The following is a 138,768-nucleotide window of genomic DNA, read 5'->3' on the forward strand; positions in this document are numbered from 1 at the left end:
AGATGTCTTATGAAAAAATAGTAGAGCACCAACTCAAAGGGAATATTTTATCACAAGTCACAAATATACTTATCTGGTGTCACTGTAGTGTGTCATGCACTGGAGTGCTTGTCTGTTGAACAGGGTTAAACAGAAATTATGTGATAAACAAGAAATTGTTCTTTAAATTTGGCCCTGATTGGACCTGGGGCAGAGACAGTAGCTTGGTCATTGTTTTGCAATTACTACAATGCAGGGAGGGGGAAAAAAACAGCTCCAAAACAGATTTAGGGGATTAATATAAAGTCCCTGTAAATATTGCTCTTGGAGTATTTAAAATCAAAAATAGTGTTTTGTAAGAAGGAGTTATGCCGTTCCTAGAACTTTAGCAACAAGACAGAAAGAAAAGCAGCTAAATGCTGAAGTTCTTATAATTTATAATATGTTAAGAAACTCTTAACAAGTGCCCAGGCTGTTAGGAAAAAATATTGTCCAAGCTTCAGATGTTAGGTTGCAAGGAAATGAGATGAGGACGTGAGAACTGAGAGAGGAAAGAAAATGAATGAACAATGAATCCTCAAGGCCCACTGGTCAGATCAAGGCTGCGGGCAAAGACAGCTCCACCCCCAGAGGAAATATTGCAAACAGAGTTTAAAGAAGTGAAAGGCACCAAAGGAACTCATTCCTTGAGCCAGCAGAATTACAGGAGGCCTTCCAGAGGAAGCTCCAGAGGACACATTGATCAGATATGGGCCAAGGTGAGCAAGGGGAAAGCCCATCCTGTGATGCTCTTTGGTACCTTCTTACATCCAAACTTGATGTTCAGCTCTGTCATGGACACTGAGAGGTCACTACTTCTCTAAGGAGTTTTGATACAAGAAAAAAAAAATAGGATTAAATTCTTCCATTGAAAGTCAGGTGAAGGATTTTCAGAGGAATTGCATTTTTTCATTTATTGTGTGCATGGGAAAAGCAAGCTTTCAGAATGAGATTTGGCAGCACAGGTATTTAACTGACATAAAAATGTTATATTTTGCAAATAGGAATGGAAAATCTACAGCTATTTGGAGTTTTCAGAAAAGGGCAAATGACAGACTGACAGACTTGACATAGGAGAAAGAAGCAAAGCAGAACTTTGGGAATGTATCACTGCAAAGGCTGAGGAAGGCTACACTGAGCAAAGGCTGAAACCTGAATCTAAGGCAGAGAGGATACAAAAACTGGGGGGTTTGGGAGGGTTTTTGGCCGTTTCTTTGTTGCTGTTGTGGGTTTTTTGCTCACGTGCTAATATTTATAGATATGAGAACAGACCAGTTTAATAATGATTATAAAGTGTTTCATGTTGCCTTTCCAACTCCTGCCTTTCTAAAGGCAAAACTCCCTGAGCCCTCAGCTCATTCTACAATAGATGTGCTTCACTGCTAAGTTTCTGAGGATTTTATTTAATAGTAGATATGTTCTTCAAGAATCACCCATACTTCTCACCTCAATACTGTAAAAAACCCACGTTCCTCTACATTTGGACAGTGACTGCATTGCTAAAACTACCACTGTAGTTATTTCAAGGCTTGTCTGACCTTGATAAATTTAAGATCACACTGTAAAAAAATCTTTACATTAAGAAGTCTGTTTGAACATAGGATGTTTTTTTTTTTACTCAATAATGGCACAGGGTAGCAATTCTCCACTCCTAAGCCCCACACTCTTACTCTTTCCTATCTCCCTCTTCACAGGGGAAGAAAAAATCTTTTTCATCTATCCTTCTGCACTTCAGTTAAACCATCAAGCCATCTCCTACTAGAAATCCTTCCATAGTCTCTGATGATGGCAGATCCAAGCCAATCTTGGATCTTCATTCTCTGGCCTCTGACTGAAGGCACAGTTCTCATGCAAGAGCATTCCAAAGTATATTGTAGGAGTGCTCTCTCTCCAATTCTGCCGTCTCTCCCACCGCCAAACCACATCCCAGTGTCCATCATGTTCCTGTCAGGTGCTTCCAGCAGTGGCAGCTGTGTGACACATAATGGGGCTAGAGACCACATCATGGCTGAAAATTCACAGGGTTTCTCAGCTCAGTCATGTTTCTTTATTTCTCATTCAGAGGCAGCAAGGCTGTGCCTCTCTTAGGGTGACACCATCTCAGAATGGGAGAATTAATAGAGTTCAGACAGATTTTTATCTAAGTAACTCATAAATATTCAATTTTCTCAGGTTTCTCTCCTCTTACATGCCTTTCTGATTTTAATTTAGTACAGAGTATATCTTTAGTCCCCTGTATACAACTGCTTCTATATTTAATTAAACAGATAAGCTCTAACAGCCTATGCAAGATGGAGCCTCTTAAAAAAAAAGCTCACATAAAAATTATTTCTAATTTTGGCTGAAGCCTCACATGGGTACCAGTTACCTGTAGAAAGTAATAAGCAATTCTTCAGAGTGTATTTGTGCTCCTTCCTCTTTGGATGTACTCTCAAGCTTTTTTGCTCATCTCATTTTTTCATAGCTGCAACGCAGCCAAGTACCGACTGGCATCTGAAAGAAAATGCAAGAGAACACCACACAAGTAAATTTTCTAGTGAAGAACTGATTGTGAGGAGAGGACAGGCCTTCACTATCACCTTCAATGGAGCAGAACGGCCTGAGCAAAACTTAATATTCATTGCAGAAACAGGTATGGCCCCCAGCTTCTTCCACAGGGACAGCAATGCTGCCTCAGGACATTCTTCTGGCCCAATCTGCACTACAGAGCAGCAAGGGAAAACCTCAGAGCCAACGAGCTCCTTCCCACAGCCATGGAACTGTGTGAGGTGTTTGTTGTATTGCTGCTACCCCAGCCAGCAGCCACAGCTTCCTTCAGTTGCCAATATTTGGCACAAATTCACCTGAGGGGAGGGTTGGGAGGGTTACATCCCTGCTGAGTTCGTTGATGACTAAATCTCTATTTCAGCATGGCATGGGAAAAAAAAATGTTATTTGTTTCTCTTGAAAGGTCCAAAACCCTCAAAGGCAACCAAGACCCTGGCCACGTTTGATATCTCCAGCACAGTGAGCAAGGAGGGCTGGAGTGCAGTTGTGCAGTCCAGCAGCTCCAGCTCTGTGAGCATCTCCATTTCCAGCCCACACAATGCTGTCATTGGACGTTACAGGCTGAGTGTTCAAAGTGGCAGCTCCTCTCCACAAAGTCTTGGCACTTTTGTTTTGCTTTTTAACCCTTGGTCTTCAGGTATGAATATGTTGAATTTCCTCTAAAGACCTATGTTGCTTTTAACTTCATTAATATTTGAAGCTTCTCCATTTGATCTATACTTTAATATAGCAGCTGAAAATTGATGACATGAGGGATCAGTGACCAAAAAAAGGTGTCTAACAGTTTCTTAGGACCTTCTGGTACATAGAATCAGCTCTGTAGCATGGACATACTGGAGAGGTCATTGTCCTAAAAGAAAAGGTTCTGCTTTTGACAAAGCTTCCCTATTTCTGCACAAGTTTAGAAGAGAGTGTCTGGCCTCTGTAGAACCAAGAAAAGAGTCATGTTTACCATTTTCTCAGAGATTTGGCAGTGTCACACCTCCATCTTCACTCAGACACCTCCCACCCCTTTCTCTAATTGTAGATCCTGAGTTTCATAATCTGTTTATAGCACCAAGAACAGCAAAGGGTGGATATCTGCAAGCACCCTTATAGACCAAGAGAGCTCTTGCCTTATAGACCAAGACTCCTGAGGTTTTGTTTTATTTTGTCTGTCGCATTTGTACATCTCTCTGTTTTGGTTTTTCAGGTGATGATGTGTTCATGCCTAACACAGCTGAGTGTGAGGAATATGTGCTAGAAGAGTTTGGCATCATTTTTGCAGGCAATAAAAATCATATCAGCAGCTTTGGATGGAACTTCGGCCAGGTAAATGTAGCACTGAAACACCAGACATTGTTTTTGCATGAACTGGGTCATTTGCTTTTTCCAGTTCATTGCATACATCTCTGAAGAGCAGGACTCTGCTGTTGCAATCAGCACTTGTGCCAAGCCCTGTTTCAGTGATCAATATGAGGATTTGTAATTTACTATTCCCTGTTCTGCCTTGGAAGAGCAGCCAGCACAAACATTAATATCTTTACTAAGACTACATAGCCTTAACTTAGTAAAGTACTGTAGCAATGCTGACAGGCCTCAAGTCCACAGATTCCAAGTTTTTGAAAGCCCTGTGAGTTCTGATTTTCAGAGTTTGTTGTGGCCACATTTTCACATGGTAAAGCCTGGCTGAGCTCTGCAGCACTTCAATCAGTGATTTAAAAACCCCATTCAACACTAATATGGCTGTCTGCATCCTGATTTTTAGTAATCTGTGTTTTCAAAACACTGATTCCTTTCTGTACCACAGTTCCAAGGAGACATCCTCAATATTTGCCTGGCCATAATGGATCGAAGCCTGTACTACCGTCAGGATCCCATCACTGATGTGTCTCACAGACATGACCCCAGGTACCTGGGCCGAGTTCTCAGTGCCATGGTAAGCAACAGCTTCACAAAGTGCAAACTCAACTACTAAGTGTCCTTTAAAAGTAGTCAGGGAAAGTAAATATGAAGCCACTTCATAGAGAACTTTAGGCCCCTGGCTGTATGGTGAAGTATGGCCTACATGGTCATCTGCTCTGAGCCTGCCAGGTTTATCTCCTCTGGGGTAGTTCTCATACTTGTCACTTCGATATCCAGTAGTCACACTGAAAATATAAGATTGGGGTGGCTGAGGGAACAGCTCCTTAGAGGTTTTTAGTCCAGCCCCCCATGTGAAGTGGAGCTACTGGGTACTAGATCAGCTCAGCCATGGACTGACCAGGCTGGTTTGAAACTCTCCAAGGAAGGAGTGTTTGTGGCCTCTGTGGGTGACCAGTCCAGAGCTGCCCTGCCCTCCTAATGAGGAATTTGTCTTTTATGTCAAATATGATTTTCCCAAGCTACAGCTTTCTGCTGTTGCCTCTTGGCATATAAAAGAGAAAGGTTAGTTAGAACACACATTCAAATGGTTGTGAGCTGGTTTTACATTCCCCCCACCCTCCTTAACCAGACAGACCGAGGACAGTACCCTCAGCTGCTCCCTGCAGTTTGTGTGCTGCAGGACCCCTGACCATCCTGCAGCCCTCCCTCCTGGCTCCTCTTCAGTGTCTTAACATCCCCTTGAACTGAGACACCCAAAACTCGAGACAGGACTCCTGGCAGAGCCTTGCTAGGGATAATTGAAGGGGGTTAACAACCTCCCTCAACCTCCTGGTCACACTTTCCCCAGTGTAGCCTACAGTGAGCTTTCCCTTTCTGATGAGAGAGCACTACTGGCTCAAATCCAATATGGCATTTGCTATAACTCCCAGACTCCTTTCAGACAGGTTGTAAACTCTTAATTTACCTTATCATAAATTTAGTGAATATCTTCTCAGGTCAACGCCAATGATGACCAAGGGGTGGTGCTAGGAAACTGGAGTGGAAAGTATGAGGGTGGTAAAAATCCCACCAGCTGGACAGGAAGTGGTGAAATCCTGCAAAGCTGGAAGAAATCAGGATTCAAACCTGTTAAATATGGACAATGTTGGGTTTTTGCAGCAGTACTGACTACAGGTATGTTTTATGTCCTGCACATGACTGACATTGCACAGATTCTATTAAAAGAAGCACCAATATTACTTCCTATATGGAAGCCTTTGAAGACATTACCATGCTAAATGAAACCTGCAGAAATATTGCTTTCTGACTGTGGCTTTCTCTTCACTCTTTAGTGCTTAGATGTCTGGGGATTCCCACTCGTACCATTACAAACTTCAGCTCTGCCCATGATGCAGATGGAAATCTGCGTGTGGATGAGTTTTATGATGCAGATGGAAATCATTTGGAGAGGGGAGCTGACAGCGTGTGGTAAGCCTCAATATTTAATACTAGAGCTTATTAATGTTTACAGAGCATAGATTCTAATGACAAATGCTGTATCTTATTAAGAATTGCCTTAAAAACTGCTACACACACACACGGAGGATCAATAAAAAATACTACAGGATAATACTACAAGACTTGGTGTTTTCACTCTTTCTCAGTTAAACAAAGAATTGTGACACTAATTACAACAGCTAATTGAAGCCAGGGCAGGCAAAATTATAGTTATGATGCCACAGATGGCTGAAAATTTGCAATATTGCACTGGACAAATCAAACAGTGGCAACTTAACCTAGTTTGAAACTATTCTTCAAAACCAGTTCACATTAAACTGTAAAAGTTCAACAGAACCAGCTTTCTTGCAGAGGCATCATTTGCAGTGAAAGTAATTTAACTACTGCCTCTATTAGGCATCAAATGCAGCTCAAACAAGCTTGCATTCAGCAAAGAGCAGCAGTAATCCCTCGGTTTCTGTCTTGTTTACTCCCCTTGTTGTTCTGGACCCTTTTTAACTGCATGTGACATGTAGAACTGTAGCATTGTGCCAGAAGGATACCTAAAGCTAAAACTAAGGAAGTGTATGGACATTTCGGTGAAGAATAGGCTCAAGGCATTTTTTATAACTTCACAAATTTGGTTTCTACCCTTGAATATTTATATTTTTTCCACAATGCAATTTTCAGCACCTTTCTAGTTTATTTATGAGGGTCAGGGTAGAAGTGGCGTGTCTCAGATAAGAACTGTGCAAATAAAGGCATTTAATCCATGTAACTAAGATGGCTGATCAAAGGAGGTGGACAGGAATCCATAAACACATACTAGTAGCTTACTTAGTTCATTCTTGCACCCAGGAATTTCCATGTCTGGAATGAAAGCTGGTTTATACGCAACGACTTGGGCCCCTCATACAGTGGATGGCAAGTTCTGGATGCAACTCCCCAGGAAGAAAGTGGAGGTACACAAATTTTATTTCAGGATTAATGTTGAAAATTTATAAAATCAGTCACTTTTAGAGAGGAGGAAAAAGAAAACATTGTAAAAGCAATTTGTCAATCTGCTCAGAAATAGTTGCAGAAGAAAATACTTCATTGGTTGCATTAGAAAAGCTCCAGATCACTTGTGGATGCCAAGAAAGAAACTAGAATTCCAGGAGCAGTTTTTACAGCAATTCCTATACTTCCAATGTAGGTATCAAGTGTTACTGAAAATTAAGGGATAATATAAAATAAATCAAGTGAACTTTCAGAATAAAGACAAGATACATTGATGAGTGACCTTGTATGAGGGTTTATGTGGATGAGAGGGCTTGAATGGGACAGCAGCACAGGGTAATTCAGGAGTCAGTGATAAATATCTGTCTAATAATCTGCTTGCTGTCAAAGATTATGCCTAAATTCCTTTTCTGTGATGCTGTAGGAATTTATCAGTGTGGTCCTGCCTCACGGCACGCCATCAAAGAAGGAGAAGTGGAGCTGGACTACGACGGCCCATTTGTGTTTGCAGAAGTGAATGCAGACTGTATGTACTGGAATTATGACTCTGCAACTGGAAAGAAAACTTTGATATTCTCTAAGTCTACAGAAATTGGTGCCTCCATCAGTACAAAGGCAGTTGGTAGAGATGCTCGTGTAGATGTCACCAGGGATTATAAATATGAGGAAGGTAAGGAAAACCTCTGGTTCTTCTGATCACAGCTGCTTCATTCCCAAAAGGATATAAATTTTCAGTTAGGAGTCTCTTAGTGAATTTATAAAATAGGAGCAGAATTTATACTTGATTTATTCAATTCCTACACAAAAGGGGAGAAAAGGTACTGAGAAAAAGAAAAAACAACTGCCTTCCCTTTCTGATATGGAGTTGCTTTCGGGGGCTTAAATAAGTCAAGTCCAAGTATCTCCAAATAAAATGTTCACTGTTGCATCTGCCTATTGCTGACATGCACTGTCTGCCTCTGCTTAGTGAGAATTATGCTACAGCCCAGATTTTGTAGGATAAAAGGTGTGTTGCAGAAACCTGAGCTAAATCAGCACTGAGGCCGAGAAAAGCAACTCTTTCAAAGGGTGCAAGAGCACAGCACCTTCTCAGTCCTTCAGATCTGATCATCCCCATGTTATATTTATCTTTTTCCTTTGCTCATCAGCAGCTTCTGCTTCTGTGAAATCCTGGTTACCTCAATCCACAAGCCTTTTCCCCTCCTATGGAAAAGAGGAGTGAGGGGCTGGGTGGATGCTTGGCTGCCAGCCAGACTCAACCCACCACACAGTGCCATCAGCCTTCCCCAACATTTGGGCCTTTCTCTGTGCTAGCAAATAAGAATTCACATTTCTAAATGTTATAGCCATAAAAAGGGATAGAAATGGGGAAAGAGGAACTTTAGACTTAAAGACTTTATGTTTAAAAAAATGTTATTAGAAGGACAGTGACATTACTGACTGCAGATGCAGAAAATGAAGTATGGCTGTGGAAAACAGAGGGCTCGTTTATCTCTTAGCACAGACACTATGTCCTGGCTAGCTTCTCTCTAGCAGCCATGTAAAATAAGAGAAGCATTTTAGCTGTTGAGGATAATTTTCATGGTTTCCCTGACAGGCTCTGCAAAAGAAAGAGAGATTTTTAAAAAAGCCCGTAAGAAGCTAGGACTTGAGGATAAGTTTGATCCTACAGCACCAAAACAGGAGGAAGTTGAACAGAAGCCTGACATCTCAGGAAAATTCAAGGTGGCTGGCTCTTTAGAAGTTGGCAAAGATCTCAACCTACTTCTGGTTCTTGAAAATTTGCAGTCTGATGCTAAGACTGTAAATGTAAATATGACTGCATGGAGTACTCTGTATACTAGAAGACGAGTTAATCAGATCTGGAAGGACTCCCTGTCTGTCACTCTGGCCCCAAAGGAAGGTAATTTTTCAAATATCTTTTAATCATAATAGCTTTATATGGAAAAGGGCATTGGAGGCTGCTCAGCTTGGGGGAAAAAGCTCTTAACAAACTGTTATCCTAAATCCCTGGGTAGAAGAGGCTGAGAAAAATATTGCATTACACGTACATTAACAAGGCATGCTTCACACTATCATGTCCCCAAGTGCTTTTCACATTTTGGAAAATGCTACCAGTAGGAGCCTGGGATAAGAGATGTGTCAGCATCTCCAACGTGAGGTGAAAGATCATTGCATCACAACTGATACTGTCTTGTATTAATCTTAGGCTTCAAAGTCATTAGTGAGAAGCAGAAATAATAATTCATTTCTTTAATTTGTAATTTAACTTCTGAAGAGGCATAAACCAGCAAACTCCTTAAACTCCAGCTGTTGCATCTTTCAGAGCAATAGGGGGCAAAACAAGCCAGGCAATGCAGTAGTAGTGAATGGAGAAGGGATAACATTAAAGAAATCACTATCTATCTAAAGCAAACTGATAGATTTGCATTAATTAATTTTGGCAGTGATGGCTGAAAGCCATCCTAGTCACAGCACAAAAGCAAAATACTAATGTTAGATATGAAGCTCTTTGGGCTTATAAAAGCATGTACCAATTCCTTTCTTAATTTTTCCTTCTAGAAAAACAATTCCCCGTTAAGATAAAGTATCCTGAATACCAGCAGCAGTTAACTACAGACAAAACAATCCAGGTCACAGCTTTATGTCATGTAAAAGATGGGATTCAAGTGCTTGTGAAAAGAAACATCACCCTGGACAATCCTGCCATTGACATACAGGTAAATTCCCTTTGTTGTTACTGCAGTGGCAGAGAAAAGGGAAAGGGAGTTCTTTGAGAGCACTTTATTCCCTGAAAGAAATGCTCTGCTCACATTCTGCCATGGTTCATCACAGCCTCTCATTAAATCTCCTCTTCTGACTCCTGAAAAGGCTCAGCTAGAAAACAACACTGAGAACCTGGCCTCACAAGCATTTTCTTTGCACAGGTACTTGGTGAAGCAAAAGTGAATAAAGAGGTGGTTGTGGAGGTGGCATTCACCAATCCCATCAATGAGGAGGTGAAGGACTGTGTGCTGCAGGTGGAGGGCAGTGACCTGCTCCAAGGGATCCTGGAGCTACGGTGGGTACCAGAAACATCTCCTGCTATCACACATACAGGAATGTGGGCATGGATGAGCTGGAACTGAACTGTGGGATGAGACATCATCTTCTTCTAGCTGTCAGCTGGGAGGCACAGGTTATGAGCACACAGTGATGAACCAGCTCTTCATCTAGGCTGGGCTTTGGCTCCATGGTTTGGGAGGTCAAATAATTGCTGTCATAATTGGACAGAACTTGTTTTCCTGCCTATCTAGCAGGACCACACACTTCCAGAGAAAAAAATTCATGCTTACCAAGCTGTTAATGTTGCTGAGGCTGTCTATCCTGCTATAGGCCAGACAGGTTGCACCTTCTTGTTGTGATCAAAGGCCAACAATAGGATACACAGCTATTTCTGTCCATACTTACCCAAATTACAACATACCAGGATATTTTTTTCACTTTATTAAATGGACCGCAGGTGCCAATCTGGGTGCACAGCATTGTAAACAAAATGTATTTATATCCAACAGATAGAAATACATGTAAAAAGCAGATACAGCAGTGTCTTAGCTTTGGGAACAAAAATTATTACTGCTTAGACACAGGTTGTGATCTCAAAGGGTGGGACCTCTGAAAAGCACAAAGCCAGGTCTGCTCCATGCTCAGCTTTTTCAGACACAGCAGATCACAGTTTGAGGAAATTAGTTTTTGCAGAACAGACTAAACCATGACAAGCAGCTTTTTCAAAAGTGAAAGCTCTAGGCACACTAATTTTCAAGCTCTGCTTTCAGAACTCCACAAAATAATTATCTTAGGAGATTAATAAACAGAGTCAAGAAACTATTTGATGATGTTGAGATTGAGAAGACTGGAATAAAATACCTTTTTTTTTTCTGTAGATCCCAGTTGTCTATTATCTGCTTTGGTGATTTTATAACTTTTTCTGCTTTTTTCCCTTCAGTAGTTCATAATTGAAACAGAAAGATTAAGTTTTCAGACTATCCCTCATTTTGTACAGACGAGAAATTGCATAAAAATTTCAATGTATACTCTCAAATGCAGTTATTTCTGGAAAATACCTGGGATATAGGAACATGCTCTTTAGCTGAATACACAGACAAACACAAACAAACAAACACAGCAACTTAACATTGCCATTTGCACTTGAGCAATTAGGAATGGTTCATCCCATCATTTATAAGCTCTCCTGAGGGAATTTACCAACCTCCTGTTGTCTATCCCACACAATTTTATCCTCAGGCAAGACAAGACAATATGTCAAGGTAAGAGAAAAACATTAACAAGTTTCCAGGAGTTACAAAACACTCGGTGTACAACATTTTCATTTCCATTCAGAATTTCCTGCTCTGTAAACACTGAGGTTTCCTTGGTGCTATACCCCTTTCTAATTCTAGAGTTGATATTAACATTCTGCAAGGTCTCTGGTTATTCTTTTGCAATGATTCAGTGATGTATTTTACACCCTCTGTTCTGCATGAAATCTTATCTCACGTATTATTTTGTCCCCCTTTGTGGGCTTATCTGGGTTACTGCATAATGAATTTGTGAGAGCCTTTAATGTAGGGATTTGAGTCTTTAAATACTTATCAGATAGTGAAGCCATGTGTGATCTTTTCACAGCCATCTTACTTTGAAGTGATAAGAGTTCTTACTCCAGGTGGAAGATTAGTGAAGAAACTGAAGCATGTTGCATAAGCCTGTTTTTGACTTATATTTTCCTTCTGTTTCCTTTTTTTTAGCATACCACCACTGAAAGCCAGTGAGAAATCCAGTACCAAGTTTAAACTTATCCCTTCTGAGGCGGGTCCCAAACATCTACTTGTTAATTTCTTCTGTGATAAATTTGCAGATATCAAGACCTTTAAGATGGTAAATGTGATTAACTAACATGAAGATGTACAAGGAGTGGTCTGTGTGTGTATAAACTGAACAAAATGTGATAAGAAATATTGTATAGAAAACAATGAGATAATCAGCAAAACAAATCTTCGCTTCCTCTGATAAAGGGCCACCAACACCATATCATTGCAATTTTACACTGTAATTTTAAATAAACTGAGGAATGGTTGATTGTTCATTTACTGTTGCGAATATCCATATTAAAAAGAATATTTTACCTTCTACTTAGAGAGTCTTTGATTTATGTCTGGCTTTGTTTGGAATTAATTCCTCCTGGCTCCAGATGCCTCTGCACACACATTCATAAACTCATTATTACTCATTGAAAGCCTTATCCAGTGGACTTCCAAACACTTCCAAAGTGTTTCTCCTTACTGAAACTGTGATACTTCAACATAGTGAGGATGACTTGCACAATTTATGTCATCTAGCTTTGTCTTCTTTGCTACAAACTGTCCTGACAGTTTCCTTTTTTTTTTTTTTTTGGTAAATCACAGTGACCAAATGAGGCATAGGATATGTTCATCAGGAATTTGGGTGGTGTCCAATTTGAGAGGCATTCAACAAACACATGGGGGTAATTGCCCAGCTCAGCGTACATATTTTGTACATAGTTTAGAATGTTGATATTTTGCATTTCTGAAAGTCTTCTTTGGGAATAAAAGGCAGGGCAATCTTAAGTCTGAGGGTATTTTTACTTGAGAAGAGTTAGGAATTCTTCACTATAGATTATGTGTCAGGAAGTCATCTCTTAGATTTGAGTTTAGTAAAGCAAACTTCAACCGTTTATGGGAGACTGGTACAGGCTAAATGATGGGTTCCAGTGAAGTAGGTGTAGCCCAGTGAGTGGCTTGGTTTATGGGCAATAACTGTGTAACAGTAACTCAAGCTCTGACTAAAAATGACTGTGTCAGGTAAAGTGGATGGAAAGACAAGCTGCTGCTCTGGCACTGTTGGGCCAGGAAGAAATCAAACCTTAATTCTGTGCCCCAGCCTCCACCACACTGATCACGGTACTGTGACCTGTCACAAGGGCTTCTCACTGTTCAGGAGCACAAGAGCACACTGGTTATGAAATAGTTTTGTCCTTGTAGCCAGCAAAATTGCTGTAGCAGGGCACCTGCAGCCCCCCTGTTTCGTGCTGCCATCGCAGGATGTCAGTGTGAGACCACATGGACAGCAAACAGGGGTGAGCTACAGAGAGGCTGTGCAAGGAGCCCACAGTGGTTCCTCCTCTTTTCTCCTGGTGTTCCTCAAGGCTTGCCAAGAGCTCTCATTGTGAAAATCACAGATTCACAGAACTGCTTGGGTTGGAAGGGACTCCAAAATAATCTGGTTCCAATCCCCCTGTTGTGGGCAGGGACACTTTTCACCAGACCAGGCTTCTCAGAGTCATTTTCAAGCTGGCTTTGAACGATTCCAGAGATGAGGCAGCCACAGCTCTTCTGGGCAACCTGTGCCAAGGCCTCAGCACCCTCACAGAGAAGATTTTTTTTCCTAATATCCAATCTAAACCCAGTCTGTGTCAGTTTGAAGCCATTCCCCCTTGTCCTGTCACTCCACACCCTTGTAACAAGTCTCTCTCCACCTTCCTGGTAGGCTCCCTTCAGATACGGGCAGGCCACAATTAGATCACCCCAATTATCTTTTCCAGGCTGAAGAAACCCAGTTCCCTCAGATTTCCTCACAGGAGAGGAGCTCCATCCCTCTGACCATCTTGGTGGCCTCCTCTGGGCTACAGTAAACCACAGCAGAAGTTCAAACTCAAGCACAGCTTGAGTTTAGAATGCAGATATACACTAAATGACATATTTTTACATCTCTTGTGTGTGTGAAACACCCAGATTGTGCTAAAGTCAAGTGAATTGCACAAGCAGAAATGAGAGAAATTTTTAAATCTGACCTTCCCCAGCAACACTCCCTGCACATGAAGTTAATGAGTGTGAGTAAAAGACAGCTTCAATACAGACTTATGGAGGACATTCTTCAATGGGGTATTTTTTTGTGGAATTTAAATTGCTTTCCTCTCTGTAGCAAAAAGTAGTAACAAGGCAATTGTAAGGTGGATTTAGTTACTCTGAGGATATGAACAGTAGACAAAATTATAAAGGAGATAAATAAAATCTACAAGTTTTTCTTTGGAAGTTAGCAAACTGAACTGCAATTCCAGGACTCTGATACAAGGGGAAAAGAGGAACGAAGTATTTTGAACCATTTTGGATGGCGGGTGGGTGGAATTGAGCTAGGAAAAACACCTGTGACAACGTTCAGTCATTAGTCACTTAGGAACCATGACTGCTGCATTCCAAAGGGATTGCAACAGCAGCTGCTGCTGCTTTGCTGTGGTGAAGGTGAGACTGGCAGGTGCCAGTTTGGGATGTAGGCCAGGCTTAGAGAGGTTCTGGTGGCTCGGTGAGCACCACTGTGGGCGTGCCTCGCAGAGGCAAAGGAGGTGGTTACAGCCAAGACAGAAAAAGTGTTCTGAGACTTAATTACGTGTGTGTGAGCAGCAAGGAAGAAGAAAGGAAACAGTCAAATGCCAGTGGGAGCAATGTGTAACATCTGAGGCAATCACTGTAAGTACCCAGCACCTGAACTTAAGAACTGGTCGATGCGGTTTGTCACTAGGGCCCTGTGTGAAGACCGGGCAACATCAGAGGCTTGTGGCTCTTATGGTTTCCAAGGAATATGAATTAAGGAAAAGAGAAAAAGACCAACTGAAGTAGCTCTGGACAGCAACCAAACCCCATTTGAGGTGATTCCCGGAAGAAGCTTTGACAGCCTGAACATCCTGGAAACTTCCAAGGGAAGGAGGAACCGCTGAATTATAATGTAAGTGGAGATGTGCTGTGCCAGGTGTGCTGCTGCCTGGTGGGAAAGGCTTTGGGATAGGGCTGGCATGACTGTCAGATTAGTAAATATTCTTGGGCTTTGTAATAGGAAAGCAACACTTTTCAAAAAGGTACAAAGCCTGTCTTGTAAAATCAACCTTAGAAACAGCTGCAGGAGCTTAACTTTTGCTATTTCAGTTGGTTTTTCTTTCTCTGTAACTTAAAATTCAGACTAATTTATTTTTAAATAAATGACTGAGTGCTAAAACATGATCAGTGGGGCTGCAGAATCTTAAGCAAGCAATCCTCTTCAAAACTACATAATTTTATTACTTGTACTATTTTACAAAGTGATGGTACAACATCAAAAATAAATGTATTCATAAACCCAAAAAGTCATGGTTGTTAAAATAGACAGGCTTAAAGTTTTTGCTGACAAAAAGTACTCAAGGTTATTAGTTTGTGAGTTCTTTTTGAAATAAAACTTTTGGGAAATACTAATATATGGAGCTAACTTAACAGGTAAACAGATATTGTTTCTAGTGGAGCTTATAATTTTATTTGTCAGAGGGCATTAGAAATAATATTAGACCAAAAAAAACCCTCTGAAACCAATCCACAGCTATTGGATAAACCCAGAAGTGACATTAACCAACTTGGAAGTTAAGTCATCAGGAAATGCTCCTTTTTCCTTCAGACAGCTTTTATGTCCCACCACGCTCCCCGTTTCCTCATCCTTAAAGATAACTTATTCATGGCACACCTATTATCTTTGTAGGAAGTTCTTCTTCTCTTGGGATTCAAGAGCATGCATTTCCTCTGAGTAAATAATTTTGGTATCTCCTCCCATAATTACACCCACGTTGAGTAGGAACTCTGGCATTAGACAGACACATATTATAGGAACCAGTTAATTCGTTTGACAACTTTACAGGTATTAATAACAACTGCTAAGTACCTCTCCCTTCTCTCAAATTTCAGCTGACAGCCCGAAAAGATTGCTGGGTTTTTCCTTTTTATGATTGATGTGACTTGGACATCCTTGAAGAGCAAAGTAGAAGTTGCATGCAATTCTAATAAGCTGAGGGAATGGCAGGTGAGTTCTGCAAGTCATTTGCTTCCCTTCAGCAGATATTTACTCAGGGCTGTTTCCTCAGGATTCATGCCCTGTAGGTATCTGCTCAGATTTCTTATCTGAAGGTAATTTTATATTGTAATTTGTTCTTGCACTTCATTTTCAAAGTTTTAATGTTGTTGTTATTATTAAGACTTGTTTGAGAATATTTTTTGAGTTAAACAGAGGATATTGGGACATGGAGGAGAAAAGAAATTTTCATTACTTGAAAAGGTATCATTTTTTAAATGCTTTGTCAGAGATGTGTTAACAAAACACATGGTATTGGTATTAACAAAATTTGTGTAATCCATTCTAATGAAGCTGTGAGCATGGAACCTATAGATGGGAATTCAAAAATACCTTAAAATCCTACCAAAGGAAAATAGCAATTGAGAGCATCTCTGCTTTTTCAAGTTTAAAATGAAGATGATTATTGAGCTGGGGAATTGGATAGGAGGGTTCTTTCTCATTTCATGCTGAAAAAAACATTTACAAATCAGCTTTGCAGGGCAAGCAGCAGCTAACTGCAGTTTGCTGTTGTCCCTTACATTCATGTTAAAAATTCTCCTTTTCAGCCCATCAACATTTTCTCACATTACCTCTTTGTGGTCCTAAACTACAAAAAAAAACTTCCTTAAATTTAATTATAACACTTTTTGCAAAATTAGTTTTACTCTTACTTCTTCTTCAAGGATTAGATGTAAATTGTGGTTTTATATGCAGATAAATTGTTTCAGATCTGACTTAGTATTTCACTGATAAACTCTGTGGTATAGACCTAGAAGCTTGTTTGAAGATCCCTACAATAATATTGCATAGGCATTAATCCATCCTTTCCATCCTATTCTTTTTGTTGTTATTATTGTTTTCCTTTGATTTCCCTTTAAAATGGTGGTGGTCATGTGTCCCCATCCTGTCCCCATTCCCCTCACCCTCAGCCTCATTGCACTTATGACATTTTAATAAAAATGACTTAGAAGAGCCTTCACCAAGGTACTTGCCCTGAGCATTTGTCAAAACTTGGAACACAATGCTCCAGGTGCATTTTGTAGAGTCTCCCAGGGCAGATATAAACACAGAAGGTGCTTCTCAGCATTCCCAAAGACAGCATAACTGCTCAGGTTTGAGCCTGGCAAGAAAACAGGGAAGGGAAAACAATCTTGCAAGGAATATCATATTCATATTTGCTCGCCAACAAGGCAGTTTAGCATTTGAGGTGTCAGGAACCACTTTATGGGTTTTAAATCACAGACCATAATAACAGCATGTGGGCAGGAGGACACAATATCAGAGAACTCCAAGCACACTGCAAGAATTCTTCTATGACATGAAATTACTGCCTACTAGAACAGGAACTCCAGTGGTCCAGCTGGAGTTTGAGCAGAGCTAAATTCAGACAGATGGAATTATTTGTCAAAAGCTTCAGCATGTCCTCAAATACCTCTTGTTCATCCATATAAGACAGATGATCTCTCACTATGCATTTTTCCTTGCATCTAAGCCAAATGGCATCAGGATCTAAGCAGGAAAAGATGTCCTAATTGCCATTCCTGTGACCCTAAAAATATGTATGTTGAAAACATAGAGGGTCTACAGGACACTTTCTTTGGTGCTGATTATGAAATGACACCAATTTGCTCCTGTAAATTTCTTTTTAAGTCCAGTGGTAAAAGAGCATCCAACCCTGTATAGGAAGTACATAAGTGCTCTGTATGAGGGCTCTTTAACAAAACCCAAGGAAATAGTTCCATTATTGACCAATAGACTTAATTTAATGGGGCATCGGCTTTTTAGTTGTACTTCCTCCCACAAAAGGTAATTGCTCTTAGTAACCTCACCCTGCCACTAAACAGCAAATGACCTCATGCCAGTTGCTTCTTCGTGACTTTTCTTGTGTTTTATAGACCTGACTTGCTTCTTCATGACTTTTCTTGTGTTTTACAGACCTGACCCCAACACACATCAGCTGGCAGCCATCAGTGAATGCAGCCAATCACCACACTGACAGATATGCCAACACTGAGCTGACCGTGAGGCGAGGACAGCCCTTCAATATCACCCTGTACTTCAACAGGCCAAGGCAGAATGGGGAGAGCCTGGGCTTTGTCACTGAAATAGGTAACACTCCCATAGCTGATCCATGTTCTCAGAGAGCTGTGATCTTTACTCCTTGTAGTTCTGTCCTTATTTTATTTAGACATACGATTTTTCTGCCTGTATTTTTAGTGCTTCCTGGACCCCAATGTGCTCAATTTCAAGTGTGAGGTTAATGTTTGTCACAGACATATTTTATGAAAAATCCTTTTGTTAGTATATTTTCTCCTGAGAAGCTGGGAAGCTTCAGCTTCTTCATGTTTTGCTGCTTTGGAATTGTTTACCCAACAAGTGAAATTGTTTTTACTTGATGACCAATGACAGCCACCTGTGTTGAGGCTGTGAGCAGTCACAAGATTTTACTATTATTCCATTCTTTGCTAGCCTACTGATGAAATCCTTTCTTCTATTCTTTTAGTATAGTTTTAATATAAAATTTTCTTTTAATATAATATATATCATAAAATAATAAATCAGCCTTCTGAAACATGGAGTCAAGATTCTCATCTCTTCCCTCATCCCGGCACCCCTGCGAACACCACCACAAATGTTGAAACCACGCTCTGGGATGCAAACCAGTGACTCCTTCTCTCTGGCAGGGCCGTCCCCCTCGGAGTCCCATCGCACCAGGGCAGCATTCAGCCTCTCTGAGGCGGGGGCCAGTGGCTGGAGCGCTGCCCAGGGACCCAGTGACTCTGCAGCCATGAACTTCACCATTTCCAGCCCGGCCAACGCCGTCATCGGGCGCTACAACCTCACCCTCCGCGTCACCGCAGGCAACAAGATCTTCTCCAGATACCTGGGCCAGTTTGTGCTACTCTTCAACCCCTGGTGCCCAGGTAGGTGCCAATGCCTTCCCTCTTGGACAGAGCTGAGCGTGTTGCTTTCCTGCCTGCACAGAGCTGCTCCCTCAGGCTGTCTCTCTTTGGGTCACCAGAGGCTGCAATCGCAGCTCTGTGCTCAGAGGTCTGGTTTCACTGCATTAAAAATCTGCTGCCACCCCCTTGGTACCCTAACACAATGTGCTATATGGGGTTGTATCACAGGCTCTTCAGAACTGAGCAGATCACTTTTTCTGGAGACAAGGCCTTCTCTGGGCAAATTCTTCCAGCGCATCACTGCCCTCTGGTAAAGAATTTCTTCCTAACAGCTAATCTGAATTTCTCCCTTTTTCGGTTATAACAGCTCCCCCTTGTCCTATCACTCTCAGTCCATGTAAAGCATTGCTCTCCCTCCTTTTTATAAGCCCTTAAGGCACTGGAAGGCCACAATGAGCTCTTCCTGGGGCCTTCCCTTCCCCAGGATGAACACCCCCAGTTATCCCAGCCCCGCTCCAGAGCAGAGGGCTCCAGACCTCAGAGCAGCTCTGTGGCCTCCTCTGGAGGCTCTAACAGCTCCACATCTCCCCTGTGCTGAGAAGCCCAGAACTGGATGCAGTGTTCCAGGTGGCGTCTCACAAAGGCAGAGTCAAGGGGGAGAATCCCCTCCCTCAGCCTGCTGCCCACCCCTGTTGGTGCAGCCCAGGATGTGGTTGGCATTGTGGGTGACAAGCACACACTGCTGCCTCCTGTCCAATTCCCATGCTCTTCTTTTGGGTTGAAAATGGACATCTCTTGTTTCTCCAGCTTTTCTTTTCTGCATTTCTCCTGCAACATGCTGAGGCTGCAAATTTCTCACCTCATATTTTGAAACTATGCAATAGTCTAGAAACCTGGATTAGCCTGAAAATGTGACAACCTGGTGCTAAGAGAACTCCTAGCCCTCCCAGTGAGTAAACAGCTCATAAGAGAAAAGTAGCCACAATCATCCACTATTTTTTTCCATGACCATATGTTAGTCAAGAGCCACTAAGAAATGCGTCAATAGCCAAGATGAAAAAAGCTGCTAATTAGCTCAGCAAGTCCTGGAAGACAGAAATAATTACACAAATATGTTCAGGAAACTCAGACCATCTCTGCACAGTCCTGAGGGGAAAAAACCTCCCCAGAAACCTCTGAAAAATAATTTGTGTGTGAGTTGTAATTGATGGAAACCACACTGCAGGGACAGCAATATGTGACAGCTCCTGAGCTGGAACACCAGCCTGGCTGTGGTGCACAAGAGACCAAACTCTTCTCGGATGAAAACAGACAAATTAAGCTGTGCCCATTGCAATTTTAAACTAATGATTTTGTGGAAGAGTCCTCCAGATTTACCAGATGATGCATTGGCTACTGACAGATAAAAGGGAGTATCCTTAATGCTGAATGAAGGATGCTGCTGAATAAGTTCTGCAGAGTGTGATAGCTCCCTGATCCTGAAAAACAGGAACAGGTTCAGTTTGAGGGTATGTTACCACTATTGTAAGTGCCATAGCAGAAGGGAAATGGGAAATTTATTTTCTTGGCAAAGGATAAATGGCAAATCTGGTCTCTAGATAATGTTCCAGGTGGGAGATTAGTCCTTAAGCTGAGGAATACAGAAATTAATTCATTAACTGTAATATCAATAAAAAACTACTTATAAGAAAACAGTCAGGACTAGAGATGAAAGAAAAAATATTGGATTGGAGCAAAGCTACTAGAGAATGGATCCTTAAGTGTCATCTGAAAAAACACACAGATGAAATAATTCATCACTGACTTTGGCACAGTGACATTAAAGAGCATTGCCCATGACCAGATGGGCTGGGGCAACACACAGAAATAACTGGCTGACCTTAGAGAGTGGAGAAGGTGAGAAGAAATAAGATATTATAATAGGAAATAAAAGACCACACCTCTAGGGAGAAATAACAATGATTTCAGTGACAGACTTATCACCTGGAAATCATGAAGAATGTGAAAGCCCTTGTTAATCAAAGAACAAAAAGTGAACACAGTGAACACATTTCAACAAAGTGAAATGGCCCTGAAAAAGGAAATGCAATCTTAAGCTGTATAAGAGAAAATAGTTGTACAGATTTAAATGTTAATGGCATTGGATGAGATGACAAGAATTAAACCATGTTCAGTGAAGGGTTACTAGGATAAATTAATACATGAAAAATCTTCTGGACAAAAAAAAATCTAGTTTAGTAAGCTATAAAGGTTTATTGAGAGCACATAAACTTTAGGAAAAAAAATGTTCTTCAAGTGATTATACAAGGACATTTAGATTGCTCAGAATAATTAAATCACAGAGGTAGAAGGATCTTAGAAAGTCATCTAGTCCCACACCAGGTCTCTAAGAGAGGCTCAGTTCAGCACTTAGGTCATTCCTGAGAGGTCTTGAATTCCTTCTCAATGACCAGACATTAGGGAACCTCCAGCACCTCCCCTGGCAATTCCCTCCAATAAAGCACAAGCCTTTCTATTAGATCTTTATCCTATTAACTAACCAAATCTTTCTTGCTTTGACTTCAGTATATAATTTCTCATCCTACGTATGATAGACACCAAGAATAGATTTTATTTCCCCCTGCCCCATCCTCTTCACAAGAATTTCTGGAATTAATTACAATGTTTGCCCCATTCCTTGCCCCCATTTATATCCTACCTTAAATAATTCTGAGTTAATTCATACTTCAGATTTTCAGGAATGCTGAGCATTCTTAGTGCTCCTCCCACTTTTTCCAACTGGTCCACACCTGGAAGTGCAGCACCTGAAACTGCACACAGGTCTCCATGTCCATGCTACCCCAAAACTTCAGGAATCAACAGTGATGATATAACTTTTAAAAAGTGTGGACAACAACCACAAAAATAGATTTCTATCACATGATACAATTTTTAAAATAAACTGCAATTTTTTTATTTGCAGGAAGGGAAAGATGGGAAGTTCCTATAGGAAGGTAAAGAATTCAATAAAATAGAAAAGCTGATCTCTTTGTATGTATTTCCTGCAATCCTGAACCTTTCAGAAAATATCTTTAGACATTATGGAATTAAAAGCAGAGCTAAGCAGATATTGCTACCTAAAGAGTAACCAAAACAAACTAAACCTCTGTGGGAACCAATGCTGTCATAGCAGCTAAATACTGTGCCATAAACTTGGAAAAACAATGAGGAACAATGAGGTCAAAGTGAATGGCTGAGCAGGTTATCCTAACAACATTCATGACAGGACTTTGGATCAGGCAAGCAAAGGTCTTCATTTAAGAATCTTAAAACAAGAAAAATGCGTCTGGAAAAAAGAGAAAAATATCATTTGTGTGGTTCTTTTCAAATCTTTTTCAATCTGTTCCATTTCTAACTACCTTCAGAAGACAGAAAAATGTGGTGAGCTAGCATGGACTTTTGTCTATCTTCCTCACAAAAACACAATGTGCAGACAGGGGACATTTAGGTAATATACAAGGCTACACTAAAAGTAAGGGAAAAAAGTTAAGTAATATAATATGGATCCTTCTTTCACCTCCCACACCTTCCCTGACCATATATAATAACAGACATTACCACTGAACTGCACCTCTTTATGGAGCTGTAACAATTCTGTTTTGCAAATAGAGGTTTTCTCCCTGCTAAATCAGGACAGAAATGTTTCTGAAAGGTTGCTGGTATTCTCAGCTTTAAGCCTGCCCAACTTGGTTTTCAGGTGATGATGTCTACATGTCCAATGAAAACGAGAGACAAGAATATGTTCTAAATGAAAATGGAATAATCTTTGTGGGCAATGCAAGGTACATTGAAGCAAGAGGGTGGTATTATGGACAGGTAAGTCACAAGGAATTTGTTTGAACTCTCATTCTGTCTCCAACAGCATTTATCTTATCATTATTTGCTGTTTATATAATAATAACTGCACCAACTGGGTAGCCTTACTTGTGGTTTGCTCACAGTGTGCCACACTGTCCCTATCACCTTTGGGCTGGGATATCTCAGAAGGGAGGAACTGCAATAAAATCTCCTTTCATTCTGCTTGTGAAACCTTCCATTTTCTTAAAAATGCATCTTATCTGATCACAGTTTCAAGACCTCCTAAACATCTGTCTCACCATGCTTGATCTGAGCCTGTACTACCGTCAGGACCCAGCCATGGATGTGTCCCGAAGAGGAGATCCCAAATACTTGGGCAGAGTCATCAGTTCCATGGTAAGGAATGGAAAATTAACCCCAACCCCACAGGAGTGAGCAGAAAGCACCACTGAGGCTCAGCCATGCGCAGTAAATGAGCTAGATAGAGTGCAGTGCAGACAATTCACTTTGTGCATTCTGCCCACTGTTAGATCAATGGAAATGATAATGACAATGGAGTTCTCCTGGGGAAGTGGCAAGGGAGTTTCCACTCGCATGAGAACCCGTCCAGGTGGGATGGCAGCGTGGTGATCCTCAAGAAATGGCGCCAGGACAATTACAGACCTGTGCAGTACGGCCAGTGCTGGGTCTTTGCAGGTGTCATGTGCACAGGTAAGCTGTCAGGATAGAGGGCTGGCCTGAAATGTTGGGACCTCTGGTTTTATCAAAACTACAAAGCAATAATTTCTACAAAAGGAGCAACACTGTGAAGACCATGAATGCTGAAGAATCACAAATGATTTAGACACTTCGTTTCTCAGATATTTGTAATCATTGAAGTTTGTAATTTGTAATTTGTAATCACAAAGCTGTGTGGGTTCTGTTGCATTTCTTGCTCGTTTGTTTTTTTTATAAAATGTATTTCAGTTTTGAGGTGCTTGGGGATTCCAACTCGCTTGGTTTCAAATTTTAACTCTGCCCATGACGTGGATAGAAACCTGAGTATCGATAAGTACTATGACAGCTCTGGAAGGAGTCTTAATATCAGCAAGGATTCCACATGGTAAATATAATTTCTTCCATCTCATCAACAACAATAGAGAGAATCTAGGAAAACTAAAAACACTAGTAGTACAAAAGCAACTGAGTGAGCAAAATGTAATATAACCATCTACATTAATACTGCAGACATCCATTTGGAAAACAAACAAACAACAGACTTTATTATTTTCTCCCTCCCTGCCCTGAGGTCTATACCTCAAAAGCAGGCAGTAAATCTGTCCTTTGAAAGAGGTACTGTAACTTGACACTTTGTGCCTCAGTTCAGAGTTTAGAATTTTTTTAAAAAAATTCACTACTCATCTCCAATTGGAAGTTTGCATGACTACTCTATATTATTGTTCTTTTTAGACATTGTTCTTTGTCTCCAGGGATTATCATGTCTGGAATGAAAGCTGGTTCATTCGCCCAGACCTGGGAAGGGCATACAATGGGTGGCAGGTTTTAGACGCAACTCCACAAGAACAAAGCAGAGGTAACAGCCTAAGCTCCCAACCTGACTTAAGAGTCCTTCTCCAAACTGAGCACAACTAATAAAGTTTAACCTAATTTTTTTTTTTTTTTTTTTTACATTTTAGGAATTTTTCAGTGTGGCCCCGCATCTGTGTTAGCCATCAAAGAGGGTGAAGTCAACCTGGATTACGACACCTTGTTTGTGTACTCAGAGGTGAACGCCGACTGCAACAGATGGATTGTGTACAATGATGGAAGCAAGAAAAGAGTTTATTGTGATACTGAAATCATTGGCAGGTCCATCAGCACCAAAGCTGTGGGCAGCAATGGCCGTGTGGATGTCACTGCTAACTACAAATATCCAGAAGGTAGAGGAATTAGCACAAATTATCTCCTTTTATTGCCTACTGAATCCTTGGTGCTGGGAAGCTGCCATAGATAAATAACCTGCTTGCTTTAAACATCTCTCCCCTGCCATCAGAAAATATTTCTGCCAGTGTGCTCAGATTACTTTCTTAATACAATGGGTGTTATATTTCTGGGTTTGTGCATTCAGTAGCTTCCTTATTATGGGACAATACAAAATATACTTAAGTCCCTGCCACAGAAGTGAAAAATTTAGTGCATACACAAAACAGGGCTATAAAATACCTTTTACTACCCAAGGCAAACAAACCCTCAGGGTTTCACTCCTCAGCGCTTTAATGCAACCATATTAATACAGAGGCTGGCTGCCATCAGATCAGCAGAGTATCCCTTACCACATTACTGCATGTTCTGACCAGAGAAAAAGAAATCTCACTTCTAAATAAATACAAATGCATCATATTTCATTTTAGTGATTTATTCACCTTGTCATGGTATATCCCCTGTGAAAAACCTGAATGGAGGCTTAATGAAGATACAGGGAGCTTTTAGGTATTGCATATTTCTGAGTGATGCTGATACCCTGTATTGGTCTGAAAACCTTTACAGAGAGGAAGTGCATTTGCAACAAAAGTAGAATTTTACTTTGCTCTCTGCTTCCACCAGGTTCTTCTGAGGAAAGACGAGTCTATCGAAAGGCCTTGAGTAAGATATTGGGAATAAGTGTCACAGAAGGACACACAGACTCTCCTGGGGGAAGATCTTCAGAGACAATGAGAAACCCTGGCATTGCTGGGAAATTCAAGCTGGCTGAACCTCCAGTTTTTGGCAAGGACATTAACCTGATCCTGGTCCTCAACAACCTCTCCTCCGACCGCAAGAGCATCAGGGTGGACATGAGCGCCTCCACCATCCTGTACACAAGGAGAGCAGTGGCAGAGATCCTGAAGGCAGCCACTGCTGTGGAGCTTGGTCCTAAACAAGGTAACTTTTCATGTCCCTAAAGAGCCAGTATCGCTCTGCTTCCAGCCACAGGAAGGCAACTGGAAGGAAGAAGCATCCTTACCATACCAGTATCAGCTTTTAGTGCAGCTACTCATTGTTTATGAGTACTTTTTACATTATTTTTTTTCCTCTGAAAATTTTCACTAGTTCAAGCATTAAGTGGATGTCTCGTGAAATGTTACATAGGAGGCTACACTTATGTTATAGCTCCAGAAGCAGCACTATGTGTGTGTGTCATGGTTTCTGTATGTATATATACGTGCATGTGTGTGTGTGCTGATTATTACATAGGAACACATCTTACTCTTAACCAGTAAAAAAAGCCTGATGTGTGCCTTCTGGCACCCAACAGGCAACACATGAAAAGAGATCAACTAGGAAAGAGATTAAAAGTTACAGTGAAACTCTGTCTCTCCTTTGAAGAGTAAAGACTATTGGAATTATTATAGAGATCTTTTTCATCCCCAGGAGCTACAAAGATAAACATTTTTCCCATACACAGCAGAAAAGTTGTAGGACTACAGTGAGCAGCTGACCAGGTCACTTGAAAAGGATCTCTGTGAAACTTGACCCAAACTTTCTTCTTGACTGAGGTAAAATAAAAAGGATTTAAGGAGGGAATAGATTAAAATAGTTATACCTCTAATCATAAGCAATACAAAGGGTCAGGAATCCAGTGAAATGCAGATAAGAAGACTCCCTCAGTTTCAGGCCAATATCCTCTATTCAAAAGTGTAAGGGTCAAATGAGTTAAAGTAGGCAAGGATCACCAGAAGAGGGAAATACACAATCAGTCTCACAAGAAGGAAATATAAACAAACTCCACTGCCATATTTTTTCTCTTCAGTAATTAAGAAAACCCCTCACTATCTCTTTTCTCTTTAGCTTGCTTTGAAAATGTAACTGTTCCTAAATATATGTCTGAATTCTAGGGAAGCATATCCGGGTAAAGATCCCTTATACTCATTATGGAAAATATCTGACCACTGACAAAAGGATCCAAGTGACTGCTTTGTGTGAAGTCCTGCGCTCGCAAGGGCTGAAGCTGCTGGTGGAGAAGACAATCATTTTGGAGGACACAAACATCATCATTAAGGTGAACAATTTTCTCCCTGATGTTCTGAACAGATGCTAAAAGGTCTTTCTGGAGCTCAGATCTTAAGATGAGAATCTGGGGATAAATGTATTGCATTTAGGCTGCCATTTCAAATGTTGTTCCAAAATTCTGCCTGCTTGAATTCAGAATGCAAGGATGTGAGAGGCCAGTTCTGAACCTTGGCCAGAATCTGCCTTGTTTTTCAGAACAGTTCTGTTACCTTCTTTTTTCCCAGTCACAAGCCACTGCCTTATGTTCCACAGTCCTTGTCTTCATTCCATGTATTGGCAAGTGCTTGTATTGTCCTTGAAGAACATTGCCAAAATTCAGATTTAAACCCTAAGTTCTAACCAGTGCTAGAGCCAGTTCATTTTGTTTTAGCACTTTAATCCTAATCAATTATGAGCCAAAAAAGAAAAAAAGCCATTCAGCAACCAAAATATCAGACAGGTTTCATGGGACACGTCTGTGTAGAGCCAGGGCTCTATTTCACTGAAATGATGAACAAAATATTGCAGACAGCTGGACAGCCCTGTTGAGCTGAGCCACATCCAGCTTCAAACGTGAGGAAAGATAATGTTTGTCACATCCAGCTTCAAACGTGAGGAAAGATAATGTTTGTCACATCCAGCTTCAAACGTGAGGAAAGATAATGTTTGTCACCTAAGTGCCACTTGCAGCTCCCCTGAACCCTGACTCCAGGGAGCAGAAACATAACCCAGGGAGTGACCAGAAAGGTGTTCTGTGCTTCAGGTGCCCCGCAGGGTTGTGGTGAACAGAGCTGTGTCCCTGGAGATCTCCTACGCCAACCCCCTCCCGGAGCCTGTCAGCCGCTGCGTGCTGCTCGTCACCCTGATGAACCAGCAGGTCAAGATCAAGTAAGTGCAACCTGCAGCAATCCCTCACTGCCCCCAGCATCACCCACAGCACATCTGACTTCTCAAACAGAAGGGAAAAAACCACACTTGACTTGTCTTTTTTATATTTTCTATTTCTGAAAACAAAAGTGACACCATATAATTTCTTAATCATGTGGTGTTTTTCCCACGTAGAGCTTCCTTAACAACTCTAACCTGCTAACATTATTTTTTCCTGGGAAAGCAAATGCACATGTCAAATTCTTTTGTCTCTCTGCAGCTTATTCTACAGTTTGGCAATTCTGTTTTTATTTTCATATACAATACCCTGATACTACAAAGATAATTAGGCTAAAGCAAACAAGTCAGATGCTCCCCTTGGTACAGCCCAAACAAAAAGTAGCTCTGGTCTCCTTTAAAGCAAGAAAAAAACTTTCCTTTTCAAAACATAAAAGCAATTGGTGCTTGTTTTTTATTTTCTTTTCCTCTGGACTCTGCTGCTTTATGGATCAGCTCAGTGTTGAGTAATAGTTTGTATTTCTCAAAGCTTCTTCTATTGTAAAACAGCCTGACTTGCTTTGGCTGTGGAACTATTTGGATTTAATAATCCATTAAAAAAGGAAAACATTGTTCCAGTAAAAGACTAAGCCAATTTAGGCCAAAAGGAGATACAAACCAAAGCACAGTGGCCATTAGAAAAATCATTATTGCCAAAATGGATATGAACCAAGCAGGCATTGAACAGAGCACTGATCTTTGACATCAAAGTTTTTCTATTCTGAGTTTGTGCTGACTATCCAAATTTGCATCCAGCCCTAAGATGAAGCTGTGACATCATTGCACCTCTCTCTTCCATAATTCCATTTGCTAGTAAGATAGTACCATCCTTTCTCATTTCTTAGTCTACACAAAGCCTCAAACCCTAAGTAACTCTCAAAATCCAAGGCTGATTGCAGAACTGCAGTTCTGTTTCTTGGAAATCTCATAAAAGACAATGCAAGCCTGAACTAATTTCTTTTTTCTTTTTCTGTTCTTTTTTTGTATTGTTTTTTTCAGTTTGGCACGACTGGCACCGAGGGAGAGATCAAAAATTTATTTTGAGTTCACACCTCGGAGGGCTGGGCCCTTACAGCTGCAAGTAGACTTCTCTTGTGACAAATTTTCACATGTTAAGGGATTTGTAACAATTGCAGTAGCCCCTGCATAATGTGATGGAATCAACCTTCCATTTCAGCATTAACACAGCAAGACACTCTCCTCTGTATAGGGACAGTGGTGACAGAAAAGAACTTTGCACAAAAATTGATGACCTCTTACATTGCAATAGAATCAAGTCTGCTTTCATGGTGCTTAACTATTTAGTCTCCAATTGTATTTCTCTTCCCTCCCACCCCTTGAAAAAAGAAAAAAATTCAGCCCCTTCTTTATAGAAATAGTTTCACTATTTTCAAATCTCATTCTGTTAAGCTCCCAGTTTTGACTCTTCCCTCAAATAATTAATACAATCTCTTTTTGACTACATTCTAATTGTCAGCAATAAATAAAAATCATTCTCAACTGTATTGTTTTGTAATGATTTATACATTCTATGGGGGCATTAAAAGAAATCACAAGACTGAGGAAAAGGAATTTTTTTTCATTTCACAAGCCACTAACCTAGAATAATGGAACATTTTCTCCATTGTTCACCTAATATCTAATATGTATTTTTGACACCTATAGCTCCATGAATGGGGAGGAAAAAAGCCTGGGGAGGATGGGAAAAGTGATGCTTGGCAGTATTTGTGTAGCCTGTGGGCACGGGCCCGTCACAGAGTGGAGAACTCATGTACATATTCAAAACAGTAACTCAATTCTTATGCAGCCTGACAGAGTCCCAGGCTCCACAGAGCACGAGGAGGGTTTGCAATAGTGTGGCAGCCCAGCAGAACCAGGTGAATAACCCTCCTGCCCACCAGTGTAAGGTCACTGAGGACAAGGAACACATCTGGCTTCAAACCTTCCCTGACCCCACACTTGCCAGTGTCTGCAGACAGAAGCCTCTTTTGTGGGCCCCCAATCCCAGCATCTCCAGGTACCAGGTCTGCCCTGAAAGCCCCCCTTAAGTGGCTGTAAGGATTCCCTGCTCCTGCAGCCTCTCCAGGTGATGACTGAGCAGGTTCAGGAGCTGCCAGGTCACCCTGAGAGCAGGATGTGAGGCAATGGTGGTGTGCAAACAGCTCTGCCAAGCCTGAAGAGTTATATTTGCTGTGTGACTTACAAAAAGTTTAAATCAGAATTAATAAACTGGAAGAGAGCTGTTGGGAGTTATGGGCATGGGCATTTTTGTCTGACAGTTCAGAGTTTGAGGTTTCAGAGTCTGAAGGATCCAGATACAATCACTTTTTTTACAGAAAAAAAACAAAGACACACAAGAAACCATAAAAAAAACCCCCTCAGATTTCCTTTCTTAAAAATGTGTTTTAACTGCAGGCAATTACTTCACCATTTTTGGTTCCTGGCAATTTGATATGAAAGTGGAAACAAACAGAAGCAGAACTGAAGAAAAGACACAAGGCAGGATGCAGAGGTGAGGAAAACAAGAGCTCACCCCTGCTCCTGACACCCCTTACTCCTCATTACAGTTCACTGGAAGTCCAGAGCAGTCTGCAGCCTACTCTTGGGACAAATTGTCAGGGCATGTGTTCAGATAAGCTGTTCCACAGGAGGAGGGAGGAGAGGGCAGGAGGGAGCTGCAGGAGCAGAGTGCTGTAATTACAGAGGGCAGGGCTCACACCAGAAGAGCAGCTCTGCAGCTTCCTCCAGGGCCCAACCAACCTTGCCATGCCAAACAGCTACAGAGAAACTATGTGCGTGTGTGATGAGCACCAAATTACAAAGAAAAATTATTAGAAGCAGAGGCAGCCATTAAAGACTTCTCTTTACTTAACCAAGTCCCCAGTCCCAGCTGACTGCACAACAATGCCCCCTCCCTGGGAAGTGTTTCTCCTTACAGAAGAAATGCAGATTATATTATGCAGATCATAATCGTGTCAGAAACAGGTAATGAGAAGGAAGCATTATTACAATAATGTGGCAAAGACAGAATGAATTATATGCAGTAATATGGAAGATTTTCAGATTCATGTCTTTTTAAAAAAAGTGGGGGAAGAAAAGCCATTGGCAGTAACACTAATTATTATAAATCTACTGGATCACTCCATGTCCCACACAGCTGTGCTGTACCATCTGTGTATTAGTCTACACTTGCCCTCTGTACATGCAGTCCCCAAAACCCTAAAATTACACAAAACAAACCATTTAAAATTAAGTTGCTTCTGTCTACTTAAGATAGCATTTCCTTCATTATACCCAATTTTGGATGCTTTCCTCTCTAAAATGCCAGAATACTGATTCTCATCTTTCCTCAGTCCTTCACCAGTTTTACATAAGGATAATTGGAGTCAAGATTGTGCAATTAAAGCAGTCATCAGTGGATGCTCACGTAGGATATCACTACAAAAACAATAGCTACCAACCACAGGTCACACCCAGCTTGTATAAACTCCAGCCTAGGTAGCCAAGTCCAGTCCTGAGCCTTTCATTACTGGTGCTGCTGGAAGAGGATTTAGCATGTTCTTGCACACTGTTGTAACTGTACCCTGAGCTACGCACGAGGCTGGAAAGGAAGAAGGAATCCTTATGGCAGGTAAGTTCATCCAGCCTGATGGCTCCAGACATCCTCTTCCAATCCAGATGAGCAATATTTGCTGAGGAAACAAGATCAATTACATCTTGCTGCTCTCTCAGAAACTTTGCTTTTTTAGGTTAAGTGTATTGGTTTTTCTACTAGAACTGATTTTCTTTTTTCGTTTATTATCATGAGTCTTGAACCTTTTTTTTTTCCAGTAACACAGAAAAGTAGAGTAAGAAAATATTTTTCTATCATATCAATTAACTGCTCTACTCAGTGCTTTTGCAGCCACCTAATTAACTATTGGCTAGTGATTGGGGCATCAAACTGCTACATGGAAGTCCCAGGCTCTAAGATCAAATGGAGTCTGGCCTCAGCCAGGTCCCTTGGGGGTCTCTGGGCTCCCAAGAGGGGCTCTGCCAGCTGAGTGCTGTTTGTCTGTCTGCGATTGCACTCTCTGTGCTCACTCTCATGCTGACTGTAAAGATCTCGAGTCAGACACGTGCACCATGGAATACTCACACACAGACTCCACAGTTTAGCCTAAACATGTTTTCCTGTTAGAGCTTCAGCTTCCAGTCAAAGAGAACCCTGTGTGCACCATGGTCAGCAGCTTCAGCAGTGACCACCAGGCTTTTCCTCCTGAGCATGCTCCCAGTGTCTGTCCATTACAGCATGGACACTCAAACACATTTTTGGCCAATTGTACACTGACAGAATTACAGAAAATAAGTTTTCCTCACAGGCACTGAAAGAAGAAAAAGAAATTATAAGATTGAAATTGACACTGTGAAGATCAAAACAAGGATAAATTTGAGATTCACGTAGAGAAAAGACTGGCATCAAGCTTTACTGTGCTCTTGCCACATATATGGAACTCTTCTTTCTGATCTCTTGCACAAATTGTCTGGAAATGCCTGTGTAGCCATGAACTTCACAAGGCAAGTCAAACTATTGATGTAGCAACTTGTTAAAGCAAACCAATGCTAGCCACTGCCGCCTTTATCTTTCCTGCTTCTGCTCACTTCCCCTCTTCCTCTGATGGACATCTTGTCCTTGCCTGTGACATTCCATTGTGACAGTCTTTAGCAGCACTGTTAGGTCCTTTAACATCAGGGCCTCACTAATATCATGGGTTGCCATTAAATCCTCTATGCATGCCATTTTTATTTACAAATGTGCAAAATGCTCTGTTTCCTGCATCCCTGCCCAGCCCAACCCGTGGTGCTCCCTGCCCTGCAGAGCCTGGGCACTCAGGACACAAATGGACAAAGTGCAGCAAGGCAAACTGACCCCTTTTCAAACCCTGACTCCAAGTGCCCTTCAGAAACACCTTCTAAGTCACCCTTAAATTAGAGGACTTGATATTAGGAATGATGCTTTCCATAGGTCCCATTCAATTAAACACATTTAAGGCAGGAAAATGAAGTGATGATGCAAGCAACATGCTTTCCAGGCATTTCACACCATGTGACTCAAACATCAGACTCCTGCCAATGGAATTTTTGTCTCCAGGTGATAGATCTGAAGCAAGACCCTTAACTGAAAACACTCACACACGCTTATGCACACAGACTACAGGAAAGTCACTTGCTCCAGGCCTTTACTGCCTGGAGAATGCCTCAGAAATGCACATTTCTTACAAACAGCAGAAAAATGAGCACAATTGCACCTTTATCAAGCCTTCACAGAATATAACTCCGTGCTGCAAACACTGCAGAAAACTGAAATCTCACCCTATTATTATAGTAGAAGCCTACAGATTCTCTCAGACATGAGCCCCTTTCTTGGTTGAGTGAAATGATGGAAATGCTCACAGCAGCATTCTTCTGCACAGGGTTAACAGGCTCTACTCAGAGCAGGAGGTTTTCTTCACCTGAAACTCCTCTGGAATATCATACTGGGAAAGGGCACTTTCCAAACACCTATTTTCATAGGGAAATCTGCATTCTTCTGCTTTGTTCTTGTTTGTTGTTGTGGAATTTTTTAATTTTTCGAGGAAAGGGAAAGCTTGAAGCTTTTGTACTCTGAGCTTCAGTGCCCCATTTTCAACATTGGGCAACCTATCATGATACAATAGAGCAACCCATAGCACTGCCTCGAGATATGCCACTCCTCTGCTTGTAATCTTTCTCCAACAGAGTGTGAAATAACACCCAGCTTTAAGCTACAAGACTGTAAATTAATTTAGATACAAGATACATGAGAAGATAAGAAGCAAGTTCCACACTGAAGATACCAACCTCCTAGCCATCATTGTCAGGCAGTGTTTCAGAACCAGCCTTGTATTTCCTGATGAGACTTTTAATACTTCTTTCTGTAAATCTGTAAAACATTATGGGAACTAGCTATCACCACGGATAAAGGACAGGAGCATGAGGAATAGAACAGTCTCTTCAGACTTTAACAAAGTCTTATCAGAACACGAAAGATTTTGAGTTTTTATTTAAATCAAAGATGAATTCTCTGAATTTTGGATTTTGGAATGTTTTTTATCTTTCTGAAAGAACCCTACAGAAAAGGGTTCATTTTTTAGCTGTTTGGCTGACTCCCTGGTATTTTTTCAATTTTTAATAACAATGGATTTTTCTTTGTTCCTATAGCACATAATGCCAGCTATATATAAATACAATAAAATTAGTACATTAGACAATAGAAAAGGTGTGCAAGTCTGAAGGAAAATGTTTTTAATTAACATGTCTTGTGTCTTTCCAGCCCTAAAAATAGGAAAAGTCAACTGGCAATCCAAACTAAATAAAGCTGCACACCACACCTCTGATTACAGCAGCACACAACTCATCTTGAGGAGAGGGCAGCCCTTCAACATCTCTCTGAACCTCAAAACAACAGCACAATCTTGGGACAATTTCACCTTTATTGCAAGCACAGGTAATCTCCCTATGGCAGTCATCTCATATCCAGGTTATTCCAGCTCCAAAATACTTGTGCCTTACAGGTCTACACGGCCCATTCTTGAAACATTAAGGTTTGCTGTTCCACTCAGGATTCTTTGCCCTTTTAGGCTCAGGAGTTCCCATTTTAAAGTTTGACCTACTCCTTAAGGCAAGAGACAGTTAATAATTCAAAGGAAGGCAGGAGCCATCCTCATTTCCACACCAAGGCTGTATCTCTGCTCCTAAGGACATGCCTGCAGCACTGCATGTTATCTTCATAACATAATTCACCTCTACCTCCCACAAACCACCATTCCCTCTGGCAGGACCATCTCCAGAAGAATCCCAGCGGACCAAGGCCATATTTAGCCTTTCTGAGGAGGGTGCCAGCGGCTGGAGTGCAACCCAAGAGTCCAGTGAGCCTCGCTGCCTGAACCTCACCCTCCTCAGCCCAGCCGACGCCGTCATCGGGCGATACAAGCTCCAGCTCCAGGTCCTTGCTGGGAACAAGCTCTCCTCCAAAGTCCTGGGCCAGTTTGTGCTACTCTTCAATCCCTGGTGCCCAGGTATGCTCTGAACCTTCAAATAACTCATTGTCCCAGCCAGGAAACCTGGGTGTCACAGTAAAGTCTGTGCCTGGCAGTCACAGCTACAGAAAGTTGGTTTTTTGCTTAACATCAAGGATTGAGTTTTTGTCCCTTCTTCAGTGTTGAAAGGCATCAAAGACACAGACTCTTGCTTGTAGCATAAGAAATCAAAGGGAGTAAATATTCCAAATATTCATTCTAGAATTTTTTTCCTCCGTTTCTTGCATTCGTTTGTAAAACAAGTAACAAGCACCAGTAAGATACATACTGTGCTTACTGCAGGGACAGGAACACAGTCAGTTAAAGTAATTTTATGCTTATTTTACTCTCTAAATGGTTACAGAGGTGTAGCAGAGAGTCCTAAGCCTGAATGCATGGGCAGTCTCACCTGATCCCTAGAACTGCCCTCTATCTGAGATTTTCAGTTAGAGCAAAGCAATTTCCTTCCAGCCACCATGTCTCATTCTGCTTGCAGATGATGATGTCTACATGGCTAATGAAAAGGAGAGGCAGGAGTATGTCCTGAATGACAGTGGGATCATATTTCAGGGAGTGGAGAAAGATATTCAAGAAGAAGCTTGGAACTATGGACAGGTAAATAGCATCACCTCTTTCAGAACTGTCAAAATAAGAGTAGTGGGTAAATAGGGTCTTGAGGAGAAAAAAATCATTCTCTCATAGTATAAGAGTTCAATATTCCTCACTCACTTATCATTTCCCCTGTGTGGCATGTGCTCATACACAAACAAAAGAAACAAAGCATAATTTTAGTTTTCTTTTGCCTGTTACACAAAGTGGTAAAACTGTACTTGGTTTTTTTGACCCTTGTAGAGAGAAAAAAAAGCCACTGGGTATTGCAAAGCCAGTGCATGTCACTATTTATGCAATGTGTTCAGTAACGGGCAGATACAGCAGAGGTGGCCTTTGAGTCCTAGCAAAATGCATGTATTGTATTTGAATATCTGTACAGAGGCTTTGCTCCAGAGGCCCCGGTTGCCCTTGATGGGCTGCAGCTGCCATGTCCTTAATTGGGCTGCAGCTGTGACCAATGAAGCTAACTGGGATAAAAGGGGGTGGGTTAGCCACTCAGGGAGAGTCTTGGAGGAGCCCTGAACTGGAGAGAGCAGCATGCAGAAGAAGGAGTCTGTGCTGGGAAGATCTGCAGCCGTGAGAATGCACCAAGGAGGTATGGACATTAGAAATCCGATAACAACAGTAGTATAGGACTCTAGAAAAGTAGAACACAATAGGCAGAAGACCCTAAAAGACACCCCAAATGTACTCAACTGAAACTCACGTTGGAGTTTTTGAAAAGTGGTTTGGCCCTCCAAGTGTAACCACTGCAAACACAGTCAGAACTACAGCCCATCTCCAGTGCTGCAGCCATCCTGCCACTGCCCAGGCCAGCCAGGACCATCCCTGGCCACTTCATGCCCTCCAACTGCACCAGCATGTGCAGACAGCATTTCTATTGATCCTCCTGACCCCATGGCTGCTTTTGCACTGATAAATGAAACAAGGCTAGAGTTCCTTTCTGTCTCAGAGGCCAAGGGCCATCCTTGCCTGGCCACATCCATCCAGCCAAGCACTGGGGCGTTCTCTGGGCCCAAGCAGTGTCTTGGTGGCCCTAATCCACAATAATTATTTTTGTGGCTTTCTTTCAGATCAGATCACCTGATATGAGGTGGAGGCAGCCCCTGAGAGTAAAGCTTTCATAACAGGCAGGTGCCTGGAGGGGCAGGGCAGGATGTGGGAGGGTGTGACCCCTGCTGAGCCCAACCTGCAGTGATCTTGTCTGTGCCACCAGGCACACAATGTCCTTCTGAATGCCAGTGGCCATGGACCCACACTGTGCTCAGACATCTTTAAAATACTATGGGGAGTTGGCAGCTTCATGGTTATGTTTTCTTCTTGCCCCAATTTTCTTTAACAGTACAGAAAACTCTGCTATTCCCATCTTCCTCCCATGCTTGGAGAAGGAAACTAGGTGGGGAGTTTATCCTTGGATTTTCTCATGAAATCAGCCTCAATATATTGCTTGTTTTGATTCCAGTTTGAAGAGGACATCCTGGATATCTCTCTGGCTGTTCTGGACCGGAGCCTGAACCACCGTGAGGACCCAGCTCTGGATGTGTCCAAGAGGAACAGCCCTGTCTACGTGAGCAGGGTCATCAGTGCCACGGTAAAGTCATCCAGCACTTACAGCTACCAACAAAACCCCAACCCACACCGTTCAGCATGAATTCCTCAATGTTTTATAGGTGTAGCCAAGCAAAAAATAGCTACAAAACAGGTAAAATGGAGATTTATTCTTCTGCCCAAAAGTTTGCTCTCAACTGAAGGAATATTTCCAAGAACTTCTGAGGAACATCAAACGCCACATGTATTTTCCTGACAGATTTTCACTCCATTAGATCTTTTGACTAATTTGGAAAGAATTTGTCTATTCTAAAATCACTTGCTAAGTTTTTCAAACACCAAGAGAAGCACAAAATATTTTGGAAAACAAGTGCTGGTTCGGCTGCATTTAATGCCTGAATTTAGCATTCTTTACTTAAGAGATATTTGTTCAGTGAGGTTTTTACCATTTCTTGCAACAAATACTTACAACTCCTCCTCACAAACACATAAATGCACAGCTAGGCAGCTGAAAAGTTTTCTATTTTATAAATAATACCTGCCTCACCACCTCTCTTAGCAAATTCCTCCTTTATAACTGATATTTTTCAGCCTTGTGTACAGCACTCACTTTAGGCATTCTCAGTTTCAACATAAAGTAAAGAACTCAGATGTACAAAATTACTATAACTACAAATAATTAAGGAAAAAATATTAAAAATAACTTGCTGCATCCTGTACCACCACACTTGATACTTAAACAAGGCTCTACAATGGAAGTGTACAAATATATGCAACCACATCTAACAAGTCTGGGCAAGCTGTAAGTACTATCTGCACATTTGCAACAAATGCACATTCAGAGAAAAGATGGATTTCTCAAGGCTTCCATAAATCACTTGAGAATGTGAAGCAGCATGAATGCACAGTCTAGCAGAGTAATGACATACAAGGAGGTGAGACCAATAGATGAAACAGAGAAAATGTAAACAGGTGACAGTCAGTACATTTGGGACCACTTGTGTTGAAAACAAGGCAGTTTTGAATCACCAGATTCTACAATCTGGTCTGGGTTTGGTCCAGTGGTGGCCTTTGAGCAGACAAAATTCTATCTAAAATTCAAATACTCTGTCCCACCACCCAGTCAACAAGAGCAGTGCTACCCACACAGGGTCACCTCTACTATTTCCCTCTCTCTTTTCCTGTAAATACTTGAATTCTCTCACGAGGAGGACTCTTTCAGGTTAACAGCAACGATGAGAAGGGAGTGGTGGAAGGGAAGTGGAGCGGAGGTTCCGCTCAGGGACGAACCCCCTGCGCTGGAGCGGCAGCGTGAGCATCCTGCGCCGCTGGCACCGCGCCCGCTACCGCCCCGTCCGCTACGGCCAGTGCTGGGTCTTTGCAGGAGTCACCTGCACAGGTACGCTGGCACAGCTGGGAGTGACGCCACAGAGGCGGCTGCTCGGGTTTTCTGTGCTTGAAACGGCTCCCGAGGTATTAAAAAGGTTTTTTTTCCCAGCCCCGCAACCGAAGAAGTTGAGATTCCTCGGCTCTGCTTTTCAAGGTTGTTCGTTTTCTCTTATCTATTACATTCTTTCTCTGACCTGCTGAGGTCTGTTGGCAGGTTGGTTTGTGGCACACTGACCGCCCTTGGGGTGGTGTTGGTTTTTTATACTAAGAACTATGTGTACTTTATTTACAAGAATTTTCCAATACCTATCACCTACATTAGACAGTTTGTCTCTACTCTAAACCAATCCAGAAGTGCCACCATCACAGCAGAAGATGGAGGACAAGAAGAAGAAGGAGGACAGGACATGCCCAGATTTCTCCTTGCCTCTTGAACCCCCATTCTAAATCCCCAAAATTCTACTTTTTCACCCTGTGACAAATTAACTATCATTCTACTCAAACTCTTGTGGTTTGTAAATCCTCACACAAAGTTGGTATATTTTTTCCATGGGCTAAAATCAAAGGCACAGGTGTTTTTGACTCTGTGCCAGGGTCTTCAGTCATCCAGGGCAGTGTGAGGAATGTCCTGGGTTCCAACAGCAGCTCACTACGAGTTCTGCAGGCTGAACTTTGTGACAATTCTGTTCAAGCTGTTTCAGCTCTGGCAGGGAGAGTGAGGAAACTCTGCTCTCCATGTGTGAAGAGTTAATCCTTCAGTTTACAGGTTGTAATAATGCATGCCAGCTTTGTGGGTAAACACAAAACTTTGTGAGTAAGCAAAAACCAAAAGGGTTTTCCAGGCTGGGCTGGTGAAAAGAGCAAGGTTTCCTGTTTCAAAGCTAGGATTCAAAGAAAACCAGTACTCTTTTAAGTCCATTTTCTCACACTACCAGTTTTCTACTGCTGTATCTTATCTGCTGGTGACACAAGAGTAAGTCACAATTCTGAGGACCTGTAAAGGGAGCTGCAAGTCAGGAAAATCATTTCATCCTAGCAGTGTCCAGTCAGAGCTGCTCTGAGACACAAGAATCTCTCTGGGGAAAATACAAAGGAAAATTGAGAGGTGTATCTCCAAAAGTGGAAAAAGAAACAAGGAACAAACGGAGGGAAAATGGGAGAGAGAACAGGATAAAGAATCAAAGATTAAAATAAATGGGTGAACCAAACTCTTATTAAAAAGGACATGACAGCTAAGAATGTCATGTCAGTCAAAGTGTCTTTTAAGCAATTTTGCACAATGAGTGTGGCTTGCATCATAGCTGGAGGGAAATTTTTGAGGGCTTGTTTCACCACTGAAAACATACACTAAACTGTGTGACCAAGAAAAAAACTTTCTATATGTCTGCAAAATAGGCTTACAGAGCTTTTATGGTATTCTATATTGCAGTACTGAGATGCTTGGGAATACCTACTCGTGTTATTACAAACTTCAACTCTGCCCATGACAAGAACCTAAATCTGAGTATTGATAAGTACATTGATGTGTCTGGAAACAACCTGCACTTGAGTGAAGACAGTGTGTGGTAAATATACATATTTCTTTAATATTTCTTCCATTCTATTCCCCACTAATTAAAATACCTAGAATCATGCTCCTAGTGATATAAAACTCCACTCCAGACCTTTGGCTTTTTGTTCAGGAATGTCCAATATTGAATTATTGACTCTGAAATGAAGTATTTTCCTTTTAATATTTCTTTTTCATAACATCCCAACATTTCTCAGAGGTATAACACAAAAAGCTGGCAAAAAGGGGAAGGAGCTACTAATGTAAGGAGTACAGCAGCTGCTCTCTCCACAAAGTTTTCATTCACTCAATTAGGATTATTTCTTGCATTGTACAAATCTGATATTCTGCATTCTACCTCCCTTGCAGGAATTTCCATGTCTGGAATGAAAGCTGGTTTGTTAGAAGAGACCTCGGCTCTTTTTATGACGGATGGCAGGTTCTGGATGCAACACCCCAGGAAAGAAGCAAAGGTAACACTGTTGTGAATATAAAAACCTGTAGATAATGTTACTCCTAAAGATTACCAGGAGTAAAAAATTGAAATTTGAAATTACCAAAAGGTTCAGGACAATTCTCTTCTATATATTCCCTGTAGATGGAGCATTAATTTGGGTGCACAAGAAAAGCAATACCCACATTAATCTCCAGTAAGGAGCTTTTCTGTCAGCCTCTGGATTGCTGACCAGCATAACAATTTTCTTTTTCATTTCAATTCTCTGCCTCCACAAAAGCCAGCACATCTTAAGTTCACTTATCTCACCCTGGCTTGTCTTAGCTGCTCACATCACACAATCCCATTCCTCACTACCAGGTTTAACAAATTCAGTTTCCTGCCTCTTCTCAATGCACACCCAGCACTATTGATTCCCATCTCTTAAGTCTGACTGTACTTCTGACTCCTCTCCTTTCACCCGACAGCTTTGCATGCAGCCTTTGGTGGGTGAGACCATTTCTCATGGCACCCATCACCAGAAGCTGCAGCTCTCCCCACCAGCCTCCTCTGCAGCCCCACCTTTTGATACAAAGTGCACCTGGAATCTCTGGGGACGCTGTTACCACATCACACAGACATTAAAACAGTGTACTTGACCCAAATGTGTCTTTGGAGTGGCTGCCTCTCCCTCCTGCTGTCAGCATGAGGATTCAGGTTGTTTTACTTCTCCCAAATGTGTCTTTGGAGTGGCTGCCTCTCCCTCCTGCTGTCAGCACGAGGATTTACATTGTTCAACTTCTCCCTCTGTAATACAGGCATCTATCAATGTGGTCCTGCCTCCACCAGAGCCATTAAGGAAGGGGATGTGGACCTGGATTATGACAGCCCATTTGTGTTTGCAGCAGTGAATGCTGACTGTGTTACTTGGATTCGCTACAGCAAGAAAAGAAAAGAGAGAATTTATTCTGATACCAGGAAGATTGGGAAATTTATCAGCACCAAAGCAGTGGGCACTAATGCCCGTGTGGATGTCACTGCTAATTACAAATATCCAGAAGGTAAATTCTTTATTACAATAGTTTTGCCACTGATGATCAGATGTGAAAAGAATTAAGGCCTTTGTTGGACTGAGTACTGACTAAATTTCTTTACTTCTAGAGCCAAGGAATTGTGAGTTTTCAAGGCCTTAGGGCTCCTTACCTGCTAATATTGATTCAATTGAAACAATAGCCATTCTGGAGAGCTGTCTGGGGAGAATTTCTGCAAAAGGGTTTTTTCATCCTTCTCAGTTTCAGAGGAGGTGGCAACTGCTCCACCTTACGCAGAACTGAGCTCTCCCAGAATTACCTTTCTACTGCCCACAGCTTCTAAGGCGTGCCCATGAACAGCCACCTGCAGCTGGTGGGCAGGTTTTACTTTCCAGCCTTCATGGCCACGTACATTCATTTGTTTTTGTGCCAAAATTCACATGAGGGTCAGACCTCACTTTCTCCTCTTGAGTGTCTTTGCCCTTCTCAGCTTCCCTAAATGTCTGAGATCAGCCATGGCACAATTGCACCACACCCTGTACGTGCACAAGATCTCTGACCGTGGTACCTTTCAATGCAGGATCCGTGAAAGAAAGGCAGGTGTACAAGAAAGCACTGAAGCTGCTGGGTGTGAAAAGACCTGGGAAAAGAAGCAAAATTCCAAGGTCCAGAAGAGGATTTTCAAGGGCACAGCCTGCACAAACCCCCAGCATCTCAGGGAAGCTGCTCCTTGATGCATCTCCTGTGGTTGGCCAGGACATCCTCCTTACCTTGACACTCAAAAACTTGATCTCAGATTTTAAGACCATAAAGGTTAAACTGAAGGCTTCAGCCATCCTCTACACCAGAAAACCCAAGGCAGAGATTTTGCAGCTGCATAGGTCTGTTAAACTTGGATCTGAAGAAGGTAATTTTGATTTTATTACAGCTTTTATTACTGGACAAGATATAGTTTTGGGTTATGGTCAGATCACATGAAAATAAAGAATGGCTTATGAAGTGTATGACCTGCAAACAGTTGTAGGTCAAGGCTATTCAGGGGAAAAGAAAGACACATATTTTCCCTGTCTTAAGCATTTGGTTCCAGGCACTGACATAAAGGAGACTGAGCAGGGTGACCTTTTCTCTGACCCAGCACAGCCACTGTTGGTGCTACATGATGACCTTTTTTGCTAAGAGAGAACAATTAAGAGACATAGACTGGAGAATAGTGAGATGCTGGCTCCCCCAAGCAAAGCAAAAAGACAGATTAAAGGGGGGAAAACAAGCCTACAACTTTCACAGCATCACAACAGAAAGCACCAACTGCAGGAAGAGCTGTGCCACTTGCAGAGAGGGGTCTCTGTCCTGCTTTTAGAGGGACAGTGCTGAAAAATGAGAGGCAGCACAGATGGACAGAGCTACCCTCTCAAGCTAATACATAACACGTTAGAACTCATTCCAGAGTTCCAACAGGATTCTTTTTCTCACTATACTGAGTTCCATTGCCTTCCTCACTGGCACAGCAACTCTGACTGAGCAAGGCAGAGGCTGAACAGCTGCATCTGCAAGGGCACTTCAACCAAGCCACCTTCTGACCTCTGCCCTCTTTGCAAGGAAGGAGCAATAAACCCCAGCTTCAGAGTAATGAAAAAAACACCAGCAGGTATTGCCACATCCATCCATCCTCAGGTCTGCCCAGGTACCAAACTGTACCTGATCATTTAGTGCTTTATGTCAATGTAAGTAGAAGTCACCCATGAGCATCATTCCTGTCTCTTGGTGTCAACACTCACAAATGTGCAGCCCCAGGGTGATAAGAGAATTACTCCTTAAAACACAGGTATCTTACAGATAGCTGATACTCAGAAAAAGAAAAGAGGGAAATTTTGTTTCTGTTTCCATTACAGTGAAAGAGATTTCTTTCAAGATCTCCTACTCCCAGTACAAAAACTCTCTGAGGGATGACAGGAAGATCCTGGTGACTGCTGTGTGCCAGATGAAACGGGGAGCCTCACTTCTAGTTGAGAAGGATATTGTGCTCCAGGATCCTTTTCTCACCATCAAGGTAAAATCTAATCCCCTCTGTGACCCTTGAGAGAGGTTCTGAGAAGCAGCAACTGGAATTCTTACTCCATCTATTCCTCATGGGAAGGAGTATGGGAAGTGAAATCATGCCTGATCTTGGATCTTGTTGCTGTAGTAATAGGCCATATGATACAAATGAAAGTAAATACACTAAAAAAAAGAAAAATATTTCCATGGCATAGCTGTGCTGGGATATTCTTGCCAGTGTTTTTTAATGTGGCACTGATGAAATTCTCAGTGTTACAACAGTTACAAGGTAAGTCTACCTAAGGATGGACAGGCAGAATGCAGAGAAAGAAATCTCATCCATATTTACACCTCCCCTTCTGTTAGAAAAGTCTGATCAGTATCTTCCAGTTTATTTAGGAAGATTTTTTACCAAAGACACCTTCACTGACCAGCTGATAACACCTGGGGCTGTGAGTCTCTCTATTACCAATATTCAAAGAAAGTTCTTTAACTGTATCATGGTAAATGTCACTTTTCACCTTCTGCAACACTTCCCAAGTGATTAATTAGAACTGGAGGCTTTCTCTTTTTTCCACTTTTAACTGACTTTTGACAAATGCAGTACAATGAATAAAAAGCAGTTCTTAGCCTACAGGAAAGATCCTGCACTGTGTTTGCCCAGGGACAGTCCTGGCTTTGCAAGGCCCATCACATCCACATAAACGAGCTGAACTGGTTTTGGACAGCAGCTTTAAATGCTGCATAACTCATGGGATCAAATGTTATCTGCTCATCTTACTGTAAATAATACAGAGGGAATATGGTAATGTGCAGAGCCCTTCAGGGCCTCCAGACTGGATTAGTTGTCCCAAGCCACTGTCAGTAGCATACAAGAAAAGCAAGGTCACACACAGGAGTAAAAAGTGTGTTTTTTTGCAGGTCTGGCAATATCTAAATACCAAGTTCTAGTGAGACTTTTTACAAAGTCTCTGTGCTGTGTCATGCAAATAACAAAGCAAATTTATGTAGGGCAGGCACCTGGATTAAATTACTTCAATTCAGTGATTAAGTGTTAGGAAGCATTTATGTTTCTGTTGATTGAAACTTCCCTATAAACTTCCCTATAAAGTAATAAAGAAATGCAATTGGTACCTCTCAGTGATGTTACCTAATATTACATTATTTACAAATATATACCAATTCCACATTATCTCAGCCAAAATAAGGTAATGAATATGCTTACTTGCTAATTTCTTTTTTGCATTCTTTTCCCTGAGACACCACAATTCACCTCTGTCTCACACCTCTCATGTTCTCCAATCCCAAACCTTTCATTTAGCCTAGTTAAAGCTAATTTAAGGTGCCTCCAGTAGTTAACCATGTATGCTAATACTTGTGTTCTCACTCTGATGAGTATCATGTTATACATGAAACCATGCACTGACCTAGTTAAAAAAGGGACTAAATGGTAGATTCTACAGCAGTTTGCTGATGCTCAGCCACACTCACTCAAGGCTGAAATCTGTTGCCCAAAACTATGCACATGAGCTAATGCCTGGCTCCTTCCTGCCCAGGTGATCCTGAGGAGAAGTGGTTTGCAAAGGGAATGAAAGGAGAAAAGCATTAGGAAGATAAGAGACTGGTGCAGAATGTTTTCTCTCTGTAGGTCCTTGGTCCAGCTATGGTGCACAGGCCTGTCAGTGTGGAGGTCACATTTACCAACCCTCTGTCTGAGGAGGTGACAGACTGTGTCCTGAGAGCTGAGGGCAGTGGCCTGCTCAAAGAGCAGCTCCGAATCTGGTACGTAAACGCTTCTGGATGGTCATTGTTCACTCTGCTGGGAAATCTGGAGAAAATCTGGGAAATCTGGAGTACCAGTGGGGTTTTTAAAAAGATTCTGTCAACCTCATAAATCATTTGCACCAGCCTTGGACAAACTGCCACCATGTCAGTACTCTCCATACAGCAGATGGAGTTTTTGCACCGCTTTTGCCGATATTTGAATTACAGAATGCTCAGGGAGTGGAGAGATGGCATACAGCCTTATATTTGGGTGCTCAGAAGAATACATGGCAAGAATTTTTCAGCTGCTTTAACTTACAAAGGCATTCTCTCGTTTAGTGTGGAAAGAATGGCCCCCATGGAGACTTCAACAGTGGAGTTTGAAATCATTCCCTACAGGAGCGGCACCAGGCAGCTTCAGGTGGACTTGGTTTGCACCCACTTTTCAGACATTAAGGGATTTATGATGCTTCACGTGGCTCCTACTCAGTGATATAACCTGCACAGCAGTTCAGTTTTGCCTGTTTATGAGGCTGGTGCAGTGTTCATGCATTCTTATGACTGGAAGCACAGAAATGCAGATTACTCAGCCAAAATAAAGTGATGCAATGTGAACGGAAACGAATAAAAAGGTACCAGGGACTATACTGTAAAGACAGTGTCACCTTTCTCATTCTCTAGCCTGTTTTATGGGCCTTCACACATACAATTACTAGTGGGAACCATTATATAATTAAACTTGAAGGAGAAGATCAAGTGTGATGGTTTGCAGCATTACAGCCTGTAGCAATAATAGCAGCTGGATTTCCAAGGAACATCATTTAAAATCACTGGTTTTATAAGCTTCATAGAATGCAATTTAATTATCACAGAATAATAAAATGGTCTGAGTTGGAAGGAGTCTTAGAGCTCATCTTGTTCCAGCTGCCTGCCATGGGCAGGGACACCTTCCACTATCCCAGACTGCTCAGAGCCCATCCAACCTGGCCTTGGACACTTCCAGGGATGGAGCAGCCACAGCTTCTCTGGGCACCCTGTGCCAGGGCCTCAGCACCCTCTCAGGGAAGGATTTCTTCCTAATATCCAATCTAAACCTGCCCTTCTCCAGCTTAAGGCCAGTCCCTTGTGTCCAATCTCCCTATACCCTTGTGAAGTCCCTCTCCAGCCTCCTTGTGAGTCCCTTTTAGGCACTGGAAGGAACTACAAGGTGTCCCTGAAACCTTCACTTCTCCAGGCTTACGTCCACTAAATATGTTTTATTCAGTACTAGCCAAAGTACTATCCAAGCAGCTGACATAATTAAATTCTAGAATTAAATTTATCATTTAATCTTATTGAGAGAAGGAAAATACAGCAATAAGATATGGCAGTGATACAACAGAACTCTCTTCTTATGGCTGGAAAAATGAGAAAATAGAAAAGTAGAAAAAGAAGGACATCAGAAAGGTGTACAAAAATTCACAATTAACAGTCACTCTTCCTCATCCCACAAAGCTGCTTAAAGCAGATCATCATTCATGAGGGAGGCATTGTGCCACCCATATCTAAATCCCTAATGTGTCCATTCACTCCTTGCAAAGTTAACAAACCAATCTAGCAAAGCTCTGAATGTTCCTAAGAGACAATTTGACTTTTTCCTCCTGTCAGTCAGTACTGCCCAGCAATGAAGGACCAGCCTCCCCCATGCACACAAACTGACCCTGGGACACAGATTAAACTGAGAACTCATTTAAATATTTCTTTAATTTAAAGCCAACAAAATCTTCAAAACATGCAAAGTCCTATTTTATTACGTCAATTACAATATTTTGTCACCCACACATAAACTTACAGTGGATGTGGAAGCTTGGTAAAACTAGTCAGCCCAGAGAGACTGGAATGAAGGTTGAAAAGGACACACACACATACACACAGGAATTCAGATTTCTCCAGGCCAGGGAGAGGGGAATTGGTAGCTTTGCACCTATCAATTAAGTCTTGCAGGATCTTGGAGAGTCAGGGTAGACAATCCTCCACTAGCCTCAGAAAAGCCCTTGAGGTAGTGATGGTATTTCAGAAAATCTCATTAAATCTTACAAGAATGCAGACTGATATTATATTTTACGCACAGTACAGCCAAAACATTCAAATTCCTTCAGTATTCCTTCTTAAACACAATCCAGGCAATTATTTCAGACCGTGTTTGTCACAGGAGCTTGGGATGACCTCATCCTAATTAAGCACCTGTAAAGGAAGGCTGCAGTTCAAAGGGAAGCCAGGCTGCAGAGCCTGAGCCAAGTTCCAGGCTTCGCAACACTCGCTGGGTTTGCACAGTGTCAGCATTTTCGTCTGCCCTCAGCAACCACACCCAGCTCAGTTTGGGTGTGAAAATGCAGATCCGGCCAGTGCCATGCAGGAGAAACACATTCCTCCTGCATGAGACATCAGACAACTGGTCAATTATGCTAATGATTATTACAGAGAAAAACATGTAAGTGCCCGAGGAAGGATTTAAATTGCTTTTGTTAAACCTGCAATCTTTACACAGCCCTTGGTCAGAAGTCAGTGGGAGTCGGGGGAGTGCAATGGCTAATTGTCAGTATTTTTCTTTATAAGTATGCAGTTTAAATAAGAGCATGCCCAAGAGGCTGACCCAGCCAGCCCTCATTCCAGTCTGACCACTCCAAAAAAAATCCAAGGAGCACTCACCGATATGACACCTTCATAACCATGAATTGGTCTTGAAGCACACTGAAATCAGCCTCCAGGGTAGTGAATGTTTCTCCCCATCATTCTGTTCTTCTAAGTTTCTAGATTCAAATTAAAAAATAAAAAATCAGCCAGAAATAGCTGAAGTTTCTGGTTTGAAATCACATTGTCCTGCCACCAAAGCCTCACTGCTTTACCTCTTGGTCTGTCCCTCTCCTGTACTACATGTGGAGGGCACTGAAAAAGATAAAACCAAAGGCACAGTGTAACTGTTTCTGGTTGCTCTAAAGCAACAAAAAATTCCCCTCAAAATAAAAATTCCTATCTAATTCATGGATATGCCACATCAAAGCTGGAAATGTAGACACAATAAAAGGGTGTATATAATTGTTGATCACTATATTCAGAGAGAGATCCAATTATTAAAGATGCTCACTCAGGAAAGAGTTTAAGCTTCTATTTTTAAAGGTAATAAAGTTTTTATGGATTTATGTTTGGACCTGTAAAACAAGTATTCCTACACAGCATAAGATAATAAAGTAATACCCAGGCAGGATGGACACTTTCAAGGATCTTTTGGATTACTTTTCCTCGAGATTTCTAGGAGCACGTCAGGGATGCAGTGGATAGAGAAGTGACAAAACCAACTGAGTTAACAAAGGCAAGTGCTGGATTCTGCACCTGGGATGGGGCAGCCCTGGATGTAGGGACAGCCTGGGGACAGGGGTCATTCTCACCAGATGGAATGCCAGTACAAACACTTCAGTACTACGTGCAGAAGTCTCTTTTGGGTGTTAACCTTCTCCGTGGGCTTTTTTTGCCCATTTTAGTGTCAAGAAAGACACGAAGGGACGATAAGTAGGTCTCTTTTCAGAGCTGAAGTGCAGGAAATGCTACTTGCAGTTGCCAATTTGACCAAGAGATGGTACTGTGTGTATGCACAGTCATTACAAGCCAGTGATGATGGGATAAATACCTCCCTGTATCTAAACCACTGATTTAGAGGTTCAAAACTCATACATTTACTGTAAAGGTGCATTTAAGAACACTGAGCATGCAAAGAAAGTCAGAACTTTGAGCACAGTCGGTTTACAATTTGCATAGACTGAAAGAGCACAAATCAGCCATTGCACACTGTGTTTAGCTCCTTATGTAAGAAACAAGTTCAGGACCTACACAAAAATCATATATAATTGACATTGAGCAGTATAAGCTGACAATAAATAAAGACTTTTCTGGAAGATTTTCCCAATATTCTTCTTAGTGTTCCCAACTTCTGCAAATCTGGTGAGCTCCAGGCTTTGTAATAAAAGTCAGGACTTTGTAATGAAAGTCAGAGCAGTCAAAGCTCACATGAGGCAGGAGCATTCCCTTGTTACAAAGAAGGGAACAATCTCCTGGGCTGCCTCAGGTAAAGAATTGCCAGCAGGTCCAGGGAGCTGATTCCGGCCTTAGGCAGCGCTGCTGAGGCCACACCTGCAGTGCAGTGCCCAGAGCTGGGCTCATCACTGCAAGAGGGGAGCAGCAGCCCTTGGTGACCCTGCTGGAGCAGGAGCTGGGACAAGATGACCTCTGAGGTCCCCTCCAGCCTCAACCACTCTGCAGTTATCCTGTGAATCTATACAGATAAGGCCATGCTGTAAAAAACTAAAACTCAAGAGAGTTTGGTTCTAGCTTAAATGACACATGTAAGCAAACAATTGTAAAATTTAATAAAGGAATACTAGAAAACCACCAAACTCACTGGACTATATTATTGTAATCAACTTCTCAATTTATTTTTGAGTTTGTTGGAGATTATAGGTTTCTGCAAAACTATTGATGACTCACTCCAGAGTGAAAGCTGTTCATTTCTGATATCTTATTTCTTGTCCTTTGACCAATTATTATCAATCCAGTGACATTCTTTTTATATTACAGCAACTTTAGGAACCTATTTAGTCCAAGTCTCCCGCTCAATATTTTTAAATAATCTCCATTAAGCTACACAAATTCAGTTGTTTCTTGTAACATATTTTCTCATTTTAAGTGGTTTCACTTTTCTGAATTAGGCACAAGAGCAATGGATGCACTGAGTGTATTTTTTAACTCCTTGAAGGGTTTAGGATCTAAGTAGCTTGGGGTCAATGTTGGACAGCAGTTGTCCAAAACTGCCATTGGAAGTGCATCTGTGCATTGTTCAGAGCCATATTAAGACCTGCATTTCCTACTCTGGGCTCCTCAGTGCACAGCTCCTTGAAGGAATTGTCACTGGCTGCCTCTAAATGCTTCACAGCCTGCTGTGGAACTTCACCTCATCTGTAGCCTGTCTTCAGTGTGGTCTGAGAGATAAAAGAGTCCTCAACATCTGCACACCAGATAAGCTGGAAAGGTGGCAACACCACGTCCCACCCTGTGCAAAGAAATCAAGCAAACAGCTTTGCAAGAGGACAGTTTTTAACACAGCTGGAGGAAGGAGCCACTGCCCACCAGAGCAAGGAGAAGCTGAATATTTTCATGGTACCCAGAACCAGCCATGGGACAAGGTAAGCAAAAATCATTTTTGTTAGCTCCAAGCATTTGCCAGCTGTGTGTCAGAAAGAACAACAGTTCGAGCTCCAAGACAGAGTTCATGAGGCTTGGGGAAGGGCTGAGCTTGCAGGGCAGGAGCCAAGTGCTCTAAAGGCTTAGGGAGCTCAGTCTGCATGGCAGACTGCACAAAAAGGCTCAGCAATCAAAAGCTGGAATTGATGCCTGAGAGGAGGCTGAGGAGCAGCAAGAAGCAGCTAAGGCAGACAGGTGAGGGTTTGGAAGCAAAGGTGATGAATCCTCAGCACAGGGAATGAGGGGGTGGGAGGAATTAAGGAGACAACACGACTGAAACAGAGAGATGCCCAAGTGTTTGAGCCTCTGGAGCAGGGAAACAAGGCTCCAGACAACCTTGAAGAAAGTGACACTAAGATCCATGAAAAGCCATATGAGGGAGAGGGAGCCAGACTCCACTCACTGATCTACAAGACAGACAGAACAGACATCTTCATCACAGAGAAGAAAACAGATGAGGTCAGAGCTGGCTCCATAAGGCCTGAACTGGTGCAGGGCTCTGGACTGGGACAGCCATGAGGGGATTTGAAAGCCAGACCAGAATCTTTCACTGAAAACATCACATGGGAAAAAAAATTATGTGGGGAAAAGAGAAACAGAGCACACAATCCAGTAAGAGTCCCCAACAAACACAGAAGGGACAACCACAATGGGGGAAGGTATCAATGCAGAGGACGAGACAGGACAAGACATCAGGAGAAAGCAGAGCAGTGAAATCTGCAAGAGAGCAGTTATGGCTTCAGCACAGGAGCAATCAGTTTAGACAGCAGAGAAATTATCTATGGACTTAAAAGTTTTTAGCTGCAAGAGAGAGACGAGCATGTGTCACATAAGGGGCAGCAGTTACAACCCACAGGGCCAAGGATCTTAGTGATGGGCTACAAGCCAAAGAGGTAAATAAGGTCAGGATGATCCCAAAGCTGAGACAAAACAGGGAGTAACTGGGTGCTTGAAATTGTGACAATTTTTTTTCTGTCTTCTGGCGCTGGACAGGAGCACATATGATGTGTATAAAGCTTGTGTAGGAGACAGGAGGAGGATCTTTCCTGTCTCCTGCATGGCATTGTCAGCTGATGTGGTACAAAGTAGGAAAACTGGTGTTTAATCCAGGTGTGCATTTGAACCAGCAGTGAAGGTTGCACTTAATGATGTCAGGTGTAAGCAAAGGCAGCTCAACAGTTGCTCAACCCCAGACCAGCCAAGCTCAGAGTGAAGTCCCCACCATTACTGGATAGAAAGTCTCAAAGGCAGGGGGAGAATGGGTGTTTCTCCACTCAATCAGCTGTTTGTCATCCCCAGAATGTGGCTCAGGGCCTGACTACAGCCAGCTCACAGCTCCAAACTCATTCTGTACCTTCTCACACTACAGGTCTGAGCATCCAAAAATGTGATTTCATGATCCCAGAGAATAACAAAAGCCACCACACAGAAGAAATCAGCACTAAAAGGCTCATAGTGAGGCGGGGACAGCCATTCACCATCACTGTGAGCTTCTCAGCTCCAGTACACAACTACCTGAAGCAGATGAAGAGGACCTTCCTCATCGTACAGACAGGTAATGCCAGTACAAACCTACCAGAGCTCTGCTCCTCCACCCACCTGAGGAACAGAGCTGGGGGCAAAAGCCATCTACAGAGCTGGGCAGGGGTGCCAAATTTAGATGTGGGGCCAGTGAACTGTTTATGTGAGGCAAAGCAGAGTCTCCTGCAGGATCACAACCAGATCCCTCCCAGAAGAGACACTGCACACAACAACCAACACAGCTTCACTATTCCATGGTTACAAAATGCTCATGGGATCTCTTCTGGCTTTTGGGGTTAGGAATGTTCAAACCTAGCTGGCCTGTCACAGGTTTTTCTGTTAGAGTGTTTTCTAGTGAGAGCCCTGAGAAGGGCAGCAGCTTTCAGCCCCAGCTTGTTTCACCATATTGTGAGCACTGGGCTCTGACTTCTGTTACAAGACACCAAATTCCACAGGAACAGCAGGGCTGCACCATTCTGGCCATTCCTGGTTGCTACAAATCTAGGGAAAGCACATCTCACTGTCAAGCAGGGAGGCCTGAGTGCATTCCTGACCTTAGCAAGGTTCAGTGGGCATTGAGCTGCTAAAGGGTCACGGCCCTCTCACAAGGAGAGCTGTGGCTCCAGAGATAGACAAGGTCCCTGCAAGCTGCACAGGTGAGGAATAAACAATGTTTGGAATAAACACAACCAGATTTCTTTGTCTGCAGGACCACATTCTTCCAAAGCAGATGAAATCCAGGCTGAATTTCCCATCTCCAGCCTGGGAGACCAGAAGCAGTGGAGTGCAGCAGTGGAGGAACAGGACCCAAACTTCTGGACCCTGCGTGTGAACACACCTGCCAATGCCCCCATTGGCCAGTACACTCTGCTTTTCCGTGCCTCCAAATCCCCTCAGCTCCTGGGCAACTTCACCCTCCTCTTTAATCCCTGGTGCAGAGGTAGGTGGTCAGAAACAGAAAGGCAGGCTGGGATCAGCCACTTCACAAAAAACACTTTGGAGCTGTGGCACTGCCTCCATGGAGGGAGGCTGGGGCTGACTCACCCAGTGCTCCTTCCACTCCTGCCCTGCTCCCCACAGCACCTCAGGAGAGAGGTAGGGGCTCATAGAGCCCAAATTTTCCTGCCTCAGCACTTCTGCCTCTTCCTGGAGTACTGCACTGCAAGAGCCCTGTCCTTCTGCTAAGGGAAAAAATGTTTAAGTGTTTCCTATAATAGAGATTTTAGGATGAGTCAAGATTATAATTGGTTTGGTTAAGGCCACTGTATCCTTCTTAGTATTAGACCTCATCAGCCAGGAGAGTAGAAGAGCCAGCCAGTGCAACAGCCTGGGTCCAGAGGAGCTTTTTGGACAAGGCAATGGAGATGACAATGAAATTCTTCTTTCCTGTCTGATTTACAGTCTGAGGTATTTTTCAGGGCAGAATGCCAGGGACTGCCAAACCACAGTGGAATCTGCTGATGCATGAGAGATGCTAGTGCATCTGAGACCAGCAATGCTTTCTTCCTGATGCTTTTTTCCTCTAATCCAGATGATGAGGTGTTCCTGGCTAATGAGGCACAGCGGCAGGAGTACATCTTAAACCAAGATGGCATCATCTACCAGGGGACTGAAAATGCAATCCTAGCCCAACCCTGGGACTTCAGTCAGGTAAGCAAGAGGTCCAATATGTCTGTGCTCTCTTCCAATCACCAGCAGAGAAAAGGTGCATAAACCTGGTGTGTACAGGAAACTCTGATGAAAGAGCTCTATTCATCTCCATGTTCTCTGCACCCACTTCCTCCTGTGCAGGAGAACAAGGACCTGTCTATGAAGTCCTATAACCCAGCACATGAAATTTTAGCTTCCTTCTCAGGCTATCCTCTATAAAGGAATGCATTGCTCTGTATCTGAGCTTTGTGTGCCTTCCTTTCATCAACAGGCATACAAGCATTTAACAGAGCTCAATAATACTGTCTCTATCTTACAGGTAAAGTGAGGACAAGAAGATCTTTCTGTTTGTCTGAGGCCATCTGACATAGCCAGTGATTATTTCACTTTTGTGCCAGCAGATCATAAAAGTGTCTCTGTGCCAGAAAAGTGTTGTCACCTTATCACAGGGGTTCCATACTGTTATCTCCTTATCACAAAAGTTTCATACCTGCTTGGTGTTTCTCATGGGCAGCTCCTCAGAGCACTGACTCTTTCTCCTTCACAAAGCAGCCAACTGACTCCAGTTCCCTTCACAACCAGCCACCCCACTCTTTTATAGCATCTTCTTCTCATTGGTCACAGCTGTGGCCTGTTAAAGTCAGGCCTGTTCCTAATCTTTGATAATTGACCCAGCTGCAACTCCTTAGGGGTGAGATTACTTTCTACACCATCTTTATTTTCTTATATTCTATCCCCTTACAGAAAAGCATCAATTTCCCTCAATCAGGGAACACAGTTTCATGCTGATGCATTCCCCACCTTCAATAAAGTTGGAGGTCTGTCCTCAGCTCCCCCTGCAGATCTCTGCCCTCCTTCACAGCCCACTTACCTAAAACCATCAGCAGAAAGGGAGAAACAATCTGCACAGTCACAAACCCTCGTAGGGACTCAAGAGAACAAAAGTTCACGGAGAATTTCCTGCAGTGATGTGCTCTTGTTTCAGTTTGAGGAGGATATGCTTGACATCTGCTTCATCCTGCTGGCTCTGGGGGAGCACTCCCAAAGAGAAAAGGATCCTGCCCAGCGCAGAAGCCCTGTCCATGTCTGCAGAGCAGCTGCTGCCATGGTAAGGAGGGCACAGAGCAGCCCTGACCCGAGCTGGGGGCACCTTCTCACCCCCAAACCACTGACCAAAGAGGAAGCCTGTTCCAAACAACACCTCCTGCCCATCTCCAGCCTGTCCTGATACTCCCTCAGCAGACACGTAGTGCTGCAGGAGGTTCTTAGCAGTGAAAATGCACTTACTGAATAAATCTCAGAGGAGACTGCTGCCCCTGTTCTGCTCAACTATGACACACAAAAAAGTCCTTCTGGTTTCATCTGCTTTGGGAGCAGCTTCCACAAACAGGATCAGGTGGACCTACCAAAGAGAGGCAATTCCTTCCTATATCTTTCTCTCCTCCTTCTCTGCAGCTGAACTGCAGTGAGTTTAGAAGCCTGACAGAATATGAGCCTGGGCAACACCATAATGGGACACCCCCTTCCAAGTGGCTGGGAAGCAGCCCCATCCTCCAGCAGTGGATTGCATCCCAATTCCAGCCCGTGCGCTCCGGGAGGTGCTGGGTGTTTGCTGCAGTCCTGTGCTCAGGTACAGGGAGGTGCTGGGTGTTTGCTGCAGTCCTGTGCTCAGGTACAGGGAGGTGCTGGGTGTTTGCTGCAGTCCTGTGCTCAGGTACAGGTGTGTTTGCTGCAGTCCTGTGCTCAGGTACAGGGAGGTGCTGGGTGTTTGCTGCAGTCCTGTGCTCAGGCACAGGGAGGTGCTGGGTGTTTGCTGCAGCCCTGTGCTCAGGTACAGGTGTGTTTGCTGCAGTCCTGTGCTCAGGTACAGGGGTGCTGGGTGTTTGCTGCAGTCCTGTGCTCAGGTTCAGGTGTGTTTGCTGCAGCCCTGTGCTCAGGTACAGGGGTGTTTGCTGCAGTCCTGTGCTCAGGCCTTTCATCCTCGGGGCTGCTGCAGCCTTTCATCCTCGGGGGAGAGGCACATCTTTAGTGTCGACCACACCCAGCATCACTGCCTTTGAGATGAGAGGATCAGTACATCCATTCACTGAATGCACATGTGAATTTTATTTCCTGAGGCAGGGATGCCTTTTGCAAAGTCCAAACAGCAATCCTGGTGCCATTCCTAACAGGCCTAGCACCAGAAGAGGCTCTACATCTATCAGCAGAGGCACCCTTGGGGCAGGGTGCACAACTGATTCACAGCTCTCTCTTCTGCACAGTTTTGAGGTGCCTGGGAATTCCCACCAGGGTGGTCACTGGCTTTACCTGGGCTCACAACACCAAGAGCAGCCTGAGTGTGGATGAGTACTATGATGAGGATGGGACACTGCTGACACAGGACAAGAGTGCTCGTGTCTGGTAAGAACACATGGCAGGGCCCCAGCAAGAATTTGAGCCAATACTTGGACGTGGGAAATGAAACCCAGGGGAAAGGAAAGAGGTAAAACAGCTGCAAGGAGGTGACAGGAGACAGCTCAGCTGAAATCCTGTCTACAAGACTTGTTCTTGATAAACTGCTGCAACCCAAACTCAAGAGTGCCTTGTTTCTAGAGCCCACAAAGGAAGAATGATAGCCCAGTCCTGCTGCAGAAACTCCACTTGTTTCTCCACACACAACTCTTGCTCTTCTCAATATGAACTGAACTCCTTCAAGGGAGCACTAACAAGCTGTGGTTTGGCAAAAGCTTTACTGTACCTCAGGGCTCAGTCCCTGGATATAAGCTCATGCTGTTGGCTCTTGCAGGACCTTCCACGTTTGGAATGAATGCTGGATGGCTCGTTCAGACTTGCTACCAGAGTACAGTGGGTGGCAGGCACTGGATGCCACCTGCCAGGAAAAAAGCAAGGGTAAGATATCAGAGCAAGGGTAAGATATCAGAGCAAGGGTGGGGGGAAGTGAAGCAGGGGCAAATAAAGCTGTTCAATATTCCTCCTTTCCCATCTTCCAGGGGAAAGATGCAAAAAGACAGGAACTTACCCTGTTGACTTTAGGCACAAAACTATCATTTATCTGTTTGGTTTGTGCAGCTCATGTGGTTCTAAGAGCTCTATCACTGCTTCCTAATGGCCTCCTAAACTAGATATTTCACCAGTATAGGTGTAAACTAAGGATGGGTTTAGTTGGGAAGTACATCCATTGGATGTACTTAGTTGGGAAAGCATCTGAATTCTTAACTGGACCACATTTTCTCTTCAGGTCTATCCTTCTGTGGGCCAGCCCCTGTTCATGCCATCAAGGAAGGGGACACACAGGTTGATTATGATGTCTGCTACTTCTTTGCTGCCATCAATGCCAAGTGTCACGTGTGGATACACAAAGCAGATGACACCCTCAAGCCAGCTTTTGGTGGCACAAAATACACTGGTAACAACATCAGCACCAAGAGTGTGGGCAGTGAGCGCTGTGAGGACATCACACAAAACTACAAATATCCTGAAGGTATGGGCAGGCACAGGCTGAGCACATTCCCTGTCACTATCACAAATCAGGAGTAAAAGACCAGAGCAGAGCCAAACCAGAGCACCAGGGTCATCCACTTCTCACTACCTCCCCTTCTTCAGTGGCACTAGAACACCTCATTCTCTCTGTCTACAGAGCCAAAGGAGAGGTAATCACCCAAACTTCACCCTGCTTAATGGCATTAAGGTCTGTGGAACACCAGGTGTTTGTTCACCAAGCACTTTCATGTCTGGAATACCTTTCTGATTTCTGTTATCTCTACACTCTGTACATCCACCTCCCATCACCTCTGTAATATAAATATGGATAGATGTATTTCAGACTCCAGCTTTCTGAAAAGGACTGTTGTGCTCTCAGATACTGCCTAAATCTCTCCCCCAACAAGCAGCTCCCCCCTTCAGAATCTGAGTGCTGTTTCCCTGGCTCAACCATTACACCCCATCTTGACCTGTGGCTTGTCTCCATGGCTCCAGGAGACAACTGCACCTTCTCCACACATGAGAGCAGGAACTGTGCCTTAGCTACAGCAACAAAAAATCAGCTGCTTCCTCTACTCTGAGATGTTTTTTAAAACCAAGGTGTTTTTAAAACTATGACAACTATTGCCAAGTAGAATCTGTCAGGCACATCCATTGAATATCCTGACAGCTGAAGCTGTCCAACTCATCCAACCAGAAGCACAAAAGGCTATCTCTCTATGTTCTTAGAAACAGTTACCTTCAGTACTACCAGGAGAAATCAATGCCATTCTCCTGCTGCTTCTCACTAGTAAACAGGAAACAGAACCAAAGTATGGGCTTCCTTTTTTTTTGTGACAGGTTCTCTCCAGGAAAAAAAAGTACTTGACAAAGCCTGCAGAAACATGAAGGAACTTGAGATAACCACCAGCAGCACACAGTTTATATTCATTCCCACTGCTCTGGAAGAGCCAGTCAACCTTTTCATCCACTTCCAGTCAAGTTCTTTGCAACTGGGACAAGATATGACACTTTCCATTGAAGTGTTTAACCACACTGATAGAGAAAAGGCTACTCATCTGGTAGTTGGGATCCAGGCTCTGCATTATAATGGTGTGCCCATTGCCCAGCTTTGGAAGGAGGAGTTTCATTTTAACCTCCACGGCAATTCAGGTAAGGACTCTCCTGGGTGCACGGCTAGAAAAGTCCTCTAGTGCTCTCCTTTCAGAAAAGTTCTCCTAGCCCTAGGTTTACAAAAGGTTGGCTGAATAGTTGATTCTAGGTGATTTCCCAGAGAGATTGTGAAGTCTCCCTAATGGGAGATATTCCAGAATCGACTGGACACAATCCTGTGCCCCGGGGTGATCCTGCTTGGGCAGGGAGGTTGGACCAGATAATCCACTATTGTCCATTCCAACCTCACCCATTCTGTGAAATAAAACACTTTGGCAACATCACCTTAGAGATTTTCAATCTGCAAATCCACTTGAGGTCACTTTAGCATTTAAATGCTGCAGCTTTTAGTTCAATGTTGGGCACTGAACACCCCTAGGTGTCATGCAGGGAAAGACCAGGCTGCATTCATCACTTCTTGCTTCACCACTGTGTTCCAGTCAATAACTTGAAGGTCTCTGTGCCTTACACATGGTTTGGAAAAGAGCTGGGAGAGAACCACCTGCTCAGGCTGACTGCTGTGCTCAGAGATGAGGACTCCTCCTTCATGTACCTGGCACAGGAAGAAATCAGCATTGGTGATTCCCCTCTCACCATTGAGGTAAGATTGGGCTGCCATTCTGCCACCGCAGTGGGGAGAAAACAGCTTTTACAGTCATAAGCAGCAAAACAATTCTGCTGAGTTCTGGGACTCTCTGAGAAAGCAGAGCAGAAGAAATTAAGCTGGACTTTGCCTCTTCTGGCAAATGGTACCTCAGGCACGGAAAAATCATACAGCTCCCTTTAATCATAGAAGAATATATTTTCTTCTCTCAGTTTCAGCCCATTTGCTTCTTTCAACAGTTCCCAGAAAACATGGTCCAGTATGAGCCCAGCACAGCAAAGATCAGCCTCCAAAACCCCCTCATGGAGCCCCTGGAGCAGTGTGTGATAGCAGTCACAGGGCGAGGGCTCATTTACAGACAAAGGAATTACAGGTAAGTGCAAAGTGATGATCCAAGAACAGCAAATGGAAAAAGAGACACAATACAAGCAAGAGAAACCCTCGCACAGGAAAGGCTGTCCCCAAAAATAACCAGGCAACAACATGGCAGGAAGATATCACTATGGCGTAAAAGCCCCGAGCATCCCATCCTTTATTTACAGATAATACAGATGATTTTCATGCTGAAAAGGAGAAAACCCAGCTAAGAGAACTTTCAACAGATGTGCAATACCCAAGTTGAAGCCAATATGGCATCTGTGAAAGCTTCAACATCAAAGGCATAGACAGCAAAAGGAAAACCTCCTGCCAACAAAAAGGATAACCAAAGAAATGCCACAAGACTTAGTCAGAAACACACATGAAATAAGACAAAGTTAGAGGGCACTGAAATGAGCTATGAAATTTTGAAATTATTTGCTCTTGAGAAATCAATTACTTTCCAGTGAGCAAGTTGAACATCCTTAAGTGGAGTGAAACTGTACTGTTTATGGCATCTTTCCATCCATTACCCACTGTAAAAAATAAAGACAGTGGTATCTTCCTCTTCTCTGCTGAAGAACCAGGCAAATGTGACTTAGCCAAGAGCCACCAAAGGGGCTGGTACCTTTTTTTCCTTTTGCTGTCTATGCTCCCCTTCACATGACAAACACCCCACATTTGTCTCAAGAAGCTGCATTAGGACAAAGTCCCCTTAGATATCTCCATGGAGGGCTTCAACTCTCCTGTCCTATCTCCCTCCCAAACTACTGTTAGATGACGATTTCACTGTGGTAGTTCAAGATTTCTTCTATTTCTTTTCATTCCTTTCCTTCTTTTTGGCACCACATTCCTGTCTAGCTAATGCATATCCCAGACACAGGAAACTAAGAACACAAAGAGGGTCATTCCTGTATGATCCCTTCTCTCCTTTCAGGTTGGGCTCTGTGCAAGCTAAAAGCACTCAAGAGCTGGAAATCCCATTCACCCCCACCCGAGCAGGGCCCAGCAGACTCACTGCATGTCTTACCTGCCTCCAGCTCCACAACCTGAAGAGCTACAGAACAACCAACATTGCAGCTGCCTGAGGCCAGCTCAGAACAGGTCCTTACCAAAGAGTGGCTGTGATCTGTGCCCTGATCATGGGCAAGCACAGATGTTAACAGTTTAATAAAAGTTATATTTAAAACCATATCTGATTTTGATTATTTGCACAAACTCAACTCTCTCCCATCTGCCACTATGTCCGCTCTGCAGTTTTAGAAGCTGAGCCTCACTGTGACAAACATGGGCTGAATGCTGAAGCAGACAGGGCAGTTCTCACCACACCTGTGCTGAGTCCACCAGTGCTTAAGTCTTCTGCCCTACCTGTGATAAAGTAAAGGGTATCCTGGAATTTTAAAGTGATGATAGACATAGCATGTCTCAAGGGATATATATTTATATATATATATATATATATATATATATATATATATATATATATATATAGGGGGTATCTCCCCCTGTAGATCCTTGACATTGGTAAGGTAGTAAACAATATTTTCTGCTGCTTTCTGAGAAAATAAGAGAAAGCTCATTCACTGCTCTCTAAGACAGTGAACAGGAAATAGATAGGAAATAGTAGCAGTGCAGAACATTTTATAATTATTCACTGGGCTGCTTGCAAAAGAAGCAAGACCCTTTCATTCTGTATATATCCTTTGCCCTCTGAAGACAGATAAAGCAACTAATGTAAATCTAGCAATGTTTTATTTTTCTCTGAACCCCACAGTAGCTGTAATGTCCAAAGAATGGGGCACGTTCAGAAGCAGAACTGCATCATCCCAAGAATCCAAGCAAAATGACACCTTTGCCATGGCAAAGGGCAGCTTCCTGGAGAAGTTCTTCCAAGTAGCAGTGAATTTCTCTCCTCCACTGTTCTCATCATTTTCCAAACAGCCAAAGAACAGCAAAGTTCACTGGAAGTGCAGATGCCAGAGCCAGTGGCAGCAACACGCGGAGGCACAGAAGAGTTAAAGCTGACCCTGTGTGAAGTTCTTGACTTTGTTCATGTTGTGATCTACTGCACCAGTTAGAAACTGCACCCAGCCTTCCTCTGATGGTGGACATACATGGCTTGTCCTGCAAAACGGGAGGAAATTCATTAGAGAAGCCTCCTGGTGTGTTATGCATCCAAACACGGGGGTATTGTGAAGTTCTGAATAACCACAGCAGTAAAACAGGGCTGCTCTAGCCCCAGAGGGCTTTGAGCAAGAACCCACACTCATGTCTGCAGTCCCAAACCCAAAATAAGGAATCACCATCATCCCTAGCATCTTTTTCTCTTTCCCATCCCTTTGTGACCAGATAACATCATCATTGCTCTGAAATGCCAGCATCTACTGTCTAGAAATGAGTCATCTTTGACATGAGGCAGAAAGGAATCAACCTTCATAGCAGGGAACACACACTTACAAAACTGTAGCTCATACTCACTTGGCAATCTCTAAGACTTTCGTTAATACTGAGGCCAATTTAGCAGCCTAGAAAGAAACAAAAGGGAAATAAGGTAAGCCAAATGAGAGGAAAAGGAGGGTCTGAACAGTACTGGAAAATAAAAGAGGACTACAGGGATGCACAAAAGCCTAAAATGAATAAAACTGCCATGGATCCTGATGCAGAATGAAGTTATCCATCACTGCCATGCTGGAAGGGCCTCCCAACCTACTCCTGACTGTGACAGGTAAAAAAACCACCTGTTTTTTAAAGCATACATTAATTTTTTTTTTAATAAGCCTATTAGAAATTAGTAACTGATATTAAAGTACAAAGTTGCAAGTGATTGATTTTAATGCAATTTGATATTAAAATTTTTTTTAAATTTCTTTTTTATTAAAAAAAAATCAAGTCACTGGCCAAAGGCATGAAACACGATTAAGAATAAAAGAAATCCCAGATACAAGGAGATTTGTACTTGATTTATGATGCCAGGGATGTTTCAAAGTTCAGTCAGGTTGCCAGAGGGTTGCCTAGTCAAGTTTTCAGTGTTGCCAAAGATGCAGACTCCACTGCTTCTCAAGCAGCTTGTTTCAGTGCTTAAATACACTCACTGTAAGAGTTTTTCATTTCATGGATAGCTTTATTTGAGCAAGACTGCACTACCCAAGAAAGGAAGTACATCTGCAGTACCTAGGCAGCCTTAGACATCACTTTCCTGAGGCTCTATCACTGCAAATCTCGGTGGATTATAGTTCAGAGCTGAAGCTTTAAGTACCTTGAAGAGGTACAGATGCAGAATGTGTGTCCACCTGAAGGAAGTTAAGTGTGCAAGAATAAATGGCACTCTTCATCCCTAAGAAATTATTACTGGGGCAGTCACTAGTACCCATCTCTCCCTGAAGTCACAGAACCCCTCCAATCTGATTTCTTCCCATTCCCTAGAGCCAGGCCACTGTCCCAGGTGCAGGTGCTCAGACACTGAGCTATCAGGACTGCAGGACACTCAGACACTGAGCTATCAGGACTGCAGACACGCAGACACTGAGCTATCAGGACTGCAGACACTGAGCTATCAGGACTGCAGATACTCACATTAAGTCGCACAGCCAATGGGTTCACAGGTGGGTACATGCTCAGTGCCAGCTCATCAACACTGGAACACAAAAGAGGGGAGCAAGGAAGGAATGTTCTGATAGCACAACTCACACACCCTGGTCAAAGCCTGCCCCAATCCTGAATTGGTCAGGAACAACAGAGAGATGTCAGCTGTACCTATGGGATGCTTCCCACTGCCTTCTCAGTCATCTGTGTGTCCCTCTCACCATGGAGTGAGACGTGGTCACAGCTCCATCCCCTATGCTTCTCTCCTGACCTACACAACCCTCAACAGCTTAACAGCCTTCCCACCACATCTGTGTCCACCACCTCCTCACAGCTCCAGTATCATAAAGGTTGTTCCTAACTCCTCACTCAAGACCTCAAAGAAAGACGAGGACTGCTCTAGAGGGAAAAGCAGCAAGGGGAGAACCCTGCTTACCTTGGGCTGATCTCATTAGCAATGTCTGCCAGGTCATCCAGCTGTGCAATGTGCTCTGGAGAATCAGCTTTGCCATGGGCCTTCACTGCAGCCAAGACCTTCTTCAGGCAGGCTTTAGAAGCTTTCATCAGTCCCATGCAGGAGCTGAGCAGCTGCCTGTCAGCCTCTGACCAGTACGTGTCCCTGTTGCCCCGAAAGCCCAGCTCTTCATCTTCCATGATGTCCCCATAGGGATCCTGCCCTTCCACCAGTGCCTGAGAACACAGAGGCACTGAAAATCCAGAGCCTAGCATCAATTCCAGTAACACCCAGGAGCAAAGGGAAAGCATAAGCTAGACATTATAAAAACAATTAATGGAGAAATCTCAGTTGGTTAATGCTAAAATGACTGGATTAAGAAAAACCATCAGTCTAACAGTGCAAACAGCAAGAACCTGGTGAACTCTTACATGATTCTAAATTGCCTCCCTCATTCCCAATTCAGGACATGGCTTTATGAAAATCTTATACAATGTAAACCAGGCTTGAGAATAAAAACTCATTAAAATCCATGCATAAAACAATAATCTATGTCATGTCAGAGCAAATTGATATTAAAGCCTGTAAATAAAATAATTCCTGTGTTCCATCACTGAACCACCCTAGAGGGTGGCTGGGCACTGGAACAGGCTCCCCAGAGAAGTGGTCACAGCCCCAAACCTCCCAGAGTTCAAGGAGCATTTGGACAACTCTCAGGCACACGGTGGGATTGTTTGGGTGGTCCTGTGCAGGACCAAGAGCTGGACTTGATGATCCTCGTGTATCCCTTCCAATTCAGAATATTCTGAGTCTATGAACCCACCACTGCATGTCCCTGTAAGGCTTAGGGGCTTCCTTACATGTTCCATCTCCTCCACAGCATCCTTGACCACACCTAGAGATGCAGCCAGAGCCGACACAACTGCTGCCTGGTTATCTGCAAAAGCAAAAGGATGAAAACTGTGGCACCCCACTGTTTCAAATCAGTTTGCAACAACCTCCATCCAGGCTTGCAATCACTGTAGGATCAAACTTCCTGCAGAGCTCAGAGCTGCACTGTTGTCAGACAAAGAATCTGACCTGATTTCCAAGCTTACACATTTCAAAACCAGTCAAGTTTTTGAGTTATTCTCTATTCAGCTTTTATTGTACCAGCTGGAATGCCCTTGCAAAAGCTGTTGATATTCCAAGACAATGCATCCTGGAGCTGTTGCTCTGCATTTACACCACTCACCTCGTGGCAGGTTAGACACTTGCTCACAGGCCTCCCACACACCTCCAGTTGATATCAGCTGTTCCTGAGACAAGCTGAAACAAAACAAAACCCTCAAGGTCAGAGTCAATAACAGCACTGTGCTAGACTGTGGTTTGTTTCATTTTCTGCAACAACAAAGATGATAAACACCAGCAAAAGTTCTGCTGCAAAGATGTCACCAACCAGCTTGTCACTAGGATGCCAAGTCTGTGTAAAGCCCTCACTGCCTCCTGACAAGTATACTTGTAACATTTTCTTGCCTTTTTTCCCAAAAATTATCACAAAAATCACAGAACTGTGCAATTGAAAATGACAACCTCTCCACTGGGGCATTGAGAATTGTGTCTGTGAGCTGGATCATCCCTTCCACTACTTCAGTGGTAGCATCTCGAACCATCTTCCGAAGGGTAGTACCTGGGTGAGACAGAGAAAGAGCGAGAAAGTTGGCACAAAGACAGCACTGACAGAAAGCAAGTGCCAAAGATGAACACACAGACTGCTCTGTTTGTGTGGATACACTGTATAAATGAAGCTACATGTATTCTGAAGAAAGGAAAACCCTTCCCAGTTCCAAAAGAACTCTGGACAAGGATTTCAACACTTCATAAATTTCAATGCTCAATCAAGCACGCAACTTCCTACATCATCACTCTCCCACAGATGGAAACCTGCAGCAGCAGACAGACAAGTATCTCACTCATAAACACGTTCAAAGTCTACAGAACAGCTGATAATGGGATACCATGCTAATAAAAACTTGCTGATACCAGACCTCACTAGGCTCTGAAACACTGGGTTTCTCTATATAGTGGTGGTGAAAGAACCCTCATCCTATACAGTGGTGACTGCCTTGCTTCACTAGCTCACCTTGGCCCTTGGGTAGCCAGTAGTACACTGTGGCAACTGCAAGAATGGCATTTTGGACATCCTCACTCAGCTTCCGGCAGTTCTGAAAACAGAGAGGCAAAAGGATCACCCATGAGTAACACACAGCTGCACCACAGTTAGAAATCCTCCCAAGCAATCACTGGCTTTCAGACTGCTCTGAGTAAACAAATACAGCACAAGAAGAAGTCACCGTAAGCAAGCTGTATGCATCTTAGCCTGCCTCATGATTTAGTAACAAAACACTCCCTGCTGTGGTGGTCATGCATCAGAAAAGAAAAAGTAACTTAGATCATTATTCTGAAATGAAGGTCTTTTTTTTTCCTCTCCTCTGAACACCTGTATGATAAACTTCTCCCAACTGATAGCAAAAATATTGCATATTCTTTGTTAAACCTAAGGTCTGTATTCTCCAATAATCTGTCTCTATCAGCAACAAGTTGTAGCTGTGAAAGAATATAAGAACATTTTTATTTAGTATATCTCCCTACCTTAGAGAAATTTGTTCTCTGGGCAGTTTTTGGATTATATTAATACACTCTACAGTACACAGCCCATTTAGTCAAATGACCTGAATCTTGCAAACACACTGTAATTTCATGGTCTGTCAAGGCTTTCTCTCACCTCTGCAGAAGGTAGTGGAGGCCTTGAGAATGCCAGACTCAGCTTTGTAGCTTCCTGTGATGTTACTTGGAATGCCTGACCTAAAAAATAATCCAACAGGAGCAAAAGAAGAGAAAGTAACTCAGGTAAAAGATAAAAGAACAGAGGAGCAGCTCTGATTCTACTGCTTGTTTACCATTTCACCCAAGCCATACAAACATATACACTAAACCCCACTACAAAGAAAAACTCCCTGCTGCATTTGTGCCATGCATTGCTTCTGTCTGCTTTTTCTCACTTGGCTGGTAGTGTACCCCAGTCTGCATCCTGGTTCATGACCTGTTCACCAGGATGTGCCAGGAGGCTTTAACAGGGGCCTTTATAAACCTTGTGTGAACGGTTCTATATCGGCCTTTGCTTTGCCACACCTTGGAGCGTTTGGTGACCAGTTAGGGTGGTCAGGCACAGGAACGGGCGGTGGAGGAGCCACTAACCCTGGGGATGTTCAGGAGGCTGGATCTGGCACTGACGTGCTTTATGGTTTACAGCTGAGCAAACGATTAGCGGCTGAACTTGATGATCTTCAAGATCTCTCTCTTCCAAGCTTGCCCATTCCGTGACTCCGTGAGTCCCTCAGCCGGAGACCCGCGGGGATGGCAGCCCTGCCCCGGACAGGCCCCGGCACCCCCGAATCCCGGCCCGGCCCGGCCGCTCCCCGCCCGTACCTAGCGCGTCCCAGAAGCGCGGCAGCTCGAACGGCTCTCGGCCCTCGCTCGGCTCTCCCTCTGCAACGGCACAGACACAGCTCAGCCCGCGGGGAGCCGGCCCGGCTCGGCCCGACCCCCGCCCGGCCCCGGCCCCGGCCCCGGTCCCAGTCCCGGTCCCGGTCCGCACCTCGCAGCCGCGCCAGCACCGCCCGCAGCGCCCCGCGCACGTCCCGCAGCGGCTCCCGCGCCTCCATCGCTGCGGGGCGGCCCCGGAGCGCCTCAGAGGCGCGTCACGTCCGCTCCGAGAGCGGCCCCGCCCCATGGACACGGCCCCGTAGAGACAGCCCCACCCCATGGAGACAGCCCCATAGAGACAGCCCCGCCCCATAGAGACAGCCCCGCCCCATAGAGACAGCCCCATAGAGACAGCCCCGTAGAGACAGCCCCGTAGAGACAGCCCCGCCCCGTAGAGACAGCCCCACCCCATAGAGACAGCCCCATAGAGACAGCCCCGCCCCATAGAGACAGCCCCATAGAGACAGCCCCGCCCCATAGAGACAGCCCCGCCCCATAGAGACAGCCCCATAGAGACAGCCCCGCCCCATAGAGACAGCCCCGCCCCATAGAGACAGCCCCACCCCATAGAGACAGCCCCATAGAGACAGCCCCGCCCCATAGAGACAGCCCCGCCCCATAGAGACAGCCCCGCCCCATAGAGACAGCCCCACCCCATAGAGACAGCCCCATAGAGACAGCCCCGCCCCATAGAGACAGCCCCGCCCCATAGAGACAGCCGCGCCCCATAGAGACAGCCCCGCCCCATAGACAGCCCCATAGAGACAGCCCCGCCCCATAGAGACAGCCCCATAGAGACAGCCCCGCCCCATAGAGACAGCCCCATAGAGACAGCCCCGCCCCGTAGAGACAGCCCCGCCCCATAGACAGCCCCATAGAGACAGCCCCGCCCCATAGAGACAGCCCCGCCCGGTTGGAAGCAATACACACTTTATTAGTATAGAGTAAGCAAAGGGGGAAATCAGTGGGGCTGTGCCCCTGCGTGCGTGCCTGTGGGAAGGAGCGAGGCTCACACACCCTACATCAGCCGGCGCAGCTCCTCGAAGTTGAGCATGTTGTTGGCCACGTCGGACCAGGCCGCGTGGGTTGCTCCGTCCATCTCCGGGGCCAGGCGGTTGCTGCTCTCCAGGGTGTGGTTGGTGCCGCCGATGACTTCGTGGCACTCAGGGCATGTACTCTTCTCCATTGCCCCCCCACACTCCCCAATTACGTAGATGTGCCCATTTTTGCACTTGAACCAGTGGCCACGGGGACAGCCAATGGCACTGACAATCTGCACCCGCTCAGCTTCAGAAATCCCCAGCCCTGACGTGGGCAAGCTAGCATTGATCTTCTTCAGGTGAGCCTTCACTGCAGCCTCATCCTCCTCTGTGAATTTCTTTGTCCCTTCCAGGATCTCACGTGCACTGTTAATCTCTGCTGCGATGTCTGTGGGCATCACCCTACTTGTTGCTTTGCACCTTGCCAAGAGGCTCAGCAAGTAAGTCAGCCTCTGGATCTCAGACTGCAGGTCAGTGAGCTCCTGTTCTGTAAAACTGATGCGTGGCTTATCCAACCACTGCTGCACTTCATCCAGCCTCTTCATCAGCCCCTTCTTTTCTTTCTCATCAATTTTGTTCACAGAATTATTTAGGTCTGCTATACGTTTGTAGAAATTAAGCAGGTTCTCAATTAGTCCGATACTCTTTGTGGAGAGAGGAGAAGCTTCTAGTTTCCTTTCCAGCATGGCATACTTAGAGGACAGATCATGCCTCAGAAAAAGATTCCGTGCCAGTACAGCCTGCAGTCTCTTTCTGTTAGACTCAATTTCCTCTGCCGGGCCTTGGATTTTCTGTTTCACCCGTTCTATCTCCTCCACCTGCCTTTTCACACTGCTGCCATATCTCAGGTTCTTTCTGATGGGTGTCTGACACAGAGGGCACACCTTCAGCTTGACAACATCATCATCTTCATCCATATAGTGGTCAAGGCCTTGTGACTCAAAGACATGGCCACAGTCTTCAAGCTGTACAAATCGAGCATCTGGGTCATCCTCAAAGCCAAAGAAGATCTGAGTAAGTTCCTCATGGTCACAAACAAGGCACTTCTTTGGGCAGGGCTCTCCACACAATCCAATACAGGGATGACCACAGGGCAGCATCTTAGCACAGGGAACATTGCAGCGAGGCCTGTTGCACGGCTCAGAGCAAAGCTTGGTACACTGGTAGTGCTGGCACTGCCACTCACATGGCTCGGCACAAGGAACACAGCTTTCCCAACATTTCTTTTTGCACTTACTGTGAATACAGTAGTTCTGACATTCCTTCTGACATGGAGGACATTCTGTAGTACAAGGCTCTTGACACTTGTGGGAACAGATCAAGACACGCTTGCATGGGCTGCCACATGCCTTATGAAATCTTCCTCCAAAGCAAGTATGACAGGAACCTGAACACACATGACCACATGCCAGTGTGACAGAACACTTACTCTCACATCTCACAGCCTCCTCATGTCCCACCCTAGTCATCCAGCAAGAAACTTTCTGCTCGTGGCCACATTTCAGTGTGGCTGTAACCCGTTGAGGACACTTCATTGTGCACTGCTCCCCACAGGAACGCATGCATGTGTGTCCACAGTTTAACTTCTTCTGGCAAGGTTCTAGGCACTGAAATTTACATTCTGGAATATGGCATGGCACCATCTGTATGTGGCCACACTTAGAAATAGTTTTCTTTACCTTCACCATACAGTTTCCACAGGGCTCATAACATGACTTTTGGCAGTGGTGCCCATCTTCACAAAGTACCTTTTGACAAGGCTTCAGGCACTGGTACTCTTTGTGCTCAGGGTCATACGGGTGACATGCCCTTGCGCAAGCATGTCCACAACTCAACCTAAACTCACAGGGACGAGTACAGCCTCCCTCCGGGACACTGTTGAAGTCTTCACCTGCAGATACCTTCGTCTTGGTTCCAGGGTGATTTTGACAGCAAAGCTCTAATGACTGGCCAATGTGACCATTTTTCCCAAGGGTTTCAATGATCTTGTTCCAGAGAGGAACCTTGCCAAGCATTCTCATGTTTCCAATACAATAGAGGCCTTTCTTAGCTCTGGATAATGCCACACATATCCGATTAGGGATCTGCAAGAACCCAGGTCTCCCCTCTTTGTTGCTCCTCACCAATGACAGCAGAATAATATCATTCTCCTCTCCCTGGTACTTATCCACCACATGAACCTTCACACCTTCAAAGATCTTTGCCGGCATGAGCCTACGCAGACAGAAGAGCTGTCCAGTGTAAGTAGTGAGAATGGTGATCTGAGAAGGTTCATAGCCCTGACACAAGAAATATTTGCACAGTTCCACTACAAAGTGGGCCTCATGTGGGTTCTGGTGGCTTTTCCCTTCCTGGATCTCTTGTTCAGGAACCTCATGTTCCACAAAGAAGACATTAGTTGAGACACCCTGAAACAAGAGGAAGGATGTCAGAGAGAGAATTCTAGTTTCTGTCACCCCACAGTGTTTCCATGCTCCTGATTATCCACTGACAGGAGGACTTTTAAGGAGTTGACTACAGTATGCAGTTACTGTGTACTTCGGTGATTTTGTCTTAGATTTCCATAGGTTATTAATCAAATTCCCATTTCAGCTTAGTGTTAGTAACTTCTCAAAGCATACTCATGGTGTGAACAATGTCTTGTTTTGGCCCTGTAGAAGAAAGATACTAAGTTACCAGTGCACAGGGTTGAGCACTTGCCTAAAACACACTTCCTCTGTTGCTGCAAAAAAACAAAGCAGCAAGGAAAATTTCTTCTTCAACAGAAAAAACTAGGAATGCTAGGACTCCAGTAGTCACTCACCATCTCATGGTGTGCAGAGTTGACTGCTCACCTGTTCAAAAACTCTATTGGCCTTGAGTTAGCAGGGGCTTTTAATTTTTTAACTATTAACTGGAATTATTCTACCCATAAGAAATTATTGCTCTGCCTGCCAAAATCCAGAGACTGATTTTAACAGGAAAGAACAGCTTTTGTAGGTCAAACACAGATCTCTGGTTGTCCAAGGTAAGATTACAGAGAGATGACTGTTAATAGTTCAAAGATGCAAGAAAAGCACCAACCTAGAGATACATGAAGCCCTGGTTCAGGCTTCCTCATTTGTATTTCCTCATTTCATTGAGGAAATTTAAATCAGAAAAGGGGGAGTGAGTGTTAAGATGGAACCTCTCAGTACCATTAAGGAAGAAGCAAAGACTGACACTTCTGACTGATACCCAAGACAAGCATTCTAATCACTTACTAAATTCTGGCTGTTTATTGAGCGTGTTAGATAAAAAAATGATGATTTTATACTTGTAAGCTGCATAGATCTTCCTTGCAATGTTGTGCATTGGTAGAATGCCCAAACGGAGAGACTAAGGAAAGAGTTCCAGTAATCCTGTCACCTATTTTATGTTGGAGTTTCAATATTATGCTTTAAGTCTTTCATTTAAGATTTCTTCCTAGCTTTCAAACTCCTACAATTCATTTGTTCCCCCTCCTATTTTTTACTGTTCTTTTAAAGTCATTGGTATTGGATCTATTTCTACTGTCCACCATCACTAATGCCAGAACTACAAATTACTTATGTAATTCTATATTGCACAATTCCTTGATTCAAGTATAAATTTCAATAAGTGAATTTGACCTAAGAATTTGAAATCCTTGAACACTGTAGTTTACAGAAACTCATTTAGCCAGTAACAGGGGACAAAAGAAACCACTTGGACTGTTGAAAACTCACTTTTATATTCTCGTATTCCAGGACAGAGGGATGGTTCTCCAGCTTCTGGTATATATGAGGACTGATAAGCTGGGCAATTTCAGGGCGCATGCGGTGCTGAAACACAAAACAGTTTTATCAGTCTTGAGAAAGGAGCATCATATTTCCTGTCAATATTCTTTGCTCCACTGTACAGACAGTGGCTGAATACAAGACAAGGATGACTTTTCAATAAGAGACAAGAAGGAAGCACTTCCCAATCCCTGCTCTCCCTCACCCCATTGCTGACACCAGCAACAACTGCAGGAGTGAGAGTAGCAGAGCATCTTCAAGAAAATCTCTTGATAAGGTTGTTGCACAATAGTGCTGGTTTCGGTGCAAATTTAAGCACACTTATAGATAACAAAAGCCAGCACCTCACCCTAACTACTAAATGAGCTCTTTCAGGTACCTTTAACACAGGACTGCTGGTGGTAGAATTAACTTCCCCAGGCACCAAGATAGATGATTATAGCAATTTAGCAGGAAGCATCCTGAGAAGAATTGTGCTATCTCACTCTGCAAAGTTGTGGAAGTTTCAGTTGCCACAATAAACCGTGTTCTTCACAAAAAAACATGAGAACCACAGTGCTGTGGACAATATCACTAAAACTGAAAATATTTTGGAACTCCATATCAGTTTGACAGCTCCTACCATCCTACCACTCTTTTCAGAAGCTAGATAGAACATTCTTTTCTTCTAGGCTGCTCTTACAGTAGAAATATAAACTTAAGTGTATTACAAACTTAACCTAAATACAAATGCCATGAAGTTTTTTATAGCTCTTTCTTACTTGGTACTTCAGACAGACAAAGGGGAAATCCACTTTGATCAGACGTTCAAAGAGAGAGACTTCGAGGTTGAAGTTTTTGGCCAGGTCATATACATTTGCACTAGGCTGCAACTGAAAGAGAAGGGATAGGAGGTCCATGTTTTGGCACTTTTCCTATGTCTAAGTAGGATTTTTCACTCTCATTTTTTTGTGACTGGTCTCCCACTGAAAGGCCAGAGACTGGATTCTTGCAGAAGTGCTTAACATCAAAGCTAGATATAGTCACAATCAAAGCACATCTAAAATTGTATCAGTCAACTAAAACACCAGTCCCACAGGAGCTCTAAAACTACAGGACAGAGGACCTGTGGTGTCGCAGACACCTTTTTGTGAAAATCTTTTCTTTAGGATTTTCCTGCTGAAGCTGAGAACTTTCAGCAACAAATGTAAACAATTATTATCTGCTGCTGCGGAATGCAACAGGTCCACCTGTGATTGGCCCCTCTTGGATGTTTATAATTAATGGCCAATCAAGACAGAGCTATCTCGGACAGAGTCTGAGAGAGCTGCCTTTGTTATCATTCCTTTCTTTTCTATTCTTAGCTTAGCCTTCTGAGGAAACCTTTTCCTTTCTTTTCTTTTTAGTATAGTTATAGTGTAATATATATATATCACAAAATAATAAATCAAGCCTTCTGATCATGGAGTCAACATTCTCGTCTCTTCCCTCATCCAAGAACCCCTGTGAACTCGGTCACACTGTGGTATCTGTAGAAGGTGGGGAGCAACAAGCCTTGGCAATTTTCCCACACAGTGCTGTGTTAGACAGTTCTTGTTCATTAACCCAGCAGATAGAGCTGTTAGCCATGAAAGTTACCTGCTGGTGATCTCCAATGAGGATGAGGTGCTGGCATTCTTTACTCAGAGTAGTAATGGTGTGAGCCTCAAGCACCTCTGCTGCCTCTTCTACAATGACAATTCGTGGCTCTATGTACTGCAAGATCCGTCGGTATTTTGCAGCACCTGAACAAGGACAGAAGATAAACCTTAGGATATAACTGCATTCAAGCAGTAAGGCAAGACTTTTCACAGAGGGGAGTAGGCTCTGTCTCAGAAAAAACTGAGGTTCTTCTCAAGATTCCCCATTTCAACACTTGGCTTTTTGAATTTTAAAACAGTACCATATCAGGGGCAGCTTCTATATGATGAGTTAAGGAAGGCAGGTGGAGATTAGTCCTATGCCTGCCTTGGTCCTTTTTTCAATGCTCTCTTCAGACAGAAGAAACACTCAATACATTGGTCTACATGCATAAATAAGCCTAAATTATCTCTCCAAAGGGACATACTACAACAACCTTGACACTACCATCTCCAGAAGGTGCTGTGGGAATAGCAACACAGGTATTAGCTGGGCCTTACTAAGGCACAAGTGGTGCAGTTCCATTAGAAGAATGCTACTCAAGAGAGGGGGAGTGCAAAACAACAGAAGCTGCTCATGCCACTAATTAACAACACTCACAACAGCCCCATTTGCAAAGGGAGTCAAAGATTAAAAAGGCAGAATCTGACCCAGGCTGTGAAGCAATACATGATACTAATCTTTCAGCAAAAAGGTTCTTTAAACATGATTGTAAGCAATACAATCTGGTTTGTTTCCCAACTGCTCTGCACCTGTAGTTGTCATCCCCACAACTCTGGCTGTACTGAGAATGCAGAGATCTTGCTCCAGCTTCAGTTCTTTCAGTTTTCTGGCTGCTTCCTGATACTGCTCTTCATGGTCCCGAATGTTCTCTCGAATAGAACCCTGGTAAGTCTGCAGCCAAAACCTGGGAAGAAAGCACCATTATCACTCACTGCAAGGAAAACAGGATGGTGATCCACAGGTTCTGAGTGGATTCAGCTCAAAACTGCCATGCCTTTTGGGAAACAGATTATTACCATCTGTACTTAGTCCTGAACATGTACAAATGCAGGGCATGACATTGCTTCCCATGCAGTACAAGGAAGGTAAGAACAAGCATGTTCAAACAAGGAACTGAACATGTACAAACAGAAACATCATGGCTTGACACAGTTTGCACACTGGAATGATCTTAGGAAACACCTGCCTGACAAGCCCTGCAAAATAGCTTTGTCACCTGTAAAGCCTCCAGCGGGAGTCCAGGTCAAGTTGCCACACATCCTGAACAGCATTGGCCTCTAACTCTGTCATTGTGTTCACTTTACGGAGCTCAACCTTCATCTTCCGCATAAGTTTTCTCCTCTGGCCACGAGTTATCTGCAAAAAGAAAAAAAAAAGCACCCCAATAAGCAGTTACAGCACAGAGATTCTTTTGTGTTAGCATCCCCATGTTATTCTTTACACAGTCATGGTAATGCATGCAGTTACCTCCCACTGCATGTTCTCCTGCTGTGGTTGAGCTGTTCCTTCTTCCTGGTCCAGCTTCATAGCCAACATGGAACGGGCTATTTCATGAACACTGTCATCTTCCTTCTCCCTCCTCCAATAGTCTGCTATCTTTTCATCCTCAATCACTCTCTCATCTTCAATCAGGTCAGCCATCTCTGGGATCGCCAAAAGCTCCTCTTCTGCTTCATCTTCGCTCTCCTCCTCTCCCTCCTGCTGTCCATCTGTGAGAGTCACCAGTCACATGAAGTAAGCCACAGCCACTCTAGCAATGCAGCAGTCAGATCACTACATTGAAATGAGGGTTAATCTTCTTAATTCCCTCACAGTATCACACATCATTCAGTGCCTGTTAAGTAGTAGTGTCTCTTTTCTGGCACACATACGCTGCTTAGGTAAACACACTTGTAGAAAATGTGTGTGGAGTGGGTGTCTTTCTGGTGTCTGTTTTTTTTCTGTTTTGTTTGTTTTACCTGGATTTTCAGCCCATGTATTCTCTGCAGCATTCTGGGTGAAGGCAGATGCAGCAAGTCCCAGCCACTCCAGAATCAGTGAGCGTTGTGAAAAAATGTAGTAAAACTCAGTGTCCTCCTAATATAGAGAAAGTCAAATCAGCCAGGCCTATTGCACTTCAGAGTCTTAGCATGATGCCAAAGCAGCACCTTACAGCAGTGGCAACTAGGACAAGTCCCCCCCAAGACACCCTCCAGAACTAGAAAGTCCAAGCAGCCCTAGATCTTCAGAAAGGGTACCCCTCCTCCCTTCAGTTTAAGAGGCTTTCCTTTAGGTACTTGCATTTTTATGCTGTTAAAGATCACTTAGAATCTCTGCAGTTGAAAGGAGGAAAATTCAGAGCCCCTGCTTTCCTTGCCTGTCTAAACTACTGTCATTTGGCACAGCTTGCTGTTCACTCCTTTACTTTCTCAGTAACCAAATGATGCTAAAAAGATGTATGCTGGTGGAACCTCAGGCCCATTAGCAGAAAGGATGGTAAGCATGCACTGGGACTGCTTGACTCGGAAGAAAGGGACCTACCTCTATTGCCAGAGCCTTTCTCAGGCTGGCCCAGTGCTGGGGTGCCATGTGTGGTTTCAAGTAGCGCTCGTGCAGAACTCCGTAGGCTGTGCACTCCAACCGCTTCGCTCCTTCAAGGAGACCCTCCTCAGCCCTCTTCATCTCCCTCGTTATCTACTCATAACAAAGACAAGGGAGGCAGTGTCACACTCAGAGAAACAAAGTTCACTAACAGCAGGACAAAAAACTGACAGAAGAATTAAGAGACCAAATTCAGTGTAAAACAAGGTGAAAGGCCAGGTGTGGGGGAGGTTTATTATCTCCTCCAATGCACAGGCAACCCAGTCCCAGCATCTCCCAGCAGGTCTGTACATACATGTTCAGAGTCTCTGAAGTGGTCCTCTGGGAAATGAAATCTGTTGGTCTGCTTCCTCAGCTCCTTCAAGGTGAATCTGTGCAGGGCTGCACTGCTACTCCTGCCCCCAATACGCACTATCCCATCCAGTTCAAATGAGTATATTCCTGTGAATAAAAAAGAAATATTAGAACTAAAGGGCCAAGCTCAGTTTTCAGCAATAGGACAAGAGGATTTGACTGCAAATCCTACAGTGGTTTGCTCTGAGTGAAGTTTTTTTAATCTGTCAATGGGGCTAGAGTCACTAAAAAGAATCAAACCAAAATGCAGGTTATCATGCCATACAATGAGCAGAGTAAGGGTTATAGTATAGTTTCTAATTACAGGTTCTAACAACAGGTTGACCAGAGAACTGGATGCACTATCACTTGAAGTGTACAAGGCAGGCTGGACAGAGCTTGGAACAACCTGGTCTGGTGGAAGGTATCCCAGTCCATGGCAGGTGGGCTGGAACTAGATGATCTTTAAGGTCTTTCCAACCCAAACCATTCTATGATGCTATGATTATACCACCATCCTGCTTGCAGGTACTCTTACCTTCTAAGAACTGATCCAGTGCATGGTTGGTGTAGCAGACTATAAGGATGGGACGCCTCCAGTAAGGGTTTTGCCACACCTTATCATTAGTCAAGAGAGCCTGAACAATCTTCAAACCCACATAAGTCTTTCCTGCAAGACAAACTCAGAATCAGAAAAGGGTAATCCACTGTCTATGAGTGACTTGAAACATAGAAATCATCAAAAACAGATATAAGATTTCTTTCCAGGCTGCCAATCTGGTCTGTACCGAGAGAACTGACCCTAGGGGTAACTAACTTACAAAATGTAGACAAAGTAGAGTGACACTGACATTCCAGCCTGTAGCTGAGCAAGGCCACAGTCTGCAAGAATGTTATTTTTTAGATCATAGACCTGGACACAGGGTTTTCTCTCTCACTGCATCCTCCAGCCCACTCTGATACTGGCATCACAGATGACATTTGGCTGCACATGAAACATCCACATACTATTGAAATACAAGCACTGGTGCTTGTTAAATTCAGGTACCATTTAAAACAATTACAGTCCATCTTGTAATACTTTATTCACACAATGGTTCATGGCTGAAGTTCCCAAAGCCCTAACATGCTGTGAAGACAAGTAGGAGAGTGCTGCACAGCAAGAAGGACCAAGTTCTCAAAGGCCACTGTAAACTTCTTCACCCCAATATACAAGCACAGTCAACAGTGCAGTTGGTATCTATTTGCATGTAGGTGGGCAAAGATCAGATGTGGCTATTTGAGAATATTAACTGTCTCCACAGCTCACACTAAATGGGTGACTCAAGCATCAATTATGCACAGGACTAAAGCTTTGGAGACAGTACAGCTGGCTTTCTCTGAAGTTAATCTCCCTAGATGGGGAAGTCAACAAGAACTTCTTAAATTACAGAACCTTTAAGCAAATATGTCTCACCAGTGCCAGGAGGTCCTTGGATGATAGCCAGCTCCTTGGTGAGTGCAAGATTCAATGCCTGCATCTGAGACTCATCTAATTTCAAAGCTTCCATTGAAAGCCATTGACTGGGATCTAGAATGTTTACACTTTTCAAGCTATCAGGGCACTTCTCTTTACGTGAAGTCTTCACCAAGGGTGCCAGGTTGTAGGCAGTATCCCGTGTCAGGTATGCTGGCTCCTTCACCTGTGCATCACATTCCACAATGTACTTCTGGAATGGGATATCTTCATTCCGCATTTTCTGCAACCCTTCTAGCACATGCCTATAGGCCTCAAAGTAGGCAGTTGTCTCTACCATGAGGAAAGAGTCTGAGGGTTCAAACTCTCCCACCAGTGGCTGGCTGTCTGCATCAAAAGACAGCTCCACAATCCCATTGGCAAGTTCTGCAGCATTACGATTAGAAACGGTGGCAAAAAGGAATGTTTCAAAGTGATCTTGGGACATGCAGACTAGCGATCCATACAGCAATCGTTTAGAATTTTGCCATTGTACAAACCTCAGTGGTTTTGTGTCAAACTGGACCTTGTAAGCAATGCCAGTTGGGGTACAAGATGGGGCAATAATCCGTGCATCAAAGTAGATCCTGATGTCATCAAATTTTCTCTTTCTTAAATCTCTGTCCTGGAGGTTCTGCAAAACCTCCATGATACCTTCCCTTAAAGGCCTAACAAAGTCCTCTCTCAAAAGTCGGAAGTGGGTGTCAAGATAAATACTGGTGCTTTCATATTTTCCAGAAACAAAATTGGGCCGTAGAAAAGGTTTCTCATTACCATGTATCTCCTCATATGTCGGATAAATGCTTATGAAACGATAGTTTTCTGCTTGCCCATCTTGAGGCTGCATAAATGTACAATTATCAGCCCTCAGGGTGCCTTCACGTCTCTTCTCCTGCAGATGCTGCATGAGCATCTGGACTTGATTGAGATTCTTCTCTGCCTGTTCTGTGATGTCCACACCAAAACCTCTCAGGGCATCGATGGATGCTGTCAAGACTGTCAAGAGAATGGAGACTTTCTGCACAGAGCTGGCTGGGAAAGTACTTATCAGGTGCTGAAGAAGTAAAATGATGTTGCTGATATGCTCAGGGTACTCGTGGCGTACAGCAGGAACTACTTCTGTTACCATGTCAGACACATACTGTGGCAGACAGACCTTGAGAAAGTTGGACTCCTTCACAACCCCAAGAACGTGTTGGACACTCTGTCTATCCATTTGGGAACTGCACGCCTTCTGAAGCACCTGGCAAATGAGCTGAACGAAATTGCGGTTCATGGTTGTTTGGGAAAGAAGTTCCTTCAACCCTGAACTGGAAGCAAGTGTGTTGACAACTTCTGAGGGGTCTTTGTTGAGGAGACTTTCAAGGAATTTATAGCCAATCCTTCTGGCTTGCCGAGGCTGCTCACTGTGGTGGGCACCACCTGGGGTAGCATTCTGGTAGAAATGAGGATTCTCCCGAGGTTGCATCCTCCATGTGCTACCTTCATTTTCCCACCTACTCCTCAGCCCTCTCCCTCTAGCTCCTCCCTGAGCTTGTCCACCTTGATACCTCCTTCCCCTGCCTCCATTTTCTTGCTCATTCCAGGGTCCTCTGGTCCTCTCACGGGCTTGTCCAAGCGGACACCTTCCTCCTCTAAATGCATTTTCTTGCTCATTCCAGGGTCCTCTGCCCCTCTCATGTGTTTGTCCACCTTGATACCTCATTCTCCTTCCCTCATTCTCCTGTTTTGTCCAGAATCCTGTGGCTTCACTGTTGGGCTGTTCACCTTGGATTCTTGGATTTCTACTTGATTGAGGAACCTTTGAAATCCAGCCACCAAACCCCTCTTCTCTTTGCCCATGTGGAAGGGTATAATTACTGTCTTGGATCTTTTCCTCTAACTTAGGGGCTTGGCCTGGTACATTATTTGTTCTGTGTCTGCCTCTTCCTGTAAAGCCAGTGTCCAAACGAAGCACGCGTCCTTTAAAAAGGCAGGAAAAATGACACTCCTTAATTATAAACCAACCAAATTAACATGCCTCCCAACAAAGACAAATGAGTATATTGACCTGACAGTCAGCACTGAACATTTGACATCAAATTAAAAAATTATTACATTTGCACATAGACTTTCAAATTAGTGTCTCATTTGTACCCTTCTATCCAACTGCTAAAGAGAGTGCTGTACTTAGAGTTCACTTGAGCTACGAAGACACCAAAAAAGAAAACCTCTTCCCACAGAACTGAAAGCAGAAGTAAGAAGGTGAAAGTTTAAGTTTTCTGCACAGGACAGCATTTCCTCGGGAGTTAATCATCAGTGAAATAATGATAGAGGGCGGCACAGCTGACTTGAACCGTACATAGCATGCACAAAACATGGAGTGTTTGCCTTTCGGAGTAGGAGGAAGCGCAGCCCACGGGGCCTTTGTCAGACTCCCCACAGCATGTTTAGCGAAAAATTGACTACTAGCAGGAACAAATAGCAAGAGGCTGCTGCAACACATCGCCGAATCATGGCCCCAAACAGACTCCAAGGGCAAATAACGAAGTGTTGAAACTCAGCCTTGAGAGAAAATTTCGCTGTACATAGGTAGGGGAGTAGCGGATCCCCCTGTACCAGCACCACATCCAGCCCTCCTGCCCTGCATTCCCCGGGGGACCCTCACCTCTCGCTCCACCTCGGGATTGTCGGGCGTGGGGCTCCTGCCCAGGACTCTCCATCGCCCGGCCGGGACTGCTCCGGCTCTGTTCCAGCTCTCCGGGCCGAGGGCAGCGCTGGGCGCTGGGGACCGTGGCTCTCCTGCGGCCGAACACGCGCGATGCTGCGCCGCGTCTGCCCCGAGACCCAGCAGCGCTTCCCTTTCCAATTCCCCCCAAAGTTTCACTTTCCAGTTCCCCGCAAGTCCCGCCCTGTGAGCAGAGCCCCCGCCCCTGTCAGCGGCAGGCAGCGCTCCCGAAATGGAGCTTCTCCTTCTCTCCCCGGCTCCCGCGGCAAGGGGAAGCGAAGAGAAGGGGAGGCGAAGCAGAGGGGAAGCTCAAAGGATGAGAAAACACCGCACGGCCACCTATCCGGCTACGGCACGGCCGCTTTCGGTTTCCTTTCCCGGCACTGCGGGGCGGAGGCAGCCGCGGCTCTGCCCACCCGGCCCGGCCCGGCCCCCGGCCCGGCCCCTGGCCCGGCCCAGCGCACGCGTGTCCCGCGGGGTTCCGGCTCACAGCCATGGCCACGCTGGAGAGCCTGGGCCTTGTGGGCACCATCGCCGAGGGGGACGTGGTGCCCGTGGACTCCGAATCCGGCGACTCCGAGGATGAGGAGGTGGGGCCGGGCGGGCGGGGGGGCGCGGGCCGGGCCGGTGCGGCGGGGCCCGGCCGCGGTCCGTGCTCACGGCTGTTTCCGCAGGAGCTGCCCCGGGCCCCGGGCCCCAGGCGGCGGGGACCCTCCCGCGGAGACTTCAGCGCCGACTTCGTGTTCGGGGAGGCGGAGGCCGGCGGGGACGATGCCTGGACGGCGGCGCTGCGGCAGCTCCGCGGCAAGGTGAGGCCTGAGGCCGGGATGGAGCTGCGGTGCCAGAGGCCACAGCGCCCACTGCTCCCCTGGGCTCCTCTTACAGCTCTCCTGTTGTGATTTTCTGTCTAGAAAGCAGCTACGACGCTGGATGAGAAGATTGAGAAAGTGAGACAGAAAAGGAAGCTCCAGGTCAGGATCTTTCTAATTGCTGAAAAGACTGGTATGTGTTTGGCCATTCCCTCAGCCACGGTGCTCTGGCTGCAGCTCATCACTTCAGCTCCCTTTGCTGCCACATGTGATGTGCTGCTGAATGGGTGAGGTTGCAGAATTATTAGTGTTTAAAGTTATGCAAAACCGTGGATTTGTGAATGAGCTCATAATAACAAACCTATACTCACAAAGGATTGAAGTTTCTTTTTCATCCTTTCTTTTTAAAACATTTTCTTTTTTTTTTTCTTTTTTTAGGAAAGGGAAGCTAAACAAGCCAAAGTGAAAGATGAGGATGCAGAGGCTGAAGATGATCAAATCAAAAAGGAGCATGAGGATTGCAGTAGGGATGAAGAAGATGTGGAGTCTGAGTATTCAGTGGATGATGAAAGTATCTTCACAAAAGCAGGTATCAGCAGTACACAATGAAATGGCCAAGAATCTGACACACAGTTGGCTCACTGGAGAAAAGTCTGAAGTGAAGCCTTGCTGGGAGTGGGCAAGGAGCACCTTTTATATTTTGTTTGCCTTCTGCAACATTCCTTCTGATTTTAATCAAGTTTATTTTGAATGGTAGCCATAATTGAACTCATCCCTGAACAAGGATGTTTACTGGGCAATTTTATTCCATTACATGCCTCTACTGGTTTCTGAGGTCTCTCACTCAACATCTGAATTGAGAGCAAAAAGTATGAGGTTACAAGGTGAAGATAGTTCATCTTGTTATAGGTTTAGCTGTGCTTCCTAATTCCAGTCACATTTCTCCTTCTCTGCAGATAAGGTCAAAGTGAAGGAAAAGAAGAGATCAAAAAAGGGAGAAGTGGTAAGTGTTAAAAACTAGTCAAATTCCTCCAGTATTTCTTATTGAGGAATTTGCTTTGGTTAGAAACCAGCCCAGAGCCCTTTGATAGCATGTTGTGTTGCTGCATGTGTTGTTCCAGTTTTGTTGTTCCTGTTTCTAGGAAGCAGAGAGCTTTTTTGAAGATGCCTCTCAATATGATGATAACTTGTCATTCCAGGACATGAATCTTTCACGACCTTTGCTGAAGGTATTTACCTAGCTGATTTATTACATGTTACTCTGAAGAATGTTGTACAGACTCCCTGCCACCAATTAGAACTGTCAAATTTCTCATTACTTTGCAACCTCTCTGACAAGGAAATCATTTGGGAGATAGTGTGATAGTCCTTTAGAAGCTGTTATTATACATTAATGGAAACTGTTCTTTGATTGTGTCAATCAAAGATTGAATGTGTTAACACCATCTTGAGCAAGACTTGTCACAGTATGGTTGGAAAGGACTTTGGAGGTCATTTTGTCCAACCCCTGCTCAAGAAGGACTACCTAGAGTTCCTGCCTAGGAATGTGTCCAGATGGCTTTGAATATCTCCAGGGCTGGAAACTGCAACCTCTGTGGGCCCCTTGTGCTGCTGCTTGGTCACCTTTGAGGTGACAAAGTGGTTCTTGGTGTTTAGAAGGAACTAAACACATACATCACTTATGTTTCAGTCTGTGCCCATTGCCTCTGTCTCTGGGCACCACTGAAAAGAGCCTGGCTCCATCCACTTTCCACCCTTCCATCAGGTATTTATTGACATTGCCAGATTTCCCCCTGAGCCTTCTCCAGGCTCAGCAGTCCCAGTTCTGTCAGCCTTTCCCCAGATGTGAGGGCCTCCCAAGCCCTTCATATTCTTCACAGCCCACTGCTTGTCCCTCTGCAGTATGTCTGTGTGTCTTGTAGTGATGAGCCCAGCTCTGGGCACTCCAGGTGTGGCCATACCAGAGACAGAGTTTAATTGCTCTCCCTCCTTTCTAGGCAATCACAGCTCTTGGCTTCAAGCAACCAACCCCAATTCAGAAAGCTTGTATCCCAGTGGGTCTTCTGGGAAAGGATATTTGTGCTTGTGCTGCCACTGGGACAGGTAGGAGGTTGAGCAGGGCACTAGAAACAGAGAACCAGCTATTCACAATAATTGGTAACCCTTCTTAATATTTTTTTTTCAGGTAAAACAGCTGCCTTCATCTTGCCTGTCCTTGAGCGCCTGATTTACAAACCTCGTCAGGCTCCAATAACTCGTGTACTGGTTCTGGTGCCCACACGAGAGCTGGGTATTCAGGTGCACTCTGTCACAAAACAGCTGGCACAGTTCAGCAGTGTCACAACTTGCCTGGCAGTAGGTGAGTGTTCAGTCATTTATGTGAACTGTGCAGCTCATTGTAAATCACTATACAGAACTGGGAATTCTGTGTTGTAAAACTGGAGGCTGTGTGGTTATTATGCTTCTAGTAGATACATTGCGGTTTAAAATCTTGCTTTCCAAGGCCATGCTGTACTTGTTTACCTGTTCCTTAGAAAGAAAATATGGGATCATTTCTGTTTTTGAATGTGGTTTTATCTGAGCTGCTTTTTCTCAGGCAGTTTGCATCCTTGTACTGTGCTGCAGTGTGCTCTGGGGGTCAGCAGTCTGTATTCCCTCTCTTTCAGGTGGCCTGGATGTGAAGACTCAGGAAGCTGCTCTGCGCTCAGGGCCAGACATTCTTATTGCCACTCCTGGGCGACTGATAGATCATCTCCACAACTGCCCTTCTTTCCACCTGAGCAGCGTTGAGGTGCTGATTTTGGATGAAGCAGACAGGTAGGGTAAGCAGGACAGCAATGAAAAGCATGGCAGTTTTCTGCTTTCCTTTCTCCAGGCTATCAGGCTGTCCTTGTTGTCCTGCCTTATGTAATGTTTCTTGGCCAGACCCAAGTGAAGCTGCCATACCTTGTTCTTTTTCTCCTGTGTAGGATGCTGGATGAATACTTTGAGGAACAGATGAAGGAAATAATCAGGTTGTGTTCCCACCATCGTCAGACAATGCTTTTCTCTGCCACAATGACTGAGGAGGTGAGACAAGCTGCTGAGAAACATACCCAGGCAGGAAGTTGAATGAGAATTTGTCAGGTCTTTTACCAGAAATCATGTGGACTTTTTTTTTCTTAACCTGTTTCTGTAGGTGAAAGATTTGGCTTCCGTTTCCCTGAAAAATCCCGTCCGAATTTTCGTGAACAGCAACACAGATGTTGCGCCTTTCCTGCGGCAGGAATTTATCCGGATCAGACCCAACCGGGAGGGGGACCGGGAGGCCATTGTAACAGGTTAGTGATGAGCCAAGGCAGGCTGCAATCAGTGAGTGACTGTGGAGCAGCCTTCTGAGAGGACTTTCTTTTAGCTCTGCTGACACGGACGTTCCAGGACCACGTGATGCTTTTCACCCAGACCAAGAAGCAAGCTCACCGCATGCACATCCTGCTGGGACTGATGGGCCTGCGGGTTGGGGAGCTTCACGGGAACCTCTCTCAGACACAGCGGCTGGAATCACTCAGGTATTAGCAGGCTTAGTTAGCAAGCCTAGGCTAAAAAGAAGTTCCAAGTTGGAAGTTTTAGGGTGGAAGTAGATGGATACATTCATTGCCAATGCATTTGCTTTCTCTGCTCAGGCGCTTTAAGGATGAGCAGATTGATATCCTGGTAGCTACAGATGTGGCTGCACGTGGACTCGATATTGAAGGAGTTAAAACAGTGAGTATTTGAAATGCTGAGCTTTTTAATGAGGCATTTAATGTTGATTTCCTACTAACACTGTTTCTGTTACAGGTAATCAATTTCACCATGCCCAACACCATCAAACACTACGTGCACCGTGTGGGTCGGACAGCCAGGGCAGGCAAGGCTGGTCGTTCAGTTTCACTGGTGGGTGAGGAAGAGCGCAAGATGCTGAAGGAGATTGTCAAGACTGCTAAAACACCAGTGAAAGCCAGAATCCTCCCCCAAGGTATGTGGTACTTTTACTGAGGTAAAAAGCTGGGGAGAGTACACAGGGAATATCGTGGTACAGAGGGACACTGAAGGAGGTGCTGAAAAACAAGATGGACTTCACATGAGCTGCCTCTGGTGTTCATATGGTATTGTTTTCAGATGTCATACTGAAATTTCGGGAGAAGATTGAGAATCTAGAGAAAGATATCTATGCAGTTCTCTGCTTGGAACGTGAGGAACGGGAGATGCAGCAGTCAGAGGCCCAGGTAAGCAATTTTTTAGTATCTGGTGTGATATAGTCCATTATATGAGGTTACCCTAAGTATACTTAACCTGCCTATTTTAGAAAGGGAAGAGAGGAATAATTTTTAGCTACCATGAGCTCACATCTTGCCTGAATTATCACAGATCAACAAGGCAAAGAAGCAGCTGGAGACAGGAAAAAAAGAAACTGGAAGTGAGAGTTTGGAGCGGAGCTGGTTCCAGACCCGTGAGGAGAGGAAGAAAGAGAAATGTGAGTCATGACACTGTGGCCATGTTAAATTCTATAGCCACAGCTGGACTCTGCTCTGTGCTTTAATAGGTTCTTTATTCTGTTTTTCTTTCTCTTTCCAGTGGCTAAAGCCCTGCAGGAATTTGACCTAGCATTACGAGGGAAAAAGAAAAGGAAGAAATTTGTACAGGACACACAGAAAAAAGGCCAAATGACAGTGAGTTTATTTGTTGACAAGTGGGAATCTGGCCAGACTATCAGTTTTCCCTTAGCAAAGCTTCACTTCACCAAAACTTGTGTTTTAACACCTTTCAGCCAGAGGAAAGGTCACAGTTTGAGATCTTGAAATCTCAAATGTATGCTGAGCGGCTGGCAAAGAGGAATCGCCGAGCAAAGAGAGCCAGAGCCTTGCCAGAAGAGGAACCAGCAGCAGCACCAGCAGGTAGACTTTTGTGTTACAGCTAACTTCCTTTTTATGTCACTTACTTTTCTAGAAATAGGTAAATTAATCTAGTTTGTATAGAGAAAGGCACTGATCTTTGAAGGAATGGCCACAAGTGCTGGCCCGTGGTCCATGTTCACAGGCATTTGCCTCGTGCTTAGGCTAATTGTTGTGTTCAAGAGTACTGTAATGATGCTGTGGCCTTCTGTTTAAAACCACTGTTCTTATTATTTGTTAGGTCCCAAGAAGAAGAAAAAAGTGTCTGTGTTTGATGAAGAGCTGACCAACACAAGCAGGAAGGCTCTGAAGCAGTACCGTGCCGGGTAAGGGCTTAGCAGGTCTACATTAGCACAGACTGCAATAGATGAGAATTTGTTTGCACCTCTGTACTTCCTCAGGGATACTTTGATATTGGGAGAAGAGGTTCTGAAATTGGGGCAGGGTTCTTTTGAGAAGTACCTGTCCTGCTGATATAATTCTGTGACGTGGCTGACCTCTCCTCCCTCCCCTCTCTCTCTAAAGTCCATCATTTGAAGATCGAAAACGCTTGGGTATTGCCCAGCGCAGGAAAGGAGGGAACTTCAAATCCAAGTCCAGGTATAGTTCCCTTTACTTTCTTGTTCAATTCTGGGGGCATTTTCCTTGTTTTCTTCTTCTTCTTCTTCTTGTCATTGTTTAAAGGCCCTTGCTAAAAGTTGTGTTGGTTCTGCAGTACCCTCTTATTGCAGGTCTGATGCTGGGGGTAATCAAGGATAGTGCCTTTAATAACACATTCCTAGGCTTCTCCTTGGGAGACCATTTTGCTGCAAAAATGCTCAGTGGTGCTCCTCATCTGTCATTGAGAGTTGGGCTGATGGAGTAATATCATTTCTATTATCTTCTCTTGCAGGTATAAGAGAAAGTAAAGTAAGAACTGTTACAAAATTCAGACACACTGTACAGGCCCTCGATTTTGTAGTACTGCAAGGAGACAACCTCAGTAAAATTGAAGTTTTTCTTCAAGTTGTGGAATAGCTCTGGGATGGTTGTCAATTACCTAGTTGAAGACTGAAAACATCTGTAGCAACCCATGAAATAAAGGATTATTTTTCTTGTAAGATGTTGACTCTGTTCTATGGATGGCTAGAACAACTGAGAGCTGGAATACATTACATCTTTCTAGTTCATGTATGTAATAACTTTAAGGCAAAAACTGAACAAAGTTTTGCTCAAGTATTTCTGTGATCTCAAATAATTAAGAGCTGAAAAAATATTCTTGTCGTTTAGAACCCATTTCTATAATAGAAGTTTTTCAAACTACCTGTCAGAAAGATGGTTTCTTTATTTTTTTACCATCTCCACTCTCCTAATCCGTTCCTTTTCCATCAGCCTTGTTAAATTTCATTGCTATGCTATGCTTTAATTCCTATAAGGAACACATAACAACTGGTAATTTCTGTCAATACAAATTAAGCTTTTTTTCTTCAAGCTTGCTCTTCTGGGATGACCAACGTGGAGCAGTAAAAAGTAATGGCTGCACTCTTGACACAAACAGACCAGCACAACAGTGACTCCTAGTACTAGGTTTTCCATCTTTATTAAAAAGGTCAAACATCACCAGCAGTAGATATAAAATATACATAGCAGAGGTCTGACAGGTGGTACTGCTCAGTGTATCCCCTTCTTGGTCTTCTCCCATTTCAGAGGTACAACACAGAACTCTCACGGCCTTGGGGGGCGCATGCCAGGTGGAGGGGGTCCTGGGAATAGAGGAAAGAGTTGAAGAGAAAAGAAGCAGCAACACTAAACCAAAAAAAAACCATTTCCCCATGCTCACAGTAGCCTAGGACCCCTTTTGGCACCAAAGCACTCTGACAACTAGCAGAGCTAGGGAGACACTGGAATGCATCACCCTTCAAACATTTTGTTACAGCTTCTCAGAGCCCCACGGCAGTTGGGATATCCTGTGCTCACCTCTCATCCCTGGGGGTGGTGGTCTCATGCCTGGGGGGGGCATTCCCATGGGAGCCCCTCGGCCAGGTGGCATTCCCATGGGGGGGCCCATTGGTGGTCTCATGCCTGGAGGAGGCCCCATCATTCCTTAAGCCAGAGAAAAAACAAGCATGTCAATCCAGCTGAATAGTCAAGGCACTGGCTGGGTATCAGGATACCTCCCACAATACCAGATCTTCATCAGAAAAATCTTATCACCAATTTTGCAACAAAACGTGAGCTCTACAGAGTAATTCCTACCTGGAGGAGGGGCTCCTCTGCTCATGGGTGGGGGAGGACCCCCACGCCCTGGGGTGTACTGAGTTGGGGCTCCTGCTATGCTGGCAGTGGCTGCTGCAGCAGCAGCTGCAACTGTTCCACGACCCTGGGGTGTCATCACCTGTACAGAAAACAAACAGACTCAGAAAAAATAGCACCTACTTTATCATAATAACTAAAAAGTAACATTGAAATTCCCCTTCAGAAATTACACCACTCTTCTCTTAACTTACTAAAGAACACTACAACCTGTAATACAATTCAATGGATACTACTTGAATTATGTGTGAAAAGCTACACTTTTCAACCCTCTTTTGTCATACAGGACAATACCTAGGGAGATAAAGTACCAAAAAAAAAGCCTCTCTAGGCTCAAACTTTGTGGTAACAGAAATTAAGGTTACAGTTCTTCCACTACACCAATTGCTTGCATCACACTGGTACCAAAAAATAAAAGCCACATGGGTCATAGTATCTCACCTGTTGGGATGGTCCTCCCACTCCTCTGACAGGGCCAGCTAATCCTGCTGGAGCTTGTGGCATGGGAGTACCAGCTGGAACTCCCCTCCCTGCTGCTCTCCCAACACCAGGTCCTCCAGCAGCTCCAGCGAGGGGCACCCGGGCAATTCCAGTCTGAAAACACAGCCCCAAAAACAAAAGATTTATCAGAAATCCTCAGAGCCTACAGATGCCCACAGCCTTCCTTTGTCCAATGAAATGTCCCAGCCCACAAAGGAATGAGAGCTTCCTGCAGAGAAGTTTGATGGACCTAGTCACAACAGCATCCGTAAGTCTACAATAATACAATAGCAGCATTCCCCTGCAAAGAAGCAAATTCATCAGATTTCCCTTCTTTTTTCTTTAGCTCTCTACTCATTCTTACATCTTTTGGAGGTGGTCCTTCAACTGTCATGGACACCAGGTTTTCCCCTCGCAGCAACACAAGACCAAGGACTCGTTTCTCTTCCCGCTCTGGCTGTTTTGAATTTTTAGGTCTGGGAAGGAAAAAAAATTGCAAAACAGAAGAAAAAACAGAATGAATGAACGCTGCTCTTTGAGCTTGCAACAGAATATATGACTAGGCTGCTTCTCCAGAGATGAGCACATTTTTATCTGCCACAAACCAAGTACAAAGAGAAATCTAAACTGCTACAAATGGCATCACATATATTGCTTATTTGGAACGAACCGAAACAAAGGATCCCATAAACTTTGGCAGTTTGGGGATTTGACAAAAGAGACTGAACCCGTGAGTGTTTTTGCAGGAGCCGGCAGCACACGCTGCCCCAGCGCTGTCCTGGCTCTCGCCCCGAGGCCCCCCCCGATGAGGAGCCGGGCTGGGGGCGCCCCCACCGCTCACTTGATCTTGCGGAACTCGTCGCAGTCGCAGAGGATGAGGTTCATGTGCTTATCGAAGGCCTTGAACGTGCCGATGAAGACGCGCCCGTCCTGCAGGATGCACCGCATGCGGTAGTCGATGTGCTGCAGCATCTTGCTGCTCTTCCCCACCGTCTGCAAGAGAGCGCCGCGTTACCCGCGGCCCGGCCGGCCCGGAGCTCCCTGCACCGGCGGCTCGCTGCACCGGCGGATCCCCGCCCCGCGGGCCCGCCCGGCTCACCATGGTTGCGGCTTTCCGTGTTCCCCCTGCTGCCGCCGCTGCTGCTCCTGCCGGTCCCGCCGCGCTCCCTCGCTCCGCGCTCCCCGCCCGCCCCGGCGGAAGCTCCTACGCGCGGCCGCCGCGACTTCCGCCCGCGCTGCGCGGGCCCCGCCCGTTCCGGCGCGCCGCGGCCGCGCTTCCCGGGGCGGGGCGCGCCCGGGGGCGGGGGCTGCGCAGAGCTCCGCGGCCCCGCGCTCGCTGCCGGGGCGGAGGGAGCCGAGCGCGGCCGCCGCAGAGCCCCGCGCCAGCCCGAGCGGCTGCCCTGCATGAGCTCCCGCACGCCCGGCCCCTGGCGCTCGCAGCCGCTCCCGGAGGCGGGGCACCGTGGGCACGGGGAACTGACGTGAGCCCCGCCGCGGCGGCCCCGGAGGCGAGGAGGGGCGCGGGGACGAGGGACGCTCGGTTAGCGGCATTGACTCGGCTGCGCAGGGGGTGCGCTGGGGCGGCGGGGCCGGCGGGTCGGGTCGGGTCGGGTCTCCATGGTCCCCGCGGTCTCCATGGCAGCGCGGCGGGCGCATGACGCGCCCAGGGGCGGTGCCAGCGCCGGCAGCGCCTTGGCGGGGCCGCGGGAACGCGGGGCGGCCGCGGTGGGGCCGGGGGAGCGCGGGCGGGCGAGAGCGTGGGTAGGGACAGGGACAGGGATAGGGACAGGGAGCGCAGCCGTCGGCGGAGCGCCTCGGGTCTGCCGCCTCCTCGGGCGCGCTGCGGCGCCGCGCCCACCGTGCCCGCGGCCCTGACTCCGGCCTGGCTCCTCCGCCCGCCCCCGGTCCGGCCCGGCCCGGCCCGGCCCGGCCCGGCCGCCGCAGCAGCTCCCGTAGCTCCCGTTGTGCCCGGCGCGCCGCCCCCGCTGCTCCCGGATACACCGAGAGGGGCGCGGCCGGTGCTCCCTCGGGAGCCGAGGCACAGCGCGGACAGGGCTTAGCTGAAAAATTCTTGTTTAATTCCTTTAGCTGGGTTTTGGGCCAAGCTTCAGCGGTTGGCGCCTAGCTGGCGGCTTTGAAGTCACTTGACTGATTGAAAATAATAAAGCAGTTCTCTTTTTGCTCCTTGCTATCAGTTTCTGTCTTTGCCAAGAGACGGTCTCTGCTGTGCTGTGTTGAAATGTGCACTTCCAGGGCCCATAGACGTAAGCTTTACCGCCAAAGTGCAGCCATGGAAGGCCTTTGGAGCAATGTAGGATTCAGAGGCAGGGAATCTGAGCCATTTGCTTCTCTGGTTTATCTAGACAGGGATGTTTCTCGTTGCTTGGTGTGTGAGGTAGCATAGAAAACTGCATAGCCTTCAGGCTGGGCTCTGCTATTTCCTACCCTTTCATGCTGCTTGGCCAAGGAATGTCTTCTCTGCCCACCTGTCCCATTAGTCCCTGTGCCAATGTCACTTCCAACTTTAGCTTGGCCAGTTGGTACCATCTGGGGACTTGCTGAGGACTGCCGAGGGTGTTTTGTTGCATCTACAGGTTTCAGAAGCTGCAGCTATTTGCTTGTTGACTGGGGGATTCTACCAGGCAGCTTTTCTTTTTCAGAGAATGTTCTTTCATCCTCCTCATTTTCATTCTGTGTGCAGCACACTTTGTTCTCTATCTGTAATGAAAAGAAGATTGAGTTTCTGAATAGGGAAATTCTGCTTAAAATACTGTAGTTGTTTTAGCTTGCAGCTTCTCAGAAGTCTTTTGAATAGTGTGTTTTTAGTGGCTCTGCTGATTTTTCCTTGCCCTGCAGCTACCCCTGCACCACTGCTTTACATGACAGATCTCACTCTGCAGAAGCAGACTGAATTAATTTTTGATGGATTTTAGCTTGGCTTCTGTCTCTCTGTACAAACTGTGAGGAATTGTTTACATGCTGTTGAGAAGAATGTGCTGTGAGAGCATGCACATAAGTGACTGACTGGTAAACACAATGATGCAACATCATGGTCTGCACTTCTTCACAAGAGCTTCTCAACAATTTTATCAGCTCTATCATTGTTGCACTGCAAAATATCCATTGTATAAGCAAACATCTTGACACCCCTCTTGTCTGCAGATGCACAGTGAAATCTTTTCAAAGCATGCTTTTGGCACACAACCTCACATTAAGAGGCTGACCTGAAGTACTCTTTGTATTCCATGGTCCAGTCATCCTCTTCTGGAAAGCTGCTTCTGCTGAACTATCGGTCTGTGTTGTCCTTCAAAGCATTGTTTGACCAAGACTGTTCTAAAAAGTTTCATACTTTTTTAATTTTTAATTCCTGCTTCTCTGGGTTCTCCTTAGCCAAGTCACTTTGGTGTTCAAATCTCTGCCTTGGTAGAGATACCTGTGGTGTCTGCTCTGTGGTGCTGCTGTGCAAAAAAAAAAACAAACCTTGAAGATATTTTTCAGAGTCTTGAAGCTCTGTTTCTTTCACTCTGTATTTGCTGTGCCTTGAATACTGATTGGAAAGGGAGCATGGTTGCCCGTCAAGAGTGGGTGCTCATTTATGGAAGACATTTGGGGCAGAAATGAGTGTTAAATATCATGGTGAGTTACTTTGAATTTGTATGAAGCTGAGAACTTTTTTTTGGAGATACCAAGGGAGTGCAATACAACTTGGTTGGTCCCTGGTCCAACCAGGGGAGCTGCAGGTAGAGTGCATAACCTCTGGGTGCTGTGTACCTCTGCAGTACTTTTTTTGGGGAGGAAACAGGACATTTATATGGTCATTAAGGACATTATTTAGTAGTGGACTTGGCAGGGTTATGTTTATGGTTGGACTTCATGACCTAAAGGGTATTTTCCAACCTAAACGTTCTATAATTTCTCAGGATTTCCCCTCATATCAGCATTTCTGTTTTAATGGGCACTTCCCTATCTGAATGAGGCATGTTCTTTGAGTGGGAAAAGACAAGTTAGAGATTTTTAAAGGCTTCTACCTCTAATAATTTGGACATCTTTGTTTTGGCATATAAATTTGCTGTATTTCCTTGTACTTTTCAGTAGCAACTTGTCACTTGCAATACAAATAAAAGACTATGACTGTACTGCAAGAGGCTGAAGGGAAAAGTGGTAATTAGATGCTAATTACTCATGCATAATTACTCATGGGTAAATTAGTTTAAAAAGTTGCAAATTCAGTTCTTAATACTCAGGGACTAATCTTTGAGCCCTGTCTCTACACTGTGTATTTGTTGTGTCTTGAACATTGAATAGATTTAGATGTTTTCTGGTTGTGACCTGCTTGCTCATGGGAGAGGTAATTACCTGTTCAGTTATTACAGGCTGGGTACTGGGATGTTGAGTGTGTGATTTCTGCACAGGACTGATGTTTCTCAGGCTTTCAGTTTAGGCCATCATAGCCTTTAATTGCTGGAGAACAGTGAGTGGAAATCACACAGCATTTGGGAACTGCCTGTCTGTTCCTAGATTTAATACATGGAAACCCTACAGGTCTAGGGGTGTCATACAAATTGGGCTTTTTGGGGAGTACTGGTTGGATACTGATAATTGCCCTGATTTGCTGCCCTGAGTCTGCTGCTTTTCCAAGGTCAGCTAATGTTTGCTGCTTATCTGGAAGGTTGGAGGTGTTATTTTGAACCTAACTTGACTGGCACTTTTCTGAATGAGATGTGTTTACTCTTACAGTTATTTAATGAGTTTTAAGAAAATAGAAGCCACTCTTGGGACTGGTGCTCAAACAGAAAGAGAAGGCCAGGAGTACTGACTTGTAGCCATCTCTGTGAATTGGGGTTGGCTTTCCAGAATATAATGAAATTCTGAATCTGGCTTGCCAGATACGTTCCAGGTGATGGGGGGTGGTAGAGTGGAGCAAGTCTGGCTGTCATAGGAGTTCAGGAGGTCACATAGTCCAATTTTTTGGGCACAAACCACTGTCTGACAACCGACTGGGACCAAACCCTGAACACAAGCTTATGCTCTGAAAGGCATATTAAAGAAGTGAAAGGTACACTTCCAGAGCAGATGCTGAGTTACCTAATTTTCTGTGATGGATGCTCATGTCTTGGATTTATGATATCACAGGAAGGGAATAGGATAAAGCTAGCTTTGCCTAAGAGCCTGTTTGGGTACCTGAGTAGATCAAGTTGTCTAAGAAATTTGAATGGGGCATGAGTAAACATGAGCCCATGGGAGGGAGGCTACCTGGACAGTCTGTTCCTGCTCTCACCTACAGCTGAGCCTAGGGAGCTGCTGCTTTAGTAGTCCTGCAGCCTGAGCTGCCAGTACAGACAGTGGGTGGCAGATGGGGCTTTGCTGGTCAGTGACCCTTCTTGTGAGTGCCCCAACAAGCCCTCAGTATTTCTCAAGTGATGAAGCTGGGCATGCAATTTCACAATATGCTGTTTATGTGAATCCTTGATCTCTGCTAGTACTGGGTGCTTTGTCCCTGTCAGGCCCAGAAAACCGTAAGGCTGAGCTTAGGTGTTTCAAAGCTTGGTGTTAGATCCAGTGTAGCAAGTGAAATAGCTTTCAGAGAAGATGCTCACTATCCTTTCTCTTAACAGGTGTGGAGGTATATGCTGTTGTAAGGGCACCTGGAGGAGTCTGGAGCAATGCCACCACCTTCAGACATTGTGAAAGTGGCTGTTGAGTGGCCAGGTGCCAATGCCCAGCTGCTGGAAATAGATCAGGTGAGACCTGGTAACCAGGTGGGGGAGGAAAGGCACCCCAGCGTTGATACTGGAATGTGGGAAGCATAGAAATGGGCAGTATTCCTTTCTGGTTGAGAGGAACACGGCTACTGAGGACTCTCTTTCTGTTCTAGAAAAGGCCTCTTGCATCCATCATCAAGGAGGTCTGTGATGGGTGAGTAGTTCTCTGGGAATCCTTGTGGAGAAAGTCTGTCCTGCTGACAAATCTTGCTGGGTTACTGTGGAAGTCTGCTGCTTGTTCATGTGCTGCTAGCACAGTCCATGCTGCCTGCTGCTGGTTTTGGCCATGGAATGGGCTGGGGTTTAAATTGTGAAGAAAAGGATCTCCTGGAAAATGGGGGCCTTCCATTTTTATTCCAATTCTAAGTGTGTGCATTTGTATGATTTAGGGTCAGTTTCTCTGAGGATTGGCCCATCCTGCTGTTCTTGAAGTGTAGGCCTGTTCAGATGTTCCACAGAGTTGATTTAGAATAGGCTTAAGTCCCACATTGTCCTCAAGAGGAGTTTTCTCTCCTCTTTGGGAGACCTAATTTCCCCTGCTAAAGCTTTGCTTGGAAGTTCTTTTGCAACTTCCTGGGATCAAGCTCCATTTCCTAATGGACAGCTAGAAGAGGACAAAGATGCTTAATGTATCCTTCTTCTTCCTCTGCCAGGTGGTCGTTGCCAAACCCTGAGTACTACACGCTGCGTTATGCTGATGGTCCTCAGCTGTACATCACAGAGCAGGTCAGTGTGAGAGGCAGCAGTTTGTGATAACCCTGGGGGAGAGTCCAGAATGTCTTGGACTACAGTCATGAAACAATACTGCACTAATCCTTGAGGAGCAGCATCTCTGCTCTCAGAGAGATTCAGACTCAAGTGGTGCCATTCAGCAGAGGAGCTCTGCACTGTTCCCTTTGCATGCCTGGCTCTGGGGACTCAGGCACTCAAATTCAGTGCCCTCAGTGGGGTTGTGTGGCATAGGAGCCCCTTTACTGTGCATACAGATGTGCACTGTAGATCCAGCTGGGTTATTTCCCCCCCACACACTTTTCCACAGTTAAAGTTTGGGTTTTCTTTCCAGACTCGCTGTGACATCAAGAATGGCACCATCCTCCAGCTGGCAGTGTCCCCGGTAAATGCTTCCTCCCTCTTTCTCAGTAACTCTCCATGGGTGGCAGGCTGTTTCTTACCTCTTGGCTTTTCTTTCTCCTTCTCCCCCAGATTGCAGGGGGTAATTGCAAATGACCTTTGTTGTGGGCCCTTCCACGCAGTGAGGCACACACTCTTTGTTTTCCCTCCTGGCTGTGGTGTGTGTCTTTCCTTTGGATGCTCTGCCCTTTTATAGGACTTCCTGTCAATAAATCCAGTCTACAGTTTTAGTGCCTCTCCTAGATTAGGATGCTGTGAAACACCTGACAAATGAATTTTCAATGTGAGTGCGCTTAGCCTGGTTAGTTAGAAAGCAACAGTTCCAGTGACTGAATGCAAAAAATTTAAATGGAGACAAATTTGATGAAGAGGAGGTTGTTCTTGCTGAATTATTGCTATTGTGCCCTCAAAAATCACCTTTTTCAGCTTTCTTTTTATTTAACTTCTTAAACCTTTTTTTGTGCAAATTCTTGGCATAGAGCTGAAGGTGAGTAGGATTGGGAGAAGGTACTTGGGCAAAAGGGAGTTAAGAGGATATAATACTCTGTGTCTAAGAAATCTTACAGAATGTCTTGTGAATACACAAAATGAGATCATGCTTCTCTTTGAATCTGTGAGACTTTTTATCAATATTGTATTTCTTTAATGGTGTTGCTCCATATTTCTCACTCACCTCAGCGAGGAGAAAAACAGGCATTTGCTCTAACATGCAAACCAGCATTTTACTCACCTCCTGCTTGGCTGCAACTGTTGCTGAGAGAAGCCTTTTTTTAGTGTGTCTTAGACTTGCTGACTGCAGCTGATAGCAGCACTTGCTGAATGTGACTTTGCTGCTGTCTCTAGCCTGGCTCTGCTCTCCCTGCCCACCCATGGGCTTCTGACAGAATGCTGATGCTGGCAGGACTCAGCCTGCAGGTGCCTGCTCTGTAACTGGCACCATCCCTCTTTCCTGCCAGTCCAGGGCAGCTCGCCAGCTGATGGAGAGGATCCAGTCCCACAGCATGGAGGCCAGGCTGGATGCCATGAAGGAATTGGCCAAACTTTCAGCAGACGTCACCTTTGCCACAGAGTTCATCAACATGGAAGGGATTACAGTGCTGACACGGCTTGTGGAGAGTGGGACCAAGCTTCTATCCCAGTAAGTTTCCTTTATTCTAGGACCCTTGAATAAGGGGCTCATTTTGCTTGCTGAAGTGGCATTAAGCAATTTCACAACCTTAGAGCAAATGCTGATCTGTGGAGACAAAATCTTTCCAGTCATTTGATAAATCTCACGAGGCAGAAGAGGAGACAGTCATGATTTGCTCTGGAAGTTTCCTCAAGCACAGTCTCAGTGAACTATGGTACAAAGAATTCAGTTGGATTTTCTGTTGCAGTTGTTATATTTCATTGAAAGTACTTTTAAAGTCTTGATAACTTACTGTAATAACATTTATAGCTCTTCTTATATATTAGCAACTAATACATTTTTGGCACTTTTTGCAATCTTCCCTTCAGTCTCTTTTATCTTTCTGTCTTGTGGTTATGTATTAAATTTTCTACAATTCATGCTGTGCCTTCATTTTATTTCAAGTCAGGTCCCAATATTTAGAGGACAATTAACTTCCCTTTTTCTTTTCTGACGTGGAAATGTGTTTGCTCCTTTGAGTAGCCAAGTACTGATCCTGGTGATTGTGAGTCTCTGGTAGCAGGACTAGGGACTTACTGCTGCTCATTTTAATTTGTGCTTGTAACCAGGAAAAGTAAAATATCTTTCTAGAAAACAGTAAAATTATCTGCATGAATGCATACACCTTATTGCTCCCCCAGGTGCCACACTGTGTTATTAGGAGAACATGGTGACGTTTTTCTCTTATCCAGCTTGAGTGGACTATTTTTCTTGCCAGCAGATCTCTTGTAACTGAATTCTTCAATTTCTCAGTTATAGTGAGATGCTGGCTTTCACCCTGACTGCCTTCTTGGAGCTCATGGACCACGGTATTGTCTCCTGGGACATGGTCTCAATAACCTTCATCAAACAGGTGAGTTTGAGCAGAGGGGGTGAGTGGATATTATTTCTTTTCATGCTTTAAAGCCTCTCCCAGGAAGAGCTCAAGACTCTGAGAAGCTGACTACTGTCTGAGAGCACAGTGCACCCCCTTTGTGAGCTCTCACTCCCCACAAGGTGTCCTGGCTGGCAGCAGCTGACTTGGTGTGTGCTCAGATTGCAGGGTACGTGAGCCAGCCCATGGTGGATGTGTCCATCCTGCAGCGCTCCCTGGCCATCCTGGAGAGCATGGTGCTCAACAGCCAGACTCTGTACCAGAAAATTGCAGAGGAGATCACTGTGGGGCAGCTCATTTCCCACCTGCAAGTGTGAGTGTCCACCCAGCAATGGGGGGATTATGCCAATTTTATGACTACTTGTTTATTTAAAAATACATCCTCTTACATTTGCAGCACTTAAATATTATATTTTTTAAGCATTACCAATATGACAATTACTTGAACTTCAGGATTTCTAATGGATTTTTTTGAAAAGTGAGATCCTAGAAAAATATGTTCTTTGTTCTGGAAGAACTTAGGCACATGAGTGTTGAACAAAGATATTTCGCTTTAAATAACTGCCCAAGTGTGTTCAGTGCTAGGACCAAACCTGCATTTCACTACAACAACTTCCCAAAGGTTTTGCATCCAGCTGTCTGTCACTTTTACCCCTCTTTAAATTGTCTCCACTAGAATCTAAGAGCTCATCATCTTCTGGGTTTTGTCCTGCATACTAAGGAAGAAAACAATTGCTTTTCTTGCTTGAAGGGATTAAAAATTCCCTTCATTTTCTTCCTCCCTTTCCAAACAAACTGGCAAATTAATTTCTGTCTCTTAGGGCTGTTTGTCTAGGTCAGTTCTACTCTTCATTATAAAAAAGCTGCATGTAGTTGTTAGAGCTTTGAACAGGTTGGGTTTTTTCTCAAGCCTTTTAATTCTGACTGTATGGAAAAGCACTATTTGTGAATGTGATTGATGCTCTTTAATCAGGGATCAGTAGTTTAACCAAATTATAGTGCAAACAAAGTGTTGCATCAATGTCACTACGTGCTTGGAATGTTTATACATTTGAATTTGGTTAATAGAAAAGCTAAACAAGTTCTCCTGAACACCTCAGCAGCTTTGTTCTGCAAAGAGTATATGTTCTTTCAGCTTTATGATTTCTGGTTTACTCAAACACAGATTTGGTCCTTACATTGAACACACTTGTGCAGGTTTTTGAAGCAAATTATCTTTGTTCAAGACATAAACTTGTGTGCTTAAGTGCTTCCAGAACACAAATGGTCACTTAAGAAAGCATCCATGCAGGGAATATTTTGGAAGGGGAGGGGGAGGGTGAGTCAGGATTTTCTGGTGGTTTTCTTGGCAAGGCCATCAGGAGGGAACAGTTCATAACAGAGGATATGTTCTGGAAGAACATGACCATGGAAACAAGTCCAAAGGAGATGAGTTAGAAGAGGAGAAACTAACCTAAAAATTGTTCTGCTTTTTCAAAAAGCAAGCAGTGTGGTGAAAAGAGCAACAAACCCTGAAAAGGAGAGCAAAAGTGAATGACAGACTTCAGAGACCTGTGCAGCTTGGAGGCCCAAGGAGAACCTAGGATGGTGCATGGAGATTTGCATGTTGGAAGTACAGCAGATTGACCAAAATGAAAAAGATTTGGAAGGGAGCAATAGAAGAAAGAATATGGTTGTTATCCAGAGATATGTCAAAGTGAGGAACATAGGTATTTAAGCTAAAAGAAGTATTGGCTTTAGATCTTTTATAAAAAGATCTTTTATGTCTACATGTATAGTTAAATAAATAAAAAATATATTTTTAAAGATAAGTATATTCATGCACACCTACCCATTTAGGAGGTACACTGGACTTCTTCATCAGAAGAGCTTGATGCAGGAGTGCTCTGGGTCGGGCTGAGGGATAGAGTGACTTGACAGCCAAGGTCTGCCCCCAGGAAGAGTCAGAGTATTACAGGAAACAAACCCTGCATTTGACAGAATATCAGGAGGAGGACAGAAGAATAACATTGGCATTTAGAAGCTTAGTTTTGTGCAGTTTTGAATGTGACAAGTATAAGCACATGCTCTGTGTCACCTAGGAAGGGGCTAAGCACCTGAAGAAGTTCTGCAGTGAAGCATTCTTTCCCCTTAGTTCCATTTGATTTTGGTGGCTTCCGCTGGCATAGGGAAGAAAAATAACTTGCTCCATGCAAGTTCCAAGCTGTGTCCATGTAGCAGACTGTACCATAACCAGGTTTTACAGAGATAGTTTCAGCACTGGAAACAAACTGTGGTGGTGCTGGGCTGCAGTTTGCTGGGCCTCCTGGATAATGGACCTGTCAGTCAGAAATCTCTGTCAGGTTTTTGCAAGCCTTTTGAAGAGTTGGACATCATAAGCATGGGTTAGATGAGTCCTGCATGTCTGTTGAAAATGCACAACTGCTGTAGTCAGTGTTCTCATGGTGCAGGTAAAGCAGCAAGCTGTAATGTTCTGTACTGCCTGTTGCCTTACAAGCCTCCCTTTTTTGTTTCTGCAGCTCAAACCAAGAGATTCAGACATATGCCATTGCCTTGATCAATGCCCTCTTCCTGAAGGCACCTGAGGACAAGAGACAGGTTTGTTCTTGCCTTTTGACTTTAAACCTGAGTGATGGTTGCTGCCTGGCTTTTTATGCCTCAGAAATCATATTGTCTGGGCGAGCTAGACCTCAGACCTTGCCAAGAACTTAAGTGCCTGTTTCAGTATGGCAACAGAGGAGAAAAACCATCCCATTAATATTGTGTCCTGGAGCACACATCTATATTTAGGACATGCTCAGAAAGGATTCTGAAAGACCTTCAGAGACAGAAAGTAATCCTGCAGACAGCATGGGAAGTTTTTTAAAGTTAATTGTGTATGGAAGAGGTAGGCTGAGTAAACTCCTTGGGGCTGTATGTACTTAATAAAGAAACCCTCACCTCCCTCTCCCCCAAAAAGGGACCTTTCTTAAGTCATAGAGGGATATTCCTGCTGACAAACATGAGAAATGAAACACTGCCCTGCTCTGAGGAAGCTCCCAAGATCTCAGCTACCTGCAAGACGTGCATATGTGTGTATTGTGTAGCTTTGCTGTGTTAAGCCTTTCTTCTCTAGTGCCCTGTTTGTGCCTTATTCCTGGACTCCAAGCTAAATCCTGTCTGCTTCTCTTTGTGCCTTTTTTTGCTTTCTGCCAGCAGGACAAGCTGCTTAACCCACTAGACCTGCCCATCACTGTAAGTAACTCAAGCCTGGGGGCTGGTCATGTAGGGGACTGTAGGCATGTTAGCTCTTCTCTAGCTGTGCCTCCTTGTATCCTAGGGATGATGCCCACAGCCTCAGAGAGTGGATGAACCTAGGGAGAAGGGTGGGAGGACTCCTGGGGATGCACTCAGATTGTGGAGGGGAGAAGAATCAGTAGCAGGAGAATCCCTGAATGGCTTTCTGTGCACACAAGGTCATACAGATGGTCATAAAAGGAAACTGATTCTGCAAGACTGACCAGGTGAACCAATTGTAAAACTGGAAACAAGTCCTTTAGCAATCTGAATCTCCTTAAACTTACTGCAGCATGAGTTTATAGCCCAAATCTCACTTGTGCTAATGACAGTTTCATATCCAGCTGCATCCTTCTAAAGATAGAGCTGTTTGTCTGTGAAGAGCAGTCACGAAACTTCATGCTGACTGGGGACTAGACCATAAATTCTGCCTACTTTGTGACTTCTCCCTTATGGTAATTGTAGTTCAAGAATGTTTTTTGGCCTCTGCTCACTCCAGGGAAATCACCATTCTTGTTAATTGGTTGATTTGGAACCTTCTCTATTGAGATACTGGTAGGTTTTTTGCTTTTCTGCATGGCACAGAGAATGTTCCACTTTTTTCAAGGATGCAGCACCTTCAGAGAGTGGAAATTGCCATCTCAATAAATGTTACATAATTTCTAAAATTAATGGATATGCTTAATACATGAAAATAAGAAAAATCATACTCCTGTATTGGTAATTCAGCAGAGATAGTAGACTTCATAGCAAACAAAATTCCAAGGGATTTTTCACTACTTTCCTCCTCCCTTGAATACAATTCAAATGACCACAAAGAGCCATGGAGTTGTCTAAGGGACTTGGAGTATCTTCATATGAATAGAGCCTAAGAGATTTAGGATTGCTCAGCCTTAAGAAGAGAAGACTCAGGGAGATGTTATGTGTTTAAATATCTGATGGAAGGGAATAAAAAAGAGGGAGCCTGACTCCTCTCAGTTGTGGCTACTGACAGCACAAGAGGCAGTGGGCACTGCTTAAAACGCAGGAAATTCCACATGAAATGTGCACACCCACACAACATAAATATGATAGGGGTCAAACACTGGAACAGGTTACCCAGAGAGATTATGGAGTCTCCATCAGTGGAGATATTAAAAGCCTGACTGGACACAGTCCTGGGCAACCGAATCTGTTTGATGTTGCTTGAAACAGCAGAGTTGGACTAGGTGATCTCAAGGCATCCCTTTCAGCATAAATCATTCTGTGCTTCTGTGACCATCAAGCAGCAAAGTGGGCCTTACTGAGCTCAGCAGAGCATAGATCCCTTAGCAGTGGTTAGACTGTATGTGTGTTGATGCTTCTTTCTATGCTGTTTAGAATTGTTTAATTGTCTTTGTCCTTCCCACTTTTTATCTGCTTCAGTCACCTGTTAGCTCCATCCCACATACAAACCAGTTCCTTCAGAGAAAGGATTCTTTGTGTGGCATGCATGAGCAAATCCTAACAACAGAGCCTTGTCCTATTCTCAGTACTACATCTCACAAATAGTAGTAGAAAATAATGACTCAGAGGGCAGTGTGCTCTCTCTGAAAGCACCTCCTACTTCATCTAGATGCTCCTTAGATACTTTCTACTCAAGCACTGACTCACTTTGGTTGTAAGATGAGCCCTGCTGAACTTGCAGCCATTACAGCTTGGCTGTCAGTCACTGTCGTGGTTCAGGAGCTTTCTGTCTGGATCAAAAGTGATAATGGGAATTCTGAGCAAGGTTAATGCATACATTTTAGCAGACTTCTTGCTCTGTCAAGAGTGATGTTAATAGGAGCAGTTGGAAAGTCTTGGATTGCTCAGAATGTACAGCTGATTGAGTGCAATTGTCTGAGACTCCACATCTGCTCCTAATTCTCAATCTGCACTGCACAGGAATGTGAAGAGAGATCTCAGACTGTCATTTCTTTTGGACTTCTTCCAGATGATAAAATGCCCAACAGATTTTTCTTACCCAAAAGATTTTGCTTGTAGCAGCAAACTCATTATATTCACCTTGACATTAGCACTTGTGCCATTCTCCTAGCAGGGGTGATGGGGTCACTGATATGTTAGAAAGTGCATCTTCACAATTTCCAAGGAAAGCACAGATGAGGTTTTTGCAGATGAATGTGTAACTGTTGCTGGAACTAAAGGCATCTTGCATCTGCCGGGACTGTTTGTCATCATGACTTGATGTTTGGGAAACCCTCCTCATCTAGAGAAAGGAGCCATGCAGTCAAGAGGGAAACTGGAAGCTTTCTTCTAAGCATGAAAATTACTAGCCTGTATTTTTGTAAATTCAAATGCTTCTGTAAAGTGTCCTCAAGCTGACTTCTGATCATCTCTTTAGAAACTGGACAAAGGAAATAAATTTCAGAGGGAGAGTTTTTGAAAGGGAGGAGACCTGAAACCTGCATCCCATAGCTCTTGTTATCTTGGGTGTTTACCTTGGGGTAAGAAGCTGTGAAATGCTAATTGGAGGAAGCTCTTGGAGATTTTTCCTGGGCGATGCACAGTGTGCTCCCTGCTGCCATATCTCCTAACAGTGAAGTACCATTTGATGTCCAGCATTAAGCTAAATTTGCTTCTGTGCTTTGACTCTGCTAGTGGCTTTCTCCACACTAGTGATGTTCTGTAGGGGAGCCATCTATGAGTTGTGGTGAGATGCTAAATTGACAGTCTGTAGAAAAGCACTTTGTTGTGTGCCAATGCTATCTCCAATTCATAGGCTTCTTCCATTTTCTCCTCTCTGTACAGTGTGGGCTTTTTGTTTCTATTTCACTCATGTTATTTCATCTTTAAATTCCACAACAGGAAATGGCTAATGCATTTGCCCAGAAGCACCTGAGGTCTATAATCCTAAATGTAAGTATGTCTGGAATGACAGTGCTTCCTAATGTCCTCTCAGTGGAGGTTTCACTAGTGTATAGTGTAAATTCTACTGCCCTCAGGGCACTTGCAGAAAAGTGACTCTTTCAAAGTTAAAGCTTATTCAAAAGGGAGTTACCAGGATGCTGCTCTCTGCTCTTACAGAGCATTTTAATTATGCTTCTGGTGGGATATGGAGGTTCAACAACTGAATGTTTATATAGAGAGATGCACATGCAGCCTGGCATATGCCTAGGGTTAATACTTCAGCTTTTATTTGCATTCTCTTAATTTCTACCCTCTCCTTTGTTTTGCAGCATGTGATCAGAGGAAACCGCCCCATTAAAACAGAAATGGCACATCAGCTCTACGTCCTGCAGGTCCTGACCTTTAATCTCCTGGAAGAGAGAATGATGACCAAGATGGATCCCAATGATCAGGTCACTATTAGAGCTGTGTAAGATCTGATATAATAGGATGTACAAAGGGCCTTATTCCTGGGCTCCCTAGTGCTATGGAATTTGCAGTGCATGGTACATAAAGTTTCAAACTCGCCCTTCATATTGTCAGCCTTGAGACTAGGGTATGCTCATGACCATCCTGCTGCATTCTGTGGGACTTTGAGATGTAAGTGGGCACTGAAAGTCATATACTCCTTTCTTGACCAGCTGTCAAACTGGTTATCTTACCTCTATGGCAGGCACATCATTTTATCTATTTGCTTGCAGTATAGGAGGAAAACTGGGCATTTTTCAGGTGTCTGTTACTCAGCTCTATTACAGTTTTTAAGGAGAAATGCCATAGCATTACCTAAATGCCTAGAAATTGCCTGTAACTTCTGTAACTTAACTTGCAGTTAGAGAAAAGTGCAAACAAATATTTTGCATTACCCACTGTACTGAAACTTGCCATTTTGAAATGGATTGCCTCTTTGTGCAAAGTGCTTATGACCCTTGGCATCTCTCTGTGTTCATTGTGTGAGCTCTGAGGAGAGATGCAGGAGTGCGCAATATGTGAAAATACTGCTGTAGTGATTGATCACGTCACCATTTCCCTGCCTTCTGTCCTTCAGGCACAGAGAGACATCATATTTGAGTTGAGAAGAATTGCATTTGATGCAGAGTCTGACAGCAACACCGTCCCTGGCAGCGGAACAGAGAAACGCAAAGCCATGTACACCAAGGACTACAAGATGCTGGGATTCACTGTATGCATCTAGACTGTCAAGGCAATCTGAGCAATCTCCACAGGAGTTGTGGGGAAATAAGGAACAGAAATAGCTGTTTCCTTTACCTTACTTTGGTATCTGAGTTTAGAGATTCAGTTTCACTCACGCTCCTGGGGAAGATCGTTATGAATTTGCTGATGGGTTAAATGCAGGGGTTCATTAGGCACTCTCTGGAGGTATTTCCTTACCATATGCACCAGTGCTATGAAGAATTTGGAACCAGCCTCTCCTCTAGAAAGTTCAGATAGCATTGTCAGCAGGTATTCAGATGTGAGAGAGTGCTTGATGGACAGGTGGTTTAAAATTCATTCAGAAAAGGTTCTCACACAATTCCTTTGAGCTAATTTGTTTGGATTCTTTCTACACACTCTTTTCACAGAATCACATCAATCCAGCCATGGATTTTACACAGACTCCCCCTGGGATGCTGGCATTGGACAACATGCTTTACTTGGCCAAATTTCATCAGGACACCTATATCAGGGTACGTGAAGCTGCTGATTTTTACAGATGCCAACACCTCAGCAGAAGCTCTTCTTAGTGTGTGTGGCATCCTGTTCTTGTAGATTGTTCTGGAGAACAGCAGCCGAGAAGATAAACATGAGTGTCCCTTTGGACGCAGTGCCATTGAGCTCACCAGGATGCTTTGTGAGATCCTGCAAGTTGGGGAACTCCGTAAGTACCATTTACTACCCAGCTTCACAGGCTGCTGGGCTGATGCTTCTAGAACCTAATATTCACAAGCATTTGTACCTTGATCTCATTTCTGCCATGTAAGGAAAGGACGAGCTTGGAGTTAGCACAGTTAATGTCTGAGTGATAACATCATTATCAAAATAAAGTAAGAAATTTTGGTGTGTGCACTCTGGTTCTCCTGACAAACTGATACAAGCAGAAAGCTTCGACTTCCCAGAGCTTCAGAAGGGTGCTCTATTAAAAAAAATAATCTTGAAACCACCATGAACTTGGGAAAAGTTTGTTAGCTCTGACAGTTGGAAAACAGCATTCTGAGAAAATTAACCACTGTAAGAAATTCCACCAGAGGAAGGTGGGAAACACTGCAAGCAGTTATTTTGGGGGACCAGGATGAAAAGGGCATGAGTCACAGAGGTTTGCATGGTGAAGTGTGGGGAGAATTGCTGTTATCAATAAACTATCTATGGGGTGACAAAGTATTGAAATGTCTTAATCTCTTGGAGTAAATACTATTGCACACCATCAGTTGTCTGTCACTGTAGTGGACTTTAGTTACTCCTAGTACCTTGTGTCCAATATGCTCACATGGCTGTGGTTTGTTTCTTTCTGAAGCCAATGAAGGCAGGAATGACTATCACCCCATGTTTTTCACCCATGACCGTGCATTTGAGGAACTGTTTGCCATCTGTATCCAGCTGTTGAACAAGACCTGGAAAGAAATGAGGGCGACAGCAGAAGATTTTAATAAGGTCAGGGTGGAGAAGAGATATTTTTGTAAAATCTTTGGCAGATCAGCACATGTTCACTCAGTCTGTATATTTGGTTAAGGAGTAGGGCACAGATTATGTGACAGGGCATTGGTATGGGCTGTAAAAGAGGATGACTCAACTTTTATTTGAATGCCCTGAGGTCCTTCTTGGTTCTTGTGGATCTTCAAAGTCACAAGTATCCTGATACTCCTGGCCCTGGTTATCCCATGTCAGATCCTTGCTGCCACTGAGCTGTGCATTGATACTCTGCTGCCAACAAGAACGTGACTTGCTTTTCTTCCTGTCCCACCTCTTTAGGTTATGCAGGTTGTTAGGGAACAGATCACAAGGGCTCTGCCCTCTAAACCAAACTCCTTGGACCAGTTCAAGAGTAAACTGCGCAGCCTGAGCTATTCCGAGATTCTGCGGCTACGCCAGTCTGAGAGAATGAGCCAAGATGACTTCCAGTCCCCACCTATTGTGTACGTGCCTAACAAAAACAGTTGCCTTCTATCCCTGCCATTATCTCCATTTTCTGCTTACTCTTCCATATTTGATTGCCAGGGAGCTGAGAGAGAAAATCCAACCCGAGATCTTGGAGCTGATAAAGCAGCAGCGCCTGAACAGGCTTTGTGAGGGAAGTAGCTTTAGGAAGATTGGAAATCGCAGAAGACAAGGTAAGGGGACAGTGTCTACTGTATTTTTTCATGTGAAGAACTGTAGCAAAAAAGATCTAATTAATTAATCTGTCAGCAGGCATGTTGCCAGAAAGAAAAGCTGGTTACTTGGCTGTCCATATCAGCCAGTAGTTTGGATGGCACAAATGTGCATTTCTAAGAATACAGCCATCCCCTCATGAATAAGAAGCTGTGCTGAGGAGCTGGGCGAGCAGATGGATTGGGTGGAGAGGCTCATAGTGACTGTGAGACCTTGTGTGAATGATCTTGCTCAGCTTACCCTTGGTGTGTGTTCCAGAAAGATTCTGGTATTGTCGCCTGGCTCTGAATCACAAGGTGCTACACTATGGAGACCTGGAAGATAATGCCCAGGGGGAAGTGACCTTTGAATCTTTACAGGAAAAAAGTAAGTCCTGATTACAGGCTGTGCACTCTTCTGTGCTCTGCTGTCTAGAGGCTGAATATAATCCTAGCTAAAGATGAAAGGCACCAGGCTGAAGCCCTGACTAAGGAGATACCAACTTTTGGTCCTTGCCCAAATTCTTAAAATCTTGGAATTACTTGATAGTTCTTTTTTAAAAGCCAGCTGCAGGGATGTCTTCCTGGTAATGTGTTTTGGAAAACTGCACTAATGAGCTAAAAAACAAACAGTGTCCAGTTGCAAAGACAAAACAAAGTTCTGTATTTTCCTGGATAGGATTGCTTGTTTGGGAGTTTTACTTTTTCACTGTTAGTTCCAGTTGCAGACATCAAAGCCATTGTCACAGGGAAGGATTGTCCACACATGAAGGAGAAAAGTGCACTGAAACAGAATAAGGCAAGTGCTCCCTTTTCACTCTCATTAACATCTAATGCTGTTGTGTTTGAGATTGAAAGCAAGCAAGAGGAGTGAATGATCTCCCCCACTGCAGGTGTGCTGTGTACAAACCCCAACTCTTGTCTGAGCCCTTTCCTAGTGTTCCTTTGTGACTGCGAGGGGCTGTAAGCATGATTGTGCTGTAGTCTCTTCAGAATTGCTCACAATACCAGTGTGAGAAAGTGTACTGAGCTGCAGCAAGGCAGCTCTCTCGAGGTGGCAGGCAGAAGGTGCTATAATGTTCTGTTCAGCTGGTGAGTGAAGGATTCTTTTCCATTTAGGAAGTGTTAGAATTGGCCTTCTCCATATTATACGATCCCGATGAGACCTTGAACTTCATTGCACCTAATAAATATGAGGTAAGAAATGTAGTGGTTAAATAGTAGAATATATAGCAATTAATTTCAGAGATTAAGAAGGATCAGTTGCTTCTCATTAGAGACTCGAGCAGGCTGTCTCTCACCAGGTTCATTCCTAGAATATGTTGCTGATGCTTTATATGAACCATCTTTTTCCCCTTAGTTATCTTTTCATTTAAAAAGAAAAAAAAATCCACACTAATTTCTCCTAGCCTGCACTGCTTGTTTTTCTCCCTATGAGGCCTAGAATAGGTTTACTTTTTTCATTTGTTGTGCCACAGTAGAAACTCTTGTCTTTCTAGTACAACCATGGACTCAGACTTTGCTCTAGGCTTTTAATTTCCATTGGAAATGGAAGTGGGCACTGTTTTAGAGCTGGCGGTGGGATTTTTTCCCTACATATTAACTCACTCCAGTATTTCCTGTCCTAAAGTTCTCTAATTTTTGCATGGACAGAAAGAATCGACACAAGGTGTCATTTATACCTGGAGTCGTGAATGACCCCTTCTTTTCCACAGTACTGTATCTGGATTGATGGGCTTAACGCCCTCTTGGGGAAGGACATGTCCAGTGAGCTGACCAAGAGCGACCTGGACACGCTGCTGAGCATGGAAATGAAGCTGAGGCTCCTGGACTTGGAGAACATCCAGATCCCCGAAGCGCCGCCGCCGATCCCCAAGGAGCCGAGCAGCTACGACTTCGTGTACCACTACGGCTGAGGGCCCCGGGCCCGCCGGGCCGTGCGGCCGGGGCCGCCGCTCGCTGCCGTGCCGCGGGCTCGGCCCGGGGGTCCCGGCGCCGCCCGCCTTTTGTATCGGTTCCAATAATAACCAGTAGCGCTCCTGGCCGCCGCCGCCTCCGCCTCTTTCCGCCCTGCGCGGAGCGTCACCGCTGCGCGCCCGCCCCGCTCCGCCAGCGCCGCTCGTTCCCCCGCCCCGCCGGCCAACGTCACCGCCGGCCCCGCTTCCCCCGCCGCCACGGCCCGCTCAGCATCGCGGCCCCCGTGCCCTGCCCTGCCCTGTCCTGTCCTGCCGCGGCCCCGTCACCGCGTCCCCCGTGCCCACCCCCGGTCCCTCCTGGCTCCCCAGGCGCTGCCGGGCGCATGGCGGCGGGGGCGGGCGGCGCGGCCCTGGGGCGGGCGGCGCTGGCGGCGCCGCTGGTGCTGCTCTACTACGGCTTCTCCATCGGCATCACCTTCTACAACAAGTGGCTGATGAAGGTGCGGGGTGGCGGGGCGGTGCGGGGCGGCGGCGGCGGGAGGGCGGCGGCGGTGACAGCGGCTGTCGGTCCCGCAGAGCTTCCCGTTCCCGCTGCTGGTCACGCTGCTGCACCTGCTGCTCATCTTCGCTCTCGCGGCGCTCGCCCGCGCCCTGGAGCGCTGCCGCTCCGGGCGGCCGCGGGCAGCGCTGCCCTGGGCCGACTGCCTCCGCCGGGCCGCCCCCGCAGGTACGGCCGGGCACGGGAGAGGGGCGGCGGAGCGGGAGCGGGACACAGGACTGGGGCACGACAATATATGAAAGATGTTGGAGAGCATCCAGAGGAGAGCCACGAGGATGGTGATGGAGTGGAGGGGAAGCCTTGTGAGGAGCGGCTGAGGTCACTTAGGTGTGTTCGGTATGGAGAAGTGGAGACTTAGGGGAAACCTTATTGTGGTCTTCAGCATCCTCACGAGAGGAAGCAGAGGGGCAGGCACTGATCTCCTCTTCATTCTCATAACCAGTGACAGGATACAAGAAAACATAAAGGTGAATCAGGGGAGGTTTAGGTTGGATATTAGGGAAAGGTTTTCACCCAGAAGGTGGTTGAGCACTAGAACAGGCTCCCCCAGGGGAGTGGTCATGGCACCAAGACTGACTGAGTCCAAGACTTATTTGGACTACACTCTCAGGCACAGGGTGGGATTCTTGGGGTGTCCTGTGCAGGGCCAGGAGTTGGACTCAGTAATCCTGGTGGGTCCCTTCCAACTCAGCATATTCAGTGACTCTGTGAGAATGCTCAGAGGTGCCTGTGGCACTCTGGCTGCTTCCAGAGCCCTTTGCCCTTTGCCTAGGGTGGTTGGGGCCAATCCCCTGGGACAGGGTGAGTTGTGGGCTCCAGCCATTGCTCCGGCCCCTGTGTTTCCCTACCAGGTGTAGGGCAGGTGTAGATGCTACCTGAAGGTTCAGCCTGAGACATGCCACCTTCACTGCTCATCACAGAGATGTATAAGGATAGGGAGAGGCCACACAGAATGGATCTTTCTGAAGGAGTCACCTGCACAGAACCTTCTGCAGTGCCTTGATGAGTTGTGTCTGCAAGTAACATTTTCTCTTCAACGCTGGTATCAAGCCGTGTGTTGCATCTTTCTCAGGGTGGAGCTTGGTAGAGAATTCATCATTCATGGCACACAGAACTATCTGAGACCAAGAAGTGAAGCTCCTGCTTGGAGCACAGAACTGTAACTACTTCTGCAGTTCTTTGGCTGTGTTATATTGGCTCCCACAGAACAGCATCTGGTCTATGATCTCTGGCAAGGTTTGCAGTACCTTACATAATGTGCCCCATGGTTTCTTGAAAAAAGCTTTCTCCACATCTGCAGCAATTTGACCTTTCAGCATGGCCTGCCCTTGGATCAGTAACACTGTTTCCTGTGGTAGGAAACGTAGACAGAAGGGAGAATAGACTGTACCAAAAGCTGCACCAGGGTTAAAGTTGTGTGCAGATAATTGTTGCTTTTTCAGGTTTCTTGCAGTGGCCATCAGACTTACAAGTTATCATGTTCTGACACAGTCAAGAAAGACTTTATGCAAATCTGCAATCACTTTCAGTCACAGGGAGGGCAAAAGTTATTTCTGGCTTTTTTGTAATGCATGTTGAGCGAGTGCAATGCTGAGCCCAACGTGAGTCACAGGGAACAGGACAGAAACATGAAGAGCTGAGAATATCTGAGTTATGTTGGTTCTGAAGAACCAACTTGAGGAAAGCTTATTTTTTTCCCTGGGTCTGCTCTGCTGTCTGTGGCCATGAAGCAGGGTTTTGTGGTGGGTTTGTTTCATGTCACAGGGTTTGGTTAATTTCAGGACTTTTTCATTGATTCTTTAGCTCTGTCAACTTCCTTGGATATTGGGCTGAGTAACTGGAGCTTCCTGTATGTCACTGTCTCCCTGTGAGTACAAACACCTCGTTCCCAGGGAGCCTCTGGTGGGGTTTGGAGAGTGCTTTGCCAGGGTCTGTTCCTTGGACAGGTGTTTGGTTAGTGGGGTCAGCATGCAGGGTCTGTGATAGCTTGCTGGTGGCAGTGTAGGAATGGGTGATGGTTCCTAATAGTGCTTTGATGGGAAGAGCTACTTTGAAGGAGTCTGACAGTGTATTTTGGTCCTTACAGCTACACGATGACCAAATCCTCTGCCATTCTCTTCATCCTGCTTTTTTCACTGCTCTTCAAGCTGGAGGAAATGGTAAGAGTCCCACACAATGCTTTAGGGAGGGAGGTCAGACCCAGGGAAACAGGCAGTGCATGCACAAGAAACATGTGAGCAGAGGAATGATGCACTTATGTGGGTGAATCTGGAAGGAAGGGAGATGCCTGTCCCTGTTGTGTTTGCTCTCCTGCAGAGGGTGACGTTGCTGCTGGTGGTTCTGCTCATTGCTGGGGGACTCTTCATGTTCACCTACAAGTCCACACAGTTCAATGCACAGGGGTTTGTGCTGGTGCTCTGTGCCTCTTTCCTGGGGGGCATTCGCTGGACTCTCACACAGATCCTGATGCAGAAGGCTGAACTGGGTATGTGGGGTGCCAGAAGGGGGTGGTGGTGCTGGTGACAGGGAGGGGAATAAGGGGAATAAGAATTGCTGCAGAAACAAAACATCTCATGGGAGGTGTTTGAAACCTTGGGCACAGAATATCTTTAGGTGGGTAATGAAGGTGGCTGGGTGTCTTCAGCAGCACAGGTGTGGGCATCACGAATAAGGTGTATGTCTAGGAATGGTGCTAATAAAAGCTCTGGGACCTTTGTTATTCCCTGGCATGTTGCTGCCTGCTCTGTTATTGATTCTCCTCTTTCAGGTCTCCAGAATCCCATTGATATCATGTTTCACCTGCAGCCGCTCATGTTCCTGGGGCTCCTCCCACTGTTTGCGGTGTTTGAGGGTGCGTGAGTTCATTAGAGAAAGCAGGGAGAGCTTTGTAAAGTGGTTGGGAGATTGCTTAGCAGTTTGTTGTTGGAGATAATTCACTTAGATAACAACTCTGCAAAGTAGTTAGAGACCTGGATTTACCTTATGTTGGCAGAACGTTAAAGAGTGCATAGGAGTAGTAGCCTGCCACACTTGTGGAAGTAAGGGCTGGGAAGAACTGGCTCCACATCCTCCTCATACTGGAATGTGAGCAGCCCACCCCATCAGTCTTATTAAGAGGAATCCTGGGAGCTGGGAATGGTATTCTGCTACTCATTGTCTTCTTCCTAGGCCTTCCTTTGTCCATATCAGAGAAGCTCTTCCATTTCCATGAAGCAGGAATGCTGTTCTCTCTAGTAGGGAAGCTGTTCTTGGGTGGAATTCTTGCCTTTGGTCTAGGCTTTTCTGAGTTCCTCTTGGTTTCCAGAACATCTAGCCTCACCCTTTCCATTGCTGGCATTTTTAAGGTAAGGCATGATTCCTGTGAATAAGGTGAAGGCAAGTACTGAGTCATCCCTGTTGGGCTTTATGTGCTGGGAGCTTGCTTAGATACTTAGAAATTTTTGCTTGTTATTTTTTTTCTCCTTGCACAGGAGCTTGATTCTTTACCTTGCAGTGAAGTCTCTTGGTCCCTGACAGCAAAGGGCCAGAGACTAGTGGCTGTTCTATAAAAAATACCATTAATGATCAAAGTTTATTGGAATGTGGGCTAGACTTAAACCCAGTGCCCTTGTGAAGAGCAGATGGTGTGGAAGAGAGGAGGGCAAGCTCTTGCATCAGACCTGCATATGACCAAACCACTGGCTTGAGCTATCTCTGTAGCCTAGTTTGGCACATCCTCCCCAGAGGAGTGCAGCACACATACTTTTGAGCTGAACTGTGATATATGAAATCTCTCTGATCCAGAAGTTGAAGAATTCCTCTGTAACTGAGCTGTGCAGTCAGATGACTTAAAATCCCACATCCTGGTTTGACAGGTTGTTTGTTTCTAGAAACTGTTTTTAGAACTCTGCGCGCATGAAAGAATGTGCTGATAGAAATTTAGCAGCCTGACATCTTGATCTAGGCTTCAGCTGAAAAATGTATCATGCATATCTCCTCAGGTCCTGCCCTGCCACTTGTAATTTTTTTTTATTTCCACAGGAAATCTGCATTTTATTCCTGGCCACACATTTACTGGGAGACCGCCTCAGTCTCTTGAACTGGCTGGGCTTTGCTGTCTGCCTGTTGGGAATCTCCCTCCACATTGTTCTCAAAGCCATGAATTCCAAAGGTGATTGTTTTAAATCCCTTTCTCTTTCTCTGTAAGCTTTCTCATTGCTTCACTAGGAGCTGTGTCTGGTTCCAGCACCTTGGCAGCACTAGGTTTGGTGGGAATCCAGCAGGTTTGTCACTAAATGGGCTGTGTGCATGCAGGTGACAAAGCACTGGAGCCACACAAAGAGGCCAGCTCTGACCCTGACCTGCAGCTGCTGCTGCGCCACCCCGAGCAGGCTGAGGAAGAGGAGGAGGTTGTTGAAACCCCACAGCAGCACTGACTGAACATGAAGCACAAAGCCACCTGCTCTGTTCTTACCTAACCTGCCTGACAGCTATCCAGGAGGAAGGTCCAGAAGTCTCTGTGACCTCCCAAAGCAGAGCCAGGGCCCCGTGAGAGAATTCTGCTGCTTTGCTACAGTGTGGATCTGTAGATGCTGCACAAGAAAAGGCAACATCCCTTCCACAGGAGCTTGGAAGACAAGCCCTGGTTCAGTGGGTGTAGAATGGCCAGGTGAGACAGGGAAAAGCTGTAAAAAGTCCATCAGGGGATCCTGAAGGCTGTTTACTGAGAATGTAGACCATGAGCTGTAGAATGAACATGGAAATGTCTGGACTGCAGGCTGAGTGGTTCAGGGATGATTTTACTGCTGTTTAGGTTTTGACTTCAAAGGGAGAAGGTAGATACACCTTCCCCTTTTTTTTTATGTTTCTGCAAGTTCGGAACTCCCATCCTGGTGGGATCACATGACTGAATAAATCCCTGGAGTTGTCCCAGCAAGGACCTTTTGTGCCTGGGGACCTCCATGTTCTGTGTGCATAGTAAGGAGAGAATTAAATGCTGGTATTTGGGACCAGTTGAAAATGATGAACATTTCCAGATGATGTAGGTTGGAGTGAAGACAGGGATGCAAGAGTACTTCTGGTGCTACAGGCCAAGAGGAGAATGAGCAGTGTCACAGGAGATCTAACTTGAGCAATAAGCTTATGAGCAAGTATGTGTGGTTTTGAGGGGGGGATTTTTTGTTTTTTAAATAAACTCTTTTTCTGATTTGCTTTTGTCTGTACATTCTGTACCTATGCTTCATCAAGCAGACGTCATTTGTCTTCTCAGCTCCTTTCCTTTTAGTCCTCCACTGACCTTGCTACTGCATATCCATAAGGCCTGGCACACAAAACACTTGCCCAGCTATCACCGATCTCTAGAATTAGGGAGATGTTCTGCAGCCTCTCATATTTATGCCAGCCAAGAGAACTTACTGACTGCTCTGCCTTAATGCACCATATCCTAAGAGAACTTCTAGCAGTGTGGCTTTTTGTAAGAATCTTATCTCTTTGCCCAATTTGATTGGATAAAGTAGTGCTGCAGTCCAGGAAGGGGGAATAGCAGGATTTAAGATGTCATTTTCCTTGCTGCTAAGCCTCAAGTGGTGTTGGGCAGGTGGCTGGTTTTTTGCATGGCAGAATTTCCACATCTTTCAAAGTTTTGTTCAGTGCTAGCTTTTGTAGTTTTTAGAGTAGAAATACCTTGACAGAGTTTCCCAAAGGGATAACAGTACAGTCTTTCTCCTGGCAGGAGCTGGGTATTAAAGTGAACTTCTCATATTCTGTTTGAGAGCCTGAGCCATTTTGACTAAACAGTTCTTTTGTTATCTTGCTTCTTAGTTTTCAGATATGAAGTCTTTCTTGATGACTTTAATCAAGAGCATGTCCTGTAAAAAACTGGTTCTGAAGAAAGTTTTAGTTATTAGTGATCATCTTTGATCACGTTCTGGTAACTGGCTTCACAGCAGACAGCAGGTGGTGCAGCTTCCTCATGTAAAGCTGCTGAACCAGCACGTCCACACAGCCTGGCAGACCAAGGGATTCTGTGCATCAAGGAGAATGTCTGGAGCTGAGAATGACTTGCTCTGGCCCTAGCTGTACTTCCCAATAACTGGGGATGCTTCCAGCAGGATTCACCCTGTTTGCCCTGCCAATAGCTATGAGCTCCAAGCCCCAAATACTCTGTGCTTGATGTGGGGCAGTGGCACTTCTGCCCATGAACTGGGTTCAACAGTGTCACAGCTGCTCCTTCATTTCACTTTCCACTCTCCTACAGCTGAACCTTGGGAAGTCTGCTATGTAACTCCCAGACTGAGATTTCATGTCCCTGTAAATCCAAGGTAAAGGCAAATTCATTCTCAGGCCAGGATTTGCACCAGATATGGTGCTTGAAGATGAAATCCAATTGTGCTTGCTTGTGAACCATGTAGTCTGTTGCTTCCAGCCTTGTTTCCTTTTAAAGTCAGAGGTGATGCCCCTCAACTCCAGCTCTATCTTGGAGCTCCTGGAACATGGCAGAGTTGTGGGCAAGCTTGGGAGGGGTGGGGTGGGACTGTGCTGGTGTAGGGCAGTGCAGCAGAGTGTTAAAGCAGCACCACAGCTCTGCTGAACACTGTCCATCGTGCTTGAACGGGCACTAATATTTAATGAAAGGAGAAAGAACCTTTGCCCACCCTCTCATATAAGAAAAAACCCTACTGTGCATTGAAAATGCTGGAAATGGAAAAAGGCACAAAGATGAAGGACTTGGAGGAGGGAGCCAGGAGTGCTGCAGCAATGGCACAAAATAAATGAGAATGCACAATCCTGTAGTGAGTGTTGAAGTACAGACTGTAGGCATGGAGAAGACTGGAGTCTATTGAGGAGGCAGGATGGAGGCATGGACAGGATGGTATTGGAAGCTGGGAGTGCCAGTAAATCCTGTTTGCCTCTGGAAATAGCCCTGTGTGGCTTTGCAGTGCCTTGGCCAGAGGTAGCCAAGGCCTCTTGGTGCTGCTGAAGCTGTTTGAGGCTTGGATTGAGGCAGTGGGCTTGGGGTGGGAAACCTGGGAGCCCCCAGCCGTGTGTGCAGGCACAGAGCTTTGTCTCCTGCCTTTAGGAGGTCTCTTGGTGCCACAGTGTGGTCCCTGTGGCTGTCTGACAGGAGTGGTGCAGCTCACTGCTTGTGCAGACCATTTTCTGACAAGCCCCAAGCCAGGGGCCACTTTAGGGGACAGGGGAAGCAGCTTTCAGCACAGACAAACATTGTGTGGCACAGTTTGGCTCTGCCCCCTTCCTCAGAGGAAGTGTGTGAAGGCTGAATGTCCTGCAAGAGCTCTGGAGCAGGGCAGTGCCAGGGCCACGTGTGCTGCAGCAGCACAGGAGGATGAGCCCTGCTGTGGGGAGGGCTCAGGGCTGTGTTTGTGCTGCCCAGGCTGCCCTGCCTGTGCCAGCCCCTCACCACCACAGCCACCCTGGCAAGGGAGGGCTGCCACTGAATATTGATGGTGTTTGAACTCATTAAGCAGCGGAAGCAAAGCTGAATGAGTCTCAGAAGTGCTGCACTCCTTCCTCAAACTCTGTTCCTGCCTGTAAGACCAGGTGTTTACATGTGTGATGATTCTGCCTCCCCACACATCCCCCTGGGAGACCTCTTTATTTGAAGAACAGATGCTTGGCTTCCTGCTAAAATTTCAGTACCGTAAACATCCTGAGGGCAAGGAGAAAGTGTCCCTGCAGACCCCCCTGCACTCCTCTGGTCCTGTGCCCAGCAAACAAGGTCTCTAACACCAGTGGGCTTGCTGTGGGGAGGCAAGCCTGTCTCCAAAACACACAGGAGTGGCAAGGCAGAGCAGCAACGTGGGGCCTGGTGCCAGCAGTAGGGATGCCTCAGGATGTGCTTCGTTTCTCATTGCAGCTGAATATCTCTGTAGGATTAATTACATGGTTTGTGGTTGGTGCCTTGTGAGGTGGGGAAGGGGGAGCTCAGGGTGTAGATGGGAGGAATGCTGGTTACTGCCAGCCTGGGGCTTTAAAGGGCTCACATTCTTCTGCAGTCTCTGCAGTGGTAAATAACTGCCTCTGACTCTGGTACCCCTGCTGCTGCACTGAGGCTCTCTTGGTTTTTCTCCTTGCTGGGGTATGCAGATTTTGATGTTCACAGCCATGGATCTCCGCAGGATTTTTCAGGGAATTCCACTTTCCTTTGTCCTCTTGCCATCATTGGCACAGTACATCTGCATCAGCCTCCTTCCTCACAGCCACATCACCCCCAGGAAGGCAAAGAAGAGCAGAGAGGTGGGGGAAAGGCAACTGGGCAAGAGAAGTGTAGAGATGGCAAAGAATATGAATGGTTGGAGATCACCATCACAGCACAGTTCAGGTTGGAAAGGACATTGGGGGTCATCTTGCCCGAGCTCTTGCTCAAGCAGAGCCAGCCAGAGCTGCTGCCCAGGAGTGTGTCCTGATGGCTTTGAGTATCTCCAAAGATGGACACTCCACAACCTTTCTGAGCACCCTGTGCCAGTGTTCATCCACCCTCAGGGAAAAAAGTGGCTCCTGGTGTTCAGGGGGAACCTCCTGTTTCAGTCTGTGCCCATTGCCTCTGTCTCTGGGCACCACTGAACAGAGCCTGGCTCCATTCATTTTCCACCCTTCCATCAGGTATTTATTAACATTGACAGATTTTCCCCCAAGCCTTCTCCAGGCTCAGCAGTCCCAGTTCTGTCAGCCTTTCCCCAGATGTGAGGGGCTCCCAAGCCCTTCATAATCTTTGTAGCCCTTTGCTTGTCTCTGCAGTATGTCTGTGTGTCTTGTAGTGATGAGCCCAGCTCTGGGCACAGCACTCCAGGTGTGGCCTCAGCAGTGCTGGCTAAAGGCAGGAATCGGCTCCCTTGATCTGCTGGCAATTCTTTCCTACCTGGCCCAGGATATTGTTCCCTTCTTTGTGGCAAGGGCAGGCTCTTCACTCGGGTGAAGATGCAGGTGTGCAAGAACCTGCCCAGTCTAACACTGCAAGAGGTTTGCTGGGGCAGAGGGCTGTCCTACAACACCTACAGTGGCATAAGAAACCCCTTTCATCTCATTTTGTGCTCTCCAGCCCTGCAGAGCTGTGTAATTGCTGTATCTATCAGTGCTCCTTGCTTTAACAGGCAGTAATTGGCACCTGTGTTAAAGAGCCTGGTTTCAATTACTGCTGAATGCAGCTCAAACTCCAGAGCTGGGAGATTACAGGGGGGAGGAGCTGTCCTGCTCACGTTTACACTCTGTTTTTCCACCAGGTGCTCCTCTTTCCCCAGGGATGGAGCTTTTTTCCGTTTCTTGCTTGTGCCTTGAATCTGCAAAGCTGCCAGCAAAGGCAGCCTGGGCAGAGTGAGGCTGTGCCTCCTCAGGAGCACAGAGCCCAGCTCTGTTCTTCCTCATGTGGATGTTTCTTGCAGAAGCCTCTGCTGCACATCCTGCCCTGAATGGTGGGGAGGAAATCAAATCAGTGTTTTAGGTGGTGGCGTTCCCCCAGCCCCATGCAGCAGCAATCCTGGGGCTTTCCCATTCCCTGCCCTCTGCTACACCTCTCTCTGTCTGCTTTCCAGTGCATCAGCACTCCCCCGTGTGCTGGCCCTGCCCCCTCCTGCTGCCATTCATCATTTCTGATCCAATAAATTACAGCGCCGTAAAAACGCACAGGGAATTGTTTTCTGTGTTATAGAGCCATGAGCCCTTAAATTTCCATTTGTGCAGTGCTTGATGAATGGACAGCTGTGGCTGGTGCTGGAGCCATGGGGAGTGATGGGAGAGCTCTGACTACAGTCAGGGCTCCTCCTGCAGCCTCAGCACAGAGACCTCATGGGTCATGAGGCAATACCTGTCTGGGTATTCCAGCAAAACTGCTCAGCTCATAGCTGGGGTCAAAGGAGGGCTTTGGAGAGGCTAAGTCAGAACATTCAGGCTTTGTTCCCACCCTGTGGTGGGAGTTTTATCATGGCTGGGAGGGAGCTGCTGGGTGGGATGCCAGGGTAAAAAGCTGTGCTGTAGAAGCAGGACTGGGAGCCTGGGGCCCATCAGCTCCCTGAAGGACACATCAGAGAGTGGGTAGGAGCCTGAACTCAGGAAATGGGGATAAATGGAGAAACCTGGCACAGTGTGTGGGCAGTGGGACAAGGAGGAGGACTGGGATAGCTGGTACAGATGCAGATCTGGCTACAGGCACATGGGGAAAGGCTGTGTTGGCATCCTAGGAATGCTGTGGATTAGTGGCTCCCCAGTGACAGAAGAAGTTCTGCTTGATGCTGGAAGTCAGCATCTGTGCTGCTGTTGTCTTTCTACTCTCCAGTAACCTGGAGCCTGCACCTGGACCACAGTGCTGAAACTGTGAAAATGGCATGTGAGGGACATGGCCACCACTGCATAGTTTGCTTCCCTTTTTCTCTAAGTGGCCATTCTCCTCCAAATGTGCTTTTAAGTCAGTCTTGCAGCACTTTGGACCTGTCTAATGGTTTTGACACTGGATGTAAACTTAGCTGCATGACTCGTGCCTCAGTTGAGTCTGAGTCCTGCCTTAAGCAATAATAAATTCCTGATCTGAGCTGCTCTGCCTGCACTGCTGATGCATGTCATGTTCTTCTCCTCTTCCCTGTCTCCTCAGACTGCAGGCCTCTGGGAAGAGCCTGGGAGAGGCCTCCAGCTCTGTGCAACTGCTCCAGGGCCACAGCACAGCAGCCATTCCACTGCCCTGTGATCCAGCACTTGCATAAGTGGCAGGAGAAGGCAAAGAAGGAGTTAATCAGTGTTGGAAAAATTGGTATTTAATCCATTGCTGTCCCTTCTGGCAAACCTAGATGTGAAAATGCCTCCCTGTTGGAAACAGCGCCTCTCAAAAATGGAAATGCAGGATGGCTGGGGATTAGGGTGCCTATCACTGGAAATGGGTTTCTTATCATCTCTCTGAGCTGAATTGGTGGGACAGCCTCTGCAAATTGAATTGCCTTCCCTGTTTTGGTCTGTGCCATTGCATCCCTCCTGTGCTCCAGCTTTGCACCCACCTTCCCAGCCTCTGGCCTGCCTTGTCCCCATGCCCAGCAGAGCAGGGGCTGCCCCTGAGGGGCTCTGTGGCTGTGGAGAGGGATGCCCCAGCTGCAAGGTGGGCAGGACTGGCAAGAGTCACCCTTTGGATTCTCAGGGCCAGGAGGATGTAGTCCCTCTTTCCAAGCTTCCCTCTGACCATGCAAGGGCAGGGGTGGCCTGGCTGAGCCTGGTTTGGGTCAGCCTGGGAAGGCTGCGAAATGATCAGAGGACATCAGGCTCTGCTGGAAATAAGAGCTGGTGCTGAGGAGCTGGGTCCAGGATGGATGAGAGGCAGAGAAGATGAGGGAACTATAAGAAATCCTGGAGGGATCATGTTGAACACATCAGAGCAGGAATGAGTGTGATTTTGAGACTGTGGGCAGCCTGAGCCCTGGTCTGTGCCATGCCAGGAGGAGGCATCTCTCCCACCAGCACTCAGGCTCTGTTCTGGGATGGCCAAGGAGGCTCTTCCAGCTCCTCCTCACAGTCTCTGCACACCACAGCCACCAGCCAGCCTGTCCCCAGCTCTGTCCCCACAAAACCTTGGGGGCTCAGTGCTCCTCTGGCCCACGATGGGTGAGACTGAAAGCTGATCAAACCTTTTCTCATGGGGCAAACTGCAGGCCCCAGCCCAGGGTGCCAGTGGTGATGTCCAGGCACAATGCAGGGACTCCTTAAAAGGTTTTTTCCACTGTTTGGTTTGGGAATAATTATCTCTTGCTGAGCTGTATTTTACCATAGGTTGCCAGTGCCTAATTTCATCCTTGTCTCTGTCATAATATGTTTGGGGTTTTTTGAGGAATTTCCCATCCTCTGTAAGAATTAAATGTGAGCCATAGGCACAAGAGCTGCTGAGTGTCCACCTGTCTATGGCTTTTCAATTCACCAAGCTGCAATCATGTTGCTCCAACACACAGTTGGTGCCCTTGATTCTTTGTCTGCCAGAACACATTGAGTTTGAAAGTAAAAATTATTTAGAACTAATTGGGGATTTTTTTTTGTACTCTAACACAGCTACCATCCACAGTTAATGGAATCTGCAGCAGATCTCTGTCTCAGAACAGCCCCTCTGCACTGAGCTGGAACACATAAAGCAGTGCTTTTCTCAGGGCAAAGCACTCACCACAGGCCTGGCTCCTTTTGGAAGAAAAGGCTGTGCTCAGGTTGCAGAGTCTTGCTATCTGCCCTGAGAAAGAGGAGAAGTCCTCTCTTCTTGCTAAGGTGCTGTTCTCACCCTCTGCTGAAGGACTCACTCAAACTGCTGACAAATAATGGAGAAAAGGTTGCCTTTAATCATACAAGTGCCTCCTTTGTGCTGAGGGATGTAGCCCCACATTTCTCTTCACAGAGAAAAGCAAGGCACAATTCTTCCCAAGAATATTCTTATCTCATTTGCTGTGCCTGTATTTGTGCCAAAGCAGAATGCAACATGGAGATTGTTTACCCACAGTGATGGTGATTGGTTTCCTTGGCCTGTCAGGGCCAGGTGTGTGTGTGAGTGTCAGGACTGTTGGGTGACAGTCGCAGATTCTGGGCAGTTGTGTGCAGGGTTGAGTGCTTGGCAGGTTCACTTTAGATGTAGAGAATAATACAGTATAATAAAGTCATTAATTAGCCTTCTGATATCAATGGAGTCCTCCTTATCATTCCTCCTTCATCAGGGCCTTCTCAGCACAGCCACAGAGGCACAGCTAGGGTCAGGTCCAGCATCAGGAGAGGGGTGGGAGCCTTTATCCCTGCAGCAGGGAAATCATGGCCAAAGGCTTTAAGCAGTTGGAGGGCCCTGTTCCAGAGCCCATTCCTGGAGGGGAATGCAGCTCTGCTTGTTGGTCCCTAGCTGCAGCCACCCCTGTGTGGGAGAACACACTGGTCTGTTAGTGTGACACAGGCCCAGCCTGCAGTGGTGGCCTGCAAAGGAGGGACAGGGATGGGGACAGACCAGGATGGGACAGCCACAGGACAGCCCTTAATACAATTTTGCAAAGTTTCCTTGCTGCCAGCCCCATGTGCACTGGAAGGGGCTGCCCAGGGAAGTGATGGAGTCTCCATCCCTGGAAGCACTCAGGCAGTGACTCAATGTGGGTATGGTTTAGTTGATGTGGTGGTTTTTGGCCAAAGGTTGGACTTGATGGTGTTGGAGGTTTTTCCCAACCTTGTTGATTTTATGATTCTGTACTTCTTCACAGCCTCAGCCCTGCCCCAGGGCCTGTCCCTGGGCAATGGACCCATGGAGTCATCCCAGGTGTATTCTGCAAGGGGGTTGTTTCCACAGCTCTTGGTCCAGGTCCACTCAGTGGGGGCCAGCACAGAGCTCCCCCTGTGTCACCTGCCCATGTGAAGGCTCTCCAGATGGGCACAGGTGCCCTGTGGGGCCATCACAGACTCCTGGCCACGTGTCATGAGTGGTCATGTGTGACCATGTTTTTAACAGTTTGTCCAAAGCAACTTACTATTTCATTTTGGGTTAAAACTGATAAATCAAGGTGACTTTGGGGAGAGAAATAATTCCTTTTGCAGGATTTGCATAATCCTGGCTGGTGATATGATAATGGTGTTTGTTAAAGACAGAACACAATGAATTAATACTGTTAAGTTGCTGCTGCAAAATGCAAAGCAGGTAATTTACAGTGGGTGCAAGCAGGAGTGTGAGCACAGCAGTGGAAGCATCAAGCCCAGAGGGCTCCTTGCCTCAGGTACTGCAGGGCCTGGCACAGAGTCAGCAACAGGTACCCCCTGCACGCTGCTTGGCCCTGGCTAAAGGCTGTGCTTGGCTTCCCCAGGGAAGGATTTGCTCTTTCAGTCCCTTTTCCCACTGTCTCTGTGGGACTGGGACCTGCTTTGCCCCCTGGATCATTCTGGAGAGTCAGGCATGCAGGGCCACTCTCTGCTGGAGCAGGGACAAGGGAGCTGAGGGTGACATGGATGCTGCTGGCTCTGAAGGGCCCTCTGGGCACAGAGGTGCCCTGGGAAGGAGAGGGGCCCTGGCACTGGCCTTGGTGACCCCTTGGCCACCCCCAGGAGGCTCTGGAGGCCACTCAACCTCCCACAGCAAAGATGGAGCCCCTGGGGTGGGTACAGCAGCCTGGGCACTGCCAGCTCTGGCCTGAGCCCTCAGCTCCCACCTTGCTCAGGTGCTGCAGGCTGAGGGAGGCTGAGGAGCTGCTGTGAGGCACAGGAGGAGGGAGGTGTTTGGGAAGGGTGCAGGGGTCTCTCACTGGTGCTGCACTTCCAGAGCCATCCTTGCTGCCAGACCCCACTGGAATCCTAATGCACTGTTTATCTCTGCAGCTCCACAGCTCTGAGAGAGAGAGGGAGATGCTGTGCAGGAGCCAGAGCAGGATTTCAGGCTAATTGGATTCTGTGTCTCCATGCCTTCCCAGGTAGGCAGGACTGGGATTAGTGCAGTGTTTCTGAGGGATGGAGGGGAGCAAGGATGACCTGTATGGAGATTTCCTCCTGCACAGCTTCTGCTGCTACCTGCAGCAAAGGTTTTGAACAGGCCATTCAAAACCTGGGTGGAAGGGCCCAAAGCAGCGTGTCCCCATCATCCAAATCACTTCTGCTCTTCCTAAACCTTTGAGCAAGGTGACAGTTCCCTTCCCTGAGAAGGAAACAGCACAAATACCCCCTGAGCCTGAGCCAGCCCAACATGGGATTGGTCTTTCCTGCTGACTCCTTGTCAGAAATGGAAATCAAAGCACCAGTGGCTGCTGTGCCCCACCAGCACCTGCCTGGCTTAGCTTCCCTTTCCCTGCCCACCTCCATCCCCAGGCCTGGCTGCTGCCTGGGGCAGAGCACACTTGAACCTTCTCCCGTGTTGCTTGCTGTGTTTCAGAGGCTGTCAGGGCAGGATGCACTCATTAGCACAGATTTATTCCTGTATAAACATTTCATTCCTTTAATTGCACGGCAGTGACGCCACTGGCAGCAGCGGGAGCAGCCCCGATTGCGCCAGGTGTGAGCCCAAAGTCAGGACAGGTGTGAGTGACACTGCCACCCCGGGGACACTGCCACCCCGGGGACATTGCCACCCCAGGGACACTGTTACCCTGGGACACTGCCACCCCTGGGACACTGCCACCCCTGGGACATTGTCACCCCAGGGACACTGCCACCCCTGGGACATTGTCACCCCTGGGACACTGCCACCCCAGGGACACTGCCACCCCTGGGACACTGCCACCCCTGGGACATTGTCACCCCGGGGACACTGCCATCCTGGGGACATTGTCACCCCTGGGACACTGCAATCCCTGGCACATTGCCACCCCTGGGACATTGTCACCCTTGGGACACTGCCACCCCAGGGACACTGCCACCCCGGGGACACTGCCACCCCGGGGACACTGTCCCCCCTGGGACACTGCCACCCCGGGGACACTGCCACCCTGGGGACATTGTCACCCCTGGGACACTGTTACCCTGGGACACTGCCACCCCTGGGACACTGCCACCCCTGGGACACACACCAAGGTGCCCCGGGCAGGAATCTGAGCTGTGCAATGTGGGATGGGCCAGTCTGGGTGAGTGTGTGGCCCCAAGTCTTGTATTTGCAGGGTTCCCAGACAAAGGGAGGAATGATGAATCTGACTCCATGTTCTTAGAAGGCTAATTTATTATTTTGTGATACTGTATTATATTAAACTATACTAAGGGATACAGACAGGATACAGACAGAAGGCTAGAAAGATACTAATCAAAACTCCTGACTCCTTCCAGAGTCCTGACAGAGCTTGGCCCTGATTTGTCATTAAGTCAAAACAATTCACATGTAACCAATCAAAGAATCACCTGTTGGATAAACAATCTCCAAACACATTCCAAAGCAGCAAAACACAGGAGAAGCAAATGAGATAATATTGTTTTCCTTTTCCTCTGAGGCTTCTCAGCTTCCCAGGAGAAGTATGCCGGGCAAGGGGATTTTTCCAGAAAATATGACTGCCCCATCCAAGCACTGTCTTATGGGATGATAGCAGGTCTATGGGGTCATAGAATCACAGAATCCTAAAATGGCTTGGGTTGGAAGGGATCTTAAAGATGATCTTGTTCCAGCACCCTGTCATGGGCAGGGACACCTTCCACTGTCCCAGGTTTCTCCAAGCCCTGTCCACCCTGGCTTTGAGCACTCCCAGGGATGGGGCAGTCACAGCTTCTCTAAACAGCCTGTCCCAGAGCCTCACCTCCCTCACAGGGAAAAATTTCTTCCTAATATCCCATCCAACCCTGCTCTCTGTCACTGGGAAGCCATTTCCCTTTATTCCATCACTTCATTCCCTTATACAAAGTTATTTTCATCTCTCTTAGAGCCCCTTTAGGCACTGGAAGGGGCTCTAAGGCTTCCTCAGAAGCTTCTCTTGTCCAGGCTGAACAACCTCAACTCTCAGGCTGTTTCCTGAGCAGAGGTGCTCCAGCTTCTCCCTGGCCACAGTTCTGTGACAGGACTGGAGTATTTTCCTTGCTGTGCAGAGGAAGGGCAGGAAGAGGTGCCCAGCCGCTGGCTCTACAGACAGTGTAGCAGAAATATTGAATGAGCCCCTGTGTCAGCAGCTGTGCACCCCAAAAGCTGCTGGGATGCTAGGTGTCTGTGTCTGCTGTGCCAAGGGACACCTGGGCAGTGGGATGGAGCCTTGGCAGGGTGCCTGTCCCCACACTGAGCCATGGAAGCTGAGGGGGGAGAGAGGGCCTGAGCCTCTGTGAGTGCCAGGAAGGGGTTCCCCAAGGAGATCCAGGATGGGGCTGGTTCCTGCCCTTTGCCACTTACTCCCCATGGCACTATCAACATGCTGCCATCTCCAAAAGCTTCCTGGCAATCCCTTTCTGGCAATGGGGCCCCTCTGGGGCAGGAGGGTGCAGTCAGCAGTGCCTGCTGGGCTCTGAATGCAGGGGTGGCAGGGACTTGCAGAACTGATGCTGCAGCTCATGGTCTCTTCTCCCACATCCTCATTCAAATGTTAATTTTATGGATGCCTTTATAAATCTTGTGGCTTTCCCCTATCCACAGGCTATATAGATTTCATCTTGTTGAGAGGTGACACTTCTGGCCTTTGGTACCAGGCGATCAATTTAATATTCTGAGAGTAGTAAAAAACATGGGACCATATTAACTCACCATTACTCTGCTGCTCCTTCCTGTAACTCTTCCTGTGCCATCCAAAATGCCAGCATGATGGATAGGTGCCTCAGCTGCTGGCAGAGCCACAGGCATGGGGCAGCACCAGCCAGAGCCAACCTCCTAGCTGGAACAGCTGCATGGTGTCCAAATTGTGAGCTGCTCTTCTTCTGCTTGGCAAGAGGACAGAGGCTTGTGCCACCCCTTTGTTAGACGTGGCAGGGTGGAGAAATGCTTGTACCTTACCTTTGAGGCCCTTCCATATGTTCTGAGCAGGGGACACCTGCAAGTCTGCCAGGCACCCAGCACACTGATTTGCCAGGCTGAAAGGAAAATCATCCCTCTGCTCACTGTGAGGCAGCCTCACTGCTGGCCAGCCTGGAAAAACATGTTTGGGTCATTCCATCTATGTAAAGGTTAAATGTTTAACTGCAGCTATTGAAAACAAAGCAACAGCAGCAACAACAACAGCAGCAGAGGAACTGGTTGCCTTATCAATGTCTGGAATTAAGATCTGCATCCCAGCACCTACCAGGTACAGTGCACTGAGGTCCTGCCCTGTGTTTAGAGTGCTGCCTCTCAGCACTTTGCAGAGCTGCCCATAGGTGACAACAACCCCCATTTACCCCAGCTGACAGCTTTGCAAAATGGATTTTTAGACTCTTATTTTTGCCTGGGAATTTTGAAGGAGCACCTGATGTGCTCTCTCTGCTGATAAAGAGGGCTTCTTTATGTTGTATCCTTATTTTCAGCCACTCAACCTCTGCGAGTTTGCCAGTGAGAGTTACTTGAATACAGGTCCTTTGTTAAGTAAATATGGACCTGGAGGTGTCATTGTCTTCCTACCCTGCACATCTCCTATTTCAGTAAATCAGTTCATTTCTCATATATAAAGCTCTTGATGTTTTACAAAAAAACACTTTATATTTTAGCATCGTAGATCAGGTTGTCATTTGGAAAACGTGGCTCACAGCTTTCATGGCTCCGTTACAAGTTGCAATGTGCATATTAGTCAAAGAAAAACTAAAACCTCATCATGACACAATATATCCAAGAGTCCCATAATCCCAAATTCCCTCTTCCTGTCACACTTGTGGGCATGTCCCAGCAACTGTCCTGCTGCCAGGCTGTTGTCCCTGGAGCCTGGGCTCACCCTTTGCAGTCTCTCCTGCAGAGAGCAGGAGACACAGGCAGAGGTCCTGCTCCATGTGTACTCCTCCCCGTGCTCCCTCTCTCTCTGTGCCTGTTCCTGTCACCCTGTGTCCCCAGGATTGATGTTCCTCCAAGCTCCTGCTGCCACAGTCACCCTGTGATGGGTCCCTTTGGGCTTGAGCTGTGACCCACTGCAATCCACCACCAGCTGGCCCTGCTGACCAGCAGCCTGATCCTCTGGGGGACCCAAAGGCTGTGTGGGAGCAGCTCTGTGGCTCTGCTGGCTCCTGAGCAGGGCTCTGGTGGGATGCCCTGACCCCACGTGCTGCTGGGCATCAGCCCAGCCACAGCCAAATGAGGCAGCTCTGGGGTGCAGGGGCCCAGTGAGCACCCAGATCTTTGCTGGGCTGTCACCTGAGGAACAGCAGCAGATGGATGTGGAAAGCCTTTAAATTCAGCACATGATCAATACTAAACTGATCTTCTGGAGTCTCTTATAAGATTACCCCAGCCTCATGCATCCAATTGCAAAAAAATCACTCAGCACACTAGGGAGATGTGAGAAACGCTGCAGCCCCCATTTAGAATGCATAGAGCCAGAGTAAGTGACTTCACAATTGTTTATTGCAGTAAATAATTCATCCACTTTACATTTGGTTTTGTTGCTACCCCCATGCCCCTGCCTCAGCTCCTTTCTCTTAATCCTAAAATTCCCTTGCTGGGTCGTTTCTGTGGTCGTGATTCCCAAACACACACAAACACAAATCTGTCTCAGTCCAACTTTTCCTGACTGCCATACCAGGGAGAGCAGAGCTGAGGGAGGGACAATCCTGGTTCACTGCTCAGCTCAGCCCCTGCCCAGGCCTGGCTTTGCTGCCTTGGTCTCTGCCCCAGTTCTGCTTTCACACGGTGCCAATGCACAGAACTGTTTGGAATACATTAACATTGCTAATAGTGTTTTTATACTAATTAATAATGACATTTGAACAAACTAACACAAATTATCAGCTGGCTGGGTGTGCAGTGAAGGTTGTAGCCGAGACAGAGCAGTGGAGAAGGGGTGGGTGCTGCTCTGCAGTGAGACCTGGCTGGGGCAGGTGCACCTCACCTGGCACCTGACTGGAAGGCTGGGCTGGGGTGCCTGCAGGGCTCTGCCCATCCTGATCTCACACCCTTGCCAGGGTAGACTCTGGTGGGCTTGCTGAACCTGACAGCTCCTCTGTCAGAGCAGGTTGTTTCAGCAGCTAAAACCAGATTGATGAGAGTCCCTGCCACGGGATGAAGCTTTTGGAGTCCTGTCAGCTGAGACAAGACTGTTATATCCATCTCTGAAGGCCTTGGCAGCATGCTAGCTTCTGCTTCTGGATAGTTTTGTCAAAAAGACCCAGTACAAATTGGCACGTGTCTCTTTGAATTGAAAACTGCCTGGAAGGGTGTTAGGGAGAGCATCACACTGGTGTGCTCCAGGCAGCTGCTCCTGGCCACTCTGGAGACACCACGCAGCCTGGAGAACTCCTGGGGCAGATTTTGCTCCTCCCAGTGGAAACCATCTTGGGTGTCTGTGCCTTGGAGCCTGCAGACACTGACCTGGGAGTGCTCTCATTGGCACAGGTGGGTGCCGAGGCTCTGGTCCCACCTCTGGTTCTGTCCAGCCCTGATCACTGTGAAGGGTTGGAGAGTTGAGATCGTGGTGACAGTGCTCTGACCTGAACTGCATCTTCAGGGATGGATCCTCCTTTACAGGCATTGCCAGCCATCTCCACTGGCTCTTTTAACACTTCATCCAGCAAGGCAGCAGGTGACCTTTTGGAGCAAAATGATCCCAGCATCCATATGGTATTTTGCATGCTGTCCCCTTGGGATCTGCAGGTGGAGGCCAAATCAGTGTTATTCTCATCCATTGCTTTCAGAGGAGCCAGTGAGATTTTACCATCTGGGATACAGTCACTGCTCTGGGGGAATTTTTTCTCCAGGACAGAATCTCTGAAACACCTCAGGGTCATTACTTGATTTGGTTTTTGGAGCCTTTCCTGGGCCCTGGTTTTTGGGGGGCTGGAGCACCTCAGGCATGAGCTGTTTTTCCAGTTTGTGATTCCTGCTGCTCCTTGCACCAGAATCTGGCTGCAAAGGGCTTTTACCCCTCCTCAAGGTGTCAGACCAAGGCCCCCAGAGCCTTGGGCATGCAGAGCATTACATTCCCAGCAGCTCAGGTAGGCACCTGCACATGGTGGGTGATGTCCTTGGGAGTGAGCTCTGAGCTGTGCAAAGGGTTCTCCACCTGACCTTGGAGGCCTGGCTGTCCATTATGTCCCATCAGGAGAGCCTGATCCTGGAACTGTAGCCAGGGTGGGGTGTGTAAGGAGGTGTGTGCACAGCCCTGCCAGACCCTCAGCTCCTGCAGGCTGCCAGCAAGTGGAGGGGCTGGAGGAGCACAAGGTGAGTGCCCAGCATCTCTGCTGTCCCTGGAGCAGAGCACTTTGGACACTCCTGCAGATGGCAGCTGCTGGCACTCAGCACCTCTGGAGCCATTCTTAAGGCTCTGAGCTTGTTTCCATTAAAGGTGTGTGCCTTGGCTGAAGGCCAGGGGCTCCCCATGGGTTTTGGCAGGCTGTGCCCATGGGGCTGGCTGTGAGAGCCCTCTGTGCCAGCAGACAGCAGCTGGGCCTGGGGCTGCACTGGGCCACGTCAGCCTGAGCTGACAGGCCTGGTGTGAAACAAGATGAATGAGCTGAAGTTGGTGAAAATTATTCTAATTTATAATCTGCTGCTTTGTGGAGCTCCCCAATTAATTCTTTCTAGATACATAAGTAGGCCACATGTTTGCTTTGTTTCAAATGTAATAAACATTACACTCTGTCCCCTGCTTTTGGTGCTGGTTCCTGTCAGAGCATTAGCCCCTGTAGCTAATTCCTCACACCTGTCTCTGGGGCTCCTGGGACCTGGGCTGAGCGCGGGGCGGAAACGCCAGGCTCCAGGAAACTTGTGGCACGGAGAGATAAATTGCTGATCAAAGGGCTGGAGCACAGTGCATGTGAATGTTTAGTTGTAGGCAAGGCAGCCCAGCCTGCTCAGGAGAGGGCTTTGTTCCTGGCACCAGGGCAGGATTGGGGTGCTGGGGTCTGTGCAGCCCCAGGCACAGAGGGCTGGGGAGGAGCAGGGTGCAGTGTCTGTGGGGAGCTGCTCTGCACAGCTCTGCTGGGCTCTGCGTGTCAGCACCGGCCCTGGGCAGCAGCATCAGCAGAGGTGACCCTGCACCCGCCCCCGGGGAAGGGCACTGATGTTCTGCTCTCCTCGGTGCTGCAGAGCAGGAGCTGAGCACAGCCGTGGCTGTGGGGTCAGACCAGGAGCTGCAGGCTTGTGCCCAGAAATCCTGGAAAAGCCAGGAAGAGCTGGGGAGGATCCAGCAAGTAAAAACCAGTAGCTCCAGAATGTCCCTGGGATATTCACAGCCCTAAAGCGCCAGGATGCCCAAGGAAAGGCCCCTGCTGCCTCTGCAGCCAAGGAGAGTAAAAACCAAAGGTTTGGGCACTGCTGGCCCAGGCAGGGCTGGTCCTGCTGTCAGGGGGAAACAGAGGTGATGGGCAGTCCTTGTTCCTTCTGTGCATGTAAAAATAGAACCAATTTTACAATGCCTTGCTGATCCCTGTCACCTTCCCCACGTGCAGGGGATGGAGGCTGATTCTGGATTTGCTGATTACAAGGGTGCAGGAGCAGAAGCCAAGTGCTGGGTGTTGGGCTTTATTTTCTGTTTTGATTGTCACATGACTGATGACAGACATCACTCTCTGCCTTGATTTCTGCCCTCTCTCCTGGCACCATCATTGTGATCTCTTCACCTGCCTAAGTCAAGCCCACCTCACAGGCCCTGAGCGTGAAAATGGGTTGAAAAGCCCAGGTTTTATCATTGCCATCACATCCATCCTCCACCTAAATTCCAAGAATTTCCAGCACTGAGGCAGCAAGCTGTGATGCAGAAGCATACACTGAGCTTCTAGTTTTGCTGAACTAGAAGTGACCCTGATGTTTTCCCTGTTGCCAGTGGTTTCCACGGTCCCAGGGAATGTGGAGACTTTTCCCAAGCCTTCCCTTCCCTTCCACCCACAGAGAACTCCTCCATCCTTGCCCACTTTCCCCCAGGCTGTTCAGCACCCTGGCCTTGCTCTGGGGCTGTGCTCTTTTCACAGCTGAAGCAGGGTAGAGCTGCTTGGCCTGCTGAGATGCCTTGGGTGCAGGGTGAATGAGCTGGGGCTGGTGCCTGCTGGTGAAGGTGCCCACCTCCCTCCACCTCTTGGATACAGTGATGTCTTCTTGCTTGCTGTGCAGAAAAGTGGGGGCAGATTACTTGGCACTTTGTTTGCACCATCTGCAGAGGAAAGAGAATTTTAAAAATAAATTTAAAGCGTAGAATAATAGTGGATTTCAGCACTCCTGCCACAAGCACTGCCTTGTTCTTTTCTGTTTCCTGGCCTACCCCTCACATGCCAGCTTCTCTGCTGGCATCCAAGTGCAAGAAAGCAGCTGCCTGGCCTTTAGCTCCTGTCCTGCCCAGAGCCAGCAGCTCCATGTCCTTCAGTGAGTTTTGGGACAGGGATTAATTCCTTGAGCCCTGCTAGGGAAGAGGTGCTGGTTTTGCACCCTGCACCTTGTCCTGTGGAGCCTGGCTCAGCATCTGCCAAGTGTCTGAGCCCACCCAGGGGATGCACCTGCCCTTCACCATGGGGTGAGCATTCACTCTGCACTCCCTGGGGGTGTTCCAGCAGGAGAAGCTGTGCTGGGGGCTCTAAAGGGCAGAGATGCCAGCCTGGCCCCTCTGTTCCTGCAGGGCCAGACAGAGGCACTTGTGTGCCCTGTGCAGGCCTGCCAGGGAGGGAAGCCAAGCAGCCACGTTATCAGACTCACACAGACCTTTCCCATCTGGCTGCTTTTCTGAGGAGGGATCCAGAGTCCCTGCAGGTGCTGGCAGCCATGCCAGGAGGTGCAGCTGATCTGCTTGCAGGGTCTCAAGCTGCCTCCCCCAGCCCAGGCTGGTGCAGCCCCTGCAGCACCTGCAGCCCCTTTCCTCACCTCAGTTACAAAGGTGGAGCTGACAGGCAGTGCTGAGATTTGGGTTGGCTCAGGCAGCTTGAGCTGTGTTGCAAAAGGCTGGAGACACAAAGCTCAGCCTGGGTCTGGATCTGAGTCCTGGTCTGAGCCCAGAGCACAGAGGATGGAGAGCTGGTGTGCAGTGACAGAAGGATGCACAAGATCCTTGATGCTCTAAAACCACCAGTTCTCTCAACTGCTGTGAGGGCCAGTCCTCTCTGAGTCCTCCCCCGAGCCCTGCTGAGCTCTGCCAGGGATGTCCTGGCAGACATGGGCTGTGCCAGCGCTGATGCTCTTTGTCCTCCCCACAGCCATTGTCCGTGTGCCCCTGGCAGCACAGGGAGGTGAAGGGGGAGCTGCCCACCAGCCTGGGTGGAGCTCAGAGTGAGCCCCTTCCCGTGGTGGGGTCAAGCTCTGTCTGCAGAGCCACTGAGGCTGGGCCAGCACATTCTCACATCCCCTGTGTCTCCCAGTCTCAGGATCTTTTCTGGTCGCTGTGACCCCAAGAAATGTTAAAAGTCTCTTTTCCCAGCCTGAGTGCTTGAAGAATGAGTCGGAGCTCTTCAGTTCTCGGTCTCAAGGTTGTTTATTGTTTCTTATCTATAACAAATTTTCTCCTGCCCTGATGAGGTCCGTCCAGCAGGGCAGCTCCAGGTACTCTGCCAGCCCCCAGGGCAGGGTTATGTCTTTATACGAAAAACTACCTGTACAATGTTTACAATTGCTTTCCAATGCCTATCACCTGTGTTAGACAGTGAGCTTCTACTCTAAACCAATCTGTAAGTGCCACCATCACAGCAGAAGATGGAGGCCAAGAAGAAGAAGCAGAAAGGCTGGACACACCCAGTTCCCTCCATCTTGCTCCCTGAACCCCCATACCAAAAACCCCAAAATCTACTTTTCCACCCCATGATAACTTCACTATTATTCTACCTAAACTGTTGTGGCTTGCTGATCTTCATCTAAGGTTGGTAATTTGCTCCACGGGTCATAATCAAACCCACAGGTGTTCTGGGCTCTGTGCCAGGGCTTCTGAACCCCCTGGCAGGGTCCTGGCTGTCCTGGACAGCCAGAGGGATGTCCTGGGTTCCCACATCCCAGAGCTCTCCCCCTCCAGCTTCTGGGAAGGGCTGAGCTAAGTGGGTGCCCCCCCCCCCGCCCCATTGTCAGCCCCTCTTGCAGAGCTGTGGGGCTGGGCCTGGCTGTGCTGGGAGGCTGGGCTGGGCTGCAGCCCTGCCCCTGCCTGCAGATGCTCCTGCAGGGCTCAGGAAAGCAGCAGTCCCTGAGTGCCTGCAGCTTGCTTAGTCCCTGGCACATGGGGAGGGGTGCTGGCTCCTGGAGAGCTGTTCCAGGACACATTTCCAGGCCTGGGAGATGGGAGTGTTCCTCCCTGATGGATGCAGTTTGTTTCAGAGGTGATGGAGCTCTTGCTGCAGGAGCAGACCAAAGCTGGTGGGCAAAGGGGCAGCCAGGCTGGTGAAGCAGAACATTTGGAATGTTTTTCATTCCAGCTCTCTGCAGCCCCTGCCTTGCCAGGGGCTGCTCTCTGTTTTCAGTTAGCATGGTAACTGCATCAGGACAAGTAAACAAGCTTTCCAAGGATGCTGCAGGAGCCAAGGCAGCTCTGGCCATAGTGGTCGTGTCCCTGGGGACAGTGGTGCTGGGGGATGCTGATGCTGTGACACAGCTGCTCCCACACCTTGACTTTGGGGATCCTCAACACCTTCTCTCAGGAGACTGAGCCAGGGGCTGGCTGTGGACAGGGAGAGAGCAGCCCCCAAAGGCATCCTTGGAGAGCAGGACTCTGCTCTCAGTCTGGGCTGGACACTCCAGCAGGGTTCTGCATGGATTTCCTGCTCTTTTCTCCTTCCATCTTCACCACAGACGCAGGACAAAGCATCATGAGGAGTTAGAGGAGGAAACAGAGCAGAGCACTCAGAACCACCAAGCCCTGTCTTTCATGGCACCCCACTACTCTGAGAGCTGTGAGTGCCAGACCCTCTGCTTCCCTATCCTGGCCTGGCACCTGTCCTGAATATATTTTTACATTTTGTGGCTCTCAGAGGTTTTTAAATTTAATGGGTTCCTCTTTTTTCTTTCCTCCTTCTTATCACCTGAGCTGGATCCTCTCTGAGCTGCTGCCAGCTCCAGGGATTACAAGTGAATAATTTACGTCTGATGGCACATTTGAAGTTTAAGAAAAGGAAATGGCAAGTGGAGCCTGCTCCTCATGCCTGCCCCAGAGCCACGGTGCAGGCTGCTGCTGTTCCTCCAAAGGCAATTCCAAGGATTCCCTAAGGAGCCATGTTCTGCACATGACATGGCCCTGCTTGGGCACAGCCATCCAGCTCCTGGCAGCCTGGAGCTGAGGAGCAAAGGGCCCAATTTCACCCAGCTGCCCTTCCAGGCTCCTGCCCTGCCAGGAGGCAGCTCCCAGCACCAGCTCGAGGATCCCCATGGGTGCCAGGGCTGACCCAGCCCGGGCCAGGAGGGTTCCCTGCCAAACCAGGCTGTGCCCTGGCAGCCCTGGCAGGAAGGGAAGGGGCAATGTGCCCTGCTGGAGCTGCTGGGGGTGCCTCGAGGGCCAGCAGCCTCTTGTCTCTGCTGTCTCCAGTGCAGGGGCAGGGAGGAGGGATGGCTCCCTCACACAGCACACACCTCTGCCTGACCCACACAGGGGCTGGGCAGAGAATCCCTCCCACAGCCAGGGGTGTGCTGCCACCGATGGGCTCTGGGCTGGGCTTTCAGAATGCCAGGCTCGTTGCTCATTCTCAGAGCTGGGGCCACAGGAAGATGCTCCAGGAAATTATTTTTAACTCCCTGCGATTCGCTCTTCAGAGCTAAGTCACTTTTATCAGCGCTGGTTCAGCCCCAATGAAGGCAATCTTTCCTCATACATACACTTCTCTCTGCAAGGTGGCTCTGACAAAATTTAAATATGAACTTTAGTGGTTTCCAGGAGCCCTTGGAAGAACTAACAAGCGTATCACAGGGTCCAGCATTAAATCCTTCCCTGCTGGGATGCAGTAGAGAACGGAAACTGTCAGGCAGTTTGAGATCCACTTAGCAATTAGTGCAGATGAAAGAAGCACTAACGTGAAAGCCCTGGTCTCTGTGCTGCTGGTGGGAGGAGGAAAGGAACGTGTAAGAGAAACATAACAAAATGCGACTGTGTATCCCACCAAACAATGAATCATTTTAACATTTCCAATCCTTTTCGAGCAAGCAGAAACAGTCGATCAATATGTGACAGAATTAAAGACCTGCAGTAAAACCTTGGAGCTGAGGATCTGGGAGAATTCTGAGCACAGACTGATCTGTGAAATTCTGCATATGGCAATAGCACACCAGGAAAGACCAGCATATGTACAAGAGCCAGGAGCTGCAACAGAACAAGTCTGCTGGGCAAGGAGGCTTCTCTGCCCACCCAGAGGAACATCCACTGCAGAGGAAAAATCATCACTGGCAATGGATATGCAGCAGCTACAGAAAGCAGGAGTATTTCCCAGAAAACTCAAAGTTACAACAAACATGGCCCTAAGCCATATCCTTGTAAAAGCCTGCGAAAATGTGATTCAGAATGTGTATTCATAAAAGCTGCAGCCATAGCCTTGGCTCTGGAGGATTTTGGACCAGTAAGAGCATCTCATAGCCTTTACATCCTGAAGTGGTGAAAGCAGCCAAGAGGTGCCATTCCATGAGTGTGCCATAGCTAACTTCAGGAAAATGACAATTCCAAGGTGGGTTAGGAGGACAGTATGCCTGGGAAAAGGAAAGGCAGGCATACAACAGCTAAACTGGTGACTACTTAATTATGTGCTCAAGGGACATGATGGACTGTGTTTGAGTCTATTCTAAAAATATCTATACTGGACTGTTTGAAATGCAGTAGGGAAGACACAAGTACACAGTTTGGAAATACAAATATTTTTAGAAAGTTAGGATCATTCTTTGGATCCTGGTAATCGAGTGAGCATAGGAGCCCCACATGATGCACTTACAGCATATCTTTGGCAGGTTCAGATTCCTGCAGCTGCACTTTGGAAAAGCTGTAGAACCCTGTCAGATACTCACAGAAACCTGCTAGTCACAACAGCAGGACAATAAATGGCACAAGAAAATGCAACTTTAAATTCAGTGCAGTGGGACTGCCATGGGATGAAGGAAGCCAGGGCTGCATATTCACATATATTGCCAGCTAATTTAACAGTGGTGGAGGCTGAGCAGGATTTGAGTCAGAGGGAACAGGGCATGATGAAAGATAAGCAGAGCTGGGGCTGACGCTGCACCTCCTAGATGTAGGCACTGAACCAATGCCCTTGGCTACAGGAGGGCTTTGCTGGTCCTTCCCAGCCACATCATGGTGATCTTCCCATCCCAGACTGCCAATCCTTCCCAGGGCTGCACTCAGCCCTGGTGTGCTCCAGCAGTGCTCACATCACTCTTCCTTTCTGGGATGGGAGTCCAAAGACCATCCTAGTAACAGAAATAAACAACTGCTTTCCAGCTTACAGCCTCTCCACTGCTTTCTGCAGCCAGACTTGACTTTCACTGCACCACAGTTCTGTAATTATCACAGGAAGATTACAATTGCTTTGAACCTCATTTTTCTCTGCCTTTGGCTGACCTCAGGGCTACAGAAGAGTGAGTGAGAGAGAGAGTGTTTGTGTGCCTGCCTGTGTGTGGACTGGGGAGAGAAGAACAAAGGGAGGCTGTATCATGGTCCTCCTGCCAGTTAGCCCTGGTCCAAGCTTTCCATCTAGCTGGTATTCTTGGAGGCAACCTGGACTTGATGGCCCCAACCTCTGCCTTTCCTCATTTTCTTTGCCCTGTCTTTTTTATATTGCATATCTAGGGCATAGCTTCAGTTATCTCTGCATCTAGATGTAAATCTTGGGAGCAAACAATTTGGAATAAGTCCCTGTGCCACTGAAGGGAGGGCACTTTGTGAACACATCCCACAGCAGGGGCAATTCATCTGCCTGCCCATTAGCAGAGCCAAGTACTTGTCAATGGGCTTTCTTCAGTCTGGGCCTGGACCAGCAAAGCAAATGTTGAATGACTGCTACAAATAACTGCCCCAACCTCCAATTTTTATAGGCAGAGTGGCAGCATTTCACGCTGGGCACAACAAGCAGTGGAGATGACAGCTCAAAGCCAGATAGACATCACAGAGCCAGTACAGATGTGATTTATTAAAGAAATGTCTGGATTGCAGAGGAAGCAGAAAGGTGTACCTTGAAAGGAACCTTTAACGCCTATGAGTGAAAAGGAACAAGGGCTGGGAAGGAAGGGAAGCTGCCAGGGGCAAAAGCTAATGGGCCTGGTCCTGGGGTGTGCTGTCAGCAGGGGACGCGTGGCTGCCAGCCTAAGGGTAAGCTGTGCTGCTTCATCTGGAGGCATAAAAGCAAGAGCTGAGTAAAAGGGCTGCCCAAGCTGAGATGAGAGGCAAGAGAGTGCTGCTGGGGAAGGGAATAACCCCAGGCTGCCACAGGGGACTGACATTCTTCACTGGTTAGTGTGGAGAAACCAGTAACCACACACCCGTGTCAGCAGGGCACGCTGCATTCTGCACCTTCCCAGGTGGGACTCCAGCTCCCACCTGGTTGTCCAGACCCAGTTCCTGAGTTGCCAAGTTCTGACCAGATCCCCCATCCATCCCTTCTTTCCCAGTGTGCCAGCACAGCTGCTCCAGGCTGGTTCCATGCCTTGGTTCCCCCATCACTGCAAACAGGCCTGCCCTGGGCAAGGACACGTGTCCAGGTCCCAGCAGCTGACCAGGCCCTTCCAGCTGGACATGCTCAGGCCAGGCTGAGGAACTTCTGGGGGGAGCCTTAGGCCTTCCCTTTCCCATGCTGTAGTCCCCACTGCCCAGCCTGTCCTGCTGTGCCAGCGCCCTGCAGGGACAGTGCCAGC

The 138,768-nt window shown here is 46.0% G+C and overlaps 10 protein-coding genes across 15 annotated transcripts; 7 read left to right on the forward strand and 3 right to left on the reverse strand.

Annotated features, from left to right (window-relative positions):
• Positions 1-727: 727 nt before the first annotated feature.
• Positions 728-11,817, forward strand: LOC118694541 (protein-glutamine gamma-glutamyltransferase E-like). The gene is made up of 13 exons (XM_036395658.1): positions 728-737; positions 2,483-2,650; positions 2,969-3,202; positions 3,758-3,876; positions 4,355-4,483; positions 5,406-5,583; positions 5,742-5,877; positions 6,745-6,848; positions 7,310-7,555; positions 8,483-8,788; positions 9,448-9,605; positions 9,813-9,946; positions 11,670-11,817. Exons 1-13 carry the CDS (start codon positions 728-730, stop codon positions 11,815-11,817), a joined length of 2,070 nt encoding a protein of 689 aa, XP_036251551.1.
• A 5,879-nt stretch (positions 11,818-17,696) lies between these two features.
• LOC118694549 (protein-glutamine gamma-glutamyltransferase 6-like) lies at positions 17,697-28,608 on the forward strand (the record flags this gene model as incomplete). The annotated part of the gene is given in 12 exon segments (XM_036395667.1): positions 17,697-17,895; positions 18,471-18,710; positions 22,426-22,544; positions 22,797-22,922; positions 23,057-23,237; positions 23,493-23,628; positions 23,996-24,099; positions 24,203-24,445; positions 25,110-25,427; positions 26,381-26,544; positions 27,298-27,422; positions 28,458-28,608. Coding segments are annotated over 12 exon segments (2,106 nt in total), but the record flags the coding sequence as incomplete, so codon positions are not given.
• Positions 28,609-33,770: 5,162 nt separating this feature from the next.
• LOC118694687 (protein-glutamine gamma-glutamyltransferase 6-like) lies at positions 33,771-45,387 on the forward strand. Its single transcript, XM_036395871.2, is given in 13 exon segments — positions 33,771-33,963; positions 34,295-34,534; positions 35,031-35,149; positions 36,609-36,737; positions 37,917-37,962; positions 37,965-38,093; positions 39,513-39,648; positions 40,002-40,105; positions 40,884-41,126; positions 41,677-42,003; positions 42,986-43,143; positions 44,779-44,912; positions 45,234-45,387. Coding segments are annotated over 13 exon segments (2,112 nt in total).
• Positions 45,388-50,038: 4,651 nt separating this feature from the next.
• Positions 50,039-60,121, forward strand: EPB42 (erythrocyte membrane protein band 4.2). Its single transcript, XM_036395595.1, has 13 exons — positions 50,039-50,107; positions 51,535-51,720; positions 52,396-52,626; positions 53,218-53,336; positions 54,322-54,444; positions 54,792-54,966; positions 55,598-55,736; positions 56,122-56,225; positions 56,575-56,817; positions 57,657-57,968; positions 58,409-58,569; positions 58,812-58,945; positions 59,867-60,121. Exons 1-13 carry the CDS (start codon positions 50,098-50,100, stop codon positions 60,015-60,017), a joined length of 2,088 nt encoding a protein of 695 aa, XP_036251488.1. The 5' UTR covers positions 50,039-50,097; the 3' UTR covers positions 60,018-60,121.
• On the reverse strand, positions 59,068-66,715 carry CCNDBP1 (cyclin D1 binding protein 1). Of its 2 annotated transcripts, none has more exons than XM_036395597.2 (11): positions 66,603-66,715; positions 66,434-66,493; positions 65,730-65,809; positions 65,088-65,169; positions 64,538-64,634; positions 64,200-64,273; positions 63,826-63,902; positions 62,948-63,201; positions 62,503-62,563; positions 61,408-61,454; positions 59,068-61,053 (listed from the first exon to the last, which is right to left on the reverse strand). In XM_036395597.2, exons 1-11 carry the CDS (start codon positions 66,667-66,669, stop codon positions 60,945-60,947), a joined length of 1,008 nt encoding a protein of 335 aa, XP_036251490.1. In that variant the 5' UTR covers positions 66,670-66,715; the 3' UTR covers positions 59,068-60,944. The 2 variants fall into 2 exon arrangements, with proteins under 2 accessions (XP_036251490.1, XP_036251489.1); XM_036395596.2 differs by having other exon boundaries at positions 62,948-63,218; positions 63,789-63,902.
• Positions 66,716-67,403: 688 nt separating this feature from the next.
• On the reverse strand, positions 67,404-80,188 carry ZNFX1 (zinc finger NFX1-type containing 1). Its single transcript, XM_036395594.1, has 13 exons — positions 80,024-80,188; positions 77,338-79,338; positions 76,420-76,551; positions 75,844-75,989; positions 75,489-75,641; positions 74,927-75,044; positions 74,436-74,677; positions 74,185-74,324; positions 73,718-73,872; positions 72,924-73,069; positions 72,068-72,178; positions 71,256-71,351; positions 67,404-69,938 (listed from the first exon to the last, which is right to left on the reverse strand). The coding sequence occupies exons 1-13, from the start codon at positions 80,076-80,078 to the stop codon at positions 67,509-67,511; spliced, it is 5,925 nt and encodes a 1,974-aa protein (XP_036251487.1). The 5' UTR covers positions 80,079-80,188; the 3' UTR covers positions 67,404-67,508.
• A 356-nt stretch (positions 80,189-80,544) lies between these two features.
• On the forward strand, positions 80,545-86,905 carry DDX27 (DEAD-box helicase 27). Its single transcript, XM_036395706.1, has 21 exons — positions 80,545-80,673; positions 80,758-80,892; positions 80,995-81,054; positions 81,331-81,481; positions 81,849-81,895; positions 82,035-82,121; positions 82,890-82,995; positions 83,078-83,251; positions 83,559-83,709; positions 83,862-83,961; positions 84,071-84,212; positions 84,287-84,440; positions 84,555-84,636; positions 84,712-84,889; positions 85,033-85,139; positions 85,282-85,387; positions 85,489-85,583; positions 85,682-85,808; positions 86,047-86,131; positions 86,331-86,405; positions 86,698-86,905. The coding sequence occupies exons 1-21, from the start codon at positions 80,578-80,580 to the stop codon at positions 86,711-86,713; spliced, it is 2,274 nt and encodes a 757-aa protein (XP_036251599.1). The 5' UTR covers positions 80,545-80,577; the 3' UTR covers positions 86,714-86,905.
• Positions 86,906-87,359: 454 nt separating this feature from the next.
• Positions 87,360-89,809, reverse strand: SNRPB (small nuclear ribonucleoprotein polypeptides B and B1). Its single transcript, XM_036395707.2, has 7 exons — positions 89,677-89,809; positions 89,419-89,570; positions 88,942-89,053; positions 88,539-88,691; positions 88,041-88,179; positions 87,762-87,887; positions 87,360-87,547 (listed from the first exon to the last, which is right to left on the reverse strand). The coding sequence occupies exons 1-7, from the start codon at positions 89,677-89,679 to the stop codon at positions 87,510-87,512; spliced, it is 723 nt and encodes a 240-aa protein (XP_036251600.1). The 5' UTR covers positions 89,680-89,809; the 3' UTR covers positions 87,360-87,509.
• Positions 89,810-89,890: 81 nt separating this feature from the next.
• ELMO2 (engulfment and cell motility 2) lies at positions 89,891-109,080 on the forward strand. Of its 5 annotated transcripts, none has more exons than XM_054516630.1 (22): positions 89,891-90,085; positions 94,193-94,318; positions 94,453-94,493; positions 94,993-95,065; positions 95,403-95,453; positions 96,427-96,608; positions 97,392-97,491; positions 97,674-97,825; positions 100,032-100,110; positions 100,708-100,746; positions 103,615-103,665; positions 103,986-104,108; positions 104,741-104,875; positions 105,276-105,380; positions 105,463-105,571; positions 106,205-106,341; positions 106,660-106,823; positions 106,906-107,018; positions 107,317-107,424; positions 107,753-107,839; positions 108,160-108,233; positions 108,752-109,080. In XM_054516630.1, the coding sequence occupies exons 2-22, from the start codon at positions 94,241-94,243 to the stop codon at positions 108,950-108,952; spliced, it is 2,202 nt and encodes a 733-aa protein (XP_054372605.1). In that variant the 5' UTR covers positions 89,891-90,085; positions 94,193-94,240; the 3' UTR covers positions 108,953-109,080. The 5 variants fall into 5 exon arrangements, with proteins under 5 accessions (XP_054372605.1, XP_054372603.1, XP_054372606.1 ...); XM_054516628.1 differs by having other exon boundaries at positions 89,892-90,147; XM_054516631.1 differs by having other exon boundaries at positions 89,892-90,147; positions 100,711-100,746.
• A 69-nt stretch (positions 109,081-109,149) lies between these two features.
• Positions 109,150-114,696, forward strand: SLC35C2 (solute carrier family 35 member C2). The gene is made up of 9 exons (XM_036395450.2): positions 109,150-109,452; positions 109,529-109,679; positions 111,315-111,378; positions 111,598-111,670; positions 111,828-111,996; positions 112,279-112,362; positions 112,680-112,855; positions 113,532-113,661; positions 113,805-114,696. Exons 1-9 carry the CDS (start codon positions 109,336-109,338, stop codon positions 113,924-113,926), a joined length of 1,086 nt encoding a protein of 361 aa, XP_036251343.1. The 5' UTR covers positions 109,150-109,335; the 3' UTR covers positions 113,927-114,696.
• The last annotated feature ends 24,072 nt before the right edge of the window (positions 114,697-138,768 follow it).

The sequence above is a fragment of the Molothrus ater genome, chromosome 17 (assembly GCF_012460135.2).
Source record: "Molothrus ater isolate BHLD 08-10-18 breed brown headed cowbird chromosome 17, BPBGC_Mater_1.1, whole genome shotgun sequence".
Classification (NCBI taxonomy): Eukaryota; Metazoa; Chordata; class Aves; order Passeriformes; family Icteridae; genus Molothrus; species Molothrus ater.

Excerpts from the sequence above, each read along its gene's own strand:
- LOC118694541 (XM_036395658.1), top strand. Across the intron at positions 3,203-3,757 it reads TTTTAACCCTTGGTCTTCAG|GTGATGATGTGTTCATGCCT; the intron begins GTATGAATATGT and ends TTGGTTTTTCAG. Across the intron at positions 9,606-9,812 it reads ATCCTGCCATTGACATACAG|GTACTTGGTGAAGCAAAAGT; the intron begins GTAAATTCCCTT and ends TTCTTTGCACAG.
- EPB42 (XM_036395595.1), top strand. Across the intron at positions 51,721-52,395 it reads CTTCCTCATCGTACAGACAG|GACCACATTCTTCCAAAGCA; the intron begins GTAATGCCAGTA and ends CTTTGTCTGCAG. Across the intron at positions 57,969-58,408 it reads TAACCTCCACGGCAATTCAG|TCAATAACTTGAAGGTCTCT; the intron begins GTAAGGACTCTC and ends ACTGTGTTCCAG.
- CCNDBP1 (XM_036395596.2), bottom strand. The coding sequence starts at position 66,669 with ATGGAGGCGCGGGAGCCGCTGCGGGACGTGCGCGGGGCGCTGCGGGCG. Across the intron at positions 66,494-66,602 it reads GGTGCTGGCGCGGCTGCGAG|AGGGAGAGCCGAGCGAGGGC; the intron begins GTGCGGACCGGG and ends GTGCCGTTGCAG. Across the intron at positions 64,635-65,087 it reads CTGGCTACCCAAGGGCCAAG|GTACTACCCTTCGGAAGATG; the intron begins GTGAGCTAGTGA and ends TGTCTCACCCAG.
- ZNFX1 (XM_036395594.1), bottom strand. The coding sequence starts at position 80,078 with ATGGAGAGTCCTGGGCAGGAGCCCCACGCCCGACAATCCCGAGGTGGA. Across the intron at positions 74,678-74,926 it reads TACATGGGCTGAAAATCCAG|ATGGACAGCAGGAGGGAGAG; the intron begins GTAAAACAAACA and ends TGACTCTCACAG. Across the intron at positions 73,070-73,717 it reads TGTGGGGATGACAACTACAG|GTGCTGCAAAATACCGACGG; the intron begins GTGCAGAGCAGT and ends GTCCTTGTTCAG.
- DDX27 (XM_036395706.1), top strand. The coding sequence starts at position 80,578 with ATGGCCACGCTGGAGAGCCTGGGCCTTGTGGGCACCATCGCCGAGGGG. Across the intron at positions 84,441-84,554 it reads CAGCGGCTGGAATCACTCAG|GCGCTTTAAGGATGAGCAGA; the intron begins GTATTAGCAGGC and ends TTCTCTGCTCAG. Across the intron at positions 84,890-85,032 it reads AGCCAGAATCCTCCCCCAAG|ATGTCATACTGAAATTTCGG; the intron begins GTATGTGGTACT and ends TATTGTTTTCAG.
- SNRPB (XM_036395707.2), bottom strand. Across the intron at positions 89,054-89,418 it reads GACGAGTTCCGCAAGATCAA|ACCTAAAAATTCAAAACAGC; the intron begins GTGAGCGGTGGG and ends TTTCCTTCCCAG. Across the intron at positions 88,692-88,941 it reads AAGGACCACCTCCAAAAGAT|ACTGGAATTGCCCGGGTGCC; the intron begins GTAAGAATGAGT and ends CTGTGTTTTCAG.
- ELMO2 (XM_054516630.1), top strand. The coding sequence starts at position 94,241 with ATGCCACCACCTTCAGACATTGTGAAAGTGGCTGTTGAGTGGCCAGGT. Across the intron at positions 105,381-105,462 it reads ATCAGGACACCTATATCAGG|ATTGTTCTGGAGAACAGCAG; the intron begins GTACGTGAAGCT and ends CTGTTCTTGTAG. Across the intron at positions 107,840-108,159 it reads ACTGAAACAGAATAAGGCAA|TGTTAGAATTGGCCTTCTCC; the intron begins GTGCTCCCTTTT and ends CCATTTAGGAAG.
- SLC35C2 (XM_036395450.2), top strand. The coding sequence starts at position 109,336 with ATGGCGGCGGGGGCGGGCGGCGCGGCCCTGGGGCGGGCGGCGCTGGCG. Across the intron at positions 111,997-112,278 it reads GATGCAGAAGGCTGAACTGG|GTCTCCAGAATCCCATTGAT; the intron begins GTATGTGGGGTG and ends CTCCTCTTTCAG. Across the intron at positions 112,856-113,531 it reads CCATTGCTGGCATTTTTAAG|GAAATCTGCATTTTATTCCT; the intron begins GTAAGGCATGAT and ends TTATTTCCACAG.